The sequence below is a fragment of the Lygodium microphyllum genome, chromosome 7 (genome assembly GCF_053477565.2).
Source record: "Lygodium microphyllum isolate KBCC chromosome 7, Lygodium_microphyllum_v1.1.10, whole genome shotgun sequence".
NCBI classification, from domain to species: Eukaryota; Viridiplantae; Streptophyta; class Polypodiopsida; order Schizaeales; family Lygodiaceae; genus Lygodium; species Lygodium microphyllum.
In genome coordinates this window covers 127,794,493-127,938,671 of record NC_141141.1, presented here as the reverse complement: position 1 = coordinate 127,938,671, position 144,179 = coordinate 127,794,493, and the positions used below count along the sequence as shown (strand labels likewise).

At 39.7% G+C, this 144,179-nt stretch overlaps 2 protein-coding genes and 1 non-coding gene across 4 annotated transcripts; 1 reads left to right on the top strand and 2 right to left on the bottom strand.

Moving 5' to 3' along the window:
• Positions 1-68,644: 68,644 nt before the first annotated feature.
• On the top strand, positions 68,645-77,756 carry LOC148033938 (3beta,22alpha-dihydroxysteroid 3-dehydrogenase-like). Its single transcript, XM_087681924.1, has 9 exons — positions 68,645-69,042; positions 69,913-70,237; positions 74,571-74,720; positions 74,855-75,106; positions 75,213-75,299; positions 76,578-76,656; positions 76,831-76,937; positions 77,016-77,134; positions 77,242-77,756. The coding sequence occupies exons 1-9, from the start codon at positions 68,840-68,842 to the stop codon at positions 77,357-77,359; spliced, it is 1,440 nt and encodes a 479-aa protein (XP_087538050.1). The 5' UTR covers positions 68,645-68,839; the 3' UTR covers positions 77,360-77,756.
• Positions 77,757-104,051: 26,295 nt separating this feature from the next.
• Positions 104,052-104,123, bottom strand: TRNAQ-CUG (transfer RNA glutamine (anticodon CUG)). Its single transcript has one exon. It is a non-coding gene; the product is annotated as a tRNA-Gln (tRNA).
• Positions 104,124-107,605: 3,482 nt separating this feature from the next.
• On the bottom strand, positions 107,606-141,506 carry LOC148033936 (UV radiation resistance-associated protein). 2 transcript variants are annotated; one of them, XM_087681921.1, is made up of 6 exons: positions 141,001-141,501; positions 140,487-140,693; positions 109,929-110,103; positions 109,437-109,618; positions 108,575-108,814; positions 107,606-108,398 (listed from the first exon to the last, which is right to left on the bottom strand). In XM_087681921.1, the coding sequence occupies exons 1-6, from the start codon at positions 141,253-141,255 to the stop codon at positions 108,282-108,284; spliced, it is 1,176 nt and encodes a 391-aa protein (XP_087538047.1). In that variant the 5' UTR covers positions 141,256-141,501; the 3' UTR covers positions 107,606-108,281. The 2 variants fall into 2 exon arrangements, with proteins under 2 accessions (XP_087538047.1, XP_087538049.1); XM_087681923.1 differs by lacking the exon at positions 107,606-108,398 and having other exon boundaries at positions 108,575-108,693; positions 108,767-108,814; positions 141,001-141,506.
• Positions 141,507-144,179: the final 2,673 nt, after the last annotated feature.

Genomic DNA, 144,179 nt, shown 5'->3' with positions numbered 1-144,179 from the left:
TAGGCCTTGATACGGAATAAGATTGTTCGCATAGGAGGGATTTCAGTGTGTGTTGTCAAATGCATATGACTAGAAGAGAAGATGCGGAACATGCTGTACTCGTTGTAATGGTGTCCCTCTGGCCTCTAACCTACGAGCAGAGCGTGACTCACGCCGAGTTACATCGGTTGGTGGTCCTGCGTTTGGAGGGCTCATCCTCGGAAGGATAGGCTGGGAAGGGAAAAGTGTGTAGAGAGGGACTACGCCCTGCTTACATCATGAGGGATGTTGGTCAAGGCTTTCCATGGTGGCAATGTGGGGTGCATGCCCTTTGCCCGAAGGCGGATATAATCTAGTGAAAGGGGGACCGACCTAGCGTAGCCTGTTGGCCCCGATTCTTCTGTCTGCACTTAACTTTTTATTACTTGTGTGTGTTGATAATGTCTATACAGGGTGACACAAAAATCATTGTTTATATATATACATTTTTTCAAATCCTTGTCACTTCACTAGGATAGAAACCAATTGTAGAACTCAGGATTGTATTGAAGCGTGGCATACGCATCTAGTACACATGGCAGCTTACTTAATACTGATAAATATTTCGCCACATCGAGTAGCATGGAACCTTGTCTGAGTCTACTGGAGACATGTAACTCCTCCTCAGTGAGAACCTTATCAAGCAGAGGGTTTTCTTGGCTTGGTTCATCCAAGTCCTTGCCCCGAATGGCAGTCAGCACTCGAAGGGAAGTTGGTGCCACATAGGTTGGGTCTCTTTGGGATCGCCATTTGGCCAATTTCTCCTCAGAGACTCTGAGCCCCTACTTCGGCCATTGCAACATGGCTTTCACACCAATGCTGCTCAAATCAACTTCGGCCTGTTGATAGTCACTTTAGTTGCTTTATGTCTACGAGATTCGGTTGGTAGAGTGCCTCATGGAATGTGACAGTTAAGCGCAGTTCATCGGCTTCCTCGCCCGAGATGAGTAGCAAGCGTTCGTGCAGGAGCCTGCTATAGTGCTCATCAAGGTGTTCCTACTCTTCCCAAGATAAAGGGAAGGGCAAGTAATCTCCAAGCTGCTCTTTAGGGAATGCACGCATGTCTGCTAGGACATAGACATGTGCGAATACCTTGAGCTTGGCATCCAACTCAGCTAGGCATTCTGAGACACCTCTATGTTTGACGAGGGCTTGCTCGGTTGCCATCTTACGTAAGGCTGTAGGACTTTGCCTGGTCTTTAGCGTAGCTGGGGGCTCAGGCCTAGAGGAGCAAGATCGATCAATGCTAGGAGTGCTCATGTGCTTGGGATTTCCGTGGTTCTCTTGAGGCTTCATCATTGCATCATGGTTCTCTTTGGATGTGACTCGTGTGAATTTGTCGCCCCATTGTGGCAGCGTTATCTCCACTCTTGATTGGTCGATGAGAGTTCTATTGTCGGTGGATTGAGCGTTGGAAGCAACTGTTGATGGCAACATCTGCTTTAACTTTTTAGAGCACACGGATGTGTCTAAGGTTTCACCACTATCAAGAGAGACATCAATGGGTTCAGTGGTGGATGGACATGATGCTTTATTCCCCAGCTCTCCGACGCTCTTGGTTTTAATGCTCTTGGGATCCACGACCACCTGTAGCTGTTGTTCTCTGCGTTGTTTTCTCCTCTTTCTCTTGGTCAGTGAAGGCATATCTCTCAATGGTTCAGGATCTTGGACTAGGTCAATCGTTGTTGTGCCTGGTTGGGCCTTAGCATTTCCTTTCTCTAGTGTGTCCTCATGGAACATAGCCGTGACCCGCTGAATAGCCTTGCTGGGTTGAGTGGTTTGGTGCATCATTTCCTTGGCCACACCTTTGAGGGGTTTCTCCTCGAGCTTAGGCTTCAGGTGCTTGGGACGGATGGGAGTTGTCAAGGCTACTGGTTGCGGTACCTCCTCCTCAGATGAAGTGTTAGGGACACGTTCTGCAAGGAGTGTGGTCACAGCTGAGGACTATGACTACTGTGATCCCTGGTTGGGAGCAATGGCATTTAGTCCAGTGGGTTGGTGACTCTTGGTGGATCGCAGTGTGGAGTCCCTAGGGCGATCGAACGTGGTCATGTCTTTTGTTGTCCTCTGAACACTCACCTGTGTGGATCGATCTTGAGTTATGAGTTGATCCTTGGGCCGAGAGCTATGGCCAGTGTCATGTTTCCCCTCTTGGGTATTTGGAAGCTTTAATGGAGATAGAGGTTGGGAGTGAGCCCCTGCCATTGACAGCTGTCGTTGTGCCTCCGAGGTCCGTTTGGGAAGAGAGGACGTAGGGGACCTAGGACTCTTAGGCCCGGCTGAATGATTTGCTTGTGATTGTTGGAGGATTCCATTGTTAGCTTTGCTAAGCAATCAGCCCTATCATGAGTGACATTGTGCTTGTGGTGCTCCTTGTCCCCTTGGGAAGTCAAAGGCTCCTTGGCCACTAGTGGACCTCGTGCACATTCGACGGATCCCTTTGATATCTGCTTGCTAGGCACGCTAGGCTGAGGATCTAGTATTTGATGGGTCATGTTCGGTTCCTTGATTTCAATCATGAGGGGCGCAATCACTCCAATATTTTTGGTCCGAGACTCGGATTCTCATTTAGGGATCCTCCCATGTCTTGTTTTTTTAACCTAATTTGGGCACCTGACCGAGGTGGTTTAGCAGAAGGTTTCGATACCCAAATCCATCGGGTGCCTGCATAATACCCTTGAGCACGAAGAAACGCCTTGGATATCCATCGTGGCATCGTGCCAGCTCTTCATGGATGCCTTCGTCTATAAGGCTTGGGCTTCTTTCGTGATCTTCTACGATATTTGTAAGTCCAAGCCCTATCCTTGGGCTTATCTCCTAACCTCTTTGTTTCAAGTATGGCCTCACTTTACTGGTTCTTTCTATTCAACCTGCGCTTGTATCAACTCTTTCAACAGCTCCCTGCTCTCATTACTAGGCTTGCTTGGTATGTTAGAATGCTCCTTGCCCTTCCCTCGAGGTTTGGTGAGGTTACCCTTGCTAAAATTCGCGATTTTCCTCACACCTAGTAGTGCTAGGTGTATCCTCTATGCTATATAGTCGAGTGTGACAATCTTCGAAGCCACATAGTCTCACATGTGGTAGATGATGCCACTCAGCACTTAGATAAGGCAATTGTCAGTTGCTTCTTGCTACTCCATGAGTTAACACCTGCACTCAGTAGTAGTAGAATCTATGGTTTATCACATTGGACATGCAAATAAGGATCAAAGTCTACTTCAATACGCCCACCTCTCCCAAAGGGGGTTGGTTCATTGGATGCTACACATCCTTAATCTAGGCATGTTAGGTTTTCTACAAGTTATTGTCTAAGCTCTATCCCCTGGATAGGTCAAAGCCAATTGCCTTGTCTCTTGTTGACTTGGAGAGAAGGATGTGCTTGTGCGCCTCAACATGAGAGCATTTGGAGAGGCTTGTGCTATCAATCAAGAGGTGATTGAGTGTGTTGTGGATGAGAACTTGCTTGCAAGCGTGCTAGTGGGAGTTGTACCAAACTTTTCTTTTTCTTCACTGCTAGATAGAGGCTATCTAATGGAGAGGAGACCTTTCTTGAGCATCTTGCATGGTATTATGAGTTGCTATTATATATTGATTAGCCATCATATATATAGTTTGATTGCCAATTTTAGGGCCACTATCCAAAGGCTTACATGCATATTTATCAAATTCTATCTAATAACATTAAGTAGGTCTTGTAGATTCTGGCACCAACATAAGTCAAGTAGTTTACATATCAATCAGGATTGTGAATTTTCTTATTTGTTTGGTGGCCAGACAAACTAGTACATTTGTTAATTCTTTTAAGGTAGTGCACATGTATCATACCATGAACTCTCAGTGTGTCCAATTCTAGGCCTTTCTCTTATCAAACAATGGTCCCGTTTTTCCTCTTCAAAGAATTTTAGATAGCATCTTTGCATAGGTTGTTTTCATAGAACCCTTTTGTTTCAATTGTATAAACATCATCTCCAATTCTGCAAATAGGAGTTTTCTCTAGTAGTCTACCTATGGGGCTAAGAATCATGGCTTAGCAAAGAGAGAGGATGATGCATGCATCTTGCCCACCCAATGACACGCTACTCTCAAGCAACACCACAATTGTTACTAGTAAGAAATAGGAAGAAATAGGCTTCCCCTTTGTCAAGCAACAACCCTAGGTGCTTCATTGAGTAGTAAGGAAGGTATATGGGGCTTAATGAGCACCGTCCAAGCATCAAAGGGCTAAAAATGTAGTGTTCTGACTAGGATGAATTGCAGCAAGCCTTGAGGCTACCTACTCACAAGGAAAAGGGTGCATCTTCATCTACCCTATCATCTTTGTCTTTCTTTTGTCAAGTTCTCCAATGCATACTCCTCTATATCTCTTCTTTTAAACACTTTGAACATTTTTCCTACTCTAAGTATCCTCAAGTTAGTCCTATACACCTTTGTTAAAGTATATGTCGCATACAATATTGCAAGTCCTTCAAATTCAATCTCTTTGTGCTTGAAAAACTATCTACATGACCACCCTGCAAAAAACCGCCCATATCTTTTGATATATAACTAAGTTTTATTCTTTTGCAAAGTTGTAGCTTGCTTATGATCTACAACTCTCATGAAGAACTCAGAACTGAATTCAAAGTTTTTAGCCCCAAAATTTTATGTGCAACTTGCAACGGTCTTTTACTGCACATGTAACCTTGGTCGACCTTCTCATCCCTATAACTTTCGCATACTAACTCAAAGGACAACCAAAACTTGGTAGCCCTCTTCCTAAGTATATAAACCCATCCTGTAAGTTTTGGCCACCATAAATCCTAGAGCCCCAAGAGGAACACCAAGGAAAAGGGGTTTCTACTGCAAGAAAATCTATCTTGTAATATCAACAAGCTTTTATTTCATTCTTTTGATGACCAAAACAAGGAAAACAACAAATCTTCACGCAACATCATAGTAGATATCTTCCACGGATTTGATAGAATCAATCATAATTTTCAACATCTTCACAGAATCTATCAATAGAACAAGGAACATAAAAGAATACACAATTTTTGAATGGAAATCAATCACATAGTATTCATCTTCATTGTCTTCATAGTTCTTTTTCTCAATCTCTCATAGTAGATACATTATTTTGATAGAATTGGCTATCTTTGGCTCTCTCTCTCTCTCTCTCTCTCTCTCTCTCTCTCTCTCTCTCTCTCTCTCTCTCAATGTCAAGAATCACGTGGTGGAGGGGGTTGCTCAAGATGCTGCACCGAACACACACAGAATGCACAAGGAGAAGCGTACTCAAGAGACAAGAAGAGAGATGGAGGCCAAAACGTTTTCTTGCTGATTTCTTCTTCTTCTTACACACTCTTTACAATGTACACAAAGTATAGATAAGATACAACATAAAAGGAAAGTGGCCTACTAAGTCAAACAATGCATAACCGACTACACTAGTCGACTGGCGCTATAACTATCCCAGCTGTAAATAGGTGTAACAACCTGAATATAATAAGTAATGAGTCAATGGCCATGTGAGAGTCATAATGACCACCAATATGCTAAGTGTAGACATGTGGACCCATCTAACCAGGCGGTCCATCATCAATGTCCGCATGTGTTGAGCTTGTCATCTCAACACTCCCCCATAAGCTCAACTACATCTCTGCAACTCCAAGTAAGCTTCGAAACTTTTGAAGCTTCTCTGTACCCAATGCCTTCGTGAAGATGTCAGCTATCTGATCCTGTGTGCTGACATACACCAAGTCAATCTCACCTGCTAGTACCTTCTCTCTCACAAAGTGGTAGTGTACCTCAATATGTTTTGTCCTGGCATGGAACACAGGGTTCCTAGCCAACTGTATACTGCTCATGTTGTCACAATAAATGACAACTGCACCTTCCACCTGCACATCCAAATCAGCCAATAGCTTTTCCAGCCATACTACCTCACATGCTGCAACAGCAGCACCTCTATACTCAGCCTCTGTACTTGACAAAGCAACTGTAGATTGCTTTTTGCTGCTCCATGCAACTGCTGCACTACCAAGAGAGAACATGTATCCGCTGGTAGATCTTCTATCAGACATACTACCAGCCCAATCTGCATCTGTGTATCCAAACACCTGTACATCTGTACCTGCCTCATAGAAAAGTCTATAATCTAATGTGGACTTCACATATCTCAATATGCGTCTGACTGCATCCAAATGTGGCTTTCTAGGTACTTGCATAAACTAACTCACAAGACCAACAGCGTAGCTCAAGTCTGGCCTTGTAATGGTCATGTAGATCAAACTCCCCACTATCCTCCTGAACATAGTAGGGTCTTCTATCTCATCCCCAACATCAGCACTCAGCTTTACATTCTGCTCCAACGGGACTGAAAGTGGTTTGCATGCAGTCATACCATACTTGGACAACATATCCAAGCCATACTGTCTTTGGAACAGCCATATACCATCATCACATCTGATCACCTCAATGCCAAGGAAGTACCTTAGTTCACCTAAATCCTTCATCTCAAACTTCATCTTCAAACATCCCTTGACTTCAGCAATCCCACTATCACTATCACCTGTAATAATCAAGTCATCCACATAGATGACTATGACGACCAAACCTGCATCTCCCTTTCTCACATAAAGTGAGTGATCAGCATCAAAAATATAAAAGCCAATATTGACAAGATACTCTCTGATCTTGTCAGACCATGCTCTAGGTGCTTGCTTGAGCCCATAGAGTGCCTTCTTCAACCTACACACATATGTGGGATGCTCTAAATCTTCATAACCTGCTGGCTGATCCATATACACTTCTTCCTGGAAATCACCATGCAAGAAGGCATTCTTTACATCCATTTGCTGCAACCTCCAACCATTGGCTGCTGCTAAAGCAATCACACATCTGACAGTTGCCATCCTAGCAACTGGACTGAAGGTTTCATCATAATCTATGCCATATGTTTGGGCATAACCTTTTGCAACCAGCCTAGCTTTGTACCTACTAATAGAACCATCTGCATTGTGCTTAATCTTATAAACCCACTTACATCCAATAGCTTTCTTTCCCTTCGGCAATGATACTAGATCCCAAGTCTTATTGGCCTCTAATGCAGCCATCTCCTCATCCATTGCTGCATCCCAATGAGCATGACCAACAGCCTCCTGAAAACATGTGGGCTCAACATCCTCAACTAGTTTCACCATATAAGCATAATGGTGAGCTGCATAACCCTCAAAACCAAATCTTTTAATAGGGTATCTCACCCTGCTAGACCTGCGTACCACTGGATCACTCAATGGAGTCTTTGCATTAACACGTGCTCTCTGCACACTTGGAGTCCTCACTGAAGGAATGCCAAGCTCATCATCCAAGCTCTCTGACCCACTAGAGTCTCCATCAAGAACTACATCAATGCCTTCTGACACTTTATTCTTTCCTTTGTCTTTACCTGTAGTGCTACTAGATGCACTCGAAGATGTAGAGGTACTCCTTAGTCTCCCAGACCAAGGACTACCAGATGATGTCCTTGGTCCACTAAGAGTCTGTGATTCTTGCCTTTCAGCCTGCACATGAGTGTCATGATCATCATCAACATCCAATGCATCACCACTAGATGCATACCAACTGCTCATTTCATCAAAGATGACATCCCTGCTCACTCTGAACTTACAAGTGACAGGGTTGTAATAGTGATACCCTTTCTGCTCTAAAGAGTATCCAATAAAGACACACTTTTCAGCTTTTGGATCCAGTTTCTTCCGCAACTCATCTGGCACATGAACATACGCAATGCAGCCAAATACTTTCAAGTGTGAAACATCAGGCTTCTTACCTGTAAAACATTCTTCGGGGGTCATACCATGAACTGCAGCTGTGGGAGTTCTGTTCATAATATAAACAGCAGTATGAACAGCCTCACACCAAAAATACTTAGGCATATTCTTTTCAGCCATCAAGGCACGTGCAACTTCTGCAATATGCCTGTTTTTCCTTTCTGCAACCCCATTTTGCTGTAGGGTATACCTGCATGTGAACTGTCTCTTTATCCCATGAGACCTCAGAAAATCACTGAACTCATTTGAGAGGTACTCTCCCCCTCCATCTGACCTCAGGCACTTTACTTTCAAGCCTGTTTCTCTTTCAACTGCAGCCTTGAAAGTTCTAAAGTGCTCAAACACTTCACTCTTTTCCTTCATAAAATATACCCACAGCTTTCTAGAACAATCATCAATGAATGTGACGAAGTATGAACTACCTCCAAGAGATACATTTTGTGTAGGCCCCCAAATGTCTGTATGCACAACATCAAGGATATTTCTGCTTACATCTCTGTCATGTGAAAAGGGTTGTCTTGCCTGCTTACCAAACTGACATGCTTCACATACCTTCTGAAATTCTGCAACTTGAAATGTAGGCAAACCTGTAACCAACCCTTTGGACTGCATTAATTTCAGCCTTTGTACATTTGCATGTCCAATGCGTTTGTGCCAAATTTCAATGTCTGCAACAACGCCTTTTCCTTTGGCATACATAGCCGCATTCATAGTAGGAATTCCAGCATCTAGAGTGAACATACGTCCAACTCTACTTCCCTTTGCTACCAACCTGCACTTGTCATTGAATTCTTCTACAAAGCAGCCCTTTGCATTAAATCTGACTTGCAACCCTTGCTCTACCATTTGACCGACTGACACCAAGTTCTTTGTAATAGATGGCACATGTAATACATCTGAAAGACTCTTTGTCTTACCATCATGCAAGGACAAGGGAACTTTTCCAATGTGTGAAATTGGGTGGCATGAGTCATCACACGTCTGCACATAACCTGCATTCTGCAAATCCTGCATCTCTCCAAACCATTCTGCATGGCTGGTCATATGATTGGATGCACCTGAATCAACATACCAAACATCTTCATGTGTTCCCTTTCCTATAACAGCATTCAACATATGTTGCATAATGAACAAATGTTCATTTTTGTCTTCATTCTGTCGTGAAGACGATGCATAGTTTCCTTGCTGCAATTTACCACTGCGGATATCATCTCTCTTAGCATAACATTGGGCTGCAATATGACTTGTTTTGCCACAGTAGTGGCACACAATACCAGAGTTATTAGAACCTCTGTTCTGCCATCCACCTCTTCCTCTAAAGCTCCCCCTGCCTCTAAAGTTACCACGACCTCCTGAAACCTGCATATCGCCAAATTGCTGATTCAATCTGTTTTGCTGGTTGTCACTACCACGTCCTGTACCACGGCCTCTTGAAGAGAACCTGCCACGTCCCCTTCCTGAACTGGAGTAGAAAGCTTGGACCTGTTGACCACTTCTTTCAGATGTCTCACTTTGCATGTTGATTTCTTCAGTGATCATTAGAGAGACCAACTCATCGAAATCTGGAAATGGCTTTCTAACATATACAGAAGTTACAAAAGACTTCCAAGCCTTTTCATTGTTAAGTCCACCCAAGGTAGACGACACCAAATCATCATCATCGGGCATTGCATCAATCGCTGCCAATGCATCTGCAATGCTTCTTACCTTCAGTGCATACTCATTGATAGACATCTTCCCTTTCTTTAATGTATTCAACTCTTGCTTGAGTTGAATCTTTCGTGCCTTTGTATTTACAGAAAACATACTTTCAAGTATGGTCCAAGCTGCATATGAATTCTCTGCATTTCTAATGTGTCCCAGCATATTATTGTCAATTACTGCAGACAACCAATACATGACCTTCTTGTCTTTTGCATTCCATTCCTTTCGTGCCTTTGTCTCTTCTGCAGTTGGAGGATCACTCACCTCCGGCTCCTTTTCTTCACCTGAAACGAACTCGTAGAGGCCTTTTTCAATAAGGAAGTTCGTGACACGAAACTTCCATGATGGGTAGTTGTTCTTGTCGAGCTTCTCAATGATGGGGCTTCCACTATTCTCTGCCATTATCACAAAAATAATACCAAACAGCAAGCAAATCTTCTGCAACCCTGGACCTGTAGTGCACAGCAATACACCAAACAGCCTTTTTCACTGTCTGCTCAACAATACATGCAATCTGCAACCAGTTTGCAGATAAACCTTGTGTTTACTCACTGGTAAACACCTTTGAACTTACAAACCTGAAATCTGTAACCTGCGCACCCACGTTCGGAAGAATGGGAGAGATTCTAAGAAGTGGAAGAAGCGGTCCACATGTATCTAAGAAAGAATACTACTAAAGATAAGCTAGGAGATCCACCCTCAGTTGGTTAGTGTTCTGCACATGAGTAGAGGCTGTATTCTGCCGTTGGTTTAGGACAATAGAATCAATCATTGAATACCATAAAGTGTCAGGGCAAGTAGCCACTTTTGAAGAATAGCACTGGAACATGTCATCTATCCTCAACTCCAAATGATTAACACATAAGATAGCTTGCAAGACCACATCCCCTACATACTAAGCCAGATCTACATCATCTGGAATTAATAGATCACTTCGTAGATACATATAAGACAGCAACGTGGTATCTGTCGTCACAAAATCTTCAAAGACAATACGAACAACTTTTGTCAGCAAATCAAAAGACCAGGCTCCACTCCAACCATCCTCTAGAAGACGGAGATCCATCGTTGAAAGCTTAATGTAGAAGGCCAACTTCTGCAACTGATAGTGGACAAAAAAGGAATGATCGGGAGGAATATACTCCTGAAATTGCTCAAATGTAGACCATAATAAATCCATCCTGGACTGCAATCTTTCCACTTTATCTTGAAACAACGAACATAACATTGCATGTCTCTAGAGAACTTCCAAGTCCTGTTGAGATATAAAAGGAGTCATGGGGACACTGGAACTTGGAGGGATGGACCATGACTACACCTATTGGTCCTTCAATTGTTTAATCTAGAAAGCTTGGGATTTCTTTGTATTATGAGCAGTCTGCAAAGCTGACAGTTTCGTATCCAAAAGAGTCTTAAACTCTTGAGCCTCTTTGGACATTTTCTCTTTCTCTTCCAAAACTCTAGTTACCTCTGATTGAGCTTCTGCTAACTGAGTTTTCAGAGAAGATATTTCTTCTCTCTCGATCTCAATCATTTGTGTCTGCTGCTCCATCTACTTAAACAAATCGGAAAGAGTGTCTTTAGTAGAGACTAACTCTATGATTGCCTTGTGCATCTGGTCTTTGGATTGCATCAATTCTTCATAGAAAGAAGCATATAATTGTTGAACACAAGATGTCACTGGGAGTTCAATAGAACTCTGGATGTCATTACAAAGGAAAGGAATAGCATCCCCTATCACTAAGTTGTTCAGCGAAGGAACTGATATATCCAAAGAACCCTCTTGATGTGCCTTGAATAAGTTGTTGCATGTGAGATAGGCAGGGAGGTCACTTCCAAAGGTACGGGAACTAACACTGAAGGAATGACTGGTGGAATTTTCTCTGCTACGTGCTTCAAGTGCTTCTGCTGAATGACCAATGGAGGAGGGGAGTCAATATCCTCTATGTCAATGGGTTCTAAATTTTCTGAAGGAGGAGGCAGAGGGACTGGATCAGATGGAGAAGAAGGTAAAACACCCTTCTTATGGCTTGAATATGTCAAGAAAGCATATAAATATGAACCACAGGTTACATTGGTCACATTCCCTCTAGTCACTTTGACAAAATGCTGGTCCATCTTCGTAAGAAGGTAAGTACTCCAGTCAATGGCAACCCCTTTTAAAACCATCCTAGAGGCTATGAAGAGCTCCTTGGACAAATAGTGAGATGGTGTCTTGGCAGGGATGAACCTGTCCTGGAGAAATTGGCAAACTAGCTTCCAGAGAGGATCATTGATCATTGAGAAAGACACTCCTAAAGTGTTAATCACCTTCTTGACATCGACGAGGACCTCTTTAGTCTGCTTTAGTAACAACTTAAGGATCTCTTCATTAGAGAATAAATGTATGGCTGTGATGAAGGGTTATCCTTTGTAGGGAAGAGACATAGCCTTTCCAAACCCTCTAGGTGTCAGGACCATAGAAGTACCATGAACCAAGCCCGATTTCTTACTGTATGATGCGAGAAACTCATCACAAAGGGCTCAATCATCTGGAATGAGAGGGAGTGAAGCAGCCACAAAAGATACAAGGCTAGATTTTGCAATAGGCTCAAAAGTCAGTAAGGGAATAATAATCCATGTTGATCAATGGGACATACTGAAGAGGAGGAGGAGCCTGAGGCGCCATTCAGATGGAATATACACACACACCACACACACAGACAATCACAGTGAATGCCTGCAAAACAACAGAATATCTATAAAAAAGAAATCGATCAGAATAAACACACACAGACGTGACTAACCAACTGACCACCCAAACAATCCATATCCTAGAAAAAATTTAGCGTGACCCTACACATATGCGACGACCGAAAGCTTCATGCTATACAACAAACAGGCACCCGAGACCCCGTATCAAGCAGAAAAGAAAACTACAAACCGTACCCGTAATCGTATCACACAAGCAAACCATAATACCTCAATAACCAAAACTTCTAAAAGCAATAACAACTTGAAAGATTGCACATGCCCATCTCATGAAGCGTATTTATTGAAAAGAAAAAAAAGTGCAGTGAGGAAAATGATTTTAGTGAAGGGTTCATTTTAAGAAATTATTATCAATGGTTGAAGTTTTATTAGGTTGTAAACCTTAATAAGAAAACAGCAGTTCATTTTTAAATTGTTAGTTACAATTTATTAATGTGAAACGATGCTTTTAACGAATCTTGGACTTCCATACCTAGATTCAGGTCTCTAAATGGATATTCATTGATTAAAAATTTGATGTGTCTGAAGCGTTCTTCTTTTTCAGCGTGTGCATTTTTGTGATGGCTGGTTCATTTTTATTTAAAATTAAGGTGCCTCTAAAGCGCACGTAGCATGCCATAGTGGTGTTTAGGATTCATTTTAAGAATCAATCGTGAATTTTGGGGTAGCAAAAAATTAAAAAATAGGAAGGAAAAAAGAAAAATACTTGGAAGTGAGTATGTGTGTATGCAATGAAATGGAATGCACACGTCTCAATCCCAAGATGCATGTCAGTAGTCCAAAAAGGAAAAAAAACCACGAACTGAAAACGATATGATATGTCAAGGCAAGGTTAGTGGAAATATATTTGTTTAGTGTGTGCAAAAAATTTTTTATTGTGTTGTTAGGTTATTATCTATTTTTTTAATTTTTTTAAATGATTAAAATGTAATAAATAAGACACATGAATATATTGTAAATTTTGATGGTGAGATTTCAGTAGTCCACCATGAATAAAAACTGGACCATCAAATTTCAACAATGATTCTGGATTTATCTAGTATTTTTCAGCTTATTTTCGGAATTGAAAATGATTTTTCCATGAATTTAGGTATTGAATTTAACATTTTTGCCTTAAAATAGTATTTGGACCATTTGGCAAATCATTTTCAGCATGTGAAACATTCTAGAAATATTCAGATGAGTTGGTGGAATTTTTTGATTTTTTTTTTTTTGAATTGTTAATTAATTTTGTACAATTTTCAATGGATTTTGAAGGATTTTCAATATTTGTAATTTATCTGCAAATTATTATCTGCATTTTAACTAGAAAAATAAACCCAAAAAAATCCAATTTGGTAAAGTATTTTTCAGCTATTTTTTGTTTTTAATTGAAATTTTTATGAGCTTTTAGAAATTTTTAGCTTTTTAGGTGGCTTCTCGAGTTTTTAATCGGGTTTTTAAAATTAAAATAGGTACCTGGGTTGCGTGTGAAGAGGTGCATGGAGACGACTGAGCACGCACCACCGCACAGATAAGTCCAGATGCGCGTCCTCACGCGTGAACACCCAAGGGCAGCTCACAAACACGATCACAAGCACATCCTTATACACACACGAACACGCGAGCACATGGTACCACAGGACATGAAAGGGGGCCTGCGTGTGGGTGGGTTTTTTTTTTTTGTTTTGGTTGTCTGCGTGTTTGCTGCAGGTGGGGGTGGTGGGAAAGGGGGTTATGGTGGGAATAACTGGGTGGGGGTGGAAAACTGGGGTTCGCGGGGGGGGGGGGGGGGGGGGGGGGGGGTGGTTTGGAAGGGGAGAGAAGAGAAAATGAAGAAGAACGAGGAGGAGTGCACTAGCAAGAGGAGGGCGGGGCGGCAAGGCCCAAGGCAGGGGGCCCAAGGAGTAGGCGGAGGGCGAGGAGGAGGCATTGAAGGGGAGGGAGGAAAGGCCAGTGGGGTGGGCGAGGAGGCGTGGAAGGGGAGGGAGGGCCCGCAGAAGGAGAAGGGAGGGAGGAGCCCACGCAACGGTTGGTAAGTTGTTTTTTTTTTGTGGTGTAAAAGGTGCTCATTTTTGTTGTTGGGTATTTTATTTTATTTATTTATTTATTTTTGTGGTTTGTGTCTTTTTTTTGTGTTTGTTTGTTTTTTGTGTGTTTTTGGTGGGTGTTGGTTTTTATTTTGTTGTTTTTATTTTGATTTTTATTTTTTGTTTGGTTGGTTTGGTTTTGGTTATTTTGGGTTTTTTTTAAAGTTTAAATCATTATTATGATTGGTTTGTGTGTGATGTTTTTTTTAAATAAAGGTTTTTGTTGTTTTTTTTCTTTTTTTAATGGTTATTGGTTTGGTGGTTGTGGATTTGTTTGTTTTCGATTGTGTTTCTTTGTTTTTTTTTTTTGTCAAATGTATTTATTATGTGTGTTGTCAAAATCACCCAAACATGGCCCATTAAGCATGGCTTTTACATTTCAAATGACACTATTATGTACTCTAGCAAAAACCCCCAAATATCAAATCAAGCATGGCATTTTACATCGCAAGAGCTACTATCACCATACAAATCAAATTTCCTCATCCCATACACCATCACAAATACACTAAAATGATAAGTGTAGCCCTTTGTCAAATAGCTATGGCTTGAGATGATGAAGGCTCCAATACTATCATCTGTTGTGCTATGCCCAATATTAATTTTCATAATCAAGACCTCTTGTTCTCCACAATTACCATTTTCTCAATCATCAACTTGACATGTTGAACTATTGGAGTACATTTACATGTCGATAGATGCTTTAGTCTAATGCAACACCTAAAAACCTTTTGGTTCTAGATCATGTGGTTATGCCCAAGATTGCTCGTAATGCCATTGTGTCTCTCATTTTTAAAAAATCACCAATACTTAGTTTCCAACAATGTGAGATACAAAGGTTTCTATACCTCTATACATCGCTTTTTTCACTTGAGCTTCATTTATGGAGCAATCATGTTGTTGGCATGTAGGATAAGAAAGGAAAAGTTCCTTGAACATGAGCTAGAACTCATCCTATATAAAGATTGAAGGGTGGCTTGTACTTTGAGTAGAATTGGAATCCTCTCGTCATTTCCTTGGTGAGGGATTGGAACTTCTAGCTAAATGTTCCCTTGGAGCTTCATCTCCATTTTGCCTCTTCTTTTCTATAATTTCCATGTACCTTTTCTTGATATTTAGTGAAAGTTCTAGAAATATGCAACAAAGAAATTGTTGCTTTCGTACTTCTAGTGAAAGCAACCCACATTCTTGAAAATCCTTATATTTTTTGAGAATCTCATCGAAGGATCCCACATCTCTATCTCGGTTCACTCCGTGGATTCTTCGAGAGGCTTCCTCGATGGAGTCAAATTCACGTGCCACCTCGATAATGATTGTGGGCAAAGGAGGCAAGTCTGGTGCTACAACACTTGCAAGCTTGAAGCAATCAACTACCACTTGGGACCAATCTTCTGCTTCATGCCATCTTCGATCCCAACTAAAGGGCAACTTGTCCCAAGTGTGCCAATAAATGGATAGCTCATTCCTAACCCGGTGCATCATAAAGCTCGTGAGCTGCAAGAGGCGCGGCCTTGCGATAAAGGCCATGGCAAAGAAGCTAGACAAGTCGAGAAAATTGTAGAGTTCTAGAGCCATGACATTAAGGCACTCCATGTAGCCCTTATCTTTGAAGCTCTTTAGCTCTGCATATAGTTTCTCAAGATGGCTCTTATGGAACTTCCTGGGGGAGTGGACCATGATGTGGGAAACACGCAAAAATTAAAATCGGATGGACCATGCATCGAAAGGACAGGGAGAAAAAAGGAAAAAGGGCAAGGGGAAGATGAAGGTCAGGGCTAGCATGTCAGAGTGTTGTTCCGAAACAATAAAGGTGCGTTCACATGGAAAACCGTCCAATTTACGAGAAATGCTTCAAAAATTAATAACTCAAGAACCGGCGATCGGAACAAGGGTTGGTAAAAAGGAAAAGTGTGCCATTTGAAGGGACGAACAGGGCGATAAGGGTGGATGTGGATTCCGGTGAACATATGATACATTCACATGGAAAAACTTCACAACAAGGGATAAAGGAAAAAAGAGAATGAACGGCCCCAAGAGTGGGGTGAAAGTGGACGAGTGGGTGGGGAAGGGACCCCATCAGGGTAAAATCAGGTCATGGCATACATGCAGGATTAACATGAGACATATGCAGGGGGTATGCATCATAGACGCGCAGGGACTCGTCCCCACACTGAAAACCTTAACGGACAGGGTTAGATGCATCAACACAGCCTAGGACTCGTTAACCAACTGGACTCTGACATCCCCACACTTAACACATAACATACACTTACAATCATAAGGATAGGGTTAGAAAAACTTGGCATGTTTCTTATATGGTCTAAGGAACCGTCACTGCTACAGAAGGGTTAGAGTCGGCTGCAAGAGGTACCATGGCTCGCTCCAGTGTTCAGCCAGCATGACAGGGACCATGCAGCAGCACCCAGGGAGATAGCTGGTTGATAAAGCCTGTCGGGGTAGGTGTTGTGGACAAAGGATAGTCACTCAGCTCACGGGAACTCAAATGGGATGAGAGAATAGTCACTCGCCCCATGACGCACATCGCTCAATGAATAATCATGAAATCCCATAACTCACGCCTAGTGTAGAATTGAACAAGGGGAAACTGATTTGGAGGGAGTATGTCAATGTGCACAATTGATGGTGCATTCATGCGTTCAACCCATCTGGCATAGGTGCAAGGAGAAAGGCCAAGGAGCCTTGTAGTGCAGTGCATAGAATAGGGTGACATGTCATGTGCTGATGGCAGAGACCCATCCCGTGTGTGCATAGAGAAACAGAAACGTACCTGACTCCAATGGTCATAACGTCCCTAAATCTCACCTCTCAGAATTGATTAAGGAGAAACACCAGTCACACTCAACCCACCCTCTATCTCATACTCTGTTGAAAGATATAGAGGGCAACCCGTTCCTGAAACCCATTGATGTAATCCTCACTGTCACTTGTGCAGAGGTTGTATGCCTTGTGCGCATTTGATGATGCAACTATGCATCCCGCCCTCATGTGCCGGCATACAGTGCAAGAAGGAAGGCCAGGGAGGATTGTGGTGCAGTGCACAGGAACAAATCGTGCATTGTGCATTGAGAGAACCAACCCATGCGTGCAACACTCCATTCACACATCTCGCCTCTCATTTGGTTTGAAGGGAAAGACTGGTCACTCACCGCACCCTCTATCTCACACTCTGTTAAAAGATACAGAGGGCAACCCATACTCACGTCCCCATCTTGTTAGGATGAAATCTTGCGTCGTCACTCAGGGGGTTGGTGATGAAGATCACTTTGTTTGGTTTTGTCTTCAGGATGTTAAAGATGAGGCGTACCCAGGGAGACTGCCAGCAAGTCTCGTACTTCAATGATTTGTATAAAAGGTCCTCTGTTAAAGAGGGTAGACGGACTGATATTGCAGAGACAGCGCACCAAGGGAGGTGGCTTCAAATTGCTTGCGGAAAGGTTCTGGTGATAAATCATAGCTGTCCTAAATTGCGGGGTGTTACCACCTTTTCCACAGTCAGCTTCCCGCCCAAGGGTATTTTCACCTTTTCTTGGAATGAGGCCTGCTATGACAAGGAATTTCTTCATTTTCTCCCATAACAGTTTTTTTGTTTTGTTTTTTGTTTTTTCTTTCTTTTTTTCCTTTTTTTCTTTCATTAATAAAGAGAATGGTAGAAATACCATGTGTCAGGACCACAACCTCACCACCGTTGCTGAATCAGACAAGAAGAGAACAAGGTAGGGTTGAGAGGTATCTCTGAGGGGCTAGTAGAACGAGATCGCCTCATAAGGAAGATCATAAGGGCTATCAGTAACACAAGGAGCAGGACAGTGCGACGCCTAAAAGGGAAAGGGTGAGTCGACTGTAATTGTCAAGATCCCCAAGGAGGAAAGTACTTCTTCAAGCGATAGTCATTTATCATAAAGGGATCCTCAGAAGCATCGACAGCTTGCACTTGGACAGAGGCATTAGGATTGACAGCAAGTACCTTGTACGGGTCCATCCACCATTGTTGAAGCTTGCCAGGAAACTTGCCAAATCTCGAATCATAGGCCAGGACAAGATCACCTTCTTTGAACTCCTTGTGCTTGATGAAACTGTCATAATAGGCCTTGCATCGCGCTTGAGTGATTTCCATGCACTATAGATCCATTCTGTGGGTCTTGTCTAAGCATTCCAAGTGCAGGAGATGGCGTTGCAGTGAATCATCATCTCCCAAGTGTTCTTTAACTGCCACTCGCAAAGAGGGCAATTCCAGTTCAACCGGGAAAACAGCTTCTATACCATACACTAGCTGGAAAGGGGTTTGTCCTGTAGCAGCCTTATGGGAGGTTATGTACACCCAGAGGGCCTTTGTAAGTCGATCATCCCAATCGTGACGATGTGCGGCAATCGTTCTTATCAAGATCAAGCAGAGGATGCGGTTGGTGACTTCAACTTGGCCGTTGACTCTAGGGTAGTAAGGAGTGGACTTGCGATGGCAAATCTTATACAATTCCATCAACTCTTCCATGATCTTGTTAAGGAAATGAGTACCTCTATAACTTACAACTTGAGGGGACTGCCAAAACGAGTGATAATATTTTCGTACATGAACAGGGCTATGCTATTACCATCATCTCGCTTCAGAGCTTTAGCTTCACACCAATTTGTGACATAATCCGTACATACTAAGATATATCTATTCTGCTTCCGTCTGGTGGGTGGATCAATGGGTCCCACGAAATCAATCCTCCACTTCTCGAATGGCTTTAGGGGAAGAATAGGTTGTAGTGGCATGGCACTTACTTTGGTGGGTTTTCCCATTCGCTAACAAGCATCGCATCTCTTGCAGTAGTCATATGCATCCTCGTGGAGGGTCACCCACCAATATCCTATGAGAAAAGCCTTCCTGGCTGTTGCTTCTCCTGCGAAGTGTCCACCACATAGTTGGTCATGGCATGCTTTCAATACTATGCTGATTTCAACTCCTGCAACACATCTTCGCAACACTTCATCTTTACCTCTCTTGTACAACTCTTGTACAATGCACCGCCTAGTAAGGTGTAGGGAGCTGATTCTAACAGAAGCTTCTTTTTCTCACGGCTTGAGATGCCAGGAGGATACTATTGAGTTGCCAGGCGGTTGGCTATGTCTGCATACCAGGGAGTAACTGTTTCAACTAGAAACAAGGAAGCATTAGGAAGGTCTAGATCATCATGTTTCTCTTCTGCAATTTGAGGGATCCGTAACAGATGATCGGCTAGGACATGGGAATGGCCAAGCTTAGTGACCACTTCAAAATCAAACTCCTGGAATAGGAGCAACCATCTCATCATTTGTCCTTTAACATTTGCTTTATTCATCAGGAAGGACATGGCTTCATGATCCACGTAGAACTTGAAATGCATTGATAGTAGATAGTGTCAAAACTTCTCAAGTGCAGACACCATTGCCAAGCACTCAAGCTCTATCACTGTGTAGTTATGTTTCCTATCAGTGAACTTTTGGATTGCATAATATATTTTTTATCTAATTTAGAGGGGCTTTTTTAACATAGTACGGCACCTAGCCCTTCAAGTGATGCATCTGTGTGCACATGGAACTCCTTCGGCTAGTCAGAAGGCTGCAAAATAGGTACTTGGATAAGGCATTGTTTGAGGGTATTAAAGGCTTCTTTGCAATCATCAATCCAAAGGAAATCTGCATCTTTCCTTAGGAGCTTGTGCAGAGGGGCTGCCTTGGTTGCAAAATGTGCAATAAATCTTCTATAGTAGCCCACATGGCCAAGAAATCCTCTCAGTTGCTTGAGGTTTGTTGGTGCTATCAAGGTGGCAATCTTCACAGGGTCTATTGCAATCCCTTGCGCAAAGACAATATGGCCCAAAATAATTCCTAATGAGACACCAAAGACACATTTGTCGGGGTTGAGAGAGATTCCATACTCTCGGTATCTGTCAAAACATTGCTCTAGGTGTTCCCAATGCTCACGCATTAAGCTATAGACACAAAAGTCATCAAGATACACCTCAATGAAATCATGTAGATGATTTTGGAAGGTAGCCATCATTACTCGTTGGAAGGTGGCAGGAGCATTACACAGAGCCCAAATGGCATCACTCTATAGGCATAGGTTCCCCATTCTGTTGTGAAGGTTGTTTTGGATTGGTCCTCTTCTGCAATTTGGACTTGGTTATATCCGTTGAATCCATCCAGGAGGGAATAGAGCTCATGGTCTACCACTGTGTCTAATAGTTGGTCTATGAAAGGGATAGGGAAATGATCCTTCTTTGTCTTTGAGTTCAGCTTAAGAAAGTCCACGCATATTCAAAGTTCCCATTCTTCTTGGGTACTACCACAATGGACGAAACCCATTCACTGTTAGCAACGGGATAAATGAACACCGCTTCAAGAAGCGTCAATAATTCAGCCTTCACTAGAGCATAATAATTAGGATTCATATGCCTTTGTCTTTGCCTCACAGGTTTGGCATTAGGCTCTGGTCAATGTGATGTTGGCATACTATGGGATCAATCCCCTTCAGATCTTTATATGACCAAGCAAACACGTCTAAGTTCTCCTTTATTAGATCTCGCACGACCACTAGTTCTTCTTTTGGAAGGTTGAGACCCACTTTCAAGTGATGTTCAGCACCGTCAGTATCCAAGAACGTCACTTGTTTTTCACCTTCCACTTCGCCGATGAATATCCCATGGATTACTTCTGGGTAGAGGTCTCTGACTCCTTCAAGGGAGTAGTGTCATCATCTCATGTTCCACTAGAACTAGTGTCCTCCTTCTAAATAGTTGACTCATTTGTATGTTGAGATTGTTGAAAGGGTATCAAAGCTTTGTTTGCTTCTGTGTGATTGGTTATTTCTTTCAGACTTAGGGATTCATCTTTAGATGATGCATCTAGGAATGTCACATAGCAGGTATCTTCTATAAGTTGTGGCTCTAATGGCTCTAGCTTCTGTTGACAACGGGCATCATCATCATCTTTTCTCTAGAATGACTGGTCAGGGCGACAAGAGCCACTGGTAAACTTAATTTGTATACCTTTAATCCATTGCTTATGCAGATTCTGCATACTTTGTGGTCCATTGGTCAACCCAAATGGAACCATGGTCATTCCATCCAACACCCCGAGATATTCGGACTTTGAGGTCTCTGTAGGGACATCAACAAGATCATCTGTCTATCAAAGGATCTTCTTCAACTGCACTTTCATAACCTGCTTCGTTTTCTTCCTCATCATTTTCATCCTCTTCCTCTGAAGGCTCTGTCTTTGCTTCTGTAGAGGATCTGTAGGAGAAGAACAAATCTCCTGCCTCTGCTTCTGCTTCTGCTTCTGCTTCTATCTCTGGCTCTGTCTCTGTCTCTGCTTTTGACTCTACGACTGCCATGTAACAAGGAGAACAGTACATCCATGATTTTATCTCGCTATTAGAGGCGATTTCAGAAGTCAATTCTAGTTGAGGCAGGAGGTATTCTCCCATGGACAAAGACTTTACTTCCTTTAGTAGTTGGCATACAGTGCCCACTGTTAGGGACTATGCCTCTGTTTTCTTGGGAAGGATATGTTTAACAGCCTCTTCATCTCGTGATGTACCATCTGTTACTTCATTGGAGGAGTCTGTTATGACTTTGATGGATGTGGATCCATTGCCTTTTTTTGATCCATACAATTTCAGCACCACTTTATGGGGTCCTCCGCTTAGGGTTAGGTTTCCTTTGAACTAGTCGGTCCTGGATCTTGCTTCAAAAAGCCAAGGTCTACCCAATAGCAGAGAGTATGAGGTCCCATAAGAATTTGATTTGACCACCAAATATGTCAGCCAATAGTCTCTTCCTGCAAGGGTTGTTTTTACGTATGGGAGGATGTCCAACAACTTGATTCTACTCTAACCTGCCAATTTGATAAGCCACTATGTAGGTTGAATTCCTTACAAACCTAAGTCCGTCATTGTCACATCCGTCATTATGTTTACTGATGAGCCTCCATCATTCAATGCATCTAAAATAAAGCATCCTTCTATCCATACACTAGTCTCTGGGGTTCCAAGATCTAGGAAGGTATTAGCCACATCTACTTCCTTCATAGGTTCTGGGGCCCTATTGGACTTTGTTGTTGTTGGGGGAGCAATCCTTAGGCCGCATCTTCTTGTCAAGATGCTTTTGAATTTCTTTTAGCAGTTGGGAGACAGTATTAGCAACTGTTGGAAGGTTAGGTTTGGTTTAAAGGTGTCTAGGTCTTTGACCAAGTCATAATCTTTGATAGGATCCACGGGCTTCTCTAGCCTGCTGGGGAATGGGGCTACACCCATTTCCATCTTTCCTTTTTCTTCTAGTAATGGCAACATCGGCACTTCTTCTGTTTCTGGAGGTGCCTATGTATCGTCTATCTCCTAAACCTCTGGTCCTGCCTTTGGGAATGTCTCTATGACTCTCTATGGCACTACAATGATCTGTATAGCACTGTTCTGTCTTGTACTATTGTGTCCCTCTGTTTGGCAGGTTGAACTTCACAGTCTTGGCAAGGGATTTGTTCTCTTTCTAGACAACTGGTTCCTTCTTCTTGGTGTGCATGATAGTGGCAACTTCCAACTCTACCAAATTAGAGGCAGGCTCTTGTGCCTTCTGTTGGCTATTAGTGGCATTGGCCTTTACACGGGCTGGACTTGGACAGTCCTTTGCAGTGTGGCCTTCTCCTTTGCATCTGCTGCATAAGGCCTTATAATCCATAGATCTTCTAGGGTTTGGACAATTCGGGGAGATATGACCCTTTTCTCCACATCTGTAACATTCCACCTCAGGTCTCTGACCACCACTAGATTGTTGTCCTCTGTAACTTTGAGAGGGAAACCGCCTTGGACCGAAATTAGGACCAAACTCCCTAGCCTTTGGTCCAATGTCCTGTGTTGTCATTTTGGATTCTAGCAAGTTAAATCTTGCATTTTCATCTTTCTGTATTCATTCATGCATCTCTTTCAGAGAGCAAATATCCTCTGTATGGTTCTTCCTCAAATCGTATGAATAAAAGGATCCAAGAATGGTTGGTTTTCGGGTACATTTAGTGGCTAAATGTCCCACTTGATTATATTTTATGCACCATGTATTAGAACGCATCACATCTCTCCCAACTCCCGCAGGAGTGGATATATTGGCAGTATTCACCTTCAGCGTTTGTAGCTACTCTATAATCACATCCATAAGCTCTTTCTTGATACTTGCAACTGAGTTGGATAAGTAGTCCTTCAGATTTTCACCTCCTAGAGTACTTGTAGTAGGGTTTTGGGAAGCTTCTGTAATTACTGCATACACTAGTTGAGTTGATCTAGAGAGTCCTCTGTTTTGGCTCTAATTCAGAGCTCCTGTTGAGACTTGGGGTTGTTGATTCCAATTGGTAGGGCTCCACTGTTGTTGAGTCACCATTGGAGGAATTGTTTGAGGCCACTATTGTTATGGTTGAACCATCATTTGAGGCACTGTCATCTGTGGCCATCACTGTGGATTAGGTGCACTATATTGTGGTACTATTTGCATCTAGAAATAGGGGTAGGGAACTATCCCTGGGACTGCATTTGATGGGTATACCATTCCTGGCATGGGAGAGGGTAAAACTCCTCTTCTCGGAGTCATTGATAGCCTTGCTTCAACTTCGTCATACAATCTTGCACCTTCCACTGCAGCTTGCAGATTGACTAGTCTTCTCAATTCCACGAACTTGCAAACTTTTGATTGTAGGCCTCTGAGGAATACTCCTTTCTGGGTACCTTCGTCCAAATGATGGTTAGCCCATCTCTTTAGGATGGATTCCATTCGCGAGACATAAGCTTCTACTCTTTCTTCAGAGGACTAACTTAGGTTCATGAACTCCTCTTACATCCGCTCTTCAAAACCTTCATGCATGAATTTAGTGAGGAAGGCCAACTTCAAGTCATCCCATGTGCCAAAAGTTCATGCTGCTTGTCTCTCATACCACTAAAATGCCGCGTTCTTGAAAGTGGCGGGAAATATCGCTAACCAATGCTCAGGGGTTCTGGCATTGTTAGCCACACATGCTACCATAAATTCTGCTACATGAAGATCGGGGTCTTAATTGTACTCTCCCTTAAAAATTGGCAATGCGACTACATTTGCTAGCCTATCATCAATATTTCCAAGACAAATTTGACTAAGAAGGGGACTTTGAGTCGCCATGGGGACTTCTGTAAAGAGTGCTTTTAGGGCGTCAAAGGAGGCTTCTGCTTGGCAAGCTCTTTCTCAGCCTTGATTCTTACCGTCTCTTTTCTCATGTACCTCTAGACTCGTTCTAACGCTTGCCTCTTGATTGCGTCATTCATTAGGGGGGTTGGCTCCAACCAATTGGTCTATACTCAATAGAATAGAATCAGAGAGGGGTTCAGCTCTGGAGGATTCTCTGTGCAATATCTCTTCTACTTCCTTCTTTTCAACATCTCTAAATTTGGCTTTCAAACCACTACAGAGGGGGAGATATTCCATTCTGAAAGTATCAAAACTCATTCTTCTTAGGATCTTTGTTGTGCCATCATCATAATAATTCTAGTCTATGATGGTTTCAATAGTGTATGTTGTGAAAAACACTCTGTCTACCAACTTCTAGTGGGTTGCTAATTGGACAAACAGAAGGTTGTCAGAACACCAAGCATCCCACGTATCTTGCTGTTGAGCATCCATGAACAAATTCCAACTCTTTCCTTTCTTGTTTTCGTGAACCTCCACTGACCACGACTCCTGAAGCTTCTTCACAATCTCCCACTTGATGATGTCTGGAAACTTCTCAATGAATGCCAAATCTTCCATGAATGGTCATTCTCTCTGTTTCTGCTCTTCAGTATGTTCCCAAACAATTTGCCACCAAGATGCACGTCTATGTTGCTTCAACAGGAAGAGGAAATAGTCCACTGCATAGAGCTTGCATCATGATGGTAATATGTTTATGCCATTGTGGAATGAACTTCTTGTGGAAAGTGGCTTTGGCAATAAGAATCTCCAACTCTTCAGTGGAAGAAGAAACTTTGCAAGCATCCATTGAATCCTCCTCTTCTTGGCAATGCCATTTTCTTCATTTTCGGCCTCTTCTAATGCTTGTTAATGGCAAGTTTCCCTGGCCATTGTGCACCAAAATCATGGAGCCCCAAGAGAAACACCAAAGGAAAATGGTTTCTACTACAAGAAAATCTATCTTGTAATATCAACAAGCTTTTATTTCATTCTTTTGATAACCAAAACAAGGAAAACAGCAAATCTTCACGCAACATCATAGTAGATATCTCCCATGGATTTGATAGAATCAATCATAATCTTCATCTTCACAGAATCCATCAATAGAACAAGAAACATAAAACAATACACCATTTTTTAATGGAAATCAATCACATAGTATTCATCTTCAAGATACATTATTTATTTTGATAGAATTTGCTATTTTTGGCTCTCTCTCTCTCTCTCTCAATAGTACATCATCTCCTCTCTACAATACTCAAGAATTTCTCTTAATAATCCTTCTTAGGTCGTGGATGCACCTCCCAAGAGGTATGGGAGGTATGAAAGGGCACCAGAGCCACTACAGTGTCTCTTCATAGCTCACTACTGTCACTGTCACTTCAGTCTTCTCTTCAGTCTTTAGCAGCTGCTTCTTCCATTTGTTTTAGCTCTTTTGAAATTAGATCCATCCTTTCCAAAAGTTAGAAAATTTTCCCAAAGGTGCACATACATTCTATAGAACACTTACATAAGATCTATAGAACATAACAGAACAGGAACAGAGCAGAGACAAAAACTCTACAAAAGGTCTACAGAGGGTTAAAGAAAGTCATCAGAGAATAGTAAATCCTCATAACTCATACTAAATCCATTCCAAACTATAAAAAACTATTCAATAATCTTTCAAAAGATTTCAACCTTCATCAATCATCAATCCATGCTTCATACAGAAGAAAATCAAAACAAAACAAAAGCTATACAGAAGGTATGAGAACCAATTAGAACCTCAGCAGAACCTATCAGAACATCATAGAGCCTCATATTTCCACTAAGAATCATCAGGAGCTTCCAAAACATAATCAATATCATCCAAAACACTCTCAAACTGTAACATGTCCACCTGTTCCCTTACAGGACACGTCTTAGCAGCCCATCGGAAAGAGGGTCTAGAAGGCTCCGCCCAGCACTCTCATGGAATGTTACGGGGTTTGCGATCTAGGTCTTTCCGAGTCTGCCACATAGCGGAAGTATTCCGGCCGTTCCCACTTAGGACCGTGGTCAATTTCCTAAAACGATAGCTAGCGTTGAACCCCAGGCGAACTACTTTATGCAAAAACGTCAGGTTCAAAGCGGATTCATACTGCACTTGGTTCAAGGAGAATGGGAATGAGAGGAATGTAAAGCTCAACCTCTCTGCTCATAAGGCATAGTCCCATTCCGTTCCCCTAAAACAACATAAATCAGGATTCTAGAGCTTAAACTCTAGGTCAGCGTTCTTGCTTTTCATTTCCTTCGAGAAGAGCTCCTTGTCATCCATTTTGTTTGAGAAAAGTTCTCGGCCAACCAGGACCACCCATCCGTAGGATGGACCCATGGCCACATCCACCGTACTTTCCTCATGGTTGCTTTAGATGTCTAATTACCTACCACATTTAGTGGACATGCATCAAGCAGCTTCCTTAATTAGCCAGTTAGACATCGGTTCCTTCACGTAATCTTAGCACTTGACATAGAAAAACAATGTCAAACAAGTTCCTTTTCAACAGGTTATCTTATTTATCTTTGGAATACATCCATATAATCTAGCCCCTAGGCTAATCCATAATCCACCCGAAGGCAATCCATAATCCACCTGAAGGCTATCCAGCAATCCACAAGGATTACTAATCCAAGATTCCGCCCGTAGACTAGTATGCGGGCCTCAAGATCCAATCCCGAGTCGCGTTGGCATCTTGTGCAGGGCCCGAAATGCAAGGCCAGAGCCCCCCTGGCACCCAAGCGTCCTCTTGCTCCAAGTAGTGCTCAACGGAGAGACCTCTCGCGGTGGGTTCAGTCCACGTTCCTGACGCAACTAACAACCCCCTTGGTTAAGGTCAGGCAGACCATCGAGAGGAACTGATGCTGCCCCTCCCTTCAGGTCTTCAACTTGAAGCATTAATTATCTTTCCATCTTTAGTTCCTTGAGCAAACAATGCAAACAATGCTCCTAAACTGTTACAAGCACAATCAATCCAGTGGTCGTTTATTTGGCCAGCTGCTAAGAAGTGAATCCTTTTCTCCAAATGCCTCCAGCATTCGATCCGGGATCAATTGCGACTTGGCAAGATCCCTAAGGGTTTGCTTGTTCACCCTTTTGTCCTTGGGTTAGGGCCGTACCCTGTTAACCCAGCTTAACCAACACCTTAGGTTTCATAAATTAACAGTAACTCCTGGCAACCATGTTGCTCTGACTTGATTGATCCTTTGCTTACCAAGCAAATACATAACTACCCTTAACATGGCAAATCAGCCCAAGAAAGGTGATGTAACAAGATGTCTACTCATCCTCTTGCAAGTTAGACTTGCTCTAGAACCTGCCAACCTCATTCCAAGGAATGGCAAAACTATCTTGTCATTAAACCACAAGGCCATGCGACGTTGCAACTTGCTGCACAAGTGTCACATCTATCTCATGGGATCATTTTACCCATTGAACGGCATTTCTTAGTCAAGGAATTATGTTTAGACAAGAAGCAAGGTTTAGGGTGTCTTCTTACCCAACCCAATCCTAATTGTACTAGGCAAACAACGTTCAGTCCTAGGGTTTCCAACTCAATCTGAGTTTTAGCATTAGTTCGAACAATCCTTAGGGTAGAAACCCTAGATCGTTATTTGCATGAGCATCCAATTGACCCAAACATTCCGTGAATGTGGGCAGGACCTTAGGGTTTGAGGGTTTCAACTTGGCATTCCAAGTGTGATATTAGGCAGCACTTCCAACATGCCAAGCCCTAGCTAGTACTTAAGGTGTTTATCGTGTCGACTAGTTATGCCTATACGAAACCCTAACAGTTACAATATCACAAGTGATTTGGGTAAACAGTTCTACTTGTCTTGCGACAAGAACAACCCTTTCCTAGAGATGATAAACTTGATCTAAAGGAGAAAAATAGTTGCAAAATGTCACAATATATGTAAACATGCGATTCATTGCTTCTACGTACCACAAGATTCGCAATAACCCTATCTTTTCTTGCTAAAGTCAAAATGCATGATAATTTGAAGAATAACTTACATAGGATCTACTAGGATTTACATCGAGGAGTAATGCCTACAACCTTTTATCTAAGCATTTGAGTTTCATACTTGTGATAAGCCAAACGATCTTTTCTAAATGCAACTCGATGAAATGAAATTCAGGAATATGTAACATGCGACCTTTTCTAAATACAACATTGTTAATGAAGTTCATGTGACGTGCAACCTTTAGTCCGTCTGACAACATCTTTGCAAGCAACGTGCAATGTCCAATGTTTCATTTTCATGCCGTGCAATGGAAGTTAGCAGTTTCCTCATGCGAGTCATAACGAAGGAAGTCATTGACTAGATGCAAGATACTCTTTTCCTTCATGGCCAATGCACTTAACAATTTCCTCTTTAACCCTAGGCAATATGTGTTTTAGGCTTCCACTTTGAAAATGCACAACAAGGCAATTTGCGACTAAGTTCATAGGGTGAGTAAGTGCTTTTCATTCATAACTTTGGAGATGCATGATATGCACAAATCCTTATATATCATTCAAAGAGGTAATTTATCAAATGTACTTTTATCACTACCCATGAATTAACGATAAACGTAGAATGCAATTTCCCCATGGAATTAAGCTTACTTAAAACATTTCTTCATGTGGGAATAAATTCGTGGAACCTGGGTTTGTGGATCCACGGTGATAACCACACGTAAGTTCGGGGAAGAACCTCCCACCGTAGGTGCGCCTTGCGACTTCTTAGGAGCCATCGTTGATGACTTGAACTCCGCGGATTACCCTCGCTTCTACGTGTTCTCCGAATAGCCTCAAGATTTAAATGCCTTCTCCCTCGTACGCAGGAGATTCCTTCACCGAAATGCGGATCTTTAAAAACCCGGTGGCTTGTGGGATTGGGGCTTATGGGAAGGCTTGTGGGAATGGAGCTTTATGAGCCCGATTTTAAAAACTGTGAAGGCACGTAAGAACAGGGGTTAAGGAAGCCCCTTGTGGAAGCTTCTGAGCCTCAGAAACTTACGTGGATCAAATAATTAGGTGGAGGGAAGGATTGATGACCGGGGGGGAAGGGATTAGGATGATGGCAGGGAGGGCGATTATGGCGGCGGCAACAGGCACTACAAGTGACGGCATCCCTCAGCCCGGTGACATTCACAGCAGTGGCAACAACGTATCTCCCTCTCCCGTCGATCCTCTAGCATGGTAGCTACCTTCTTTCTTTTCTTCCTCCCCTTCCCCAATGCCTAAGGGGTGTTTATATAGGCTTAAGGGGGGGAGACACTCCACACACGTGGAGCTCCCATGCTACTCTCCTGTCCCCATGCACTCCACCTCTTCCCCTCCTTCTCCCACTCCCTCCCCTCCAGCCATGCATCGGCTAAGCGAAGGGATAATAATAAAAAAATTTGACTTAATTTCATCATTATCCCAATTTTCCCCTTCAAAAAGGGTGTTCTCCCGCGGTTTCCACGGTCTTCAACCCCGGCCTCGATTTCACAATGCGGAAGCCTCATTTTTTGCACGTGCGGGGTACGGATTAATCTATCGATAATTTTGATGTGGGAGATAACCTTGCACAGTGTGCGGGGAGTCAAGTTCAACAATATTTTTGAGCAAAAATATTACATTCTCTCCCCCTTGGAGGAATTGAGATGTCCTCATCTCGAGAAAAACTGGGGGTATTGTTGGTTGAGAGTACTTTCATCCATCCAAGTGGCATCCTCCTCGGGATAATCTTTCCACTGGACGAGGCATTCTCTCAAGGTTCTAGATCTCAATTGTCTCTCCCTAGCATCTAAGATCCTGTCAGGCCATAGCTCAAGGACTCCTTGGCTAGGCATTACAACTTGTTGGTCATCAAGTACATGGCTAGGATTAGGTACATACTTCTTCAGTAGGCTGATGTGGAATACATTATGAACCTTTAGGTTCTCAGGGAGTTGTAGTCTGTAAGCACTGGGTCCTAAGCACTTGAGGATCTTGTAGGGTCCACAATACCTTGGACTTAGCTTCTTGCAATCTCCTAGGGATAGGGAACTCTTCTTTGGGCGTACATGAATAAAGACCATGTCTCCTTCCTCGAAGGTTCTATCTTGATGTTTCAAATCTGCGTATGCCTTCTGTCTATCCTTGGCAGCTTGGATGTCCTATCGTATGGACTTCATTTGGTCGTCTATATCTTCTATCATCTTCCTTGAAGCTTCAACTCTTAGGGTTGGGTCTGAGAAGTTTAAAGGACTTCGACAGTCGTGCCCATACAATGCTTGAAAAGGGGTCATCTGAATGCTTTGTTGATAAGAAGCATTGTAGGCAAACTCAACCAGTGGCAAGTATTGAATCCACCTTTTTGGTTCACGATATCAATGTGCCCTTAGCATATCCTCGATGACTTGGTTGGCTCCCTCTGTTTGACCATCGGTTTGGAGATGGTAAGCTGTACTAAAATAGAATTGAGTCCCAATGGCTTCGAAGATAGCTCTCCAGAAGTGTGATGTGAAGAGAGAATCACGATCACTAATGATTCTTCTGGGTAACCCATGCAGTTTGAATATCTCCTTGATGAACAACCTTGCAATGTCAGAGGGATTTTATAGTTTGTCTTAACAGGAATAAGATGTGCAACCTTGATGAGCATATCCACCATAACCATAATGGAGTTGTGTCCTCCCTGAACTTGGGGTAGGCAAACAAAGTCCATACTGATGAATTCCCATTTCATTTGGGAAATGTCAAGTGGTTGCAACTTTCCTGGCATTTTGGACATGTTCGGCCTTAATACATTGACAAGACAAACACTTAGTGACATAATTGAGAACGTCGCCTTTAAGCCTCTCCCAATAGTAGCTCCTCCTGACTGCATTGAGGGTCTTGGCATAGCCAGGATGTCTTGAGAAAGGGGAATCATGAGCTTCCCAAAGTAACTTTTGCTTGAGTGTTTGGCTTGCCGGTATACATAATCTCGTTCTATAGTAGACAAGTCCACTATTGATAGAGAATTCTTGATACTTAGACTGTAGCTTCGGGTTTTGTTCCTTGATAAGGATCTCCCTTAGCATCTTTTAATAGGTTGGATCATGGCATGCCTCTTCTCTAGCTAGCTCAAGTATTGGGTTGTTTGGCATGGATACCTTTGTGGCTAGAGATCTAGCTATTGATGGATCTTGCAAGATTAGAGAATTAAGGAACGCCTTGCGACTGAGTGCATCGGCAACTACATTTTCCTTTCCAGACCGGTATTTGATTTCAAAATCATACTCCTCCAGCACTTCAATCCATCGACATTGCCTCATGTTGAGCTCGTTCTAGGTAAAGATCCACTTGAGAATTTTATGATCCGTCACTAGGGTAAACTTGTTACGCAGCAAGTAGTGTCTCCAAAGCTTGAGAGCATGGATGAGAGCTAACAACTCCAGATTGTGAGTAGCATAATTCTTCTCGTGGCTCTTCAGTTTCCTTGAAGAGTATGCTACAAGATGACCTTCTTGCATAAGCACACATCCTAGGGCAAGCATGCTAGCATCAGTTACTACTTCGAACTCCTTATATTGAGGTCCGAAAGTTTCAAAATAGGTGCTGATACCAAACTTTGCTTTAGTCTGTCAAAGCTAGATTGTTCAGTAGGTGACCATACAATCGTTGTTTGCTTCTTCAGTAGATCCGTCAGAGGCGCTGCAATTAAAGCATAATTTTTTATAAAGACCCTGTGCCATCCTGTCAATCCAAGAAAACTACGTATTTCTTTGTTGGTATTGGCCACTCTAGAACATCTCTGACCTTGCCGAATCCACCGAGATTCCTTCCGCTGATACAATGAATCCCAGATATTCAATCTGACGTTTGAAGAATGCACACTTCTTCATCTTGGCATAAAGCTTGTGTGCCCTCATTGTCTCAAGGACAATCTGAAGCTGGGGTTCATGATCTTCTTCCTGTTTAGAATAGACTAAGGTATCTTCAAAGAAGACGAGTACAAAGTCGTCAAGATATGGCCTAAAGATATCCTGCATTAACCTGTTGAAGGTGGCAGGTGCATTCGTCAGCCCGAATGACATGACTAGGAACTCAAAGTCCATATCTTGTGTTGAATGCCGTCTTTGTCTTCTTCCTTGATCCTTATCTGATAGTATCCAGACCTGAGATCAATCTTGGAGAAGATCTTCGCACCTTAAAGACAGTCAAGAAGTTCATCTATTCTAGGAATAGGGTACTTGTTCTTAATGGTTGATTGATTCAACCCTCTGTAATCAATACACAGTCGAAGCGTTCCATCCTTCTTCTTCTGGAATAGCACTGGAGCTCCCCATGGTGAACTGCTAGGACGGATGTAGCCCTGATCTAACAGTTGCTTAAGTTGTTTCTTTAGCTCAATTGCTTCCAGGATGGACATTCTATAAGGCCTCTTTGCAATTGATGCAGCTCCCGGCACTAGCTTGATCTCATGATCCACTTCCCTTTGAGGCAGAAGTTCTATCAGCTCTTCAGGAAATACGTCTGCATACTCCTTTAGCCATGAAGTTTCTTCACTATACTCCTGATTCTAATCTAGCTTGTTAAGCTTAATCAAGTAGACAGGTAGTCCCTTTCTAACTCCCTTTATAATCCGAGATGCTTTGGCCAATTGAATTTTCGGCTTTCCAACCTCTCCTTGAGTTGTGACCAATTCCCCTTCAGAGTTTCGAAAGGAAACTTGACCCTTTCCACAATGAATGTGGGCGTCATTAGGTTTAAGCCAATCCATTCCGAGCAAACACTCATGGATACCTAGGTTCATGACCCTGAATCTGACCGAAGTCGACTTTCCTCCCAGAAAGAATTCCACCTTAGCAGTTTGCCTGGTATAAGTGACCTCACGACCATTTGCTAATTCCACAAGTAAGGTAGGTGCTTCTATTGTGGCTATTCCTAATCTTCTTGCACAAGCTGGTGAGATAAAGGAATGCGTACTGCCACAATCAATCATGGTTTTGAAGCCTTTACCTTGATAGTCCGATGGTGTCTGAATCACCGAGAACTGGCGATTCAGGTCTTTCTTGTGAAGGGCGGCATGGATTGTTGCCCTCTCAAAGTCTGCTTCCATGGTCGGGTCTTCTTCTTCGCACATTTCCCTGTTGGCAACACAGGCGGTTCTTCCTCTGCCTCGGGTGGCAGCTCCTTGGCCACGGGTAGTTCCTTGGAATGGTCCTTGACTTTGTCCTCCGCCAAGTTTGGGACATTGCCTTTTGAAATGACTGGGATCATTGCAATGGAAGCAATAGAGATTGCGGCCATTACCTTGGGTAGGAACAAATTTATTGGCATTGTTGGTTCTCGCTTTCTTCCTTTGTCCCCAGTTTTGACCTTGAGCTCTCTTTGCTTGGGACCTATATACTCCTATGTTTTGATCATTAAAAGACCAAGTCTTGTTACTTCTTGGCCTGGTCTGCACCTCCTGAATTATGGGCTCAGCTCGAATGAGTGCGTCCTGAAGGTCTGTTGGGAGCATTGATTCGAGGCGGGTATTTACAGGTGGGTTTAATCTAGCGCAAAATTTCGACACTTATTGTGTCATATCCATTTGTGGCGCATACTTCAGAAGAGAGACGAACTTTGAGTAGTATGCTTCAAGAGTCAGACCCAGCTGTTTCAGCTCATAGAACTCATTCATCTTCTGCGTGCGATACGCAGGTGGTAAGTATCTTCCTTGCACAACTTTTTTCATCTTTTCCCAGGTAACGGATCCTTCCGAGATCCCTTGGTCTCTGCACCATTGCTTCCACCAAAGTCTGGCTTCACTGGTGAGCTTCAGTTTGGCGAGCATTGCCTGGTTGGCGAGTGTAGTTACCGGCTACTTCAAAGTAATCTTCCATGGACTCAATCCAAATCTCAGCATCAGCTTGGACAGTCCTTCCTTTCCCGTCAAAATCTGATGGCTTGATCTGCTTGAGAAGAAACTTCTTCTCTCTTGAATTACGGTCGTACTTGGTGTAGGGGTTGGACTAGGAATCTGTACTTGGGGTTGTGCCTGAGTAAAAGATTCTTGACATTAACAACTCGCTAAACGTTTCTTACATTACATATTTATGCCCAACTCAGCTTTCAGCCAAGAAACCTAATCACTTTCAATACTCATAGACAAGTCAATCATTGATCAAAAGAAGTCTTATTTTATTAATATGGGCATAGCCCTTTCGGAGTACAATATTTCTTGGGATGGTAGAGCAAATTGATACATTAATTCGGAGAGAATAAGGTTGTGTTACATTCAGCTATGGGAACTGGGTAATAGTATGGATTTGGGTCATGGATCTTCAGGAATCGATAAGTCATCGGAAGATTAGGGTATCCTTTCCTTTGGTACCCATTCTTCTCCTAGCGTCCCAACACCTTGATCCTGTCGGCAGCGATTATGCGGGTCACTTCCTCGTACACATACGTGTTCAACTTGACCTTCCGACCTTCGACATGTAAATTTGTGTTTATGTGAGCCTCAACAAAAATGAACAACTTCACGATCTTCAGGTCCTCCAACCACTTGATTCTCTTTAGGTTGGTTCGAAGGTACACAAACCGGTGGACAGCTATCTAATAGATTCCTGAATCACCCGTCCATCTCCGTTCCACGTACAGAGGCAATGTATTATAAATGTGGTCTAGGATGTTCATCATATTGATCCTTCGTCGATAATCTGAGGCATGCATCGCGGTCATAAACATGACCTGGAACACCATGAATCTGTTCCATGCTTCATGACTCTGCAAGACAGCATCGATAAGTAAGGAAATGTTCTTAACAACAACATTTGCTTTACTTCATCTTATTAAGTTATCTTATAAAGACAGATCCTTTGTTGGTTCACTCTGATACCAACTGTAACATGTCCACATGTTCCCTTATAGGACACATCTTAGCAGCCCATCAGAAAGAGGGTCTAGAAGGCTCCGCCCGGCACTCCCATGGAATGTTACGGGGTTTGCGATCTAGGTCTTTCCGAGTTTGCCATGTAGCGGAAGTATTCCAGCCATTCCCACTTAGGACCGACCTGAATCAAGGTTTCCCCTAATGGTCAATTTCCTAAAACGGTGAACTATTTTACGCAGAAACGTTAGGGTCAAAGCGGATTCATGCTGCACTTGGTTCAAGGAGAATGGGAAATGAGAGAGAATAATACATAGTCCCATTCCGTTCCCCTAAAACATCATAAATAGGGATTCTAGAGCCTAAACTCTAGGTCAGCGTGCTTGCTATTCATTTCCTTTGAGAAGAGCTCCTTGTCGTCCATTTTGTTTGAGAAAAGTTCCCAGCCAACAGGGACCACCCATTCGTAGGACGGACCCATGGCCACATCCATCGCACTTTCCTCATGGTTGCTTTAGTTGTCTAATTACCTACCACATTTAGTTGCACATGCATCAAGCAGCTTCCTTAATAAGCCAATTAGACACCGGTTCCTTCACGTAATCTTAGCACTTGACATAGAAAAACAATGTCAAACAAGTTCATTTTCAATAGGTTATCTTATTTATCTTTGGAATACATCCATATAATCTAGCCCGTAGTAGGCTAATCCATAATCTGCCCGAAGGCAATCCATAATCCACTCGAAGACTATCCAACAATCCACAGGGATTACTAATCCAAGATTCCACCCGTAGACTAGTAGCTGGCCTTGAGATCCAATCCCGAGTCACTTTGGCCTCTTGTGTAGGGCCCAGAAGGCAAGGGATTTATAGCCAAAGCCCCCCCTAGCACCCAAGCATCCTCCTACTCCAAGTAGCACTCAACAGAGAGACCTCTCGCGGTGGGTTCAGTCCACGTTCCCGGCGTGACTAACAACCCCCTTGGTTAGGGTCAGGCAGACAGTCAGGGGTAACTGATGCTGCCTCTCCCTTCAGGTCTTCAACCTAAAGCAATAATTATCTTTCCATCATTAGTTCCTTGAGCAAACAATGCAAACAGCGCTCCTAAACTGTTACAAGCACAATCAATCCAGTGGTCGTTTATTTGGCCAACTGCTAAGGAGTGAATCCTTTTCTCCAAATGCCTCCAGCATTCGATCCGGGATCAATTGCGACTTGGCAAGCAAGGGTTTGTTTGTTCACCCTTTTGTCCTTGGGTTAGGGTTGTACCTTGTTAACCCAGCTTAACCAATACCTTAGGTTTCATAAATTAACAGTAACTCCTGGCGACCATGTCGCTCTGACTTGATTGATCCTTTGCTTACCAAGCAAATACATAACTACCCTTAACTTGGCAAATCAGCCCAAGAAAGGTAATGTAACAGGATGTCTACTCATCCTCTTGCAAGTTAGACTTGCGCTAGAACCTGCCAACCTCATTCCAAGGAATGGCCAAACTATCTTGTGATTAAACCACAAGGCCATGCGACATTGCAACTTGTTGCACAAGTGTCGCATCTATCTCATGGGATTATTTCACCCATTGAACGGTGTTTGTTGGTCAAGGAATTATGTTTAGACAAGAAGCAAGGTTTAGGGTGTCTTCTTTCCCAACCAAATCCTAATTGTACTAGGCAAACAACATTCGGTCCTAGGGTTTCCAACTCAATCCGAGTTTTAGCATTAGCTCGAACAATCCTTAGGGTAGAAACCCTAGATCGTTATTTGCATGAGCATCCAATTGACCCAAATATTCCGTGAATGTGGGCAGGACCTTAGGGTTTGAGGGTTTCAACTTGGCATTCCAAGTGCGATATTAGGCAGCACTTCCAACATGCCAAGCCCTAGCTAGTACTTAAGGTGTTTATCTTGTCGACTAGTTATGCCTATACGAAACCCTAACAGTTACAATATCACAAGTGATTTGGGTAAACGGTTCTACTTGTCTTGCGACAAGAACAACCCTTTCCTAGAGATGATAAACTTGATCTAAAGGAGAAAAATAGTTGCAAAATGTCACAATACATGTAAACATAAGATTCATTGTTTCTACATACCACAATATCCGCAATAACCCTATATTTTCTTGCTAAAGTCAAAATGCATGATAATTTGAAGAATAACTTACATAGGACCTACTAGGATTTACATCGAGGAGTAATGCCTACAACCTTTTGTCTAAGCATTTGAGTTTCATACTTTGATAAGCCATACAATCTTTTCTAAATGCAACTCGATGAAATGAAATTTACGAATATGTAACATGCGACCTTTTCTAAATACAACATTGTTAATGAAGTTCATGTGATGTGTAACCTTTAGTCCATCTGACAACATCTTTGCAAGCAACGTGCAATGTCCAATGTTTCATTTTCATGCCGTGCAACGGAAGTTAGTAGTTTTCTCATGCGATTCATAACGAAGGAAGTTATTGACTAAATGCAAGATACTCTTTTCCTTCACGGCCAATGCACTTAACAATTTCCTCTTTAACCCTAGGCAATATGCGTTTTAGGCTTCCACTTTGAAAATGCATGGCAAGGCAATTTGCGACTAAGTTCATAGGGTGAGTAAGTGCTTTTCATTCATAACTTTGGAGATGCATGATACGCACAAATCCTTATATATCGTTCAAAGAGGTAATTTATCAAATGTACTTTTATCACTACCCATGAATTAACGATAAACGTAGAATGCATTTTCCCTATGGAATTAAGCGTACTTAAAACATTTCTTCATGTGGGAATAAATTCGTGGAACCTGGGTTTGTGGATCCGCGGTGATATCCACATGTAAGTTCGGGGAAGAACCTCCGTCCACCTTATGACTTCTTGGGAGCCATCGTTGATGACTTGAACTCCGTAGATTACCCTCGCTTCTACGCGTTCTCCGAACAGCCTCAAGATTTGTCTTCTCCCTCGTACGCAGGAGATTCCTTCACCGAAATGTGGATCTTTAAAAACCCGGGGGCTTGTGAGATGGGGGCTTATGGGAAGGCTTGTGGGAATGGAGTTTTATGAGCCCGGTTTGAAAACAGAGAAGGCACGTAAGAACAGGGGTTAAGGAAGCCCCTTGTGGAAGCTTCCAAGGAAGCTTCTGAGCCTCAGAAGCTTATGTGGATCAAATAATTAGGTGGAGAGAAGGATTGACGAGACGGGGCCCGGGGGGGAAGTGATTAGGATGATGGCAGGGAGGGCGATTATGGCGGCGGCAGCGTCCCTCAGCCCAGCGGCGTTCACGGCAGTGGCAGCAACATATCTCCCTCTCCTGTCGATCCTCCAGCACGGCAGCTACCTTCTTTCTTTTCTTTCACCCCTTCTCCAATCCCTAAGGGGTGTTTATATAGGCTTAAGTGGGGGGAGACACTCCACACACGTGGAGCTCCCATGCTACTTTCCTCTCCCCATGCACTCCACCTCTTCCCCTCCTTCTCCCACTCCCTCCCCTCCAACCATGCATCGGCTGGGGGAAGGGATAATAATAAAAATTTGACTTAATTTCATCATTATCCCAATTTTCCCCTTCAAAAAGGGTGTTCTCTCGCGGTTTCCACAGTCTTCAACCCCGGCCTCGATTTCACAATGCGGAAGCCTCATTTTTTGTGCATGCGGGGTACGGATTAACCTACCAATAATTTCGATGTGGGAGTATTTTTGAGCGGAAATATTACACAAACACTCCCAAAAACAACTAAATATCACTCAAAATCCATCAAAAATCAACCATTCAGGCCTCAAAAACAACAAAAATCAGTCAAAATTTCAGTATTTTTCCACTCTCAACAAATCCTTGCTAAAATAGAACAATTTTCAAGATCTTGAATTATGCTCCAACCTAACTACTACAATAACCTACAGCCATATCCCTCCTCCTAGATCAAATGGATGTTGGATAATCAACCAATAAGCAATGCATATATCCGAGATATTTTCTTCTAGTCTAAACAACTTGTGTATCATACTTAGCAACACATCAAATCTGCCATGATTGAAAACTTGCTTCATCATTCTACATATGTCTTCCTATTGAAGTCAATCACTTGAATATTCTATCATTCATTTTTCAAGCTGCAAAAACTCTTGAAATCCATAGATAAGTATGCATACATCTCCTTGTTTTAGCATCCATGTCTAAAACACAAGTCAAATATCGTCACCCCCTCTAGCTTTGCAATCCATAGCATATCTCTATGTGATTAATTTGGGAAAAACACGTATGAAAGTATATTTGTCTTGTATAAGCAACATCATCGCAATGTCTTCTTTGCACTCCTCTCTAACTTCTGCATCTTGCATGTGAACACCCTCAATCAAAACATCCAATTCGTCTACATCATCTTGAGTCTATACCAACTACATGCACTTTATCCATTTCATCTACATTCTCAAGAATTTTAGTATTTATACTCTTAGTCAAGGTACCATTAGTATACTCTTTCAGTTTCTCTTTTGCATTCACTGTCGATATAGCTTTCGACCTTTCTAAAATTGCATTAGTAGTAGTGAGCATATTCTCCTCAAAGCATTGTCTCTTTGCAAGAAGCAAGAACTCCCCATTCTCAATCTTCAATTCTACTAATGTCTCTATTGAAAATTATTTTTTGGATTTCTCAAATTTAGCTGCTTGGCAACCCTCTTCATTTGCTCATCGTTGCTAAGAGGTAACAACCCGGCAACTAGTTTCACTTTCTTGTCAACTCTTTTGTGCTAGCTTCATTCATTTTCTCTAGGAAACCCAACTTTTACTACAAATGGACAGTAGCCAACTCGATTAGCTGAAATAAATTAGTCATATTCTCTGTGGATTGTGTATAAATAGCCCCAAACTTTGTATGCTAAAATGAATCAGCATAAAGCTCTTTTGGCTGAAATAACTCAAACCCCCTATAACTGTATTGGCTGAAGTAATTCAGCCCTCTTCTTTGTTTGCTGAAATACATAAGGAAATAACTCTTTTTGTTGAGAAAACTCAGTACCCAACTCTCTCTATTGCATAGAATCAACAATCTCATTGTACATATCCAAGGAATGTACTTGCACAAAATTGGAAACACTTTGCACCTCTATTTTCAACATATCTTCAATCTTTGTAATAGTATCCACATAAGAGAGCCCATGATACATTCATCAATGCACTCATCATCCTGTAATAAACTTGCTCTTCTCAACTCTTTTTCCATTCTTCATGCATATTGCCTAGCAGCTCTAGACATCTCTGTAACTCTATGAAAACAAATAGAACTCTCAGCTAAAAGATCAATAAATCCTAAAGAAAAAACATCACTACCACAAGGTGAGAGATTTTCTCTCTTTGTACAACTATCATCTTGTAGGATAGTGGTACCTAATGAAAATTTGGCTCTTTTGTAGTAGGTAGAGGAGAATCCGACAATAATGTATCTTTGTTTCATGGGTGATTCACACAAAATTTCATAAATTGCTCATCTCTTTTCCCATCTTTACTTCTTTGGATCCGTGTATATGTAGATCCATAATCTATAACATTTGCTTCCATCTATGCTTCATGATAAAGGGTTGACCCAAAATGACATCATGAGAACATGAATCCTACATAAAGAAATGATAATCACCCTAAACATCCCCTATGGACACCCTCATACTCGAACATGTTGCATTTAGCTCTCTTGTAGTATTATTGGTGGCTCTTATCCATCAACCATGTTCTACATCTACAGGCCACTTTTTGCTCTCATACAAACTATGAACTATAACATTTGTCTCTGAGTCATGATCTAGCAAGGCAACACATGGTGTCTCCATCTCTCCAATCTTAACCATTGTCTCAGTGGTTGCTCATGCCCAATGACCTTTAAAACAATGGCTATGGGTAATCATTACACATGCATGATCCTCTACATAGTGCATTGGTTGTATACTCTTCATTATCTTTGGATATATTGCAACATTCTCAACAAAAATTTCATCATCACTCTCCTCAGTCGGTTCCTTAATCATGATACCCTGCATGATAGGCTCTTCTACAATCTGAGCACCTATTTATTTCTCTTTATGATGTCTATAATTTCTTCATGAAACTCTCTCTTTGCAATTTCCAAAATCTCTCCTAAGGTGAATTCAACCTTAGTATTCAATATTCTCTCCTTGAACACTCTTTTAAGATCTGTCTCGTAGACTCAACATTTGAAGTAAGCTTGTAACTTGGTTGTTTCTTTGGTCTAGCATTCTATTTCTTCTACTTCTTTTGTGCATCCTCTTTATTCTATTCCAACCTTGGTCTAGAAGGTGGTGCTACAGGCTCACCCCCTCTAGTCTTCTTGGAAGTTCTAAGACCACTATCATCCCTTTTCGGCTTTTCCTCAATAATCACTTATGTACCCAGGTTCTTTGCTAAATAGGCATAAACTGAGTATTTATCAATTATTGGAGATTCCCACCCAATCTCCATTCTGATGCTCTTCCTTGCATGAGATAAATCTACTTGCTATACTTGTCCTTACTTGTAGTCTGTAAAGCAACAGTCCATAACTTTGACTTACACTTAGGTTTCTTCTCAATCTAAACACCATAAGTTAAAGCATCTCCTATGGTTGCATAAGATGTCTAAGTAGTCATATCTTCAAAAAGCTTCTTCTTTCCACCCTTACCAAAATTTATGGCAATATATTTATCAGTCCTGGTTGCATAGATCTTTCCATCCAGCTAGAAAATCAAAAAATTTTGCATAACATTCCTGAATGATTCACAGTCTTTGTGCTCATGCTTAGGGCTATCACACCATATGCATCTAAGCACAAAATTATTCCTAGGCATAGCGTGTGAATAATTCACAGTCTTTGTGCTCGTGCTTAGGGCTATCACACCATATGCATCTAAGCACAAAATTATTCCTAGGCATAGCCTGTGAATGACCAGTTTTCCCATAATCTTCCTACTTAGCCAATTTAATATACAAATTCTCCATATTTTTTCACCAGCTTAATAATGGCATCCTCCTTCCTTGATACAGGAGTAGATACTAAAGGTTGGGCTTAGTTAGGATGTGAAAGAGTAGCTACCACAAGTAGAAACATGAGAAGTCACAGAAATAGCATACCCATGCTACAATCAGGTTTTACACATCCATCTCTTAATTAATGTGGACACAACATCCTTAGCATCCTACCAATTTTTTTAAAGACCTATTGGCTTAGTTATATCTTCAAGAATTTTCCCTAATTCCACCTACAATGGTGGATCTATAGCCTACAAAAACAATTCAACATTTTCGAATTGCAAAGCTGCTTGCATTGTAGTATCTGAATGGTTGAATTTTTACTCAAAGTTCTGTAACAATTCTGAGACAACCATCCCTTTATTAGGCTTGTAAACCCATTCTTTGAATGTCCTTCGGGTATCTAACCTTAGGTCTTCCAAGAAATGCTCTTCTTACAATGCTTTCTTGAATGCTTTTTGCTCAACGTCCTGCCCATAGATCTCATTTATGCATGTCTTTAATGTAAGATTCACAAGCTAGACTACAATTGTGGATCTACGAAGCCTGCAAAAACAATTTGACATTTTCAAATTGCAAAGTTGCCTGCACTATAGCATCCAAACGGTTGAATTTTTACTCAAAGTTTTGTAGCAATTCTAATCCAACTAGCCCTTAATTGTGCTTGTAAACCCATTCTTTGAATGTCCTTCAGGTATCTAACCTTAGGTCTTCTAGGAAATACTCTTCTTCCAATGCTTTCTTGAATGCTTTTCACTTAGGATCCTACCCATAGATCTCATTTATGCATGTCTTTAATGTAAAAGTCACAAGCTTGACTCATCATGCAAGTAGGAACCCCAAAAAATTTCATCTGTGCCTCATACAATTTCAAGTAACTAGAGACATTTCATCCATCAAATAATCTCTCACTTGCCATAGCTTCCATAGCTTTAGTTGTCCCATTTTCATATTGTACATTTGCTTGTAATTTTATCTATTGTAGTATTTGTTATTGATGCAGATGTTACTGTTAATACAATTTGTGTGATAATGATGTTGTTACTGTTTTTGCATATACATGTTCGAGGCTTATATAAGATTATTCACATCATCACAATAGACTTTGGCATTCTTGTAGATATTGAAGGTTCTCCCATCTTTGTCATCTTGACGTGACTTTTCACATTAGATTCACCAAAATGTCAGGGGATTTGTGTTAAGCTATAAATTTTCATACGAATAAAAGAAGTTAGAAACATAGGAGCAAGAAATAAAATGATGACAAAGTATTCTTTATATTTCTCATTGTACACTATAGAACTTTCAAATGGATTATACAATCCTTGTGCTTCAAGTGCCTCGTTACCAAGAATGATCTTGATCCCAAAGTACGATTCAAAATACTGAAATATAATGATATGACAAATGAGATACCTTGAATAAAATAAACCCGAAAACTTGATGAAGGTAAGCTCCAAGATCTCAATGAAACCTTTGTTGAAGAAACCCTCTACACAAACCCTCTCCACTTGTGCTTATCGTCGCAGGCAAGCCTTCTTGGTCCAAAGGCACCTCAGAGGACAAATATCCACTTTAAATCTTCAAATACGACTCATAAACTTCTTTCTCAATTTGCCCAAACTTTTTTATCCCTGTTTATAAATGAATGCTTTAGCTCAATCCTTGATCATGATGATTCATGAACTCAAAAAGTGTGTTTGCATTAATGCTTTCTACCCATGTGTTTGTGTCTAGCTTTAACTAAGCTTTTGGAGATAAAGATCTTTTGTCCAAAAATCCTTGTAATCAAGTATAATTCTTTTTTTACTCAGATTTGTCCATTCTATGTTTATGAGAGCCTTTAGCATTATAAAGCTAACTTAAAAGCTTATGAAAGCTCAATGTGCTTTGAAATAAAACTTTGCTTCATTGTCTAATCTTTGTTGTCCTCACAAGTGCCTTGACAAGATTGATTACATTTCGAATATGTTGTGAGGCCTAGAAATCATGGGAGGTACAACTTCTAGAAAGAAATGACATGCCTTTCGCTAAAGCATTAGCTTTCTTTTAGTTAATCATCAATCACTGTTAATCCTTAGTTTATCCTCTTTCTCATTTAAGCATGTTCACCTCTGAACTAGTTTATCTTTTAACTCTTGGGCTTGTTCACATTGCCATAGGCTCCATTACTTGGTTTTGTCCCTATTCACACTACCACTTGTCTCGACTTCTTGGAAAATCAATTGGTCTTTGGACTCATTGAGACAATTTTGCATTTTTTAAAGCAATCTTTTGCATCTCTTGAACCTGCAAATCAATTTGTCCAAGATTTATGACAAGCCATTCGTCACATGGCCCTCTTTGGTATTTCGGTATCCCGCATCTACTAGAGTTATCAAAATCTTGAAATTGTGAAAATAGATTGAGAAACCCAAAGCAAACCAATTGCAAAAAACACACAAATAATTGAACAACATAAGAGACCCTCAAAATCAAGCTATCTTTGGTTTTTCATGCATGGAGGTGCATCACCATGACATCATGTAGCTAAGTAATTTCTTGCATGTTTCCCTATTTTTCATGTGCTATTTTATTATTTATAGTTGTTGCACAAATAAGCATCAAAGAAGCCTCCTTTTATATGCATCTTTTCTTGCCCTAGCCATGTGTTGATATGTAGCTTTCTCGCCTGCACCTGTACATTGAAAACACAACCTTTATGTTGCACTAAATCCTCCTCTTCAAATCTATCTAGGCTTGATTAGCCTCGAACCTGCTCTAATACCATGTCACAATGTAGTGATGCAAAGGTGCATGCATGTACCGATTGTAGATGATGAACACAGAGAGAAGTGAGAGAAAAGAAGAGAGAAGAATGTTGAACATGAAACGCCAAATAAATAAGGGAAAATAAGTACAAGAGGTTGTGCATGTATGATAGCCAAATAATCTCACATATTTTGTACAAGATATGCTTTGGACATGTGGATCTTGGATCTTTTTGTGTGTCGCTTGATGTGACAGTGCTACTATAAAACGTTCATAATATTAACATCATCTCCAAATATCCATCTTGGATTATAGTGAAAATTCCATGGCTAAAGTATTATATATCATGTTGTAATGTGGATTGTACAGAAGGGGCCATGATCTTGGATGCATACAATGCATATGGTTTGGGTGCATATGATGTGAATGCTTGTGAAGATGATGATGGTGTCTTATTTCCTTTTGATCCAGGCTCCGGGGGGCAGGGGGGTGACCTTATGGAAGCCCTCTTATTAAATGCATTCAAAGGATACTTTAAAAACCCCTTTTTAAAAATTTTGCACCATTTTATATATCCTTTTTTTGAATTTTTAAGGCAATAGTTATATCCCTTTTGTAAATCTAAAAGTCAAAGAGTGAGCAAGTACAAAGAGAGAAAGAAGGAGAGACAAACAGAGAGAGGGGGGGAGCGAATGAGAATGAGAGATGAGAGGGAGGGAGGGAGGGAGGAAGCAAGGGAATGGAAAAAGAGAATGAGTGAGTGAGTGAGTAAGAGAGAGGGAGACTGAGAATGTGTGTGTGTGGGGAGAGAGAGAGAGAGAGAGAGAGAGAGAGAGAGAGAGAGAGAGAGAGAGAGAGAGAGAGAGAGAGAGAGAGAGAGAGAGAGAGAGGCATGGGGATAACGGCTATTTACAAGGATAGAAAGAGAGAGAGATAGAGAGAGTGGGGAAGGTGAGAAAGAGAGAGAGAGAGAGAGAGAGAGAGAGAGAAGGATAGCAAATTGTTTATATGTAGAGGGAGAGTGGAGAGATATATATATATATATATAGGGAGCACATGCTATGTACAGGTAGAGAGAGAGACACATACGCATGTATAGAGAAAGAGAGAGATAGACAAAGTGAAGGTGGTGGTGGCGGTGATGATAATGGTGGGGGTAGTGATGGTGGTGGAGGTGATACTGGCGTTGATAGTTCTAGTAGTGGTGGTGGTGGTAGAAGCGGAAGTGGAGGTGGATATATATAAGGGTGGAATAAGTGAACTATGTGGAATAATATTAGAGGGGTTGCTGAGAAAAGCTTGCTCAAAAGGCTCATTTCTTTCCCTTGTCCTCCTTGTTGATTTCCCAATTCATGAAACATTAGCTCTTTTAAAAGTTGCTTTGAAAATACTTGTCTCAACTCCAATGGACAAAAGAGAAGGAGGTCTAATCTACATAAACCAATCAAGTCAAGATGAGAGCTTTTGTCTTTAGTGAGTATCAAGGAGAGCATAGAGCATCCGAATGCCATTGTCAAAGCTCAAGTGATCTCCTTTCACACTCTAATGTTCGCCTTATTCAATTGCGACAACCTAGGATTCAATCAAGCATCTTTCTTTGTAATAGTGCTTATTATAAATTAGTGGATAAGAACAAGGCATGGCTTATAATTGGCTTCTCGAGCAATCAAATACATTCTTGTATTGGGTTGACTCTCTCAAGAGTGGAAGATATAATAGTTTGAGTTTCTAGTCACTTATATCGCTTCCTTTGAAGGATGGAGTTGATGAGCAAGCAACTAAGCATCGATTTGGAAGAAGTATGTACTCACAAAAAGCTTGTGGAAATCACTAAACTTATCTATAAAGTAAACATGGGGGTGGAACTTGATGAATTTGTCTCTCGCTATCTCCTTCCTAGTTGCACTTGGTTTCTTCCCTCCTTTTCTACCCTCTTCTCCCTTGTCTTGTCTTCATGAAGGTGGTTTCTCTATCACACAAGTTTGTATTTGTCCTTTATCTATCCACTTGCTGTCAAATGCAATCTCTTTGCACCTACTTCTTTCCTTCTTTATCCTTTAGTTGCTAGCAGAAGCCTCCCTCTCTATTCACTTTCTTAATTTGACTCAGTAATTGAACTCAAATTCAAATAAGTCACTTAGATAGAGAAATTGATTCCATCTAGGTCATGGGAATTGAACCAAAATGTCAAGCTATGCACATGACAAGTGAGAATTGGACAAAACTCCTATTATTTTAGGAGATTCAATACTTTTGGACTCAACTACCTTTCACACAGTCTACTCATATTCCATTATCAAAACCACCTACTCTCTCATCACTATCATAAGCAAGCAAGAAATTAAATAACCAAGAGTACGTAGTAGACTCACCTTATCCACCTTGTGTATTGTAGTCCAAATGTGTTCGAATGCTTGATGGTGGCCTCATAATCCAAGCATGGCTCCCTTGATTTGCTCCAACAAAGAGAGGGCAACATAGAGAAGGAAGAGAGATATCTAACCTTGAAAGGTGAGAAGGATCGAAGATTTCTTAGAAGAGCTATGGCGGGAGAGCAAGAGCAAGAAAGAGAGAGACACAAAATGGGAACTCTGACTATCACAATGTGTGACCACTACCTTTCTTCAAACTGTCACTAAAAGAATAAAGAATAAATTGACTGTGACGGGCGTCTGCCACCTCCAATGTGCAGTGGTGAGTACTATCAGTGTAGTAATATATGGGTAGCTAGGCGGAGGTGCCTTTACCCCCAACAACCTCCCACTTAAAGGTGAATCTGCCCCAGTGAGGAGTGAAAATAAAAAAGAAAAGATAGTACAATGTACACATGTACAACAGGATGAGGAAAAACATTATCTCATCTAATGCCCATCAATCTCATGAGGAAGGCAAAGCACTCAGTAGTGAGGCTTTTCGTGAGAAGCTCTACAGGATTTTCGTTAGTGGAGATCTTAACAAGGTCAACAGACATGTCCTCCACAACCCCACATATGAAGTGATACCTCACCTTAATGTGCTTTGTCTTCGCATGGAAGACCGGATTCTTAGCTAGCTGAATAGCACTCATAGAATCCAAATGCAACATAGGTATAGCATCAATCCCAAGGTCATGAACCAAACGGCCTAACTATATGGCCTCCTTGTAGGCCTCGGTGGTTGCAACATACTCGGCCTCAGTGGTAGATAGAGCCATACACTTCTAAACCCTGGACATCCAAGAGACATCACCTCCAGCATAGGTGAATACATGGCCAAAAGTGGACTTCCTACTATCTGCATATCCTGCATAATTGGAGTCTATGTACCCCACAACTCTTGTATCCTGACTGCCATAGCAAATACAAATATCTATTGTGCCCTTTAGGTATCTCATGATACCCTTCACGGCAACCCAATTCTTCTTGCTAGGTGTAGCCATATAGCATGCCACAACACCAACTGCAAAGGTAATATCTGGATGAGTGGCTATCATGGCATACATCAAACTACCCATGACTTATGCATAAGGGATCTTGGTCATCTCAGTCCTCTACTCTATCTCTCGTTAATCAACCTGTGAGACCTTCACATAAGAAGATAATGGACAGCCAATAGGCTTCACGTCCTACACATGAACCTGTCACGCTTAATGCGCATACCAAGAATGTGAGAGGCCTATCCCAAATCCTTCATCTCAAAGCTCTTCTTGAGCTAAGATTTAAGAGCATCTAGCTCATCATGAGCTTTTCTTGCTATCAACATATCATCCGCATAAAGTACCCAAAATAAGCAATGAGCCATCATGAGCTTTCTTCATGTAAAGACACAAATCCATAGCACTCCTACTATAGCCATGTGACTGCATAAAGGCATCAAACTTATGATACCACTCCCCAAGTGCTGTTGTGCAGGCTATCCAACTGGCTGCGCAAGCTATGCTGCAACACGTGGCTCCTCCTAGAATATAACTGAGTGCACAAGTGACAAGTGTCCAAGATCAAGCATCAATGAGACATCCCGTGCATGTAGGCCGTGTAGCCTCCATACATAGCATACATAGACATCAAGTACATCCAAACTGTAAATCTGGCAAGCCAAGAAAAGTAAGCTCAAGATTATCAAATTCCAAGCCAAAGCAAGGCTTGGTAGCATCCAACTCCAAACAATGTAACAAGCATGTAGTAGTGGCATAGGCCAAGCATGTCAAAACCCATTAGACATAAGCAAAGTACATGCCATAAGTACATCAAAGATGGAAATCCAAATTCTATGCAAAGCGAGCTCAAGCTCAACCAATGATCTGAGAGAAAATCCAAGCTCTATGTCGATCCTCGAGAGTCACTACATCAATGTATATATCCAAGACATGTCCCATTTCCAATAGGCATAAGCAAACATAAATAAATGAGCTTCAGCCCGCCTATGTACAGCAATGATTCACTATTGAAAAGTGTGATTTTTCAGCCCAAAGATCAGGCCAAAATCATGGCAAAGCATGTGCACAACATCCACCAAGCATAGGCATCAATGGCATAGCATACAAGCATGAAGTAGTGTATGTAGAGAGCTCCAATGTAGATGTAAATGTCAATTGCAGACATAGACAACATGTTTGTTGTACATACAGTCTAACTAGAGCTGAATATTAGTGCCCCAAAGCCTCTACAAGGCTCAAGACATGGCAATGATCAATCCAAGTAGTGCCACAATGATTAGGAAGCATGCCATGACCAACATTTGATGTAGGAGCTATTGTCCATCTTCTCCCTATAATAGGTGCAGGTCACGCTGATTTTCCTGGGGTTGCTACTCATGCTTTGTGTTGGTTCAAGGTGGTAGGAAGCTCAAGGGGGTGCCAAAGAAGGCACACAACAAGCCTAAGGTGCCCCACAAAGGCCTATGTCAAGATATAGAGCCAACAAGATACAATGGTGTTGCCCCCTTCTTCTTCTCAGACCTGTAGACCTGTAACCAGCATGAAACCCTGAAGAAGATAAATGAATACCTTTTTTGGAATTCCCTTAGAGTGCCCAAAGGAGCCAAGAAGGTGCTTGGGAAGCCAGGGAGTGACGAGAGCTCGAGAGAGTCGGCTATGGCTGTTGAGAAGGAGACCCAATGAGTGTAGGGAGTGTAGGGATTCAATAGGAAGCTAAAGACACCATGAACCAAGTCCAAATGATCAAGCAACCATGCTCTGATACCAGTTGAAAGGTGAGAAGGATTGAAGCTTGCTTGGAACAGCTATGGCGAGAGAGCAAGAAATAGAGAAACACAAAATGGGAACTCCGATAGTCACAATGTGTGATCGGGCCTTCCTTTATTCAAACTATCACTAAAAGAATAAAGAATAAAGTGACAGTGATGGGCACCCACCACCTGCAGTGTGCAGTGGCGGGCGGCTAGACGGATGAGCCTTTACCCCCAACAGACCTCACCTCAACTCCAATTCTCACGCTCTAAACTATAGAACAATAAGGAGGAGAAGAGAGGAATGTGAGAGTGAAAGGGATGCATGAGACGTGGGAGAGAAGAGCACACACAATGTAGGTGTTGTCAACAATGTTATGATAACCTTATTACACTTTCACATATATCTGAATAAAGAATATGGGCAGTCAATGTACACAGGCAGGCCCAAGGGCCTTTCACCCCAACAACCTCCCACTAAAAGGCCAACGGGCTAGGGAGTGAAAAAACAAAAGAAAAGAAAAGAGATAGGGTGAGGAATCATGACATCTCATCCAACGCCCAGTTGGAAAGTGAGCTGTGCAATAAGTGGTGAGAACCTCCTCACAAGAAGAGTCAAGCATCCCTGAGTCCATGTTGTCCAGGAGATAAGCGATCCCATAGCTCTAGATAATAGAGCAATCCATGATTGCTTCCCATGAAGCAAGCAACACAACTCATAAGTGCACGGCTATAAAGCATCAGAGTAGCGCGTGGCATCAGCGCAGCGCATAAAAGACAACGGAGAGCATATAGACTCTCCAAGTTCAATCATTGAAAGAGGGCCAACATCCCAGATACAAGTCAAATGGGGTCTCAAGACAGTATGCAGCCTCAGCAAAGCGGAAGACTAAAATACGGTTGTAGAACCAACCATAAAGCGTACTGAACGTGCAGCAAGAGGCCTGAGAGGTGTTTGCGTCTCATAAAAGACAACATGATGGCTGCGTAGAACCTGCTAGGCATCTAAATCCCAAAACCTGTAAGCCGTAAAGTCACCATCTCCATAACCGAGTATGCATCTGCGTGACATAGGCTCATGTGGCATACTGACAGATGCCTGGCAGCCAAACATCCTCAAGTGATCATAGGAGAGTCTCATGCCACTCCATGCCTCATGTGGAGTAATAACATCCAAAGAGAAACACGACATCCAATTAACCAAGTAGACTACCATCATAAGGGCCTCAGCCCAAAAGCCATAAGACAACCTAGTTGTGGTAAGCATAGAAGCAACCTTTGCCTGTAAAGTCAAGCACATGCCATGAGTAATCCCATAATATCATGGGCATAAGAAATCAATGCCATATTGCTGACAATAGATCTGTAAGCTGGGAGAGATAGCATGACTCTCATAATCCATCTGCAAGCATCTAAGCTTGCTACCAACAGAATCCATAAACCTGTCAAGCATAGTAACAGCATCCTCGATCCATACCAAAGGGTAAGCCCAAACATGGTGGGTAGCATGATCCATGAAGGTCACAAAAAATACGACACTCCACCAAGTGGCTGGGAAGGCATGGGTCTATATACTGCAACATGGACTAGATCTAGAGGAGCATGCCTCACACGATCGCCATAAGCCAAAGAGGCTCTTCATAGACCATGAGTACAATGAGGGCAAGTAGCATGGGGAAGAGCAGGCAATAAGCCCATATCACATAAAGCATCCATCTCAGTGTGTCGTACATGGCCTAAGTGACAATGCCATAACAATGCATGTGAAATTTGCGTAACTACAACCATAGAATCTCCCACATGAGAGACATGCACTACATAATCACTGCCATATCTAGCACCTCTGGCCAATACCAAGCAACCACGATGGATTTTCCATGAAGTATCCCTAAGAGAGACATAATATCTTGCACCATGCAACTGACTGGACAGAGATCAGGAGCGTAGGTATATGCAAGACATCACGGAGCATAAGAGAAGACCCATTTGGCAAAGTCAAGTGTATATCCCATGTACCAATAACATGACAATCCTACTCAAGGCCCAAAGAAATACATCCGTCAACCTCTCTATAAGAAGAGAACCAAGCTCTATGCGGAGTAGCATGACAAGATGCCATACTATCTAAAAGCCAATCAAAGGTATAGGCCGTATCACTGAGTAAGTAATCTGCAAGGTAACACGATGCCAGGAGTCTAGGCTCAGCTGCATCATCATGGGTAACTACATGCACCATACCACTATCAGCAATGGTCTCACCTACTATATCACTGACTCTACTCTCATGTCTAGTGTGGCGCAATCTTTTCTGCTCTCTAATCCACTTGAAGCATTTACGCTTCACATGCCCTGTCTTTCCACAATGAAAGCAAATAGAACCTATAAAACTTGTAGAAGAGGACAATTGCTCTATAATAGCATGAGTAGGGTTGTCCAATACATCCAAGGAGCTCAAAGAATCAGGGGAACTGTCATCATAGAGAACAGGCTCATCAAGAGAATTGTCTGCATGACTAGAAGAGCTGGAAGTCATCATAGCATACTGCAAAGGGGACTCATCCAAACCAAAAGGGGAGAACAAAAGGCATAAACCACAGATGCAAAAGCTCCCACAGGGACAAGCCTAGCAGACAAAAGCATGAAATATCCAATCATTGTAGCTCGCAGCCATAAAAGCATAAGCATGCCTCGGAGCCATAAATTCATAAGCATCCCTGAAACATAGGAGTATACATAACTTTGCAGTGTCTCATACCACGTACTGACATACATGTCCAGCCAAGAACGGCAAGTGGCAAATAAACCTGCAAGAATCAAGCTCCAATAAAAGCCCAAATATCTATGTAAAAGCATCCAGGTAAGAGGCTCTGCAAAAAACATAGCAGTAGACCAAGTGCATACATGGGTGGCCATAAAGGTCAACTGCTCCTTGACATATACGGGCAATAGCAGCCCAAATAGCATAAATGCCATGCAACAGAGAAGCAAGGCAGCCATAACTGTAAATCCCAAGCACTATCCAAGTCCACTGATCAGTAAATATCCCACATATCAAATGCAAACGAGCAATCATAGCTCAATAGGCAACTGCCAAAACAAGGAAGTAGTTCATTGCTCAATACCTGTAAGTGCATCCAAGTAATAGCCAAGATCCATAATTAGAGCATCAAATCCCATATAGCATCCAATGTCGTAACGAAAAAAGCCAAGTCGTAATGGAAAAAGCCGAGTCAATGTCCACCTGCTCAAGGGAATACTCAAATGAATGTCGAGACAAGCTCAAACAACTGCCATCCACAGCCAAAGCATAAAGCATTCACCAAGACATCATAACACGTACTAGGTAGCCTAGGCATAAACCATGTCATGATAGTGAAATGCCTGCTACAAGGAAGTGATAATGAACCATAAATTCGAGCTCTAATCTCAACTCAGAACAATTTTGGAGCATAGAAAAATCATGTGGCATCATCCAAATGCGTGAATACATCAAACCAAGTAGCCGGGAGCACCTCGTACGCAATAGGCATAACCTAGCAAATCATTAAATAGCTTCAGCCCTGAAGTTTCCAGCAGCATATAACCTCTGTAAACTGAGTAAATCAGTGCTCAATCCAAGCTCAAATCCATAGGCAAACCATAGGCATACATTCCCATATGTATAGGCACCAACCGGGCATAATTAGGCATAAAATGCCAAGATCTATAAGCATAAAATTGAAGTAATAGGTGGCTGCCCTATTTTGGAAAGATTGGGACTATTCAAAACATTCAATGGCTGAGCTAAATCAGCTCCAAATGTATCTCACATAAGAGGCATAACATCCACAAGTGATCCGGTATCAATAGACATCAGTAGAAGCATCACATAAGCCATAGGCATACAAATACATGTTGTCTCAGACCTGAAATCTGTTGAAAAATATATTTTCATTAGAATTTGTCAAATCCAACATTAGCATCATGTCCGAAGCGTGTCAAAACCCCAACTTAGACTCTAAGCTTGGCTGAATCGGGTTCCAAATGCCCGAGATATGACAAAAAGGGTGATTTTTGAGCCGTTTTTGCAAACAGGTGCAAATAAAACGTGAGCATGCTGCTATACTTGAGGGGCCAAATCAAGGTGGATAGGGGATAAGCAAGAGCCCAATGAATGCCTACAATAGGCATACACAAGCCTAGGACAAGTCCAAGCAAGAGGTGAATAGAACAAGCTTCAATGATGGAAGCTATGGCTGCCTCTTCATGAAACCCTACTATTCATGTCAAAGAATGGCTGAGAATTGAGTGAGAAGCAAGCTCTCATACCTCATCTAGATGTCGGGAAGAGCTCGCGAAAGAGTGGCTCTGATACCAGTTGAAAGGGATGCAGGAGACGCGGGAGAGAAGAGCACATACAATGTAGGTGATGTCAACAATGTTATGAAAGCCTTATTGCACTTTCATATATATATATGAAGAAAGAATATGGGCGGTCACTATACACGGGCAAGCCCAAGGGCCTTTTACCCCAATAGAGAGAAGAGAGAAGCTTCACCCTCTAAGTTCCTCACTCACTCCACTCTTACACTCTCTCTCAACATGATGCATAAAAAGATATGATGACAACAACAAGAAGAGAGCTCTCAAGTTTACATACGCAAGGATGATCACTTCTATCACTTTTTAGCCTTTATACATGGATCTAAGATTCAGGGTTCCCTCCATAAGTTGGGTATGTCTCTCACTTTTTGGCCTCTTGACTCATCCCTCTTAATGCATGCATTCACAATATGTTAATAGGGCCATTCTTCTTGTGAGTGAATAGAAGCTAAAATCCCACAAGCTCACTTGCTATGAGTCTTCCTAACTAATTCCGAGACTTTCTACAATCTACATAGAAGTGAGATTGGCCCCCAATAATATAACAATAATAGTGCAACCCAAAGTTATTAGTGCTCACCTAAATAACAATGCCTAAAACATTACAATACAAACAAACAATATAATCTTTTCTGAAATTAACTTTGGCATGTTTTCGTATTGCTTGACTTGCATCCTTGTCACAATTTGCACTTTCCCATTTGCAATAACTTACATTCCATGCTCCATCATGACTTTATTGGATATTCATGCTACCAAACATGAATGTGTTAGTTGTCATTATCATGGCTATCAACGCATATTTGTTTGTAAGCTAGGACTCGTGAAGAGGAAGAGCAACAAGACATCTAGGCCTCATGAAGGAAAGAGCAAGAGTCTTAATACTAATGAGCTTTGTGAAGGTATCAAGAGATGAAGCATAAGGCAAGCAAGTGCATGCTATTTGAGAGTATGGGGCATGTCCTTGCATGCTATCCAAGACACCTACTTGGGCAATGTATTCCACAAATGTAATTTATAGTTTAATTCACACGCTAGTGGATATTACTCATTCCTAGTAACTATAATGGCAGCCAAGCTATTTGGATTCACTAATGGCCAAAGTGGTAGAAAGATTCCATCACTTGTAGGAACAATGCAAAATGGAGGGATACAATATGTTCAACTATAGTAGTTGGTAGCCATAATTAGAGTGCGTTGACCGACCAAGGAAGATAATGAGAGAGAATGTAAATAGTCAATATGGCGATTTATTGAGAGGTTAGCCAATATGGCTATCAATAGCATGTTAGGAAGGAGGATATGTATAGTAGTATTCAGGGGAGATACACCTCGTGGAGTTCTTTTTATGTGTTGTGTGTGCATACATGTGTGTGTATAGTAGGAGGATATGTATAGTAGTATTTAGGTGATATACACCTCGTGGAGTTCTTTCTGTGTTGTGTGTGCATACATGTGTGTGAAAGTTTGTGGGCCTTTGTACATGCACATCTGTAGAAATTACTTTGTAAGTGTGCCTTTTATGTATGTGAATTTAAGTGTTAAAATAAGTTTTATCTCATGGTATTTGCTTACTATTTCATTAACATTGTACTTTCCAAAGGTTTTGTTGGGGAAGGGAGGATGTTTACTACGTTGGCAACTTGATGTATTCAAATCGTGGTTGGGAGGTGGAGGTATTTGCCTAAGATTGCTAAACAATTAATAATGCTTTGATTAAGGTATGAGGTGATCAAATAACCATTATACACCTTCACTAACCATGTTATGTACCTTATGTAAACTCATCCCCTTTATATTATTAAGATACCTAGCTTAGGCAAATCCTACCATGTGCTTCTTCCCATACATCTCTAAAGATACATACTTGTTGCCATTGTGTCTCTAATTCATTTGTTGATTGCTTCTATAGTGGATATGTACAATTGCAAGATCCTAGTGTCATAGAGCACGCTGACATGGTGATGGAATGTCAAAAATATTCTATCTCATGTGTCATGATAAAGATTCTATATGTAGTTTTTGCTACATCTCTAAGAAAAATGAAATATGCAAAAAGAGAAAGACATTATGACCTTCAAATTTGGGTGATACTTACCCTATTGGTACCATTCATGGTGTCATCTTCTCATTTGAGTTTTCTAGTATGGATGTCTTGCATTCTCCCTTGCTCTACTATATTCTTACATGTAACCACATACATAAATTGCTAGCATGTAATGAATATTTTGAAAGTATTACTACTCTATCTTTGGTGCACTCTCCATATAACTCTTTAAAATATGGGTATACTTTCATGTAAAAAGTATATAATAAATAAGAGTATCTTAAGGGATATAGTGGATTGTTTGGAAGATGATTGTAATGTGTATATCATGTCTAGGTCTTTCCTAATGGATATAATTTTTAAACAGCTTTTTACAATTTGCTTCATGGAGAGTGTGTGCTTCTAACATTCACATTATATGCACTCATCCATGCTTACAATGATCTCATATTCCCATGCACAAGAACTCATTCATATTCTAGCATCCACATTATATGCACTCATCCATGCTTATAGGGATCTCATATTCCCATGCACAAGTAGTCATTCATATTCTAGCTTATTTGCTCAATATAAATTGAGTGCTTATGCAAATCGATATTTATATGAATTCATATAATCCTATGCACACATTGACATTTCAGTCACATACATGAGTATTTGACAAGTATCAATTTATGGATTCTTCTTTGCTTTTCATGTATTTATTATTGTGTTTAGTTATTAATTTGTCTTAGCAACTCATTACGATTCCATGCTTGGATTTTTGGCTATTTCTTATATGTAGATATAGCATGAGATATACATCCAATGATTTTAAATTAAAGCCCCACTAATGCATTTGTCATTCACAAATTACATTCTTTGAGGATTCCTTTGTCTTAGCAACTCATTACGATTCCATGCTTGGATTTTTGGCTATTTCTTATATGTAGATATAGCATGAGATATACATCCAATGATTTTAAATTAAAGCCCCACTAATGCATTTGTCATTCACAAATTACATTCTTTGAGGATTCCCAAGTGTTGAAACCAATGTCAACTTTTCACTTTGTCATCCTTGGTTTGTGCATGTCAACTATGCCTCAATGCCATCATAAAGAGTGGTGCACAAGATCACAACTTTAGAATTAGGTGAACTTCCTTACAATTTTGATTTGGATTGGTTTCTTAGCATTGAAAGTTACTTGCCCCTAACTATTATCAATGCATGTTTTGTATGTCTTTTAGGCAAAAGAGATATTAAAAAGACCAATGCTTCCTCAATTGATGGTGCCATCCTTTTGTATGACTTGGGATAGCATCTTCAATGCATATGATCATTGATACACCCATGCCAAATGATTGAGCTCATGCACAAAAAGGAAAGCTTTTCTAGACTTTCATTCCAAGATTACAATTCTATTATGTTGGTTTTATTGGGCTTTACTTAGGTATCTACTTTTCTTGGGGTGTTTTAGTTTCGATATTTAGCTTAAAATGATTTTGATTATGTTTACCTCTGTACACTTTTTACACAAGGATACATCATGAATCCTTTGGAAGGTGTGATCTTTTATTATTTACACATTAACTTTTATGAGAATCAATTAGGCCTTTAAAAGTATAGCTTTGGGCCTCTTGAGATTTGTGGAGTTTTAACATCATTATGCATGAAGTGTACCATGTCCTTTTTTTCTTTTGTGAGCATAGGGAAGCTACCAAATAACTACTTCCCTTCATTCACAATAAAATGGTGAGAGAGAGAGAGAGAGAGAGAGAGAGTCTAGCCTCACAATATTTACAATTATGTAAAGTTGCATGAACCACATGTAATAGCCATGGAGAGCATGAGAGTTTGGTGACCTAGTGCCATTTATTTCACATCAAAGTTGAACTTGTGGTGGTTCCTTGTATTGTAATTGTGATATCTAGAGTCCCTCCATGTGTAAGTGGAGGGATTGTGGACTTTAGCTTACTTGTCCACATGCTAGTGTGCACTTGAGCTAGACCATCACTTTTTTTTTTAGAGGGGAGGGGCTACTCAATTTTACTAGAATTTACCTTAATATGGCAAGAGTTGAAGGCATTGCAATTATTCATGAAACAACTCCCATTAGCCACACAAGTAAATTGTTATCTTGGTCTTGCCAAAGAGTAGCACATATCCATCACCTGCCTCTAAATGAGGCAGTCATTTAGCTTAACCATAAAATGAGGCATGTGCATGCGTGCATGTGTGTGTGTGGGTGCGCGTGTGCATGGGTGTGCATGTGTGTGTGTGTGTGTGTGTGTGTGTGTGTGTGTGTGTGTGTGTGTGTGTGTGTGTGTGTGTGTGTGTGTGTGTGTGTGTGTGTGTGTGTGTGTGTGTGTGTGTGTGTGTGTGTGTGTGTGTGTGTGTGTGTGTGTGTGTGTGTGTGTGTGTGTGCGCGCGCGCACGTGCGTGCGTGCGTGCGTGCGTGCTTGTGTGTGGGCGTGCGTGCGTGCGCACGCGCGTGCGGGTGGGCGCGTGCGTGCATGCGCGCGCGTGCGCGCATGTGTGTGTGTGTTGGGGGATCTCCCATTGGCCTATTTGCCCCATCAGAGGATGAGTTTTGATGATGGTTTCTCTCAACCTATTTAGCCAAGGTGACACTTTCGCAATATACCTTTGTAGCAAAGGGTTTCACTTTGCTTTGGTGGGGTTTAAGTGTAGGAGGAAGAGTGGATTCTAGGTTTTGTAGTGGCCTGCAAGGGCAACTACATTTATGTCTTACCATGGACACCTTGGCACATGAGTGCCTTGTTTGGGTTTCATTTGTAGGTTTACTTGACTGGATGGATGGTGAAGTTCCAACATTGGCTAAAGCATTGGGTCATGTTTTATATGTTTCTTCTTCTACTCGTGATGTTTTTCATGCTAAGAAGCATGCTTGCATTCTACAAACATCGTAAGGGCATCCCTAAGTTTGGAGCTATTCGACCCCCATGGGATTGAGATCACTATCAAGGTCAAGTTTTATATCATAAAGAGTGGCATTGAGATTGATTCTACATGAGGTTTTATCATGAGGATTGAAGTATCTTGTGTATCTTTCTAACTCAAATGTTTATAGACCAATTGATATTCTAGCTCTTTTACAAATGGCAGTTCCAAGGTGGCAAGAATGTGCATCCAATTCTACTCATCCTCAAGAGGGAATATATATGGCCAATGGTCGACAAGTTGGAGAGTTATTAGAATCCCCACATAAGAGTGTTGTGATGTTGTGCAAGTCAACCAATGAGGTTTTCCAAGACTCCGTCTTGATGTGGACCACCTCCTTTCTATTTTCAAGAAAGACTAGATTGTTGCCCCAGTCTTGGATGATGAGACATATGTTGCACATGCATGGTTGATCGAACAACATGTCATAGTCTAGTCCTTTCCATGACAACAAAGTTAGCCTTGAATTGTATGCCAACAATCTTGACCAGCCAATCTATTAAAACTCCCATTAGTTTGACTTTAAAACCATTAGTAATGGTGTGATTAAAATGCACTAGTTCAATTAGTAGATTTCTCTAGGTCTGGAGTACATCTTGAATAACTATGCTCACGCTCACTCCCGAATGGTATCTTCAAGGGTCCATGAGAAGAATAGCATGTCGTTCAACTCCTTCCCAAAAATGTAGTAACCCCTAAAGCACTTAGGATCAGAGCTGCACTAAAGCTAGGTTATGGAATATGGCGAGATCTGATAGGGTTCGTTCTGTCAGTTCAACATGCTACCTTTCAATATATTTTTGAGTGGAATGGTAACTTTCGTGGATGCAACAACAACAATAATGGTAGATTTAATGGTCTTGTAGATATGTTGCGGTCTACTTGCATTGGGAACAAGAGCAAACTCTTATTCTATGAGTTGTTGTTCCTTGGGGGGTTTGGTTGTGATTTCGTCAGGTTATCATGGCTTCTCTTGTAGAGTTACCTAGGACAGGCTTGGAAGGTTCAAGATCTTGTCGGCCTACCCTATATTGAACTCTTCTTCAATCACCTTTACCCATTCCTTGACCTTTTCAAATATAGATAATCTATTGAATTGGGTCTGGATATACCTTATCCTTGGTAATGGTTTATTTAGTAGCAATTCACGAAAGAGTATCCTTAGAACACCATAAAAATGGAGAAGCCTAAGCAAACACAAGTGCATGCGATTAAGGACAAATCATCAAAGGGCCCATTTAGGAAGCAAGAGGTGGAGAAGGCAGAGCCTCCTCCAAATCCCAACAAACCAAAGAAGTCGGCACCACCAAAACAACAAGAAGGTGAGAATAAATTTGCTGACAAAGGTAAAGGGAGAACTCAATGTAGACAAGTTTCTAGTGGTGGCTAAGGGAAAGAGAATATAGTGCCTAACTCTAAGTCCATCATTTGGGATACAAAAGGGAAGAAGAAGTTGTCTTTCAAACAGATGGATCAACAAATATAGTTATGCTACCTTGGATGGTGATGAAGATTTTGAAGATGGTACTAATCTCTTCTATGAATTGAACCCTTAAATTCACTTTTATCACTTGGAATCAAGTGGATGGGCTACATGCATGTCCCTTCTCAGATAGAGGAAACTTGATGCCATAGCCTTACAAAGAGATCAAGTTGGACAATGGCGAGTGGCCAAGGGACATTTTCTGATGCTACTTATTCTTTGTTGATGCATGTAGGTGGGGCATAGGTGGCACTTTTGATACTTATCAAGGAAAGTGGAAGCCTAAGTTTAGGGATAAAAAATGAAGAAGGAATATATTCGATTTGTACCCATTAGTGTTGGTCAAGAGAATGTTGACCTTGTTTCCACTTATGCTTCTAACTCTTCAAGGCCTTGAAATGCAAAACTCTGGAAGGATTAGTTTCTATAGGTCGTCTGACCATTGTCTTTGGTGATTTTAACATGATAAGAAGTCATGTTGATGGGTCACATGCTTCATATACAATACTGGAGTAAGAAAGGAGTGCATGAGGCAATGTAGTATACCACTTAAAGATTGGTAGATCTATTGCATATCTCCTCACCCGTGGACCAATGCACCTTCACTTGACATAATCATTAGAAGAATGAAACTTGGAGAGCTACATGTTGGGATTGTGTTGATGCCAATTAAGATTTTTGGTGGCTATCCCCCCCCCCCCCCCCCCCCCCAAACCCATAATTAGACTGATTGCTAAAGTATGTGAGTCAGATCACATTCCCTAGAAGTGACTTATTGTATCATCTCAAGCCAAAAAAATAATGTTGGCCCACCACCCTTCAAATGGAATACCTTTTTCCTTCAAGAGATGGACTATTTAACTAAGTGGTATGGCAAGAGACTAGTAAGAGACATACATATTCCTATGAAAGAAATGTAGAATGCAATAAATTAGCTACCTCTTATTTCAAGAATTATGGAAGAAATAGGGTTCAAGCTAGGAGGCATCACATGGTTGATGCCCATCATTGTTGCACTTCTCTACCCACTACTATAACATTTCACCCTAATGATCCCTTTTTGGTTTGTCTCTTACAAGACATTGAAGATTACATGAAAGCTCAAGAAAGGCACTCAATTAAAAGTCTTAAAATACAATTAAGGAAATTTTTTGAAACTAATGGAGAGACCAACCATGCTAGCTTTATTTAGGCACTTTAGGTTAAAAAAGAAGAAAGAAACAATTGTTGCCATTTAGCATGCAAGTGGGACCCTACATCAGGATGGTTTTTCTATCTCATAAGCATTCACTACCCACCTCTCGACCATTGTTAGCTCCCAACCCTTGGATTTTGAGGGCTATGTTGAAGTAGTTGCCCAAAAGCTCACTCCATGTGCAGGGAAGGTGACAGCTAAGACAACAAGTCTTATTGCTAGACCTTTCACTATAGAGGAGTTGGAATTTGTTGTAAAGAAAATGAAAGTGGTAGACACGGAATTCTTCTAACACATATGGGATGTATGCAAGAAAGGTTTTTGTGATTATGCAAATCACTTTATAAGAGTAGGCTATCCCTCCACATCTATAAACCATGGGATGATCAATTTGCTTCCCAAGTTGGTGGACCAGTTTGCCAACACACAGTGGTGCCCCTTGACTATGCTTAACACAAGTTGCAAACTTATTGCTAAGGCTCTTGCTCTTCAAACCAAGTTCTCGTTGCCTAGGATTCTACATTGAAACCAATATGGCTTCCTCTACAATAGACATATACATGATGTTATACTCAACTTGGTCTTATTGGTTGACCTTGCTTTGGAGAAGGGGGGAAAGTTTGTCTTGATCAATATGGATATGGTCAAGGCATATGATAGAATTAGGTGGGATATTGTCATGGCTACAGTAAATTGGATAGGATTTGGCATACACTTTTGCAAAATGATTGGAGGCCTCTTTGGAGATGCCTTTGATATAGTTAGTGTCAACGAAATTCATTCACATGAATTCTATCTTAAAATATCAATGTGATAGAGGTGTCTCATTGTACCTCTATTGTTTGCAATAATTTTTTACCCCCTCTTGGTAAGATAGACCACATGATCCAATGAGGTATTCTTAAAGGTCTTCCCAATGGTTCTCAATTCTATACTCAACTATTTATTGATGATAACTCTAATGTTGTTAAGGAAAATAAACAAAATGTGGATGCTCTTTTTACCATAATCTCTTCTATCATGTACTAGGCTCAAAAATAAGTGTAGGGAAGATCGAGATGCTCACTCTCTCTTCCTTGGAAGTTCAAGGAGTGGATGAAAGAGTATGGCTTCAAGATCATAGGTCTTGGGCAAGTGTTTTCGTACTTGGGGTCCTCAATTTGGATGGCCCTCATAGAGAAAAAAGTTTTGAATGGATGAAGACCAAGGTGGAGGCTGAGACAGTTGCTCTTTGACACCACCTAGTTGGTTTGTGTGGAAGGATTATTAGTCTCAATGCTATTATCAATCTTGCACCTAGCTTTGTGGGTATGGCAACCTCTTTCTCTAAAGCATGATAGGGATCCTTAAAGAAGTTGGCAAGGGGTTTTGTGTGGAGTTGCACAAATTTAACCCATTGGGGTGCAATAGCCTAGAGCCTACTTTGTGACTTCAAAGTAAATGGAAGGCTAGGGGAGGAAGCGTTCTCTAATAAGGCATCCAAACTAGCTTTTGAACTTGTTTTCACACTAAAATTAGACCTTCCTTGGGTCCACATTATCACTCATTGGATGCAGTTGGCCATGCCTACAAAAGAAAGGTGGAGTGGTCTACAATGGGAGGATGTTTTGGTAGTAAACATGGATTTTAAAATCCACGAGTTAGTAGCAACCAACTTGCTATTGAAAACCTAGAAGACAAATATGAAGCCTTTGGAGAGGCTTGAAGAGAAGGTAAGAAGTGGAGATGCCTCCCTTAATCAACATATGTTGCTCTCATCATTTGCGTATAAATACAATAAGGTCCAAGCAAAAGACCATTTGAAGCATTGCTTATATTAATAAATAGGAAGGGCATTTGAAGGTAGTCAAAATCTAGATATTTGGTGAAAAGAGGCTTCCAAATTCATGGAGATCAATGAATTGTAGGAGATTCATCTTTAATCGGGATGAAAACACTCTACTTAATCAAATTCTAGCTAATAGGAAGGACGGTTGAGCTAGAACATCGATGTCAATGATGAGGAAACCTATAACAAGGATCTTGCTAGCTTGCAAGGGTAAATTGCTAATTGCCCTGCCAAAAAAAGAGGGACTTTGAGCTAGAGGAAGATGATAACTTATTGGCATTTCAAGCAACATGGAAATCTCTACTTCCTAGGGACCATCCGAAGTCCTAATGTTGCTATATCAAGAAAGTCTCGAGGAGCACCTCCTCTAACAAGCTTAGTACCCTACTATGGAAGGTGTGCTTAAAAAAACTCAACACCACCAAGGACCAAAGTGGCAAGTTTCTCGAGGTGTCACCATGGTGTCGAATGTGCCTCAAGGCTAAGGAGACAATCCCCCATGCTCTATGACATTATTTTGTAGCTCAAGCAGTGTGGAGAAAGACAAGGGCATGAGTCCACATGGCTAACTCAATGCTACAATTAAAATGAAAAGTGTCTTGTTGAGGGATAGAGGCAACATTGATGAATAAAATTTGAAGTTATCAAATGTCATTAGGGCTATTGTCATAAGGGCCATATGGCATAACGGAAATAAAGTAGCCATGGACAAGAGCGTTAGGGTCAATACTGAGTCTCTCTTTGCTTGTATGGTTAGAGATGTATTGGGTCTACTTAGGAAAATTAGGAAGAATGGGCATATCTTCAAGGTGGGGCACAAATTGTTGAAGAAGGCCAAAGTATGACTATGATTTGGGCACCACATCACAATTATGAATTGGAATGCCGGCATATGACTATGATGTGGGCACCATCACAACTATGTTTTGGGATGACCTGCAACATCAACAATGATACGTACATTGTAAATTAATTTATGCATTTAAAAAACAAACATTAAACTAGAGGTCTAGACCCCATTACCCTATCTCACATTGTATGTAATATTTCCACACAATAAAAGTTAGTTGATTAGTTTGAAAGTTAGTTAGTCAATTAATAAGTTAGTAAGATTATTAACTAAAGACTAACTAAGGTAACAACTAATTAAAATTAATAAATAATAATTTTTACTTAATTAAAATATATTTTAAAATAAATCGAGAGTCGTAATCCGACAATTTTCTCGGATTGACAAGGACCATAGCCACCCTTCACGGAAGTTATAATGTGAATGAGACTTATGAGCCATATTAATCGCTAGTATTAATGTGTATAGTTTGGATGGCCCAAAAATATTACATTTTTGGGTTTAAAAAAAGAAATTATATTTTAGATATTATCCTAAAAAGATAGAACTGAAAGCCATTTAAAAGAAAAGACAAGTGATGTTTTAGTTAGTTTTGGAGATTTTATAAAAAGAAAAAAATATTGAAAGAGATAAATTTCATCTCACATATTCAAAAGATCAAGCTGGCAAAGTGCATGTATCAAGGGAAGTTAATTGCACTAGTTGTGTATGTCTTATTCGTTGAATCGCTCTTTGACCCCAAGGGGGAGAGCAAATATGCGATGGAATTGTTACCGCATCTATTATTGTATTGTTTGGAAAAAATACAATTAGTTTGTTGGATTGATTGAACAACACCCTAAATGTTTTTTTTCAATCAATTGATTGTTGCATTGTGATTTGGATAAATATTCCAAGGCTTGTGTTGATGGCAAATGCATGGCAAGGGTCTATAATGACAAGTTGCTGCGGGAATAAAGGAATGTTTTCTTAGAAGATGATATTAGGGTTGACTGCCTTGATTATGCTTGATTCTTAATTGGTTAATTAATGAAGGATATTTGAATGGGTGGATCATCTCCAAGATCACACCTCGGATTACCCCGAGAGGGCACTGGTCGATTCACAGGCCGATGGTCGAGTGGTGAAAAGGCCAACCACAAAAATGGCATCTCACTTCTAGACTGCTCGTGGGTCAGGTGGAGCTCTGGACACCCCTTGCCTATCCAGAATGGAGTTGGAGATCCCCGTTAGCCCAACGTCTTGGACGTTAGAAGATCCTATTCTAGATAAAGGATGGAAATGTTGGTGCCATGTGATTTAGACCAGGTACTTTTGTTGGACAGAAGAGATACATAAATTCTCCTGTATGGGCAGGAGACAAAGATTAACTTGAAGATAAGTTAAGAAACTTATATATCAAAAGGACTGCTTGTTTTGTTTTTGTGTCTGTGCTGTAAATTGCGCGAACGAACCATGTTTCCTAAAAGGCTTAATTAATGAAGCTGATTGTAAATGTCGCACATAAATGTGGTAGGATCTAAATTTTAGAAAACTAAAGCTATCAAGGGAAGCGGGTGGGCGGAATCCCCTACGGGTCCGTCCTACGACTGGGTGGTCCAAGAGACCTGGGAGGCTTCTCACAAGGCGGAATCCCCTACGGGTCCGTCCTACGACTGGGTGGTCCAAGAGAAATGGGAGGCTTCTCACAAGGTTTTACTGACGATGACTTTAGGTATTGTTAAGTTAGAACCCGATTCATGCTGTTTAAGGGGATCAGAATGGGACTATGCCCTACGGGCAGAGAGGTTGAGCGCGCATCCTTCTCGTTTCCCATTCTCTTTGAACCAAGTGCGGTATGGATTTGCTTCGAATTGGGTATCTCTGCGTAAAATAGGATGTCCAAGACCTGATGCTAGGATGCTGTTAGGAGACTTCGTCTACTAGGAACCCAAATTTTAGGTCGATCCTAGTGGGTTGGGCCGTGGACGTTCCGTTGTGAGGTGGACTCGAGAAACCCTAGGCGACAAACCCTGAAACATTCTGTGGGAGTGTCGGGCAGCGACGCCTAGAATCATTTCTCGATGGACCACTAAAACATGCTTGGATAGCTGATAGGCAGGCACGTTACATTGTATTACCTACATTGTTCTCCAGTCATCCTATCTCACTTTTCTATATTTCATTGAAGGTCTAGTGATGACATGTTGGGCACATGAGCAGGTTTCAGTAGCTTCAGACTCCCTCTTGTTGTTGACCCTAGAAGGACACTCCTGTAGCTTTCAAATCAAAAGGTTGACAGAGATTTGAATCTATCCTTGATGGAACACATTGATGGATTTAGTTAGATAGCCGATAGGGAAGCTTCAACATCCACTAATGACTTGCCATGTCATCTTTTTGGCCCAATCACCTACCTAATAGAAATTTATTTTCACGTGCATCTATCTCACATTACTCATTTTCAAGTTCTGGCAAGCTTCGAGTCTACAATGTGCATGTAACCCAAGGTCGCCTCTGTTAGGTAGAGGAGTGCCATATCTAGTCAAATATTAGGCTGGTTACACACCAAATAAGGGACACCCACTTTGTAAGCTTTAACCAATCAAAATACTTATTTAAGGGTTGGGTGTCCGCAATCCTTTACACTCTGGAGAGGACGTGACGTGTTGTTTACTTGCTAAACAGGTAAACTCCCTGCCCACTTTTAGACAGGGAGTCTCCCCTGTCCACTTTGTAAAGTGGTGGATAGGGGTGCACTTTTTGCATTTGCAACCAATCAAAAAATTTATAAGTTTATTCTTTTTTAATTTTTTACAAACAGTGTCTATTTGATGTGTAAAGGTATGATGGCCATGTCTATGCCCAGTTTCAAAAGTGCATGTCCACACTCTTGGGGGGGGGGGGGGGGGGAGGGTGGGGTTGCCCCCGTCCATTACTTGGTGTGTAACCAACCTCAGCCCATGTGCCTCTTTTGTTCTTCCACTAGTCCTTGAGAGTGATGATATGAAGGAGAGGCCTTCAATTGGACACTCAACTTGGTTACAAGATTATGAATCACTCTAAAAATGATGATGTTTGTATGGATAGAGCCTGGGAATGGGGTCTTGCATAAGAAACGTGAGGGGCTTGCTCATTCCCACCAATGTATAGGCACCTGCATTGAATGGAGCCGTCCAAACTTTCCTTAAACGACAACAACAAGCAAGGCTACATTGAAGCATTCTCATCATACACACACACGCACTCTCTCTCTCTCTCTCTGTGGATAGCTGGACCTCATCAGTTGTATCACAGTTTGTCTCATAGGCCAGTTTTGGTCTTTAGAAGACGTTAATATAACTTTCTTTCTTTCTTTCTTTCTTTCTCTCTCTCTTTGTGTCCCCCTTAAACGGCCTAGAGAGTGACTATATTCTTAGGAGGTTCACTTGCTTTCAATTGAACACTCAACTTGGTTAGGAGATTATGAATCGCTCTGAAAATGACTACGTTTGTATGGACAGAGCATGAGAATGGGGTCTTACAAAAGAAGCCTGAGGGGGGTGTTCACTGCTGCCAACCTATAGGCGTCTGCATTGAATGGAGCTCTCCAAACTTTCCTTAAACGGCGACAACAAGCAAGGCTACAAATTTACAATGAATCTCTCTCTCTCTCTCTCTCATCAGACACACACACACTCTCTCTCTCTCTCCTCCCCTTAAACGGCGACAACAAAACCACACCCTCTGCATTCTCTCTCTCTCTCTCTCTCTCAGACTATTAGTGGCCCTCTTAGCCGTCGCTGCAGGAAAGAAGAGAAAGAATGTACAGTCTTTTGGGTGCTCTCGCGCTTGGTGCTATCGGCGTGCTGGTGGCATGGATTGTACTGGCTCATTCCCGCAACAGCAAGCGCGCAGGCCTTCCTCCTGGTTCCATGGGCCTGCCTCTCGTGGGTGAGACGCTGGAATTCCTGAGCTCGAAGCCCACCTTCATGTCGCACCCCTTCATCGAGAAACACTCCGCCAAGTACATGTGCTACTGCGCCGTCTTCTCACGAGAGAGAGAGAGAGAGAGAGAGAGAGAGAGAGAGAACACTGCAGATGCACAGATATGTCCCCAACCACACTCTACGAAGTAGACTGAATTGATTCAGAGAGTATATACATGCTTTACTACTTCAATCTACTAAGTTGAATAGATTGGTCTCTCTCTTGATTGATTCAGAGAGTATATATATGACTTAGTATTTCAATCTACCAAGTAGAATTGGCTTCTCTCTGGATTGATCTAAAGAGTATACGTAATGCCTCACTACCTCAATCTCTTTAGTAGAATGGATTGGTTCAGAAAGACCCCTTGCACCATATATCCAACCTCGAGTATCCAACTTGAAGGTTCACAAGTTTTTCTCCTGCATTGCTTCATTGAGCACGTTGAACAAATAAGCTTTTTCCTCCTGCATCAGTTGATCCATAATACCTTCTTCAGGCCATGCGTTATGTGTTCTACATTCATTGTATACAGAACAGCTTTCTGGCTCAAATATTTGATCAAGCAACTAATAGTACAAAGGACGCATGTGTTATGTAAATATAGTAAGGAGCAGAAAATAAGTGCTTCCTTCTTATGTCTTTTGTAAACATTTTAAAGAGCAAGGAATGAGTCCTTCCTTCTTGTGCTTTGGGTGGGTAAGGATTATGTTGTATTTGTAAATGCTTTAGCATCAAGCTTAAAGGTGGCAGCATGTGCCCACACGCATAATTGTTATGTTTATTGTAATCATAGATGTTGGGTGTGCATATATGTTGAAACACTTTGCTAAATTCGACAAATGTTTCAAATTGAAAAAGCACCTTTGCAGAAGCTGTGGTTGATGCAGCTCTTCTCTTGCGTTAGGTATGGAGACCTGTTTAAATCCCATTTATTTGGGCAGCCATTTATCATCTCAGTGAATATGGAGGTGAACAATTACATTTTACAAAATGAAGGAAAGCTATTTCAGAGCTGCCAGCCCATCAATGCTTACAGAGACATTCTAGGCAGGCAGACCATTGTTGAGATTCATGGAGAGCTCCATAGAAGACTCCATGCAGCTGCTGTCAAAGTCCTTAGCTTGGATGAAACAAAGGAATACCTTTTCAACTTCATTCAGACTCTTATGTTGAAGCAATTGCCCACCTGGCAAGATCAGATTGTCCATGTGCACCACGAAGCAACATATGTGAGTAAAAATTGGGTGCTTTCCTTTTTCTTTAATGTGCTTTATAAATGTGTCTGAGGTTCTTTATAAAGCTGTGACATGCATGATGAATATGGCACATTAATGATTTCAGTGGATGGAATTTTTTAACAAGTCTGAGATACTGGGTCATGCTACTGTCTTACTGTGGGTCATACACCACAGTTTTAAGACATTTTGTTTGCTTCAAAACTAGATAAGTTGTCCTTACATGGATTGGATGGGTCTTTTTGTAATCTTTAAGAATTAGGTGTTGCATTGCATGAATACAGCTTGTGTGAATCTTATATGGCACTAACTTAACTTACAAAAGATCAGATAAGTATGTATAAACCACATGGCCTATCCAATAGAATATACCTGAAAAGGATGCCAAGTTTACAAGGCACTTCTCAAATCTGGTGTCCTTAGACCAGAAACCAATTTCCAGTTAACCCACATAGATAAACAGGCAGAAGCTAGCTGGATGCTTGACACCAATGCCTTGACACATCCTCGATAACCAGATATACAATACCATGTAAGATGGCCAAATTTACAAAGTGGAAGATGACATGGCTTGCTGAAGTGGCCCACAGTGGTGAAGATTCACTTCTTGCCAATGGTATTTTTGCACGATTGTCAAATAGTAGGGCGGCCCGCAACACTATAAAATGCAGGTGCTGCCAATGATGGTGACAACGTCCAGATGATCTTAGAGAGAAGGGCGGTCAGTCTGGAGAGCAAATGCTGAAGAAGTCTGCACTGAAGGTGAAAACGCAGGTGGGCAGCAACCTCTGACAGTGTGGCAGGCTGGGTGAAAACCAGTTGATGATGGCAACAACTCTTGATGACAGTGGGTGGCAACAGACAGCTCCAATCGGCAGCACTCGAGCCACTCCTGCAAGAAACATCCACCAAGCATAGTTGAGATGGAGGGAGATGAGTGGATCTGACAGAGATGATTGTGAAGAAGGATCAGATGATGAATGAAAGTGTGTGTATGTTGATGAATGTATGTGCCCTGTTTAGAGGCACTGGATTGTCTAGGGTAGCACCCAGAATATGGGGTGCCCAGCCTTTTTGGGGCTGTAAGTGGAAACCAAACGGCAATTAAGGAAATGTGATGCACTTAATGACTTGGGTTTTTCAACACCCCTCTCAAGCCCAAAAGGGTTTCCTAAGAGTAGTATAAGACATGCTCCACCCATGTACAACATTTAAGTGTACAACAAGTATAAAGACAATGAGATCCCCAAGTAAAGAGACTTCCATGGCAGGATTCTTGATGACGAGGGAAACACTTGTAATCTTAGAAAGGAAAGAACAACTGAGAGGAAACCTATAAGGATAGTAGACAAGACGATGGTTGAACGTGCTTGAAACTTGACCTTCAGAGAGAAGTCACTAGCTTCATATCTATTGAGCAAAACATGTGTATGGCAAACACTGTGATATTGGGACCAGTATCAAGGTGAGTAGATTCAAGTTGTTGATACTGAACAAAGATGGGATATGACTGCATTGTCCTGGCCCTGTCCTGGTTGATTTGGCAGCACACTCATGGAGGAAGAATGCTCTATGGAGGGAGTGAAATGCAGTCCTCTGGGTACTGGGATGTTAGAGAAGACACATATGATGATGGACAGCAATAGAGGGAGCAAAACACAGTCCTCAGGATCTACTGATGATGATGAAGATGCTGACACCTCTCTGGAATGATGGCTGTTATCAAGGCAACTTCTGGGCAGCCAATTAGAGGAGAAATGGCAAGAAGTGTTGATGAAGATCTCTTTGAAAAAGGTGGCTGCTGGGCAGCTCTTCAGGAGAGTAAAAATGCAGTGTGCTGAAGAATTCAGCCTGCTGCAACAGGCCACAACTGCTGATGATGATGTGGCAGTTGGCTGAAGTTGTTTGGATGCTGGGTGGCCTGATAGGATAGCAAAATGCAGAGTGGGCATCTGCTGGTAGGTGCAGAAAATGCAGATGGGCAGTAGCTGGTGGTGAAAATGTGGATGGACAGCAATCCTCCAGGCTGAGCAGCAGGCTGGGTGGCAGCCAGCTGACCTGAGCGGCAGCTCCAACTGAGGTGGGTGGCTCCAAAAACCTCCAGGTGCCAGTAGCAGTCACTTCAGTGGGGCAGCATTCACCAGGCACTAGAGAGGAGTGATGAACGCAGAGTGGGCATCTGCTGGTAGGTGCAGAAAATGCAGATGGGCAGTAGCTGGTGGTGAAAATGTGGATGGACAGCAATCCTCCAGGCTGAGCAGCAGGCTGGGTGGCAGCCAGCTGACCTGAGCGGCAGCTCCAACTGAGGTGGGTGGCTCCAATAACCTCCAGGTGCCAGTACCAGTCACTTCAGTGGGGCAGCATTCACCAGGCACTAGAGAGGAGTGATGAACAGTAGTCAATGAAGGAGACTGACTGAGAAGGATAAATGAATGGGAGTAGAATAAGATAGAATAAGAATGCCCACATGCCCTATTTATAGGGCATTTTGGATATTTTTCATACTATGTGCAAGACATGCCAATTATACAAATAAAGCCTTTTTGGGACCAATGGAGACCAAAAATTGGGAATTAGTCCACTAAACTTAAATGGTAGTCTATCGATAGTCAATGTGCTTGCTCATGTGTTTGTGAATAGATTGCTTCATTTCCTACAAACTTGTTAAAGATGCCAGCTCCTGAAAGCATGGGCTACAGGTCATCACTTTTTAGGAGAAGAGAGCTTGTTCTCCATTTTTTATTTTATCGAGGGCTCTGTAGTCCATATTAGTGGATAGATTGTTCATTCTTGGGCATCCAAGGGAGAAAAGAACTAACTTGCTAAATGTCTTGGAAATTTCAAATAAGCATTCGCCCATCTTTTGAACATTTTATTGATTCCACTGTCGCAGAGTTTCTGAACAATCTTCTTTTTAGATTGTTTATGGCTGGCTGATAAGCACCCTTCTCACACCAGCATTACAAACCAACATCAGGCATTGTTGCAAGTCAGGTTGTCGAGGACATGGATGAGACAAAGCGGCAAGTTAATGAGGAGATTGCTAATACTCTGCAAAATCTCAATCAAATGAGAAGACAAGTTTTGTAGACTGCTTACTTTCAAGGTGGTCTGGGCATAAGCATGAGACAACATCCCTTGAACAAATGGGCAATGTACCTCTTCATGTTTTTCAACCAATCGAGTGGTAGAACATCATGCCTCCCCCTATAATCTCTTGGTAGTAGAGTGTCTTTAAGCTCTTGAGATGACCCCTCCTTTTCTAGTGCTTGTGGTATGGGTTGGTGCAGGCATGGGTTTGAGATCAGAGCTCCATCCATGATAGCTCTGAGGGAACCCAGCCTTTTCAGCTCTCAAATGCCTGAAAGCTGCAGATCAATATGAATTATTGCATTTTGAGTGGGTATGACTTAGAGTTGCTGATTTTGTAAGTATGTGCATTAATTGGTAGATGATGCATCCAATGGCCAATCATAGAACTATGAGTAGGTTCTTTCAAGTGAAACATATGGTGTATGGAGTTCTAGTTATGGTGAAGTTGGCGAAAGCTCAAAGGGTGCCCACATGGGCTAATTGTCAAAGTGCCATGGACCTGATCTTATTGTCTCCCAGACAAATCAGGTCCAAATATATGATCCATGATTCATTTCTGGAACAAGAGATTTTCTTGTACCACTACAAAGAGGGCACTTGCAGGAGGTTACTCAAGTAGTTTATCTTAGTTGGTCACTCGGCTTGATGAACCAAAGGATTTAGAACTACTTACTCTCTACAAGGAGGCTTTGATTCTTTTGTGCGGTTTGGTTTACAGCAGAACTTGGAAAGGATGCATCTGCCATACTCCCTCACCACAAGGAGGACATGCAGCTTTTGTGCTTCTTGACTTGCTGTCCCTTGTTGGCCTATAGAGTGGCACTGTATTGTACATACATTTCATTCATGGTCAATGCAAGCTCCTTTTTTCAGTCACAAGTGACTGTCATTTTTGGACATGAGGATTGTGGAGACGGTAGCTTCTCTCTGTCCCACATCCCATTCCATGCAATTATATGGTCACAAGTGGCTGCAATTCCTCTCCATCCCCGTCCCATTTTGCGTCACTTGTGACTATGCCTTTAGTGCTCATCTTGCTACCTAAGCAAGTGCATTCTTCCTCGCAGGAGGCTTTTAATGTATGAAACAAAGAACCTAACAAAATTTATGGAGTCGGGCAAGAATGCAGTGTATGCATAGCAAGTTTTTGTGATAATATAAAGCCCAAGTCTCTTATTTAAAATTGCAATTTCAGAGTGGTCACTGAGATATTGCTTGTGATTTATGCTCTTAGATGGTACGATGCTTGATTCTGCATTGTCTTATAAGCCAAGACCCAGAGGGTCCAGTGGTGCAGCAACTGAACAAATATTGTATTGATGTCAAGGGCATGTTGGCATTTCCATTCAATGTACCTGGCTCTGGTTTTAGTAAACACATGCAGGTATGTTTTCATAAATCTAAAATTTCTATTACTTTCATGGTGGAGCACATGTACATTTCATCATACATATGCTTGCATATTGTTTTTGTCTGTGCTTGTTGTGTGGAGAAATGTTCTTACTGATGGGCGTATAGGGTCGAAACCGGTTGGTCAAATTTCTAGAAGAAGTAATTGTGAAAGCCAGAGACTCTGGCCATTCAAGCTCAGAAGATCTATTGAATGTGTTACTAGAGGAAGAAGGTAGTGGTTTATTTGGAGCACAATCAGGTGTTATCTTGGACAATATTGTAGGGATACTTTTCCATGGAGAAGAAACCTTGGGATTAGCAATGACACTAGTCATGAAATTTCTTTCTGAATCACCTAAAGCTCTTGCTCAATTGAAGGTAATGGTTCCTGCCTATATTATCATTTTCGTTGTTATTTTACAAGTTGGTATATGGCAACCTTGTTTCCTCTTTTATTACATTGTCATTTTCGTTGTTGTTTCAGGAGGAGCAATTAGGTATCAGAAAAGGTAAGGGCAGGGTTGAGCAACTTAACTGGGCGGATTATGAATCAATGAGGTTTACAAGGAATGTAAGGGGCAATGTTTCTCTATTCCCATGATTTTACACTTTGCCATAGAATTTTGTGTGGGAAAGTTTTATTTTGAGGTTGCCTTGGTGAGGTTCGAAGAGCAGCTTTATCTTTACTTTGGCATTCCTTTGTTAAAGGATGGAAGCCTACAGTGTGCAGATGACTGGATTTAGGGGGTTAGTTGTTTAGGTGGAAGGCGAGGCTCAAAATTTGGTGTAGAGCGCAGATATATCAAGAACTGTGGCTTAAAACATACCAATTGCACTGCACACATGAACCTTACATTGAAGTTTGGAAAACATGTCTATCAGCACAAGAAAGTATTAGCAGCAACAGGAGTATTTCAATATTCATTCACTTGATGTGGCTGTGTTATAAATAGTCCTTCTTTCCTTCATGTGCTCCTTCCAATGTAAGTGAGCATATTTGTGTTCTGAAACAGTAAGGAAAGGCTTCTGCCTAAATTGGATAGAGTTTTTATGCTAATGTGGATCTGTCTGCTAAGTTGACACGTGAGCCATAGATAGTTGTACCCTTGCAATGCTTTCGAGGATCTGATAACTTGAAAAATACAAGATATGCACAACAAATGTAAGAGAATCTTGAGGAAGTTGCAGCATTACTTGGGTGATAGTGACTGAGGGATGCAAAAGAATACACATGCCTGTGATGTTGCCCACGTCCTATAGTTTTGCATATGATGGTGACATATAACAGGAAGGGTATTTTTATAGTGCACAAAAAGGTTGGTTAGTTGTTGCAAACATGGTCCTGCATAAATAATCAAGGAAAGTGATCCCGAATGACAAGCTGCAAGGTTACTATGTGCAGAATAGAACAGAGCAGGAAGGTAATTTGATTAATCTTTAACTCGTTGAGGCTAGAACGGTTACAAACTTGTCCATGTGGAGGTGCACAATCTGATAATGTTCTAGGTCATGCATTTTTCATATTAAAGCATGTCTACTCAAGTCAGAGACTACTTGAAGAAGCCATATATCTGGAGAAAGCCTTTGATAAATCTAGCATTAGGCTGGGAGTGAGTTATAGTTCTCATCCCTCGAGTTTGTTCCTGTGCATCATTGAGATGCTACACCATGGCATTGACCTCCTACCCCCAAGGCATCGACCTCCTACCCCCAAATCTCCCTCCTCTCTTCTCAAGAACCAAAAAGTCAAAAAGTCTTAAAAATAATCAGAATCTAGTTTATTTTACCAAGTTGAATACAGCTGAAGTATAATTTGTGCTGACTTATTTTGTCACTCGGTTGTGTGCAGGTAATAAATGAGAGTTTGAGACTCTCCAATGTTGTTCCTTGGGTTTTCAGGGTTGCCACAGAAGATGTTGAAGTGAAAGGTAGGGCTTTATGTGGCTTTTTTGAGCATTTGAAACAATTATAGACGAGGCCAGACCCTTAAAAGGGTAAAATATCTACAGAGTTGAACAAAGCTTCTGTTTTGGGCTTTGATCCTTGCCATTTTATTGCATGCACAATGTCCTCTGATACAATACTAACCTCCCTCAAAACAGGATTCACAATACCGAAAGGGTGGAAAATCTTGGTATACTTGATGGGTAGACACCTGGACTCAACTGTCTATACAGACTCCAAAACCTTTGATCCTTGGCGATGGCAAGTATGGGCTTTGCGGCAGTCTTACCTCTTGTATGATATGCCAATCCCTTGTAGCTATCTCATATTTTGAAAATTGCAGGATGTGAAGGATACTGGGAGTTTCACACCTTTTGGAGCTGGTCCCCGGTTCTGTCCAGGGGTGGATCTAGCAAGAGCAACTTTAGCTGTTTTTCTTCACTTTTTGGTGACAAAATACAGGTATCAAGTGTGGTTCATCAGGCACTTCAGCATATTGCACTACTGTACAGGAAACTAGTCTTTGCTGACATGGGATAGAGCTAAATGTCATGGTTGTGATTGTGCAGCTGGCAGATAATTGAAGATGATGAAATCATCAGATTCCCTGTGCTAACTCTCCAAGAAGGCCTTCCTATTGTTGTGAAAAATATGAACGATGAAGATGAGTGCTTGATATTGCACTAATGGTGCCTTGCCTTGGGAGTGTCTTGACACCAGTGAGCATAGAGCATGTTGGAAATCAATGGAATGGGTCTGCCAGCAAAGTTGTTGATCTGGGGCTAGTGTTTCAAGATGCATGTGCCATTGTACATCCTCAATTAATGTTGTAGCCATATCTGTTGGAATGTTGAGGCCTGGAGTTGTCTGTAACTGTGCAAATATAGGCCAAGTTGCGTAATATCATACATTGTTATGAAGATACATGTAGGGAGCATGGATGCAAATCTGGCAAAGGGCAGGGGTTTGAACACCTACCACAAGGAAAGGCCTGATTAAGAAGGCTCTTGTACTTTTTTGTAAGTTGAATTTCATACTGTGTTATGAAGCTACATGTAAGGAGCATGGATGCAAATATAGGCCAAATTGCTTTTTTTCATAGAGTGTTATGCAAATACATGTAGGGAGCACAGATGCAAATCTGATGATTTTTTAAAGGTTTATAGGGGCTAAAAATGTGATAGGGATCACCTTTCATTGTAGGATCGTGCAATTTAGATATTATGGAAAGTACTATTAAAATAAGATGATTTATATACATTTATTTATTTGTGGACTTTAATTGTCTATTTGTCGTATATTATGAGTCATTACATATAAGCACTATGTATGACACTAGTCGCATTGTGCTTAGCAGATAGAATGGTGAGTAGATTATTGGGTGGAATTAAATAAAGTAAAATTTTTTATTGAGTGCAAATCATTGCTAAGTGGACTTAAAGCTACTTAAGCTAAACTAATTAGCTTAACAAGTCTAGAAGTGGGTAACTTAATTAAGGGTAATTTTTCAAAGAAGCACCATCTTAATAGCATATGCTCTAATAGGCAACGCTAACAAAGGTAAGGAGCTTACCTTCAATGTTAGAGTTGCATGTTATGTAGAAATTTACATTGGGTATTGTTAAGGCAAATTGTGTAGGTAGTAGAAATTTTATGTTGCACTAATTGTCTCAAGACTCCTTCAGTATCAATTTTGTATTGCAGATTATTTGCAACTTTTCATGCACACAAGAAAATATTTTAGTCTAGCATCTCTTGCAAGATTTGCCCTTTTGGTGCACTATATTTATAAGGTGATCCTAGAAGCTCATATCACATGGTTTTCAAACAACTAGTCCCAATCTACAAGGAGTTTCGTTAGATTGGACAACTACCAATTTTAAGAAACAATGCTTATTTGCAAGTTATGAAACCAATAATCTTACTTATTTCCTTTTTGCAAGTTATTAGCATCCAAAGATCATATTTGAACAAAGTATTAGTGTTGTCTTTGTCCAAACAAAATGTGGATTGCACATAGATGTTCATGTGGATAGGGTTATATTGATGTAATCACCTTATGATTATGAACATGATTGATACTTTGGCAACTTACAAGAGCAAATAGTAAGAAAAAATCCCAAAGGTTTCTATGCATTACTCAGTAAATTGCAAGCTACACATAGTGTTGAAATAGCATCTCTAAGAACCAACCTTAATAGAATTAGTTCTCCACACTCTAGAATCCATATAGATCCAGAGCAATAATGATTTCTCCACCTAGTCATGGAATCGATACGGATCTAAGCTTGCTGAGTTTGGATTCTTACTTTCCTACCATAGTGACCACTAGATGCCTACTTGTAGGCTATCCCATGAAGGTTCTTTTGCTTTTAGTGTCAATTGATCTCCTTGTATGTCGCGTCACTAGTGTTGTGTCATGCCATCCATATGTAAACATATAAGCTCTCTTAAGAAATGTTTTCAATACTATGTGAGCAATGTTTGTAGGGATTCATAAACTCAATATGTATCATAACTCTTATACAAATCCAAGCTATCTTATCTTAAATTCCACCTTAATTTGGGTTGTATTGTTGGTCTAAGCACTTGCATGGGTTTTGTTGCACACTCAAATTCCTTGTATACAATCCACATCACTCGTGCTATGTCATAAGTCATACATATTCATCATAATTGTAGCAACCTTATAAATTTACATACGATTACCTTTCAACATTTTGAATTGAGTTACCAAAGAAGAAAAAAGGTTCATTTATGCTAGACAAACAGCAATTATTATACAATTGGACATTCATAAACTTTTTTGTTTTTTGAAATTGCCTTTGATAATAAAAGGATATAATTGATATTGGTTTAAACCATGGATTCTTTATGTTGAGTACAACATATTTAATAGATTATGTTCAATTTGAAGAAGTCATTTTGCTAGCAAAAAGTAGATCATAGCTTATCAGTGTTGCTTTTGGTTGAATTTTAGTGAGTACTTTTTTCTCACATGTCACATTGAAAATACACAACCAATGGGTTCTTTTGCCCTTTGAGGTACACATTATTGAAATAAGACATTCTAACCACTAACCATGATTAGACACATTAGGGAAAGTCTTGTTATCCTTGGTGATAGCTTGTACTTATGTGCTCATAGCCTTGCTAAGCTCTATATGCCTCAAGAGACTTACCTAAGCCATGTCTAGTTTGGCACACGCTCATGGGCCCTAAGTAGTTTTCATCAACCTCACCTCTGGAGGATACCAATGAGTAAATAAACCATGGCCTAACCAACGAGTAAATATACCCTTGCCTGACCTCTTCTCATGATGTCATTTAGAAGCCCTACTTTCTACTATGTGGAATACGAGATTTAACTATTAAATTTAAACACTATGATTAGGATAATTTTGCTAGAGCTTCCATGTGATAAGTAAGATAAAGAGAAACTTTGGATTTTCTTGGAAAATCTTCTATGGGAAAATTGAGATGAGGAAAAGCTTGGGAAATTTATAGTAGAGCTTTAAAGATACTTAATAATATTTCTATCTTATTTATATTTAGAGTAGCATTTTTATTGTTATTTTGCTTCTATGTTCTTAAGGTGTGTTTTTACAATCTTTTTGCAAAGCAGTATGATAGTAGTATTTCTATGCAACTCTTACACATTAAGTTAAATCTTATTCATACATACTTTCTTAAATATTAACAACATTTGTGTAAATTTCACTAAACAATGTTCTTCATCAATATTGCTATTAACATAGTAAATTTTGAAGATAAACATCTTGGATACATTACATAACCCCTACTAATATGCATAGAGACATAAAAAATATCCAATTTACTTGAGACTAAACCCACAATACAACAAAATGAATTATTCGGAATACAAATATGAAGTCTTTTAGCTAAACAACATATTTGCAACAATGGTATGTGCACCTAAATTTTTTTAAAACATGTACATAAAAGTTGTGAAGTAATGCTACTATTCCTATTTCAGAAGATTGAATTTTGTTTCTATTTTGTTTAGCATACCATACCATTACTCTTAAGTATTACATTTGGACCCATAAGTTCACCTTGGCAAACAATAAAAGAAAAAATGGACATACTTTACTTTTCATTCCCATTATTTGTTTGAAGTAGATGTATTGGAGAAGTCAACATATCACTGAGGGCAAAAGAGGTTAATCTCCTAGTCATGATGCATTGATCTCGTAGTCATATTGTAATTTTTCTCAAGTTTGTGTTTTTTTTCTCTTCTCACTTCGAATCTTGGTGATTCATGATGTCTATGCTTATGATGCAAGCTAATCCAAGTTTCTATGTGGCACATGCTCTCATACAACCCTCATCCTTGTCACATTACTAGATTAAACTCAAATATTGCAAAGTGGCTAAGTCATACACATTCTATAAAATCTCAAAGAATCATGCAACCAATCATTGCATAGAATCTTGTTAACCACTTGTAATCTATTTAATACCAGCAACCAATCCTTGCATGTGTATTGTGGGCCACTATGGGCAATCATTTACTACCTAGAACATTGCTTCAATTAAAGGGAACCCAAAGCTTTACATATTTTTAGATAAATATATTGCACTAAGATGATATTTGTCACTATATCAAGCCCCATCTAATATTGCGAAATTGCTTGAGATGTAGACCTCACAAAGATCATGTAATCAAAAAAGATCATGCAACAAAGTAGTATGTAAAACATTAATTGATTATACTATATTTAATACTAGAAATTACTCATTGATTGAGTATTGTGGACCCATTTTGGGCAATAATTCACAAGTTAGAATATTACCTCAACAAAATTTTAACATCATACATGTGCGTGCGTGCACACAAACACACACACATACACATGTGGCACTAATTGGTTGGAACATCACCTAACTATTTTGATGACACCTATTGATGTTATAACTCATCATTACCATCCACACAAATGCATCCACACTCATTACAAAACTACAAAGATGGTTAGAACATTTCAATGAAAAAGAGCTTCCACATGTGTGCTTCCACTCGTGCTCTATATTTCAATTGGTATCTGAGTAGGAATTCGAGGAGCTTCTTCATCCTTTGCTTCAACTCAGATTCAAAGCTTCAGCTCAAGGTTTCATGGTAGCCATTGCCTTCTTCCTCCCAAGGTATGCATTGAGTCTTCCCTTCTCTCGGCTTGTTTTAACTTGCTTCAAACTTGTTGAGGAGCTTCACAGGGCTTAGTTGAGTGCTTATTGATTAGAGAAGCAAGCATTCTATCCATTTTGAGTGGATATAGAGCATGGTGTAGAAGTCATAGACATCTATGGTAGCTTGACATCACTTTCGTATTTTGGCCATAACTTTTGCATATGATATCAAATTCAAGTAATCTATAGCTAGAAATAAAGCATGCAATGAGAGCTATAGATTTGCACTCATAGATTGATTTTATGTAGCTTCTAGTTCTTTGTTTTATATAGAACAGAATAGTTCTAGTTCTCGGACAATAAGCAATTGATTGGTTTATGCTCTATTGATTCTTATGGGGAATATTTGCAATGTCTGAATGATGCATTGATGTTTCAAAAAGGCTTTTGGACTGATTAGAGCTTAATTAACTTAGTCATTGAAGTTCTTATTGCTATAATAATAGTTTGGGCAACAAGCATACAATAGTGAGATTCATGCATTGAGTGTCTATTGTGCCTATATGTATTTCAGGTATGCCACATATCTATGGTGATGTCTAGCATTGATATATGAGCTTGGATATGGCTATGGCATGCTTTGGCACTTGGGTTTGAGCTAGATTTTATGTACTTGGGATTTGGTAAGTTGCTTTGAGATTTCCTTGCTTACTTACTTATAGGTATTGAAGCTTCATTGGGACACTTATGCTCTTAGATGTATTTGTGATGTGCTTAGCTTCTTGAATGCTTTGATGTATATGTCTTAAGCTTTACTTCCTCACTTTGCATTTCGAACTCGCTTCTAGTGGGAGATGCTTGTTCTTGGTAGAGCTTAGTTCTTTGAGACAATGGGACCCTTAGTTCATGAATATACTCTCATGTATGCTATTAAATGTAGTTACTCCTGCTTGTTCTTGGTAGAGCTTGGTTCTTTGAGATAGTGGACTCCTAGTTCATGAATATACTCTCATGTATGCTGTTAGATTTGGTTACTCATGCTTGTGGGCTGATTTAATTTCGTATGGTTTGGACATCGGCATTTACCTTTGTCAACAGTTTGCCAGTGATGTATATGCTTATGGGATGCATGATTTACTAACACTTTGAGTTCGTGACAATCTTTGGTACTGGTGGTCTACACTTAGTCATTGCTAGTTACATTCTTAATATCCTGGTTGCTACCCAGGTATTCCTGGTAGTGGGAGCATTCTTTCTTGGCTATTTGCCCCAGTTGGATTAACATATATTGTTATGTTTATTTCAGCATTGTTGTTGTAATTACAATTTTCAGCATTGTCTTGGAGAGAAATTGTTTTACTTTGGTAGTCTATTGCAAGTAGTTACAATGGATAGCTCTATACTTCGGTATTCCCTCTTGTTTTGCTCATGTTTTGGCTGAGTTTTGGGGCTAATTTACAATCATTTACAATAGTACGTTCTCTTGGATTTTGCATTGGTATATTGTCATTATGACCAATTTTTCAAATAATAGTGCTATTTTCAACATTGAAAAACTTGACAATACAAATTTCACCTATTGAAAGATACTAATATGGTAGGTATTGGTTCAAAAGAAGTAGGGTAGGCTCTTGAAAACCAAGAGTGTAAAGCTCGAAGAGGCATGGATCAGTATGTTTTGGATGAGTTAGATGAGCTATGTAAATCCACCCTTATACTATCATTGTCTAAACAAGTTTACCTCAATGTTGTTGTGCCTGAGGATAATACTTGGAAGTTATTGGGAAAAGATATGCAATCTTTGTGACAAGCAAATTCCTACATCACAAATCTATTGGTTGAAACAACTTATGGACCTTCACATAAAGGAAGGGGATTAGTGTGTCCTTGCATTTGAATTCATTTGATTTTCAACTAGTTGACTTCATAGGGAATTGAGCTTTAAGGATAACATGCCTCCCTTATTCTTACAGTGACACTTCTCGAGTCATGGAACACTTTCTATACAACCATGTGTACTAATATGCCTAAGGATGGCTTGAAACTCTAAGATGTTGAGGGTGCTTTACTCACATAGAAGATAATAGAAAGAATGTAGATGCACCTCGTTCTTCTCATGCATTAGGGAAAGAAATGCTTCAAAAAATGCAGTTTTGTTAATCACTGGATTAAGAAAAGGGCCAAAGATAGTTTGCTATGTGTGCAAGAATATGGTATTCTTGTCTCCTCTTTTTTGGAGATAGTAGAGTCCACTTCGTGATTCTCTCCCTTTTTAGCCAAAATCTCCAAAGTCTAACATGTTTTGGTAGTCCCAAAGTCCTTATTTACTTATAAAATATGACAAATGGCATAATAAAGATGTTGTGAAGTTAATGATGACTTTTTTGAAAGTAGAGAGCTTTTTGGTGCCCAATATATTTTCATTAGCCTTCTTAATATTCATTTTTAGTTCATTCACCTTTCTCGATGAGCTTCTTTCATTGCTTTTCATTCATCTTTCTCGATAAGATTCTTTCTCTACAAATTTAATTTAAGTATGGCATCCAGAAGGTGCCCTTCTTGTTTAGTAAACTCTTGCACTATCTATAGCCATGAAGCTAACGAAGATTGGGAGCCAATGATCTTTAATGTAAACGATTGGGTTGCCATCCTACCATCTTGCAAGGACTCTCACAAGGTGAAAATAAGAAAATGAGAGAATATGAAACATCATTGGAAGGGACGTATCATTTCTTTCAAAATTATGTATGAAGGATGGTTTATCAAAGTGCAACATGTTTACATGGCTAAGGATATGCACTTGCCTCCAAACGAGCGTGTTTTGCAGCAAACACATTGTAAGACTTGAGTTGATAATAATGAATTCTTGGTTGTAGATATATTTCTGTCAACAAGTACTGAATGGCAACCTATGAAAAGCTTAAGTGGAACCTTCCATGCAATTCATAAGGTATTTGCAGACATTATCTATGCTGATCAGATTGTGTGTTCTTTTACTGAGGGAAGGTTTTTTTAATATATTATGCATGTTTCGTGGCTTTGTGGAGGGGAGTTGGAATCAACTAGTGTGATTGCTCTATCCAAAATCAACTCAGTACATTTCTCCCTTATCCACTATATATATGAGTTAGGGTAATCTCAGCAATACGAGAAAAAATGTAACAAGTTGGTAAACTGAAAAAGGGTCCCTAAAGAAAACCAACAATATGAAAAAGACTTACATTCACCCCATCTATCTTGAGTATCGTTGAATCTATTGTCCTGGAGACATTTAAAATCACACTCTTTCCATAAGTATATGTATGACTTTGCAATGGTACTTCTTGTTAGAGAGAGTTATATGGTTTTTTAGGATCAACAACATCCTCATATGTGGTGTCCAAGAAGGTAGTCACGAGCCTACCAGCACTGCAAATGGAAACATGTAACTAAAATAGACAATCAAATAAAATAAACAATTAACCAAAAAGCAAGCAGTATTCCATTCAACCCACATCCTTACTTGGCCATGGATACCACTTAGAGAGTTCATGAGGATAATTTCTCTGGTGAGTGTATTTGATGTAAGGAAAAAAAATATGGTAGTTTGTGATGGAATCAAAAGCTTTGAAAGACATTGCTATGTTTGAGCCAGATCTCGACAACAATTCCATTGATAATAGTGGATCAACAATACATATAATTTTAGAGGTTTCTTGGCTAAGAGATGCAATCAATGCCCTAAAGCTAATAGAAAAAATAAAGGCATGTTATTTGCACTCAACAACACAATCATTCTATATACTAATAATTTTGAGAGTCAAAATGCATTACCTTATGCAACAATAAACTACAGAATCTGACAATTGAATATCCTTTTTTAACAACTAGCATAGACTTGTCCTCAAGCAATATGCTAAGATAGTCCTCTTCCTCACAGAAGTGCAAGAAACATCGATAACCATTTGTCCATACACCTCACCTATTCTCTTATAATTAACAGGGCCAAGCACATCGATTTTTCTCTTGCAAACATCATCTTCGGTTTCTATGACCTCTTGTGTTTTTTCTTCTGGGATAAACTCTTGTTGGGATGCAGTCCTTGTTGGGTATAGATATATCACATCCTCAATCTTTGGCCCTTTTGCTTTCCTAGGCAATTTTGGGAAAATGTTGAGGATCTCAATGGCTTTTTTAATAGTGGGCAAGGGCCTCAATACCTTGTCGAACATGTACCTTATTCTGTTGATCATACTAAAATTTTTGTTCATCAAGGTGATCTTATGAGCATGAGCAGCAACAATGTAAGCATAATTCATGAAGTCAATAAAAAAGTCTTCAACTGTCTCCTAAAGAATCGCTGCAAGCTAGTCGGTCAGTTTTAGTCAACACTCTTAATAATCTATCAAAAATATCATTGACAACTTTGATAAAAGTTGTCTTTGGAATGACATGTTGTAAAGCTCTTTAGGCCTTTTCTTAGTAAAACACTTCTACATATATCTCACTAAAACACTTCTACATATAGTAAAACCTAGATCTGTTCTTTCTCCTTGGCTTGAGAGGCTCACTTCCTTGAGTATAAGAGAGTCTAGATTGATTTGTTAGTTGATCATGTACTCTAGGGGAGATTGAAACCTTGGCAGTTGTTTGCTTTGTCTTGCCATCACTGCTACTTGAGAGAAAACGACAGGAAGAGTAATAAAAAACTATTCATTTGTATCGTTGATATGACATGGAGAGGATAAGTTGATATGATGCGAGAGTAATGAAGTCAAATCTCTGCAAGGTCCTATTCGCGCCGTATAATGGACTAGCTAATACAATGCGAGCGTGGCAAAGCATAATCTTCAATACAATCCTTTTTGCTCCGTATAATGGACAAGCTAATATGGCGCGAGAGTGGCATAGTGAAATCTCCATAGGGGTCCTCTCGCTCTGTATCATGGAGGACTAAATAGGAGCGTGCAGCACACCCCCTTATTCGTGGTGTTTTGTAATGTCTTATTTTTTGTGAGACCTTATACCTATCAAAAAAACTCCAAAAATTTTTCATAAAGATATTAGGCTTTGAAAAAAAAAAAATTAAAGATTTTTTTGGAGCTCTTTTTCTATTTTAAAACTATTTTTAAGCCAAAAAGGGCCTAAAAATGGCAAAAAAAGCACAAAAATCACCCAAAAAAAGCATATCATGATATGGCACGTATAGGGGAGGTTGGGTTAAAATAGAAAATGAGCTCAAAAAAATATTAAAAAGTAAAAAAATTTAGAGCCTAATATTTTTATGAAAATTTTTAGAATTTTTTTGATAGGTGTAAGGTCTTACTAAAAATAAAGATCATGCAATTATCACAAAGTCATATGTGACCATCATCCTAAAGCTTAAAAATTTTTGGGCTATTCTATTGCTTTTTTTCTATCTATCATTACATAACTTAGATCTAAAAGAGACCATCTTTTTGAATATATAATGCATCTTATTGTAGCTTGATTTATAAAGGCATCTTATTGTGGATTAAGGGGGAGCATCCTATCATGCTTTGTAATCCAATTCCACTTTTCATTGTGTGTGTGTGTGGGGGGGGGGGAGGGGAGGGTGGTTAAGAGTGTATGCATGTGATCTTTCTTCCTTATGCTAGAGAGGATAAGGGAAGCTGAGTGTGAATGGTCTTGAGGAGAAGGGGAAACCCTAACCCAAAAAAAGCACAAAGAAATCACCAAAAAAATGCCATCATGATATGACGCAAATAGGGAGGTTGGGTGTTGGATGACCCGATCCCCCTATCTGTGCCATATCATGATGGCCTATTTTTTTGTGCTTTTTTGGGGTTAGGGTTTCCCCTTCCCCTCAAGGCCACCAAAAAATAGGCCATCATGATATGGCGCGAATAGAGGGATTGGGTGATGACCCAACCCCCCTATTCGCGCCATGGCCCAACCCCTCTATTCATGTCATATCATGATGGCCTTTTTTGTGTGCTTTTTTTGGGGTTACGGTTTTCCCTTCCCCTCAAGACCATTCACACTCAGCTCCCTTTATCCCTTACAATATAAGGAGGATTCTCTTCTCATTTTTTCTTAAAGCTAGTTTTAAAATAGCAAATGAGCTCCAAAAATTCTTTAAAAAGGTTCAAAATTTTTAGAGTCTAAAAATTTTATGAAAAAAAATTATAATTTTTCGGATAGGTATAAGATCTTACTAAAAATAAAGATCATAACATTATCATAGAGTTACATGTGGCCATTATCCTAAAGCTTAAAATTTTTGGGCTATTCCTTCGCTTTTTTTTCTACCTATCATTACATAATTTGGATCCAAAAGAGACTATATTTTTTAATAGATATTGCATTAGCATATATTTGCTATAAAAAATCTATTTTATTTGGGAACTTTAAAAATATATAAGAGATATTGAATAGTTATATATTTTTGAGATAATATATATTTTTAATAATTTATTTGCTAATCATTCTATCAATTCACTAAAATATTTTTATTTTAGAGAGAGCATCTTTTTGAAGAGTTATGAAATATAGTTTATATTTACAAAATAATATATTCTATCCTTTTGAGCTATAGAAAAAGATTGAAGAGATATTGAATAATTATATCTATTATCATGGCTTTTATGTAAAAATTTGACTACTAATGCCTTATTTATTCAACTCCATTAATTTATCAACAGTTTATATAATTATATAAATGACCACTAATAATTTAGTTATCTAACTCCATTAACTTGTCAAAAGTTCATGTTATTTCATGTAGAGGACTTTGTATAACATCATATAATACTCTTTAAACTATTTTAAAAAATAAATAAGATCATGAATGCTATAGAGTAAATGAGATCTATAATCTCAAGGATCATTTTGATGTTCATTTCTGTGTGAAAGTGAGATATATTACATTTGAAGAAAGATATACAAGGATAAGGCATCAATAATGTAGTGATGCTTTCAATTATAAAATTAGTCTACAGTAGAATCAGAGTTCTGAGAGAAAGAAATAGAGTCAAGTCCTTTCTATTTCATCCTACAAATCAAGAAAAGAGATCTTAAGAAATTTGCGAGGATATGATAGCATGAGTATCATTCCATGACATCAAGCCACCATTTAGGTATTGAAATTTGATACGGCTAATAAGAATTGCAATCGAGGATATTGAAACCCAATAGTGCTATTAAGAATCAGAGTTGAGGGTATGATGAGAAAAAAAACTTCCAAGAGCTAATATCAAGTAAGAAGTTGTATCCTTCATATTCTCCGAAACATCCTGCACACATAAAATCCTCTTAGTCCTAAAGTTGATATGATACACAATGCCACTAATACTTTTATCTATTACTAGGTAAATATTTTTATCTCCCAAAAATCAAAGTACTTCCTTTCTTCTAATTATAATATATTATCCTTGTCTTATACATCAGTGCTTGTTAAAAAGTTGATATTACAATACTATATAATGAAGATATTCTATTTTCAAGTGCCAAGATCAAGGTAAAAATTTTCACTTTCTATTCTATTAGCTTGAGTTTCATCCTTAGTATATCCATCCCTACCAATTTGTATCAACACCATGAGACTCTTTTACCCATTTTCTTATGAATAAAATTAAAGAGATGGAAGCAGAAGCTTGGATTTGGTTAAAACATAATCTTACAAAATGGATGTCTAAGGGGAAAAAGTAAAGATGCAGCTTGGATGTCCCAACCTAGTTGGGTCTGCTAAAAACTGACGAGCTGATCTCGTTTCAAGTCCATGGAAGACCATATCTCTATAGCTCAATCGACAAGTAAGTGGTGTTGATCCTCTGTGTAGAGACTCTTTTGATTGTTGATTACCTTCTCAAGATTTTGTGAAAGGAGATGAAGGGAGACCAATGCAAACAGCTGGTAAGAACATGACGTGATTTTGGTGAAAATTTTTACGACAGAGTAAAATCTGCTTAAGAACTAAGAAACAAAGTGAAGATGAGAGAACGATGGTACAAATGAATGTAGATGAAAAAAGAAGCGTGATTTTGGTGGAAAACATGATAGTAGAATATTTAACCATCCAAAAAGAAAGAATAATGGTCAAAAATTGACCCTTGGCATGAGTTAACCTCCTTAGACATTTAATGGCCATCCTCTTAAATGAATAATATATTCTCTCATTAATCACTTTTGAATGGCTAAATTTGGAGCATTCATTCTTTTAAAACCTCAACTAATTATAGTAACTTAATCATTTTCTTACAAGTGCCATTTTTGAAACGTTTTTGGCCCTAATGGCATTGACTGTTAAGGACGGACATGGTGCTAATAGTAGTAATGATTGCCATGATAGAGACTCACAGAGGTCTCAGTTTCGTTATAAGTCTCGTGGTCATGAGTCCTCTTCAACATGTCATTATTGTGGAAAGCAAGGTTATATTCGATCGCAGTGTCATAAGATGTGCGATGATCCAACGCAAAGAGAAAGATAATGGCAAAGTGCAATAAAATTTTGATGATTATAGCATTGTCCCTAGTAAGTCTAGTGCAAAGATTGAAGAGCTAAATGTAGTGCAAATATGATGAATACGTCTTAGCAACTTCCTCTCTTGATGCTTCTCAATGAATTGATGCTTTATCTACATATTCTCAATGTTGATTGCTTGATTTGGGGGCTCTTTTTCATGTTACTCCGCATAGGGATTGGTTTCATTCATATCACAGAATGACATGTTCTGTGAGATTGGAAAATGACTTGCTATTTGATATTGTTGGTATTGGGGATGTACAACTACAATTTTACTTAGGTGGCTCTTATACTCTACATAATGTGTACGTCGTGTCTTGACCTTGACCAAAAGCCTTCTATCCTACTGGATAGTTGGATGATGCAAGATATTATGTATCTTTTGGCGATTCTGCATAGAAAAATACCCATGGGAATCTTAGTCTTTGCTTGGGGTGCCAAGGTTGGCAACATCTATCCTTTATTTGTCTCTAGGTCTCTTGACTATGTTTTGACTGTGGCTGACATACCATGTGTATCTTTATGGCATCATCATCTTGGTCACATGTCCTTAAAGGAAATGAAAATACTTACTCATTTGCAATATCTTGCCCCTCTTGATTACAAATGTTTTGATTCTTGTAACCATTGTCTTTTTGGTAGACAGGACCCGTAGTTCTCATAAGAAGTATGATATTACATGCATGGGTAAGCCTCTAGCTCTTGTGCATTTTGATGTATGTGGTCCCATGCCTTGTTTGTCATCATTGGGTGGGGCAAAGAACTTTCTTACATTTATCGATCATTATTTGCATAAGGTTTGGGCATATCCTATTAAGTAGAAATTGAATATCTTAGCTATTTTTCAACGTTGAATTGCTCTTGTTGAAAACTAGTTTGGGTATAGGTTGAAATGCATAAGGTGTGATAATGGGGATGCATATATTTCTAAAGCATTTGAGCAATTCTGTAATGAGAGGGGTATTAAGCGGCGTCAATTGACCGCCTAGTACATCCCACCCTAGAATGGTGTTGCAAAGTACATGAACAAGACCATTCAAGAAAGAGTTTGCAATATGCTTAGTCAGGTAGGCTTATCGTAGTATTTTTGGGTTGGAGCAGCTACTACTACTGTACATTTGATAAATAGATCCCGATGCACTGCTATTGGTTGTCAAATTTCAGAGGAGGTATGGTTCTAGAAAACCTCCCTCATATGTGCATCTTAGAGTCTTTGGATGTGAGGCTTTTTGTCATGTACCCAAGGACAAATGCAATAAACTGTATCTTAAGTCAATGAAATGCATCTTTCTTGGTTATGGGGATATAGGCGAGATGGGAAATTGCATATGGGATCCACAAGCGCTCAGAAGGTTATCGCAGACATGACGTTGTTTTTTACTAGGAAAATATACATAAGCAACTTGAATAGGTAGTTAAGATACGCAAGGAGAGTTTTCAAGAGGAGCCTCGTATTACTGTACAACTAACTAGACAACCTGTAGCTGATGTTCCAGTGGCCCATGATCATGATGTTAGATAGGATGTACAGACCCCACAGCCGATTTTGAGGCAATCTACTGAAGATAAATATCAGCCCAATTGATGTGCGCCCTCCATGGACTATGTTATAGTGATAAATTCTGGTGAGTCCCTTACTTATGAGGAGTCCATGTGCAAAGGTAATAATCGCTCTTAGGAGAGGGCCATGCAGTTTGAGATTTTCATTGTTGAAAATGGCCAAATTAGCAACTTACCTCTCATTCTCCTCTTCTTATTGTCCTATTGTGGCATATTAGAAGCAACATTTTGTGCTAGACTATTTTGTCACTAAATTGTTACCACTTGGTGACTTGCTTAACTTTTTCCACAAAGATAGCAATGCTTGCCCACACCCCCCTCCCTCGGGTTTTTGAGGAGTGCCAATAATCATGTCAATAGGACTAGAGTTCAACAATCTAGATCATAGCAATATGCAACACTAGTTGCTAGCCTAGCAACAAAAGTAGCCCCATCAATTCTTCCACTTCTTCTTCCCCCTCCCTTTAAAGTCTGCATTTTGAAATTGTATTTATGACATGTTTCTAAAAACCAAATTAGTGAGTTTATTTTGCAAGGAAGATAAGAATATATAATTTTCAAAGGAGGAGATGATGATGTCAACTTCCTAATTTTGAAGTAGAAAAAGTAAAGAAGGGGGAAAAAAAGAGAGGAAGAGAGAAAAGGAAGAAACTCTAGAACATCACATCCCCTTTCTTACACAAATATATTTGCATTTGATTACATATGCATCTACAAATAGCCGTTCACAAAAACATAAATAAAGAAACTATATAGCTTTGCATGAACCTTGCCATTCAAATAACAAGATGCATTTTCTAGTGAATGAGAATAGAGTTCTAAGAATTATGTATGCATTACATTTATTCAATATTTATTGCATGCATATGAATTCATTTGCTCTAGCACATGCTTTCTTTATCATGGCCTCTTGCTTATCTTGAACTTTGTGGCTTTCTTAACACAAAGCATGCATATAATATGGCTTACATTCATCACTTTCATTGTGTGCATTTATCTTAAAAAATACATACATGCATGTGTGTGTGTGTGTGTGTGTGTGTGTGTGTGTGTGTGTGTGTGTGTGTGTGTGTGTGTGTGTGTGTGTGTGTGTGTGTGTGTGTGTGTGTGTGTGTGTGTGTGTGTGTGTGTGTGTGTGTGTGTGTGTGTGTGTGTGTGTGTGTGTGTGTGTGTGTGTGTGTGTGTGTGTGTGTGTGTGTGTGTGTGTGATATATCAATTAGAGGGTTGGTGAATCTATGCCTGCAAGAGGACTAGTTGTGGCATCATTGAAAGAGCCAGCTTCACGTATCATGGTTATGGAAATGGCTTTGCTGACCCCTGTTGCATACACTCGCTTTTGTTGTTTGCACATCTTGATCGTGAAGGAGGTGGTCAAAATGCTAAATCTCAAGCTAGAAGTTTTTTCTTCTTTTTTGTTGAAAGATGCCTCAATGATGTACCCAAGGTGTGAACTCACACACCCATATACACATTCGCACGCATGTGCACACCCATATGCTCAAACCACTTGAGCTACAATCCCATTGGCATCAAGGTAGCAGCCAAACTATGGATTGCTATTTTCAACACTAAATCTCTGTTAGCAATTCAACTATGGATTGCTATTGTCAACATATTGTTATTGCAACAAATAGCTACTCCAATTATTCAATGCAAGTCATGATTGTGATGTTGGTGATTGACATCTACAGTAATATCATTTCAACTATTTGCATCTCACTATACATACATAGATACATGTGCTATAGTGTCTACTTAATTTCATAATATGAAGATAGTCGTTTGGATATCATAAGATAGTGTCTACTATACATTTCAACTATCTTAAGTTGGCTTCACATGGATCTGGATAGTTTAGCAGTACAAGTTCATGTTGATATGTGCCACACATAGAGAGCATTAAAAAGTGTATGCGTGAGGAAATTTATATATGACATTACCCTTGCACCCAAGTAAAAAAGTAGGCATGTTAAAGTGCTAAAGAGTGATTGAACCATTGCCCCCAATGCCCCCTAATTAAAAAGTGATTCCCTAAACCGATCTTGCTAATCAACGATTTCATGATGTATGATCATCTTTTTATAAATTATTTTTGTTTGGCCATATGCGAAACAACTGCACCCCTTTTAGCTCAAGTTAGACTTGTCTGTTCGGATGGATTTAAAGTTTTACTTTAAAAATGCATCCCTTTATTTTTTCTTCTAATTCAGTACTAAGGAAAAAAATTATCCAAATAGAATCAGTATGGCATAGGACAATCTAAAAAATGTTATCCAAATTGATCATTATGGCATAGGGCAATCCAAAAATATGTCAAGAGAGGGAGAAATGTGTGAGTCAATGGCATAACTTCATGGTCTATCTATTTGAAGCTCTAGATACACACACCTTTGGGTTAATACAAATATATATATTTTCCACATTTAAAGACACACACTTTTTCAATTATATGATGCGAGCTTAGCAATATAGTGTTTTGTATGAAGGTTAATGTATGTGTTAAGTCAATTTTTGAGTCCGCATACATAACAATCTAGCATATAAAGGGGTTGTCTTCATTATAATAAAATTCTTATGCTTGTGTTTACAAATTTGGAGAGAAGTGTGCCAGGTCTTCACTAATATAGCTCACATATCTCACACACACAACCCACATTTGTGAGAGATTTGTGATTACTTTCCCTAACCTTTTAATATTTTTTTCTTTATCTTCTATAGGGCATTACTTATACCCATATTGAAGAAGGGATATTTCCAACTAGTCTAAGCTAAAAAAAATTCCCTTAATTGCAAAGTAAGAGTGCCTATTAAAAGTTAAATTTCCCTTAATTGCAAAGTCAGAGTACCTATTTCTAAGAGCTTTGAAGTTGGTAGTTACACTTCTCCAATTGGAATCCTCACCTTGCCACGCAAAAAACCAAAAACCAAGCATAAAGTCTACAAATTTTCTCTCACAGATTAGAAATAAGCTAAGGTTTCCTACTAAGGACAAAGTCAGTGGAAACAATTGAGTGGGCATTGCCTGCTTTGCAAGGGGTTTGAAGAGTGTACTCCACTTGGTTTAGTTGTGTCATATGCTACATAGGTTTTGATTTAAGCTTCAGTCTAAGTGCGAATCCATGATTCCATTACTTGGAAAATGGTTTTATTGGGGCAAAAAGGCTACCATGTGACTCTAGTTTTCTTTGAAATCTAGCAAGTCATTAGAGAGGCTGCATTGGTTAAAATATGGGAAGGTAGCACAAGATAAAGTTAGTAATGCAATTGCAAGAATCCTTTTGTTAGCTACTATAAATCTCTTTTTCATTATTTAGAACCATTTGTTGCCCATTTTGGTTTTGATATAGTAGGTGGCATCTAGATATAGCCAATGCAAAGAAAAGAGAACTTTTTTAGCTCTTCAACTTATTCATTATTAATAGGCCTAATATGGCCAAATTTAAACTCCATGGTACCATCTACCCTTTTCATTATAAGTGCTCTCCAACATAGCATCTTCTTGTGCTGATGCTAGGAGGCATATTCCACGGTGGATTCCGTGAGGTTTTGCAGTGGATTCCGTAAAATTTTATTATTATTACCGAGGCTCATACACAAAGTGGATTCTTTGTGCAAAAAGTCGATGGGGACACCTATCCTTTTCAGGCGTTTTGTTAATTTTATGTGTATGTGGATGATTCCATAGCGGGTGATTCCGCAAAATACATATTTAAATTAATAAACGTTTATGAGTTTAGAGTGCACACTCGTAATAAATTAAGGTTAGGATTGATTTCTAACTAATTTATTTTTGTAGCTGAAGACTGCTAGGTATTCACTTTTGTCGATTTAATTGTATTATTTTTCTAACAATTGTGAATGCTTCAGTTGATGTGTAGAGCGAGCAGCGGTGGCATTGGAAAGCATTGGAGGATAGCGTGTATTCAAGTTATCGTCAATTTTTTATGGGAGCGTATCTTAGGCATGGCGCCTATATTTTGTCGCGCTTATTTATCAAAACGCTTGATATTTATTTTTTATTATTTTATGCGCATGGGCGCATGATTTAAATACTTGTATTGGACATTGTATTTGGGTACCACCTGACTTCTTGGGCGCCCAATAGCTTTAATTCTTTAGTGGCACAAAAGCAAACTCAAAAGCTAAAGCGTGCTATTTTGTAAATTGGGCTATTATTTGAGCTTGAAGATGAATAATATATTAAATATATGCTTTGTGGAGCGCTCACACAAGGCATGGGGGAAGATTGCACCCAATTGGTCTCTTGTTTATGTTGTGCAAGCTTTCTTCTTTGGTTTTTGTGTAAAAAGTAGAGTTCTTTTGTTCTTGGGGACCTTCTGACACTCACTACGCGTGCATATGGCATCCGATCTGTGTACCAGTGGTATCAGAGCGAAGCTGAGATTGAGAGCTTCCAATCACTTTACCATCTCACGCGAAGGCGGAGCTCCTGGAACGATCGAGCTTTACAGTCAGTCTCATCGCGAACGGTTGATACCAGCATGTTCCTGGTAGTCAAGAACCCCCTTCTGCACCTTCTGATCGCGAGAGACCAGCCTTTGTAGGCGGAGGACCACGCGGATACTTCCTTCAACAAGTCGTCGTGATACAGATAAGGAAATCCTCCATAACCTTTCAAGCTTAAAGTAAAAAGCTTATTAAGCTTCTTTCAAGCTTAAAGTAAAAAGCTTAATTTAAAAAAAGCTTCATACATCGAATTACTGTGCTCGCGACGGCAATATGTACTGCCCGTCATCGACGCTGGCGAGGACATACTCATATCCTTTATATCCACACTTAATCAAAAAAGCTTAAAGCTTTAAGTCTTCCAAGTTATCCAAGTTACCAAAGTCACTAAAGTCATCTCCAACAACTCTTATAGCGGACGTTCATACTGTGTGTAAGCTGAACTGGTTTTGGAGCTTCGAGAAGTCCCTGTTCACACTTGCAGACTTGTTGAACCAGTTTTAGCAAAAACAGAAGTTCATACACAGACTATACGCAGTTTATACGCAACACTATTCTCTTGGAAGATGGTTGTGACAATGAATACTGCAATCGTAAAGGAGAGATACTACAAAAGCCAAACAAAATATACAAGCCTTGTAAACCCGCCATTGAGCTACGCTCATCCCGCTAATAAGATTTCGAGAGTGTGAGGTCTTTTGGAATTTTGCAGGATGACTGAACAAAACATGGACGATTTTATGGCTGATGGTGATTTACCCGAACCAACGATGGAGCAAAAGTTGGATTTGATTATGATGCAGCTTGAAGAAGAACGAAGAGCTTGACAAGCTTTGCAAGTTCAATTGACCAATTTGCAACGATCTACCACCGACCAAGATGGATCGCAACCCGAAGATCTTATACGAGGTACCATCGATGCAACACTTGAAGCCCAATCCATTCGCAAAGAAACAAAGATAAGTAAAAGAAACTTTAAATTTCGTACTTTCAATGGATCACGCGATGGAAAGACTGTACTTGCTTTTATCAGTCAATTTGATGATTACTTTCATGAAGAAACATATGCTAAGAAAGACAATTAAATGTGTCACTAACCATTTAGTTGACCGAGCATCTTTATGGTGGACTGTGGTCTGCAAGAGCATTGATTGTCCCACTACATGGGAGACTTTCCAAAAGAAATTTTCGCAGAATTTCCTTCCTCCTCAATTCCATGAAAAAGCCATCAAAGCAATGGGATCTTCTACAACAAAGAGATCGCGAACCTATTTCCCAATACATTGAATGTTTCTAGAATGCTCTACTGCAACTATGAATGCTCGAAGATGTAACTGAAACAACTCATAAACGCAAGTTTATGTCTAGCCTACTTGGACATTTCTATGCGGAAGTCAATATGTTCAAGCCAACAACCCTTGAAGATGCAATTTCCTTGGCCCATAACACTGAAGACAAAATTTGGGGACGAGACAAGCGACCACAACAATTTCCAACTAATGGTAACTTTGGTTCCAAACAATTCAATTCAAATTTTCGAAGATTCAATCAAAGTCGTTTTCTTCCATCTTCATTCCGAAAATCTTGGACATGACCACCTGCCTTGCCATCAAACACCAATCCAAACCCTAAGCCATTCCCACAGTCAAATCCTAACATTCCTAAACTTCCTGCCATTACCAATAATGTATCCAAAGCAAAATCCATAGTTTGTTACAAATGTCATCAACCTGGACATCTAGCAGTCAATTGTCAATCCAAAAAGCCACCTGTCCATATTAATTATCTGGGAGCAATAGAAGAAGAAGAACGTGAGAAAATGTCGGACTTTACAGAAGATGATGACGACATTGATACTACTTCAGATACTTTGCCAGGTATGCCAACTCCTCATTCTTTGTTAACAATGAAATGTTTTGTGCATGATAAAGAAAAGACTATTTTACATGATGATGGGAGCACACATATCTTTATTTCTGCAAAATTAGTCAAAGAATTGAATTTACACACTGTTTCTACACATTATCGCATCAAGGCTGCATTCCTAGGTACGAGATATAATGAAACACAAGAGGTGCATTATTTAGAAATTAAAATTGGTGATTATATTGAACGAAGAAATTTCCTAGTTGTACCTTTGCAGTCTAGTGACATTATCTTAGGAATGTCTTGGCGTCATCAATACAATCCTGATATAGATTATTCTATGTATTCAATTAAAATTTATTTTCAAGGAAAACAAATCACATTGCATGGTATGCACTCTTTCAATAATTTTCCACTGCTTACTCATACTCAGGCTAAACGTGCATTATGTAAAAGTAGCAAATCTTATTTAATATGGGTGAATGAAATTCAAGCTAAAGAAAAACAGATGCATCCTAGGCATACACAATTTCTTGCCCAATTTCAAGATTGTTTTGCTGTTGATTTACCACCTGGATTACCACCTTCACGTCTTGAAGATCATAAGGTAGACTTACACAACCACCATGTAAAGCACCATATAGACATAACCAAATTGAACAGAAAGAAATTCAAAATCAAATAGAAGAATTGCTTAACAAAGGATTAATTCGACCTAGTAGTTCTCCATTTGGTGCACCTGTTTTTTTAGTGAAAAAGAAAAATAATACTTATCGCATGTGCATTGATTATCATGCCCTAAATAAAATTACTGTTAAGAATAGATATCCGATTCCTAGGGCAGATGATCTTATGGATAAGCTACAAGGATTTGCCATATTCAGTAAAATAGATCTTAAATTTGGATATCATCAAGTAAGATTGGACAAATCTGATATATTCAAAATTGCATTTAGAACACAATTTGGACACTATGAATTTCTAGTTATGCCTTTCGGTTTAACTAATGCACCAGCCACATTTAGTCGTATGATGAATCGCATATTTTTGAAACATCAGCATTGTATCATAGTTTTTTTTAATGATATATTAGTATTCAGTAAAAATGAGAATGAGCATTATGAACATTTGTCTTTAGTTTTTAAGTTGTTAAAAGACAATAAATTATATGCTAATCTAGAAAAGAGTGAATTCTTCCAAACAGAAATTGAATATCTAGGACATATTATTTTATCAGAAGGTATTAAAGTCGACCCTAAAAATATAGAAGCAATTTTAAATTGGCCCATACCCAAAAATGTGCATGAATTACGTTCTTTTCTAGGTCTTGCTAGATTTTACAGAAAGTTTGTGAGGAACTTCTCATTACTTACATTACCTTTGACAAAACTTTTAAAGAAGAGTATTGTGTATAACTAGTCTAACAATCAACAAAAATCCTTTGATTTATTGAAACATGCTTTAACTCATGCTCCTGTATTACAACTACCTGACTTCAATAGACCATTCTTCTTAGTAGTTACTGACGCTAGTGGATCTGGAATAGGAGCCGTCCTTATGCAAGATTCTCATCCCATAGCCTACTCTAGCTGTAAACTCAAACCATCGGAACTTAAATATTCTACCTATGACAAGGAATTGCTAGCTGTAGTACAAACCTTACGTCAATGGAAACATTATTTAATGGGATTTGAATTTATGATCAAAACTGACCAACAAAGCATTAGACATCTCCTTAGTCAACCACAAATATCTAACCGACACATTAAATGGGCCGCTTTTATTCAAAGTTTTCATCCCCTTATACAATATCAACCTAGAAAAGAGAATGTTGTAGTTGATGCTTTGAGTAGAAGACTGACAATTCAAAATATTTCTATGATATCATTTGATTCCCTTATTCCTATGAAAGATACTTATCATCAGGATCCTACTTTTCAAGCTGATTGGAATAAACTAGTTGCAAATAATTGGACTCATATTGATTCATTGTCTTACAATAATGGATTCATGTTTTATGAAAAAAGATTATGTGTGACTGTTCCATTTCGATCATTTCTTTTGCATGAAATTCATTGTCCTCCATATCAAGGTCATAGAGGAATTATATCTACTTTGCGTACATTGATTGAAGATTTTTATTGGCCATATATGGACACTGATGTATCTAACGTTGTATCTAAATGTTTAGTTTGTCAATGAGTTAAAAGACATCATGGTAAACAATATGGTTTACTAATGCCATTATCTATTCCACACTAGAGACTTAAATGCTTTTCCCACTCTGTTAGCTCCACATTGAGCTAATAGCAATTGAGGACAATTGCTATCCCACCCCGGGGGTATGATGCCAAGAGGCATATTCCACAGTGGATTCTGTGAGGTTTTGCGATGGATTCCGTAAAATTTTATTATTATTACCGGGGCTCATACACAAAGTGGATTCTTTGTGCGAAAAGTCGATGGGGACGCCTATCCTTTTTGGGCGTTTTGTTAATTTTATGTGTACGTGGGTGATTCCATAGCGAGTGATTCCATAAAATACATATTTAAATTAATAATCGTTTATGAGTTTAGAGTGCGCACTCGTAATAAATTAAGGTTAGGATTGATTTTTAACCAATTTATTTTTGTAGTTGAAGACTGCTAGGTATTCACTTTTGTCGGTTTAATTGTATTAATTTTCTAACAATTGTGAATGCTTCAGTTGATGTGTAGAGCGAGCAGCGATGGCATTGGAAAGCATTGGAGGATAGCGTGTATTCAAGTTATCGTCAATTTTTTATGGGCGTATATCTTAGGCATGGCGCCTATATTTTATCGCACTTATTTATCAAAACACTTGATATTTATTTATTATTTCTGTATGCACATGGACGCATGATTTAAATACTTGTATTGGACATTGTATTTGGGTACCGCTTGACTTCTTGGGCAACCAATAGCTTTAATTCTTTAGTGGCACAAAAGCAAACTCAAAAGCTAAAGCGTGCTATTTTGTAAATTGGGCTATTATTTGAGCTTGAAGATGAATAATATATTAAATATATGCTTTGTGGAGCGCTCATACAAGGCATGGGGGAAGATTGCACCCAATTGGTCTCTTGTTCATATAGTGCAAGCTTTCTTCATTGGTTTTTGTGTAAAAAGTAGAGTTCTTTTGTTCTTGGGGACCTTCTGACGCTCACTATGCGCACATACGGCATCCGATCTGTGCACCATGTGCTTTCTATTAAGCTTATTGCATTTGTGTGATAACATGTCCAAGACTTCTCTTGTTGTTTCAATTTGTGACTAGTTATCAAAGATCCACATATGGTTAATCTTGAGCATGTCATTGTTTTGACCATTACCCAAGGTTTATCTTGTATTTCATCAAGTTTTAGACCTTTTACCATGGTCTTACTTAAAAAATCAATCCATATAATAGGTTCCTCTTGCTATTTTTGAAGCACTTTGACATAGTTGTATGTACAACTATGTGCAAGCCCTAGTCAACCTATGGTATACCATTGAGCTTTGAGTTCTCATGTCATCATATGAACATCTTTGCTCTAATATACTGAATAAACTTTGCATGATAAAAACATTGTGTCATGATGATATTAATTAGAATGAGGACTTTGGTCTACCCATATCATTAGACTTGTCTTCTATTCACAATGTGAAAAAGGGAATGTGAAAAAGGGGTGCTCACTTGTGGAGAAAAGATAGTAGACAATTTTGATATTGCAAACTACAATAACACCATCATTCCTAACAAGAACATCAATCATAGCAACAGTAGAACATTAATTCATCATCCAACTCCATGGACAACACCAATAATTTGATCACATCAATTGATTGGTTCAAAGCTATAGCTACAAGATTGCTTTGTTTTGCTTCAACCAAGTTGTTCGCAAATATAAGTTCACAATCACATCAAGCAATCCAATTTTGAGTCTAAGAAATGCAACAAGGTATGTTGAGGAACACGCAGTGCCAACACACACACACACACACATGAATGTAGGTTTTTAGTGAGCCACCTCCTATCAACCCATTGAAAGTGAAGGTGCCTTCCATTATTCTATGTAACTTTCAAGGTCAAACTAAGATCTTATTGTTTGACACGTAATAGTTTTAGTGAAAGAATCAAGATTAAGATCAATGTAGAGACAATATCCTTATTTTTGTGACACATGATAGATTCAAAGAGAAAATCAACCCAATTATAAGTTCAATAGTCCATGAACATTAGACATGTCACACATTTAATCACCACTACTAGCTCTCTAATAAAGTGGATACTTCAGGACCTACATCCATACCCTTCACATGTGACAGTTGAAAGGTAGAGCCTGAGTGAAAGCACACAAGTGAAAGCAAGAGCAAAGTAAGAGCTATGGTGGATGGAGAGAGAGAGAGAGAGAGAGAGAGAGAGAAAGAGAGAGAGAGACTGTATGTGGGAACTCCCATAGTCACAATGGGTGACCAACCTTCTCGTATTCGATAGTCATTGAAAAAATAAAGAATAAAGTGTCAGTAATGGGTGCCCACCACTTACAGCATTATAAAGGTGTGTGGTCACAGTGTGTGCTTTACTACATGGCAACATAGGCATAGGTGTCTTTACCCCTAGCAACCTCCCAGAGGTGAATATGCCTTGATTAGTAACAAAGTGCAAATGTACATAAAGTACAACAAGATAAGGAATAGACGCCATCTCATCATATGTCCACAATCTTCTTCCTAAGGAAGGCAAAACATTCCATTGAGAGACTTTTGGTGAGATCTGCAAGATTCTTGGCAGTTGAGATCTTGATAAGCTCAATGGACTTGTCCTCTACTACCGCCTTGATGAAGAGATAGCGCACTGAATGTGCTTTGTCTTTGCATGGAAAACCAGATTCTTGGCCAACTGAATAGCATATAGAATCTAAATGTAGTGTAGAAGTAATGATAATACCAAGGTCTACCACCAGACAACTTGTTGGCCATAGGGTCTTCTTGCAAGTCTTAGTGGTTGCAATATCCTTTGTCTCAAATAGTAAATAATTCCATGCACTTTTGCACCCTGGATATCCAATAAACAAAACCTTTAGCAAAGGTGAAGACATACCCAAAGATGGACTTCTCAATAGAACAACAAGAGGAGTGGATGGTGAGTTGCTAAATTGGCCATAGGATGGTAGTGGTGTCATAGAATGACCTTTTTTCCCACTAAAATGTTGCAACTTGCATGCATGTGCTTGATATTGTTCGCAAAGGGGAGTACATATTCCAAACACATCGATCCAATAATGCCAAGCCAATGCATGGCTTATATTATTACTCTATAGACCTTGACAAAATTGAGCAGCAAACTCTATGGCTGATTCACAAAGGGAGGGATGCGGGACGAAGGGATTGAACTCACAGAACCCTAAAACTCAACCCCAAAGAGTAAGCTTACAAAGTTAAAAGCCCCAAAGAGTAAGCTTACAAAGTTAAAAGTGAAAACTCAACCCCAAAGAGTAAGCTTACAAAGTTAAAAGCCCCAAAGAGTAAGCTTACAAAGTTAAAAGTGTGAGTTCAATCCCTTCGTCCCGCAACCACCCCATTGATTGGCTACACACACGGTTTACGCTAAGTGATTTCATGTCAGGTTCGACTACAATCTGGATTTTCGCATTACTGTGTTGTATGTACCTTTCGTTTTTATTATTAGTTTGCCTTACACGCTCACGCTCCAAGGCAATATTGACGTACTGCGCAATTCTGTAACGGCCCGGCCCCTGCGCAGCCATATCAACATTTTTTGTTGGTGTTTAACAGAAAGGAAAACCATATTAGTTCCAGGCTTTCGAAAACGAACATTCATATTGTCCAGGTCCCGCCGAGATTCGAACTCGGGTTACTGGATTCAGAGTCCAGTGTCATCACCACTAGACCACGGAACCCTGAATAAACACTTTTATAGCGTTTAGTTGTAGTATTTCTACCGATGTAAATGTCTTTCTTAGACAAACTAATAAAGGAAATTTACCTTGCCTCTCTTCCTCACAAATCCAGTTCTCGATACCATTGTGGAACTTATTCAGAGAATGTCATCCTATGAAACAAGCTATTAACCACTTTTAACTTTGTAAGCTTACTCTTTTACGCATTTGTATGGACAACATATGTGACTTTATATTAGAATTGACTACTTTTTCAAAAATATTGTCAACACTTAATGCATACTACCATTTCTTTTATGTTTCTGTACATGCTTGATCATATTTACTGCTTGAAGATAGCTCTGTGGGATGAGATGAGAATTCCAAACAGCCATGTGTAACAAAAGAGCTTGAAAGAGAAGGAACAAAAACAAAACAAAGTTTTCAAGGACCATTTATGTTGTAAGGAGTTTGACTTAAACTCAAACTAAAGCTAAGGGCACTTATGATACGATCCACCCACCAAAAAAACCCAACTGCTACTACTACTAAAGGAATGAATGGAAGCTAAGCAAGCACATATATTCTAAGAAGTAATTGAAATTTGATCAACATGAGGAGAATGTCAACATAACCAACATGTGAGGATTTTTGAAATTCATTTTCCAACACTATTTTTGAATGAAGTGTGATATGAACATTAGAGTTATCGCTTGACTTTTGAATTGTGTAAATGTCTTGTTTTAATTCTCAAATATCAATTTTGGAAAACCACATTTGTTACACGTTGACCTTTAAAAAAAACAAAACAAAACTTAGGTTCATTATCAGAGCAAAGTGAATTCCAAGCATTTCTAGCGATCAAAAATTTAAAAGCGACTCCACACTCATTTAGCATGTGCTCTTTATGAATGACATTTTCCATTTACTAACATGCACAAGTTTGGTCCCTAGTCCCAATATTTTCATAGCAAGCACAAACTTGGCCCCTAATATGGATGTGACCACTAACAAATACAAACTAGCTTCCAAACCAAGGATCAAGAAATTAGGAGGATTAGATCGGCTACAATGAATGCAAGCTAGTGGATGGTGGGAGCACATGCACTTTGGTAGCATTTTCTCCCATCTCACACAAAGAGCTCCAAGCACAAAAGTCGGCAAAGTGTCCAACGCCCTAAAAGCTCATGGTTGAAGCTTTGTGTGTAGCAATGCAAATAGTGAAGCTTCTCACTATGGGATTGTTGTGTGCCTCCAAGAATATTGTCATTTCAAATTTTATTTTAGAATTTAAAAGATTTAAACGACACATCAATTGTTGTTACATTATATTGACAAGATACACTTTAATTACATAATATGAAGTAACACAATGTACAACATTAGATGAAAATATTTCATGCAACTTCTCAAAATCAAATTGTAGAGTGCAACATTAGATGTTTTCAGATAGCAACCTCCATGCCAATCATCTTGTAGCCAAACCTCTTTAATCAAGCACTAACTTCAAAACACATTAAGCTTCATTCTACATCTTGCAAACTCACTTGAATTTATCTATTATGCAGCTCTCCATGCCTCATATGCTACAAATTTGTACTTCATGATGCAACTGAACAAGATTCTTCATTTAGCCCTTCTATTTTCAACTTTATCTAGTACATCAAAATATCACCTTGCATAGAACCAAAAATCAGAAAAACCGTAAACACCTGACTTAAATCAATTGTACTTTCCTTTCTAAATTGTTCAAGGTTCAACTCATTTAACTCCACCCATTATTACTTTTTTTGTGGCTTCTGGTCAAACCAACCGCCCCCCAAAACCACCTATACTGCCTTACTACTATTGTGGTTTGACTTGGTACAAGCATGAAGTGCCACTTGAAAATCTGGTTGTAACTTTACTTCTGAGCATGATTTGAGTGGCAAGGGAGAACTTAGGTGTAATGCAAAATGTCCTCCCAAAAAACTAGTCAAAAAGTTGGACTCCACCAAAGTATGACCTACCCCGAACGAGTCCATAATTTCTAGTGATCTCTCTACTAAGATGAAAACAAGATACTGTCTAAAACACACAAAAGCACATCCAAGTTCCTCCTAATAGAAGTCTCATGACCTAGCAAATTACTTGTAAATGTATTGCATGTTATATGCCCAAGAGTGTATGTTAAGAGCTAGTGGCCAACGAAGTCAAAATAAAAGAACTTAAGAGAGTGGAATTAATTGAAAGCTCCAAGAGAAAATCAACAAGACAAAACGCACTGCATGTTATATCCGCAACAGTGTATGTTAAGAGCTAGTGGCCAACCATGACAAAAGAAAGAAACTCAAGAATGTGAAATGAATTGAAAGGCTCCAAGAGTAAATCAACACCCCTCAAGACTTGAGGCATAGCTCTATGTCATGATCTCAAGGTCTAAGGGTAAACCAACACGACTTGCAGATGTGGAATCAGGCGTGTGGCATAGCTCTATCTCATAATCTTGAGGTCCTCTCTCCATTAGCCATTTGCAAGGTACTAAGCAACAGAAAGGGAAATCTTCACTCCCTTCTTCTCTTAGTTCATCATCCTGTAAATTCTTGTGAAAAGGTCGGACTCTACATGTGTTCCAATAATCTATTCCTTATGCATGATCTGCTGCACTCTCCCTAACACTTATCTTTGATGGTTCTGCACGTATTGAACGATTCAGCATGACACTTTCATAGAGAGAGATCATGCCCAGTTATTGTATTAGGCTGCTTTTCATGGTAATATCATCATCTGAAAACGTGAAATCATATAAATTCAAGGGCAAGTCTCACAGTTTCCAGCATTCCCAACAGCAGTATAGATTTCAAGTGCACATCCATGATTGGAATGTGAAGGTAGTGTCAGTTAATCTTTAGGCTTATCCTCCCCATGCTGAGCTCTATCTTATGTATTCTTCAAGATCACTGCCGTAATAACGTGGTTTCCATACCTCTTCCTTCAAAAAGCTCCCACAAAACTACAGAAACAGCGAAGTCAGCACTCAGCTAGGTGTCATGCACACAAGTTAAGCTAACAAAGCTGGACAAAAGGCTTAACCATTTCCATGATTATGGATGAAGGACAAGCTTTATCCTCCATTAGACTACCTCAAAGTTACTACAAATACAATGTACGACCCTCTGGATCCACTCACACCATAACCACATTCTTCCCTTCAGCTTTAGAGCTAATCCTCCCCATGATCAGCTCATCTTGCGCATTCTTCAATATCACCATCTTTCAAATTGACTACCATACATCTTTCAACTTATTCAAACAGCTCCCACAAAACAAAAGAAACAACAAAGCCGGCACTTAGATAGGTGAGGTGCACAACTCAGAAACGTAATACTTGCCAAGCTAACAAAGCTGAACAAACGGGATTCAACCAATGCCATAATTATAGATGGAGCAAGCTCTATCGCTGATTACAGTACCTCAAATTGATTTCAAAAGTGTATGACATTCTGGCTCCACTCAGGCCATAACTCTGTTCTTGTTAGTCCTAGAGTAACCACAATTTCTCTGATCCTGAAGAAAGCACAGATCACAAAGGGTGAACTATATAGGCCATTGGATACCCTGTGCATGGACATACCACAAAAAAACCTCTGCATCCTCTACGTGTGAGGTTCCCAGATAGCAATCACCAAAGAAGTAACAACACCACTCATTGCCAAACAGTCTTCCAGGAATGGGAAGGAGCCTTGGGCAAACACCAAATAAGAGATCCATAACAAGCCAATACAAAGCAACAAAGGCTACAATTAAGACGTATGAAATCATTTTTGCAAGAGAGAAAAAGGAACTCATGAATAGACAGAGTTCCTAGGGTAGCATCAGAATCTTGCATAACAAGGGAATAAAAACTGAACCTAGCTTTTGAGGCCCAATCTTGGCATGTCATTCTCGCAATTTACAATCTCTGACAAGACCCAAGTAAGAGCTACAACATAAATAGAGGACCTCAGAATTTTGGATGTGTGGAAGAGGTTTGAATGCCCAGCAGGGAACCTCTTAAATGCTATATTACAACAAACTGCTATGTTAACATAGAAAGCAAAGAGCTTTGCAGAATGAGCATCCATGTTAACTGCCTCCAGGTGATCCATGGTTACTGCTCATGATACCATCAATGGCACTTATGTTCACAATTTGAACAGTTCAGGCAACTCTGCATGCTCCAGAACATACGAGCTGAATTATCTTGTTTAGATTGGGAAGTGTATGACGAGGTCCAACACTTTCTGCTCCCAAATAGTTCAGCACTTGTTCCAGATCCTGATAAGAAGGCACAGGTCACATTATAAGATGTCAAGTAACATTTCTCCACTCTGAGATACTAAAATGTTAAAAAAACAAGAACTAGTTCAGGACTCGTCACAAATCCTAACAAGAAGCCACAGAGCACATAAAAAGATGTGAAGTAACATTTCTTCACTTTCGAGCACACTTACTTTGTTCAACAAAAACACTGCATATGCTGATCTGGTGGGATCTTGGCCTTCAGAGAAGAGTGGGAATTCTGTAACAGCCCTACGACTGCTTCCAAGATATGATCCTACAGCATTCAATCCTGTTTCAGGTGGGTTAGACTCCACTGCTGGTGCATAGTCCTGTATATAAGAACGTGAAGCTCCAAAACGTACAGGATATCGTAGTGTCACATCCAAGCACATGGCCAGCAATGAAAGAGCCTGACAAGCAGCATTCATTAGCTGATCAATATAAAGCCCATTCCTTAAATTTAATATCATAAAGTGCAAACATATTAAAATGAATAAAAGGACTAATGGGCTCACATTGTGACAATAACCATTTTGTTTTCCATTGCCCCTAAAATATCTTGTGCTTTTGTTGCACATCTAAGTTCAAGCTACTCTAGGCCCAGCACATTTGAGGCATTTACACAATATGAAAACCAACCGCTTCGAGTTTAGAAGCTCTTCAAGTACAGAATAGAGTGCATACACTAAGTGAGCTTGAAGAGCATGAAGTTACCTTTCGCATACAGCACCTTGCACAACCATGCATTATAGGCTACAGGATCTCTAAATCATTTACTTATGTCACTAAACACAGGAAAAAAGAAGGCAAGTCATTGTGTAGTGCTTCTTGGTCTAGTAGAGCACTATAGGTGTGCAGAAAAGACTGCAAAATTTCACATGATGTATACAAGTAAATGCTTGCTAAAATAAGCTTTCAGGTTCCTCCTGTCTCGATTTCTCTTTCAGTCATTTATTATAAAAGGTTGTTGCAACCATGTTACTCACTGGGAAGCCCAGACGGCTTCTAACCATGACAAGCAACTGCACTCACATGTGCAACATAACCAAGCGCTGTTGCAGACGCCTCTTGTTCATTTGAATCGTTATAAAGACCAGGCTTCATGATGTTTAGTGGAGCTACAACCTGCAGTCCTCCAATAGTCATGGGCAGTGTATCCCCTTTATCCCCCCCCATGGCATCATGAACAGACTGGCATTCCTTGTCTACTTGATCTGAAATATGTCGAGGAAAAAAACTTGTCCTTAATAAGTGTTTGCATCACAATCAAGCAAACTACAAGCAAGTTTACTTCAGCATACATACAAAAGCATATTTTACATCTCTTTCAAGCATGCTGCATACAAGACTGCCAAAATTAGTGACCGCACACATGAACACACAATTGACTATAAACTCGTCCAAACACTATGAGCAAGACTATCTCTTGCAATCAAGCAGAATGCATACAAGACTATCAGTAGAATCAAGACAGAATCCCCACGTATATACAATCTTTGTAGCCACCCAATTTGAAGCAGTCACCTGAATGGGATAAGGCTGAAGTTGTTGAAGGCTTTTGCTGAGATATCGGGCATGGAACAATAGGATAAAGGGCTGCAATTTGTTTTACAAGCAACCGCCGTCTAGCACTTAACATGTCCCTAAGACGTGAAAGTCGACCATATCCTGCTTCCCCTGCCAATAATCTGCAAGAGTCCTGTAAAACAAATAGCACTTCACACATAGAGAAATGTAGAAATATTAAAACTTTTTCCACATTGCAATAATCAAAATGCAAACGATTATAAAACCATCCAGAAGCTACCGTTTTATAAGAATCCACAAGGATGCTAGCACTTGAACCTTTGTACTTGTGTACTTTCAACCAGTTGTTTGTTTATCTGTTGATTTATTTCAAGTACGCAAGTCGTTTATGTTTACTAACCTTTAGATTATTCCTAAAGACTAATTTCACAAAACTTTGTTATTTTAAAACTCTTTCTTTAGTGTGAATTCAAAAGATAAAACATAAAATATATAAGAAAAATCTAAGCCTTGCATGACATCAAGGATAGCGTCACGTTTATTTCACGAGGTCTAAGTAATTCAAGGCCATGTTGGAAAAGGTTGGGAGTATGGTAACTACACACCCCTCTCTTCTAAGACCTACCTTGCTCAACGAGGAGAAGCAAGCAAGCTGCAAACTACACACCCCTCTCTTCTAAGACTTTGTGCACTACCTTGCTCAACAAGGAGAAGCAAGCAAGCTGCAAAGATTACATGGTGTGAGAAGATTGGTGTCACATTCATTGCTAATGGGTGGAGTGACACAAGGAAGAGGTCGATCCATCTTGTAGTATCCTCACAAGGTGAAATGTATTTTATGTCCTTATATGATGCTTCAAGGATTAGAAAGTCCACAAATCAACTTGTGATTATTAGGCCATAGCTCTTGAGTCACTAAATTTACGGCATGCATTAGTCTCAAATTTGAATGCATTATATTCCAATTTAGAATCCTTAAAATAGCCCCAAAAAGTAATGACCAAATATAAAAAACTTTAATACTCCAAAAAGCAATTAGTAAAAATAAAAGGCTTTATTTTAAAATAAAGAAATATGCCAAAAATCCCCTATAAAAGAGCATGTTGTGGGCATCCCATTTTACCCTTGATCAATCAGCCATCAGCTCTCACCTCCTGCCACTTCCCACACCCCATCAAGAGTTGTCACCCTATTGCTTCAGCCTATTGCCATCATTAGGCTGCCGCCCTACTTTGGAGTACATTGCCCAAATGCCTAGAGGTGCATCACCAGTATTGGAGACTACCACTCTACCTAGAGGCTACATTTTGCTACCATCCAGCTGCCTCCACTGCTGCCCAGCCCAGTCATCATCAGCTGTCCCTGTAGGCTGCTACCATCATCACTATTGCTGTGTTTTGCAACTTCCAGCTCCCACTTCATTATCCACAAGGCAAGGCTTGCCTACTATCACTATCAATCCCTCATCACCTACTGTTTGTGGAGCTTCCACCTCAGCTAGCATACCTATGTTTTGCTTCCCAAAGTCACCTCTTGACATCTTCCTACCCAAAAGATTGCATTTTGCTCCTTCCGTTTGAAACATCCACCCGAGATCCAACCTACATATGAGATACAACACAAGCTATATCCGTGAATATAAGACTGGACATCAAATTCACCTCTGAGTCATAGAGCCAAACGGGCTCATACTAGAGCCTTGGAGCTAGCAACATGTCATGTCACGAGCACATCCCAAGGAATAGCATCCCATACCACCAATCCACACCATCCTACATGTACACACGCATCCGCTAGGGTAGTCCGGTACAATCTTTCCGTTTCATCCAGTCCGTGGACTTAGTACAATGCTGAACGTACACAAAAAAATCTTGAATAAAATCCATTGTTTTGTATGGTCATTAAAAAATACATAGAAAATTAAGGGTTAAGCTAGTAAATATTACTTGTTTTAACATGAGAGTCGCTACCCATGAGATAGAGTATCACAACATATTATACACCCACTATTAATACAATTTATAAACCACAAATATCTTTGCTTCAATTTTCAATAACGAGTCATGAACATGACGAGAAGTTGAGACAAAATATAAATGCAAGACTCTAATCATAAGTAATTTTCAAGATCCAATTTTATTTATAAGATTGAAGACATGTACAATGGATCAAAAAAAAAAGCTAGCTGCAATGATGGATCATGGTTTATGGATCACAGTATAGCAAGTCACAAGTGCCAAGTGGCAAGTAGATGCAAAAAGACAATTAAGGCTAAGCCTTAAGGTGAGATTATGTATAATGGGAAGGCTTCATAAAGAGGCTTAGGTATTGTTAGAGGAGTAAAGAATATAGAGATATAGGTAGAGGCAAGGGAAGAAAAAGAAGAGGAGGTAAAGCAAGAGGAAATAGAAATAGAGCTATAGAGGATGAGACACAAGTGAAAGAGGAGGATGTAGAGGTAGAGTCTAGAGAGAAGTGGATGGAGGAGAGAGAGAAGTAAAGGAGCTTGTAAGAGCGCGGTAAAAGAAGAGGAGGTGGTAAGTGGGTTATAGGTAGAGGCCAATGAGGAGAAAGAGAAAAAGAATACAGCAAAAAACAACTTTTCTTTGAACACCTAAGTCAATTAAAAAAAACGGACAAAAACTAGATGGATCGTACACATTCGACAAGATGGGACGGATCGTACTATATGGATGTGGAATGCAACCAAGATGGCTTACTCCTTGATGAACTTTCGAAAGAAGCCATATATTTCTTGTCTCATGGTCCTCAGAATAAGTCAATCTAGTGCTACCCAAGCATTCTCGAGAATATGGATGTCATCATCGAGACGATATGTCCAATATATAAAAGCGGTGTATGAAAGAATTTGCAAACAATCACTCTTGTCTTAAGAAACATAAGACAATACACAAGTGGTTTGCATGCTCCTCCAACAACTTGCTATAAATAAGTATGCCATCAAGAAAAATAACTATCCACTTTTTAAAATACAGATCAAATAAATCATTCATCAACTACTAGAAAGTTATTGGAGATAAACCAAAAGGTAAGACCACAAATCAATAGTGTCAATACTATATTTGAAAAATAGTTTTTGAGACTATAAGATCATCCATCCGAGGTAATAAATATTTATTCTTGTCATTCATTTGAGACCTTTATAATCTACATAGAAGCGCATCATGCCATCCTCTTTTTTTGCAAGAAGAACAAGTGCGTCCCATACAAACTTACTAGGTTCAACAAAGCCTTCAACTAGATAATCATGAAGCTACTTAGCGATCTTGTCTTCCTCTTTCCAGCTAAACCAACAAGGTTACTGAGAGAAGGGATGGCTATTGGGAAATGTTTCGATCTTATGGTCCAATGTACTGCGAGACAACAAAGATCCATCAAATAATTCGAATAGAAAAACGTCACCATATTCATGTAAAATCGGATCCAAATTTTTACTCACATTTAAATTAATATCAACATCAACATTATTATTAAAAGAAAGAAAAACACATTGTATTATAGATGATTGAACTTTTTCAACAAAATAGATATAGATAACAGAATCTGGATCATAAAAACATCTACTAAATTCTAGGGCTAATATCACTTGTGCATTAGATTTAGTCTTCTCCGAGGGTAAATAGTTCTCGATCACATGAAAACAATCATCAAGCTCAAAGAAAACACATGAGTTTTATATAAAAATATGAAAATCTATCAAAGAACCATGGCATGCCAAGAACAGCATTGACATGGTCTAAGCTCATCAATCTAAATTCCAAAGACTAGTACTATTGTTGAATTCACAACCATAGTAAAGCATATTCTCAAAATAAACCATGGCTGAAACTATCAATGGCGTTTACTAACATGCTGTTGTCCATGGAACCAATTGTGAATCATTGGAAACTAAGCATAAACTAATCACTTACTAATCTAAAAACTGATCACAAATTGCTACGAATGTAATCTCAAACTAATCACAAACTCATTGCAAAAACTGATCAGCAATCAATGCAAAAACCATTGCAAAACTCATCCTAAAGAGACTATAAACAGTGCTGAAACTGATCAAAAACTGAACTGAAACTGATCAAAATTTGATCTCAAAATTGAGGCAAAAACTCATGCACAACTCATCATAAATTGATCACAAAATGATGAAAAAGTAGTCTCAGATCCACAGTAACAACCATACTCATATGCATACATCTCACAGTGACTAGTACACTGAGTAGTGATCCCATGGTAAACATACTATCAACACGGTACCTTGGATGCATGTTGAATATCAGAGATCCACCAGATATGAGAGTTGTCCACAACTAGAGCAGTGCAAGTGCTACGTCCCCCTTGAGCATCAGGCAATACTCTAGACCCCACCTCTGCTGAACCTAAACTCAAGTCAGCTCTAACTGAATTGCATCTAGGTAAAGCTGCAACAACTGAGGATGGTCTGCAAAATCATCCTCTTCCATCCATTTTGCATCCATTTGTAAATAATTCTGAAACTTCACCAAATATCTTCTAGAAATTTTACCTCTAACTTTTTTTTCCTTATATGCCAAGATCTTCTCAAGTACCAAAATCTCATCCAACTTCTCAACCTCACGCCGAATTTCAACAGACATATCCTCTGGCACATCATCATGAAAAGGCCTCAACACACTAACATGAAAGACATTGTGTATCTACAAATGTGAAGGTAATTTCAACCAATATGCCACATCGTTGATCATCTCTAACACTTGGAAGGGCCCATAGTATCTCACACTCATCTTCGAATACAACATCTCTATTCCTTTCATCTTTTTCAGCCTTGCCTTTTCAAAACACAACAATACATAATCACCCTCTACAAACTGCAAAGCACATCTATGGCAATCAACTACCTTCTTTTTCTATTCCTGTGATCTCTAAGATGCACGTTTTATTTTTGCATAGACTGCATCCAATTTTTCCACATAACCTCATCTTATCCTTGATCTGCAATATAGGTGGTACCTTCTTGCCACCCTTAACCACCTCAAATAGAGCTTTGCCATTGAAACTATGCATTGTATTCTTCATAGTTGCATTCGTACTACGTACGTACTACATACGGACTAGTTCGTACCGTACTGTACGGTACGTATCCGTACCATTTCATACCAAAAAACATGCTATTTTTTGCCTCTGAAGACTAGACCGTACAATATCTTCCAACTCCTAAGCCTTATGTTTATTATCATAATTCCAAGTCTCTCACACATACACATACACTCTCTCTCTCCCAACTTCCAAGATGAGTATGCAATTCCAAGAGTCTCTCTCTCTCTCTCTCTCTCTCTCTCTCTCTCTCTCTCTCTCTCACACACATACACATACACACACACATAAAAGAATGAAGAGCCTGTTTATCCATCCACCCTAAACTTTACTTTGTTCTTTGATGTATAACATATACACTCCTATCTGTCTAATAGTAGCGCATTGCGCATGCTGTGCATGAGATTTTTCCTTGTTATCCTCTGTATTCATCCTATTAACTCAAGCGACATTGTTATTTTAGCTCTAAACATGTGTTCTATTATCTATAATTCAAAATAACCAAGTTTTTTTTTTTGGTACTAATATCGTACCGCACCTTATAAAATCATAAGGTACCAATTAGTACCGTATTTTATCGTACCGTACCGTATGGTACCTTTCATACTTGACAACCATGGTATTGTTATATACAAACTCAACTAATGGCAAATACTACTCCCATTGTGTCTTATGGTCTAAAACATAGCACCTCAAAAGATCCAACATTGTAGAATTGGCTTCCTAAAACTAACCATCTGTGTCAAGGATCGTGTGGTGGGGAGACTTGCTTGAGTTGCTGCGCCAAACACACACTGTATACACAAAGAGGAAGCTCACTCAAGAACACAAGAAGAGAGATAGAGGCCAAAACGTTTTCTTGCTAATTTTTTATTATTCTTCCACACACTATACAATATATACAAAGTATAGATAAGATACAACATAAAGGAAAGTGGTCTACTAAGTCAAACAGTGCATAACAGACTACACTAATCGACTGGCGCTATATCTTTGCCAGCTGTAAATAGGTGTAACAAACTAAATATAATAAGTGATAAGTCAGTGACCATGTGAGTATCATAATGATCACCAACGTACTGAGTGTAGACGTGCGGACTCATCTAGCCAGGCGGTCCATCATCAATGTCCGCACGTGTTGAGCTTGCCATCTCAACACTCCCCCTCAAGCTCAACTCTATCTCTGCAACTCCAAGTAAGCTTCAGAACTTTCAAAGCTTCTATGCATCCAATGCCTTTGCTAGTAGATCTTCTATCTAACATGCTACCAGCCCAATCTGCATCTGTGTATCCAAAGACTTGTACATCCTTACCTGCCTTATAAAAAAGTCCATAATATAAAGTGGACTTCATATATCTTAATATACGTCTGACAGCGTCCAAATGAGGCTTTCTAGGCATCTGCATAAATTTACTGACAAGGCCAACAGCATAGCTCAAGTCTGGCCTTGTGATAGTCATGTAAATCAAACTCCCTACTATCCTCTTGAACATAGTAGGGTCTTCTATCTCATCTCCAACGTTGGCACTCAACTTTATAATTTGCTCCAATGGTACTGAAAGAGGCTTACATGCTATCATACCATACTTCGATCACATATCCAAGCCATACTGCCTTTGTAATAGCCATATATACCAAGAAAGTATCTCAGCTCACTCAAATCTTTCATCTCAAACTTCTTCTTCCCAGTCCTAAACTTCAGCAATCCCATTGTCACTGTCACCTGTAATAATCAAGTCATCCACATAGATGACTATGATGTTCAAATCTACATCTCTCTTTCTCACATAAAGTGAGTAATCAACATCAGAAATACAAAATCCAATACTAACAAGATACTCTCCAATCTTGTCAGACCATGCTCTAGGTGCTTGCTTCAGCCCATAGAACGCCTTCTTTAACCTACACACATATGTAAGATGCTCTAAATCCTCATAACCTGCTAGCTGCTCCATATATACTTCTTCTTGCAATTCACCATGCAAGAAGGCATTCTTAACATCCATTTGCTGTAAAATCCAACCTTTGGCTACTGCCAAGGCAATCACACACCTAACAGTTGCCATCCTAGCAACTGGACTGAATGTCTATTCATAATCTATGCCATATGTTTGAGCATAGCCTTTTGCAATCAGCCTAGCCTTACACCTACTAACTGAGTCATCTGCATTATGCTTGACTTTGTAAACCCACTTACACCCAATAGCTTTCTTACCCTTAGGCAAGGGTACCAAATTCCAAGTCTTATTGGCTTCTAATGCAGCCATCTCCTCATCCATTGCTGCATCCCAATGAGCATGACCAACAACATCATCAAAACAAGTGGGCTTAACATCCTCAACTAATTTCATCATATAAGCATAATGGTGAGCTGTATAACCTTCAAAGCCAAATCTTTTAACAGGGTATCTGACCCTGCTAGACCTGCGTACCACTGAATCACTCAATGGAGCCTTTACATTGCTATGAGCTCTCTGTACACCTGGTGTCCTAACTGAAGAAATACCAAGCTCATCATCCAAACTCTTTGAACCACTAGAATCTCTATCAAATCCCAAATGACTAGTAGATGCATCATTACCATCCTGCATTTTTTTCTTTCCTTTGTTTTTCCCTGCAACACTTATAGATACACCTGAAGATGTGGGGCTACTCCTTCGTCTCCTAGACTAAGGACTCACTGTAGATGTAGTACCAGATGATGTTTCTGGTCCATTAAAAATCCGTAATTCTTGTTTTTTTTTTTTTTTTGCACATGGCTATCATGATCATTATCATCATCTAATACATCACCAGTAGATGCATACCAACTGCTCATCTCATCAAAAATAACATCCCTGCTCACTCTAAACTCACCTGTGATAGGGTTATAACAATGATATCATTTCTGCTCTAAAGAGTATCCAATAAAAATACATTTTTCAATCTTAGGATCAAGCTTGTTCCGTAGCTCATCTGACACATGAACATATGCAACATAGCCAAATATCTTCAAGTGTGATACGTCAAGCTTCTTGCCAGTAAAGCATTCTTCAAAAGTCATTCCATAAACTGCAGCCGTGGGAATTCTGTTCATAATATAGACAGCAATATGAACAGCTTCAAACCAAAAATATTTTGGCATATTCTTTTCAGCCATTAATGCCCGTGTAACTTCTACAATATGTCTGTTTTTTCTTTCTGCAACCCCATTTTGTTATGGGATATACCTGCAAGTAAATTACCTCTTTATCCCATGAGTCCTCAAGAAGCCACTAAACTCATTAGAGAGATATTCTCCCCCTCCATCTGATCTCAAGCACTTCACTTTCAAGTATATTTCTGTTTCAACAACTGCCTTGAAAGATTTAAAGTGCTCAAATACATTACTCTTTTTCTTTATAAAATATACCCATAGCTTCCTTGAACAGTCATCAATAAATGTGACAAAGTATTTGCTACCACCAAGAGATACATTTTGTGTAGGCCCCCAAACATCCATATGCACTACATCAAGTATTTTCTTACTCACTTCTCTATTATGCAAGAAGAGTTGTCTTGCTTGCTTACCAAATTGGCATGCTTCACAGACTTTAATGAAATTCTGCAGCTCTAAAAAAGGCAACTATGTAACCAATCCTCTGGATTGCATTAATTTCAGCCTTTGCACATTTGCATGTCCAATACGTTTATGCCATATTTCAATATCTGCAACCACTCATTTTCCTTTAGTATACATAGCAGCATCCACTGCAAGAATTCCAGCGTCTAAAGTGAATATGCGGCTAACTCTACTTCCTTTTACGACCAACCTACACTTACCATTAAAATCTTCTACAAAACAACCTTTTGCATTGAATCGAACTTGCAACCCTTGCTCTACCATTTGGCCGACAGACACTAGATTCTTTGTGATTGATAGCACATGTAATACATATGTTAGACTCTTTGTGTGGCTATCATACAAGGACAAGGAAACTTTTTCAATGTGTGAAATTAGGTGGCATGAATCATCACCCGTCTACACATAACCTGAATAGTATAAAATCTTGTATCTCTCCACATATACCAAAGTAACAAATGATTTCCATGCCTTCTCATTATTAAGGCCACTCAAAGTAGATGAAACAAAATCATCATCGTCATGCATTGCATCAATTGCTACTAAAGCATCTGCAATGCTTCTCACCTTCAAAACATATTCATTGACATACATTTTTCCTTTCTTCAAGGTATTCAACTCTTTCTTGAGTTGAATCTTCCGTGCCTTTGTATTTACTGAAAACATGTTTTCAAAAATTGTCCAAGCTGCATGTGAAGTTTCTGCATTACTGATATATCCCAACATCGTATTATCAATGGCTGCAAATAGCCAATACATCACCTTTTTGTCTTTTGCATTCCATTTTTTCCATACTTTTAATTCTTCTGTAGTCGGAGGGATACCCAGCTCTGGCTCCTTTTCTTTACCTGAAACAAACTCATAAAGGCCCTTTCCAATGAGGAAATTCGTCACACGGAACTTCCATGAAGGGTAGTTGTTCTTATTGAGCTTCTCAATAATAGAATTTCCACTGTTCTTTGCCATTATCACAAAAAATGATATAACACAACAAGTTAGTCTTCTACAGCCTTTCACAACTAGTACACAGCAATACACCAAGCAACCTTTTTCACCGATTGCTTAATAGTACATGTAATCTGCAACTTGTTTGTAAATAAACCTTATGTTTGCTTCCTAGCAAACACCTCAAAAATTACGGATTCGAAATCTATAATCTATGCACCCACTTTCGGTCAATACAACCGAAATCAAAGTGTATCTTGAAACTGCTATTTGCAACCTTGTGGCTCTAAAACGAGGCTTGAAACAGCCTCAGATGCCCAAAAATTTTGCGGAAAAGCCCTAAAGGACGCATCTGCAGAATATATATACAGTGCTTTGCTCGTACACCAAATCTCACAACAATCTTAGATTTTCACTTTACTCTGCTTCCGGTACCTCCACAGGCACTATCCAAGAGAGGGAGTGGAAGAATGGGAGAGTTTCTTACTCGTTGCTTGCTTGCTCGAACCTTGTTTTTTCTCCTTCACTTCAACCTTCAAAATTAGCCTCTCTCAATAACGCAGCTCTAATACCATATCAAGAATCGTGTGGTAGGGAGACTTGCTTGAGCTGTTACTTCAAAAACACACATTGTATACACAAGAGGAAGCTCACTCAAGAACACAAGAAGAGAGATGGAGGCCGAAACGTTTTCTTGCTGATTTTTCTTCTTCTTCCACACACTATACAATATACACAAAGTATAGATAAGATATAATATAAAGAAAAGTAGCCTACTAAGTCAAACAATGTATAACAGACTACACTAATTGACTAGCACTATATCTTTGCCAGCTGTAGGTAGGTATTGCCAGCTGTAGGTAGGTATAGCAAACTAAATATAATAAGTAATAAGTCAGTGGCCATGTGAGTATCATAATGACCACCAACGTGCTAAGTGTAGACGTGCGGACTCATCTAGCCAGGTGGTCCATCATCAATGTCCGCGCGTGTTGAGCTTGCCATCTTAATAATTTGTCTACGAATGGAAGGATTATGAGAATTTCAACATTGTACTCTTATTCGCAAACAATCATTTTCAAAATAAACCGGTCATCTAAGAGTCTTAATCACTAATAATCAACTTCCGAATACTATGATACTTAAAGATATACTGCAAAAACAATCGTGCCATATGATCAATCTTTATTTTCTTCCTCACTGGAATGAAATAAGCATATTTGCTAAACCTACAAATGATAGTTCATATCCCATCATTCCTTGTAGGTGTCCTAGGAAGCTCAAAAATAAAATCCATTGCAATGCTCTGTCAAGGCCTATCTAGAATAGACAAGGGCTGCAACAAGCCCCACATCTTTTACCTATCATCCTTAATCTTCTGACATACGATATATGTCTTAACAAACTGTTCTATACTATGCCTCAAAGCTAGCCAATAAAAAAAATGCTCCACTATCTTGATTGTGGTATCAATACCTCTGTGTTCTATATACGGAGAAGCATGGCTTTCAGTGATAATCTAGGCCTCAACTGCTTTGTGACATAGTCATCCATACATCATAAAAAATCCATGTCTAAGCACAAAGTGGTTGTTGAGAAACCACAACATTTCGTTCAGTTTCTCTTCTTCATTTCCATCTTTTAATTTAGTTTCCAACCCTAAAAAGGCTTTCTAGGGCCTTCCAAGTGTATCGGAGCAACATTTGAGAGACTTTAATGGGCGAGACTCGAGACTATTCATGCCTATATATTCAGTACTTGCCATTCATTCTTAACATGGTATAAGAGCTAGAGCCGCTCGATGAACTACGAAGATCCTCTACATTGGAGAAGGCAAAGACAGGTTGCAAGCTTGGCATCCAAATCTAATTATTACTCTACTTCCACTACGTCACTAGGAGATATCCTTATTCTCCCTCCCATCTTCCCTCTCTTTACAGATTGTTACTCCGATACCACGACATCTCCACCGATAGATTGCTTGTCCCCTGGGTACTCCTACTATGGCAAGAACAGTCACACCATCAAAGATTGTCAACATCAATCTTTGCTCCCTACCCCACCAGAGTATATGTGTCTTCCACCAAGCACTCCTTGTCCTCTCTCTCCTTTCTGGACCACGGAGATTGTTTTATCTCGGCTCTCAACTTACTATGCTCAAGGCAATAAGACGCATCCAACACGCACTAAGTCCTTGCCAGCACATAGAGGCTCTTCGACCTCACAAGGCGATACGTCCTTCTAGAGACAATCACCCTATGTAGAGGTTTCCCCCACCCATTTTCAGATCCAATGGCTACCGTAGCCGCAATCTCCTCCACGCTCCACTCCCTTGAGAGCCTGTAACTCTTCCCTACCCTTGGCTCATCTTGAGCCTCCTATCCCACGCTCTTCTTCTCAAGTACGAGAAGACACCTCTGGGTACTCTCCATCTTCCACTTCTTCTAAGCCCTAGATACCTTTTTCGGCATAATCGATGATACTTCCTTCGTCATCCGACACCTCAAAGTCTGTAATCCATGAGTTGGAAGTCCCTATCTCTCTCAGAGGGGGATCGTCTTTCTTCACCCTTGACAAGGGCATCTCCTTTTTTTCTTCTACTTCAAAGAGGGCTCCTACTCCTCCAATTTCAAAGGGGAATCCTACTAGTCTCAAAGTTCTTCATCCACGATCTTTTACTTCCGATGTTTGGCTATCTTTCGAGCAATTTTACCTCCATTGAAACCCAATATCTAGAGGATCTATCTTCGATCCGAATCCCCAAATTTTCAACGACGACTTTATGACTAGGCCTCTGTATTCCTTTCAGCATGGTGTAACACAGCTAGTGACTTCTCACGCGAGGTTGTGTTTTCGGTTTTACTGCTCATCTGGTCTCTTGACTATCTTTACAAGTCTCCTTTCAGGTGGTATTCTCAAATTACCAAGTGGATTTTCTTCTCTTTATCCCACTCCTCTTTTGTGCTCCTTTTTGGGCCTGAGAGGAGGTGTTGAGAAACCACATCATTTCGTACAATTTCCCCTCTTCGTTCTCATTTTTCGTTTTAGCTTGGAGTCCCAAAAATGCTTTCTAGGGCCTTCCGAGAGTGTCAGAGCACTATTCAAGAGACTTTAACAAACGAGACTCCAAACTATTTATGCCTATGTATTCGATACCTCCCATTCATTCTTGGCAATGGTCATGTCTCTGGCCATTGCAAAGCTAATCATAAACATTAGTAAAGTCCGAATTAGTAACATATTGCTCTTTCATGGCATCCAACTCAATGTAATAACCCATATTGATGGCTCAAATTTGTGGCTCACATGACAGTGCATCAACAATAACATTCATTTTACCATCAATATGTACAATTTAAAAATGAAACATAGGGAGAAAATGTGTCCATCTCATATATTGCTCTGACAACTTTGTCTGCATCAAAAAGTACCTCAAAGTCTAATGGTCTATCAACTCTGTAAAAATCAGCTCCCAACAAATAATATCTCCACGTAGACAATGCATGAATTATAGCTAAGAGCTCTCTCATAGACTTCCAAATTCTTCTCTGCACCATAGAGAATTCTGCTCTCATAAGCCACAACTCAGTCATCCCATATAAGAGCAGCCCTAATGTTGTTACCACATACATCACATTGAACGATGAACGACTTCTTTTGATCGGGCAAGACAAGCACAGGATTTAAATTCATCTTTTTCTTTAATTTTTCAAATGCTAAAATTTTTACTATTGTCTATCTAAATGGCAAATTCTTCTTCTGTAAAGCATGCAATGGAGATGCAATTTCAGCAAACCGACGTACATACATACTTCCTATAGTACGAACATAAACCCAAGAAGCTATATATCTCATGTACATTTCTCAAAGGTAGCCATGATCATATTGCCTCAACCTTTGCAACATCCATGCAAATATCATTAGCCAATACAATATGCCCCAAAAAGTGAATTTCATGCAAAAAGAATTCACTTTTATTGTCATTGATAACCAACCTATACTTATGCAGTTCATTGAACACAATGTCTAAGTGTCTTCTCTGCTCTACCTCATTCTTTGAGTAGACAATCATGTCATCAAAGAAAGTGTCCACAAATGTTCTATATGACCTGAAAATGCGATCCATCATATGATTGAAAGTAGCAAGAGCATTGTAGTCCAAAAAGCATGACAAGAAACACAGTTGAATATGGTTGCCCCCTGCAATCTATCCATAACATCATTGATTTGAGGAATCGAAAACCAATTCTTTATTGTGATATTGTTCAAGACATGATAATTAATGCACATACGCCATGAACCATCCTTTTTCTACACCACATAGTCAATATTTGAAGTTATAAATTGACAGTTTATATACTCAATATACTGCCCATAAACCTTAAAATAAGGCTAACGTTACCAAAGTTCAAAAAGTTTGTAGTCGGTCTATCCTCCACGTCAATAAACAAGTCTAGCAAGCATGTCATGAGAAGTAGAGAACATGGATTATAGTAAGCAGCCATATCACCTATACTTGGCAATTAGTAGTAAACCTTCTCCCTATTGAGCTAACATAAGCATTACATGCTGAATTAGCCACTTAAACAATCCCAAAAATGCTTAATTAATCCAATCCCTAAATCGGTGTCCAATTCAAGAGAGTTTTAAAACAATGTGTAGTATGAGGTCTCCAGACTTTCTATAAATGGGCAAGCTACCCTTCATTCAGCCTTAATCTCGTTTTTGCAAGTTTCGCATCCTAAAACTTCGTTGTCCACACCTCATTCACAAAGAACATCTCAGCCAAAGCTACCCCATTCTTTCTTCACCCAACCAGAGCATATGTTTCCAAACTTTACATCACAGTCTATGCCACTTCCTATCAGTTTACTGTTGTCGTTTTATTGCTGCGTTTTACTGTGGCATTTAATTGCTGCATTCTACTGCGGTGTTTTACTGTTGCATTCTATTGCTTTAAAGAGGGTGTTGGACTTCCTTTCTAGCTTGGTTTTTTAGCCTAAGAGGGGGTATTGAGCTAACACGAGCATTACATGCTGAATTAGCAACTTAAACAGCCCCAAAAATGCTTAATTAACCAAATCCCTAAATTGGTGTGTGGTTCGAGAGAGTTTTAAAGTGATGTGCGGTATAAGGTCCTGAAACTTTTTATAAATAGGTAGGCTACCCTCCATTCAGCTTTAATCTCGTTTTTGCAGGTTTGAAGTGCTAGAACTTCGTTGTCCACACTCTGTTCACGGAAGACATCTCAACCGAAGCTGCCACATTCTTTCTTCACCCATCAAACGCCTATTTCCAACCTCTATCTCACAACCTTTGCCACTTCCTGTCGTTTTCTACTACATTTTACTAATGTCATTTTACTACAATGTTTCATTACGGCGTTCTATTATTCTACTGTTGTGTTATACTACAGCATTTTGCTACTACGTTTTACTCCTTCCTCTATCACAAATATGTCATCTACTACTAAGTTTGTTGTTGCCAGACATCTTCAGAGGTTTCCTTATTGCACTTCGAGATCTATCGAGAGTACAACGCACTCTCCCGCTCGGCATCTTTGCCTCAGTCCTCAAGACATGAGAGTTTGGGGTATAGTTTTCATTCCTACATGGTTTTTTTGCTCCATGAGCATTGTATATTTGGTATTCAATCATTCATTTAGATTCCATTATATTCATTGTCTCTTAGTAGCCCTAACCCTAACTGTGTTCTTTTGAGTTTATGCTTTTTCGTACATTTTCATTTATGTTTCTATATCATAGTATTTCTTCACATGGTATCAAAGGGTTCTCTTTCATGAAACCTTGGCCTTTGATCTGAAAGCCCTTCGCAAGAAGCAGACACAAGAGGGCAAGATGACTTCAAACACATCTTCACCACATCGCCATGATGCTCTCAGCCTAACAATTCAAGACACATGATGGAGTGGGCTTCACAACTTGCTTCTCCATCCGGCATAGCCAAAGAGATTTCGGACTATCATGGAGTTCACATACCATAAGAGATTTAATGAGCCGAATACGACCTCATTCTCATGTATCAAGCTCAACAACAAATTGAAGGTAAATTTGAGTTTTCCCCTTTAGATTCTGTACACCGGTCTAATGATTTTGTAAGGACAAAAGTTTCACAAACGATTGATCACCCTTATGTGAAAACTGGTATGGAGTATGTGTCATTTTTTGCTCCACCTTCATTCACTCCCCCATCACGTACACATGCTACTACTTCTCAATCTTTTGACTTACTCCCTCTTTTCCGCAAGATATCAGAGATGCTCATGATAAAGGAAACCTTTATACTAAGTATTGGTTCATTAGCTCTGAAGAGAATAGGTTTTTTCAATTGCACCCAAGAAAAGATAAACAAAAACAAGAATCTATGGTGAGTGCTCCTATTAGGTTAGAAATTAGCAACACACATACACTCACATATAATCAAAGTGAGCAAGTGAACAACAAGAGAAATGAGACTACTGGAAGGTCACATCCACTATGTGAGGATGAATGAAAGTACAATCCCTAAGGTACTAAGTATCACACCTACTGATGGATATTCACACAAGGAAAAAACCCTTCTCTAGCTAGAAGGTAAAAAATGCCTACAAGATAAGGGAGTCTTTACATCAAAATATAGGAGGAACACAATAAGTGTAACAAACCTCCCTAGAGTGAATGATGCAAACATGTATAGGGAATAGACAGATCGCTCCTAACACGGTATCAAGCCAAGAGCCTTGTGAAAGGCTTTCAATTTCTCTCTAGAGAGAGCTTTTGTAAACACATCCGCCAAGTTGTCCTGTGTAGAGACATAAACCAAGTCAATCTCCCCTGCATGGAGCCTCTCTCTGACATAATGATAATGCACCTCAATGTGCTTAGTGTGAGCATGAAGAACTAGATTCCTCACAAATAATATGGCACTCTGACTATTAGTGTAGATAGGAATGGGTGATTGATATCCCACACTAAGATCGACCAAAAGGCATTTGAGCCATACACATTTCAATGTAGCTGTAAATGTTGCCATGTATTTAACTTCACAGCTAGATGTGGCTACTATAGACTACTTCTTGCTCAACCAAGAAATGCATGAATCACCAAGCATGAAACAATTGCCACTAGTGGACATCCTTGTGTCAAAACAACCAACCCAATCACTATTTGTAAATGCATGCAAGCAAAGAGTAGTGTCTGTAGGATAGAAAAGGCCCAATGTTTGTATGCCTTTGAGATAACAAAAGACACATTTAACTGCTTACCAATGTATGGCACTAAGGCTATGCATAAAGTGTGTCAACCAAGAGACCCCAAACTAAATATCCATTGGTGTATTACACAAATACAATAAACAGCCAACCACCTGCTGATAAAGAGAAGCATCAAATGGTTCTCCTACATCCTCAAGTGTAAACATATGGCCTATCTCAACGGGAGTAGAAATAGGCTTGTAGTCTTGCATTTGAAAATGCTCAAGGAGCTATCCAATGTACTTACACTTGTTGGAGCTTAACTGAGAGTAACAGAAGTTCGAGGAGTGAGCGTGAGAGTGTAACGGCTGGAGAGAGAGAGAGAGAGAGAGAGAGAGAGAGAGAGAGAGAGAGCAGAGTTAAAGTACGATTCGATATAAGTGTACCAACAATGTGTTGGTACACAAAGATTAAAATGTATTTATACTTAGGGCACATAAAGGTGTATTCACATGTATAGCTAAATAATGTGTGTGTACTTTACATGGAGGTCAAACGGACCTTTATCCCAACAACCTCCCACTTAAAGGTCTGAAGTGAACCTCTAACCAACTCCCACTAGTCGTATGCAATGCTCATGCTGAGCTTTGCTTAGACTTTTAGTGAGAACATCTGCAAGGTTGTCTTGTGTTTTGATCTTGGTCAATGTGATTAGACCATCTTCCAGAACCTATCTAATAAAGTGATATCACACATCTATATGCTTTGTGCGTGAATGATACATGGCATTCTTAGCCAGATACACAGCACTCTGGCTATCACATCCCAAAACTGCAGTACCCATAGACATGCCAAGATCCTTTACAAGTCTGCTCAACCATATAGCTTCCTTCGAAGCTTCAGTAGCTGATATGTATTCAGCTTCAATGGTACTGAGTATAACAATGTTCTGCAACCTGGAGCACTAAGAAACAGCCCCACCAACAACTGTGAAGACATACCCACTAGAGGATCTACGAGTGTCCAAGTCACCTGCCATGTCTACATCACAATAAACCTGCAAACTAAGTGCACCCTACCCATAGCAAATACACTTTCTTTGTGTACACTTTAGGTATCAAAGAATACACTTGACAGCCTCCCAATGTGTTTTGCCAAGATTTGACATAAACCTGCTAACAACTCCCACTACGTGAGCAATGTCTAGACGAGTAGAAACCATAGCATACATAAAATAGCCACAAGCTAATGCATAAGGGACTCCCTTCATAGCATTTGCTTCCACGTCATCTTTTGGGCTGTTGGCTTTACTAAGCTTAAGGTAAGGAGATAAGGGTACCCTAAAAGACTTAGCTTCAGCCATGTTAAATCTGTCCAATACCTTTTCAGTGTACTTTTCTTGAGACAAAAATAGTAATTTCTGCATTCTATCTTTGTGAATCCTCATGCCCAGAATATGCCCTGCATTCCCCAAAACTTCATGGAGAAAGCTGATTTCAGCTGATTTTTGAGAGCATCCAAGCTAGTCTTCCTTTTTCCAGAAGCAACATATCATCCACATACAAAACAAGTATGATGGGGCTACCATCTGTATCCTTTTTCATGTAGCAATGATTTGCATGGCTGTGTGTAAACTCATGAGATAGCATAAAAGTGTCAAACTTTTTGTACCACTGTCGTGGTGCTTGCTTCAGCCCATACAGGCTGCATTAAAGTTTACACACCATCTACACTTTTCCAGGAACTACAAAGCCCTCGGGCTGTTTCATGTAGATTTCCTCATCGATGTCACCATGCAAGAAAGCTATTTTTACATCCATTTGATACAACTCTAAGTCCAATACAGCAGTGAGAGCGAAAAGCACACGTAGAGTGGTCATCTTCACAACAGGTGAGAAGACCTCTTGGAAGTCAATCCCTTCCTTTTGTGCATACCCTTTGGCACTAGTCTTGCCTTGTACGTGGGTTTCCCATCAACTATCTTTACTTTCTACACCCATTTGTTTGGAAGTGGCTGCCTTCCCTTGGGCAATGACACAAAATCCCAAGTATCATTTGCATATAGAGATTTAATCTCTTCCTGCATAGCTAGCTCCCACTTACTGCTGAATTCACATGACTTGGCCTCTTTGTATATAATAGGCTCACCCTCATCCATAAGCATCACATAATGCGAGGGGTCAAACTTATGTGGTTGCCTTCTTACGCGTGTAGACCTGTATACCCAATGATCAACATTTTCAAGAATTGGATCTACATCTAGAGGTATATTATTTTCAACATTTATTGGCTATTGTAAACCATTTTCAGTATGCTGTTCATGCTGTACAGCACCTTCATTTTCATTACCAACACCTGCATTTTCATAATCAGCAAGTCTATCTTGTTGTCCATGACCTCCTTGTGCTCCTATTTGCTGTCCATCATCCTCTGGCTCAAAAATAACTGGCTGATCATCAGTTTCAACCTATGGCATAGCACCATGAGGCTTATTTTTTGAAGTAATAGGTGGTTGCAAACTCTGAAATTTGACCTTTTTCATATCTTCATTTGAAGCTAAAGTACCTTTTAGCAATTTTGCCTCATTAAACACAATATTGCGGCTGTGAATAATTTTTTTGAACTAAGGTAACCACACTCTGTAGCCAAATTCACCCTCATCACCATAGCCCATAAAGATGCCTTTGGTGGATTTTGGGTCTAGTTTGTTCCTGAGCTCATCTCTAACATGCACAAAAGCATCACAATCAAATATGTGTAAATGGTCATATGAGGCGGATTTGCCAAACCAAACCTCCTCAGGGATGCCATTATTTAAGGATCTGTTTGGAGAGCGGTTGCAAATGTGGACCGCGGTTTTGAGTACTTCCCTCCAAAATTCATGAGGGAGATTAGCAGTGGACAGTATGCACCACACTCTTTCACATAAAGTCCTATTATATCTTTCAGCCACCCCATTTGAAGAAGGTTTGTAAGGGGCTGTAAGCTCCCTCTTAATTCCATGCAAGTCACAAAAGGACTTGAATTAAGTTGATGTGAACTCACCCCCATTATCAGTTTTCAAGCATTTCAACCTTTTTCCTATCTAAGTGGTCACAAATGCATGAAAAGTTTTAAAAACAGCAAACACTTCACTTTTCCTTTTCAACAGGTATACCCAAATCTTTTTGGAACAGTCATCAATAAAGGAGACAAAATATGCAACACCACCCAACTATTTCTCGTGCATACCACATACATTAGAATGCACTAAGTCCAAGACATTGGAATTACAAGAGACACCAGAATAAAAGGAATTTCTTAATTGCTTTCGAAACTTATACTCATTACAAAAGTCAAGTTTAGAGCCTTTTCCATCAACCCTCTTCAAAGAGGTAAGGACATCAAGTCCTTTTTGACTCATATGGCCTAATCTCTTATGCCATAACTCCAAATGGCCGCAACTTTTAGCAACTGCAAGAAACTTGCCATTCAAGGCTTTACAGTGCAAACGATACAAAGTGCCCTTCTCGGTTCCTTTTACAATCAGCATGGAACCCTTTTTCACTTTCCACAAACCACCACCAAACAGTGTAGTGTAACCATACAAGTCAAACTGACCAACAAATAATAGCCTCTTTTTAATGCCAGGCATATATCTGACATCTTTCAACACAAGCTCTTGACCATTGTCTAAAGACTAGTGTAGAGTGTCAATCCCATCAATGCTGCAAGCATGGTTATTTCCAAGATACACATTTTCATAACTACCTGCATTGAACATAGCAAAACATTCTAAGCAACAAGTTACATGGAAAGAGGCACCAGAGTCTACAATCCAAGTCTGAGTGACACCATCATCAACTGACAAAAGTGCATCGATCACATCAGCCTTTATAATCTACATATCCTGCATTAATCATACAAGGGCATCATAATCAACTACACATAATACATCAGCCTTTGTGTCCAAAAGCTCCTCTACGACCACACTAGAGGCCACATTGGCCTTTTCCTTGCCTTTGGTTGCCTCAGATGCATTTGTCTTATCCTCCTCCTTTTTCTTATCTCCTGCATTCTTCTTTCTCTTTTATTCCTTCTTGTAATACCTGCAAACAATCACGTTTCTTGTGGCCCTTCCAACCACAGTGATAGCAAGTAATGTCACTCTTTTCCTTTCCTCTGCTCTTGCTCTTGTTTCTCTATCCTGCATTTGCATTTTCTTTTCAGCCCTACCTCTTACATTATAAGCTGAGTTGCTACCTTCTCCACTAGACATACGTCTAATTTCTTCATTCAAGATTGAGCCCCTCACCCCATCATATGAGAGATTGGGGTTATTGCTGAGAGAAACCACCAAGGTTTCCCAAGAATCGTGCAATGTCATGATCAAAAAGATCGCCCTCAACTTATCATCAAAGTCCAAATTTGCATCCTTGAACTGATGGTTGGTAAAACCTTCGACGAGCACACCTATAGTCTAGACTCTATTGTAAGAAAGCTTCTTTGGTTGATATACACTAGGCCAAATTTAGCTTACTTGGTTAGATTGCTTAGTCAACACTTCACTGCACTTAGAACGCCACATTGGATTACATGTTTGCGCATTTTGAGATATTTGTGATGTCTCTATTCTTATGGCCTAACTTACGGATCTGATTTATGTTTGCAAGGGTACACTAATGGGCAAGAGATCCTAACACCTAACATTCCCATGATAGCTACCTCTTTACCTTGGGCACGGCACCCATTTCTTGGGCCAACTGTAAGTAGGAGATGGTAGCACTTCCACATTCGAGGCTGAGTATTGGGCTCTTTTTAATGGTATCACAGAGGCCATTTACTTACAGAGCTTAATCCGATTATTACACCACGAACACAGCATGTGGTGATCCACTTCCACTTCACCAGAGAGCAAAGTTGAGCTAAGCATATATGCCTAGAGTTTGTGCCTTTCTCCAACAAGTTTATAAGCATATTGACCAAGATGGTCAATCAGCTAGTGTTGCAATATATTTTACCCAAGATCGACTTGAGTACACCCTTCTCGACTTCTTCAAATTAACGGGGAAAGGGTGTTTCCCTCTAGCTTTCCCTTCCAATTTGAGAGAGGTCAACTTTCTTCTCTTGATAGTGATAGTGACAATGCTTACAAATTTTGATTCAATCATCGTATTTATTGAACATTTTGAACATTGTATCTTCATCCACACTGTCAAGATGACATGATTGTAAAAGGATGCTTGGACGAGCGAACAATTCCCCTACGAGGGCATTGTCCAATTAGTAGTAGAGATAGCCTATTTATTTTGTGAAAGCCTTTTGGACTAGCTACTTGTCTCTCCTTCGTTACTTAATCGACCGCCACCTCCCTTTTTGAAACAATCAACATCAAACCCCAAAAAAAAAAGTTCATTGTGGTTTCATCCACCTTTGCAAGACTTGGTAGGCCTCTGGGCAACCAATATGTATCCTTTGTCCAATCCTTGGTCTCTCTAGAGTGACCACTTAGACTCCCTTGGTAAGATAACCATCACCTCTGTAGTCTTGGTAGACCACTTAGCAACCACCATGCACCCTTTGTCGAATGCACTAGCTGCTTTGGGGTGGGACGCCTTGGGATAAAATCTCATAAAAACCAAAAACACTCAAAACATTGGGTTGAGCTTCCTTTCTAGCTAAATTTTAGGGCCTAAGAGGGAGTCTTGAGCTAACATAAGCATTACATGCTGAATCGGCAACTTAAACAGCCCCAAAAATGCTTAATTAATCAAATCCCTAAATTGGTACACGGTTCGGGAGAGTTTTAAATGGCGCGCCGTACAAGGTTCCAAAACTTTCTATAAATAAACAGGTTGCCCTCAATTCATCTTTAATCTCGTTTTTGCAAGTTTAAGGTACTAGAACTTCGATGTCCACACCCCGTTTGCGGAGGACATCTTGGCCGAAGCTGCCTCATTCTTTCTTCACCCATCCCGCACCTATTTCCAGTCTTTACCTCACAACCTATGTCACTTACTGTCATTTTACCGATGTGTTTTACTACAGGGTTTTACTGCAACTGTGGTGTTCCATGTATCCCGTACTACCTTAATTGAGATAAAAGCGTACTTGACAGGTGTGAATCGTGACGGTTTAGTGGTTTTGTGCACGTCACCGAATCTCGCACCAAATAGCAAGTTGACGCTTTAATACCAATGAAACATTCACCTAGGATCCTACTTGCGTACGAGACATGACACAAGCTATATCCACAAAAATATACAGATTGGACATCAAACTCACCTCCCAATCATAAAGCAAATCCCCCCAACTTGGAAGCTAGCAGCACCCTAGGTCATGATCGCGTCCCAAGGACTAGCATGCCATACCACCAAACCATAGCATCCTGGCATACACGTGTCAGCCGACAAGCAAAGAGCCCAAGAGTGGTGACCACACAATGAATGTGCACACTAGGAGCCTTGAGTCCTACAAATAGGTCTCGACAGCCATAAACCCAAAGTGCCCTTAGTGCATTTGTACAATCACTTCATGACCACTATGACCAATACTACTAGCACCCATCTTGATATCCATGAAGTGACTTAGTGCATTTAGTGCATTTGTACTAATGAGCACTATGACCAATGCTACTGGCACCCATCTTGATATCCAAGAATGTAACACCATTGCTACCAAAGACATCATCATTGCCAATGGATTGTTGTTGCGACGTTTTGTGATCTATCACAAGTATGATACACTCTTAGGGCTGTTCTCAACATCTCCAACACCATTCTTCTTAGCTCACATCTGCCTTGGTCCTTACAACACAAAGGTTCAAGGCCCCTAATTGTATGATTCATGATCTCATACAGTCAACATTTTACTACAAATCATGTCCATCGTGTCATCATACATTGTATGTTTCTCCCATGTTTTCCCTAAGCACCCATCTTGATATCCAAGAATGTGACACCATTGCTACCGAAGACATCATCATCGCCAATGGATTGTTGTTGTTGCGTTTTGTGATCTATCACAAGTATAATACACTCTTAGGGTTGTTCTCAACATCTCCAAAACCATTCTTTTTAGCTCACCTCTGCCTTGGTCCTCAAGACGCAAAGATTCAAGGCCCCTTACTGTATCGTTCATAATCTCATACACTCATATTTTCTATAAATCATGTCCATCGTATCATCGTACATTTTATGTTTCTCACATGTTTTCCCTAACATTTCTATTATATGATATCATGATAGATAGCAAATACTCTCATAAAGAGTATCTTGCTACTATTAAGAAAGACTGACATTCAAGAGCACACAAGAACACCTGCCAAGATGTCTTCCACATCTTTGCTAAACAAATCTCCCTTCCCCCCTCAATTTATTCCATCATCTCCAAGGGATTGGTATCCTCAATCTTCATCCAAGACAGAATAGGTAGATTAACCTCAAACGGAAGTTGCTTGTTTGCTACCTTGGAATGCGTGTCGAGAAAAAGTCCTAAATTTCTTTCAAAATTTCAAAGAAACTGAAAAAATTTGTAACTTATAACTTGGATTTCTGCAATAATGTCATTTTGAGGTGCATGCCAACAGCGAGAACAACGGCTGAGATCTGCCTCAAGATGCATGGCGGAGCCTCTAGGACAAAAAGCCCTAAATTTCTTGCACAAATGCCGATGAAATTGCGCAATGTTGACGTTTTCCAATGAAGATTCGCATGTGGGACTACAAATTGGGCAAAAGCCCCAAAATTTTTTGTGGGAATGTCAAAGAAATTGTGAAATTTCTTCGAATTGGCTGTCAATTTGAACTCTGGGAGCGAAAATTGACAAAGCCCCAAATTTTGGGTTGAAGGATTTGAACTGGCTGTCAATTTGAACTCTGGGAGTAAAAATTGACAAAGCCCCAAATTTTGGATGGAAAGGATTTGAGATTCGAAAAGAGATGGCTAAAATGGATGGGAAATTGTAGAAATTTTGAAAAAACCCCAAATCTAAAAATTAGGGTTTTTGCACTTTTTAAGGTCTGTAGAAAATTGCAAGCAGGGCCAAGAATATAGCGGGCAGAGGTGAGAAAATAACAGGAGCATTTAATTACTATTACAATCAAATTGAACAAAACATTTTGGAAAAATTCAATAAATTTTGATAAGAATTGGCATTAAGTTGCTATAATTTGTACTTTTGAGGGCATGCGTTACGAGATAGGTGTGGTACAGCAGTGCATTGCTGTTATTTCTTGGTTGAGTGCTAGTTTGGTCAAATTGGACAAACTTTGGCATTTGTGTGACAATTTGGTACTTGTTGCATAATCCCGAGGGGATTTTTGGTACTCTTGAGGAGTACAATCTATACTTCAGCAAAGAAGTATTTAGCTGCAAATTTTTGTTCATTACTAACAGCATGGCACATCAAGAGACTAATGATCAAAGCAACATCCTTGATGTCCTCACTCAAGAGAACAAACTTGATGAATCAGTTGTGGAGTTTTATGGTCCGCGACCTTCTTGTAGCGAAGGACTTGCAGGACTATGTTACACGTGAATTGCAGCAACCAAGAGGTCTTGCACCTCAAACACCTCAATATAACGCTGGAGGACAAGCTACTAGTGTTGCTGCCCCTCCCCCCCTCCTACCAAGGATCAAAGGAGATGGGACTCCAAAGATGTACAAGCACTTTCTTTGATTGCCTTGTCAATGAAAAGATTGATCATTCCACACATCCGATCTTGTAAGACCTCAAAATCACCAGGGAATGTACTTGAGCGTATGTTTGCAGCATGTAACAAGGCCAAAATATCTTATCTCCGTAGAGAGTTGGCCCATGTAAACATGGATGAGAGTGATAGCATGACAAATCACCTTACTCACATACAGGATTTGCATGGGCAGCTACTCAATGTGAATGAAATCATTCAAGAGTTGAATTGGTAAACATCACATTGAACTCTCTTCCAAAGTAGTATCTTGGTTTCCATACCTCTTTGATGTTGTCTTTGAGGAGGGGAGCAGCAACCCCTTACATTTGTGGAGTTATAAGGCCTCTTGTTGCAAAAGGAACAAACTCGGAAAAATGTTACATTGCGTTCAAAAGATGTGGCTATGCTTTCCAAGTTCAAAGGCAAAGGAAAAGTCAAGAAAAATGCAAAAAATCAGCAAAAGGGTGATGCTGAACAACCAACAAATAAGGCTGTCCAAGACATAGAAAAGTCTAAAAAGAATGGGAAATGTCATTATTGCAAGGAGCTAACTCACTATATTGATGAATGCCGTAAGAGATCAGCCAAAGAGAAGAAAAAGAACTTCGGTTTGGCTGTCCAAGAGACATCAACCAGTACATCTACTGATGGTGATGCGCCGACCAACTTTGTGGAGGACAACTATGATTTCTAACTTGCAGTTATGATTCTTCAATGGCTAATGCAATTATGATGCGTCAACCAACTTTGTGGAGGACGACTATGCATTTTTGACTTGCAATTATGATTCTTCAATGGCTAATTCAGAATTTAATGCTGCTAAAACGCAGCAAACATGGTATTTGACAATGGAGCTTCAAAGAACATCACTTCTAGGCCTCTTTGCATTCAGCCCCTGCTGGGAAGCATGTTACATGTGCGAACACCAACAGATATGTATGATGTTTGTGGCATTGAGCAATCACTATTACTACTACAGATTGTTCTGACTTCATACTTCTAGATGTATTGTTTGTGCCTAGCATTACAAAGAACTTGTTATCTATCTATGCTTTTAACAAGCATGGCTTTCAGGTCATCTTTGAAGATGAAAAATGCATTGTCAGAGACAGGGTACACCCATTCTTTCTGATAGTCAAAGTCCTATTGCAATGGCACGAAATCCTGTGTTTCATGCTCACACAAAACATATTGAGGTGCATTATCATTATGTCTGAGAGAGATGCTATGCAGGAGAGATTAGCTTGATGTATGTTCCTACACAAGAAAATGTTGCAAGCATTTTCACCAAGACACTACCTCCTGAGAAGTTTGAGGCTTTTCACAAGTCCTTAAACCTGCTACCCTTTGGTGATTAATCATTCCTATACTTTACCACATTGGCATTGCAGGGGGGTGTCAGAATTTGCCAATTCTATGGGCAATCCCAAATGTTTTAGTCTTTAGTTCTTTTTCAATTTGTAGAGTAAACACAACTAAAGTTATAAGTTGTTTCACCACTCTTAGAGTTAGAGTTAGAGTCAGTTAACTCTAGTTGAGCTACAGTTAGGTCTACCTTGGACCTATCTTGTACCTTTCATTCTCATTCTTTCAGTTCAACAAGTACACTCTACTCTTTTACTTCAATACACTCTCATTGTCTCTCTTTTCTCTCCTCCATAGATGGCTGTCATTTTCCAACAAGAGTCACTATGCTACACACTTCAATGCCACATGATCTACCTAGCTGACCACAAGTCTAAACCATTCCGCATGCTTCTCAGACACCTCTTTCTTCTACTACAGCAAAGCATACCTTTGTCAAAAGTGCAACATGCAGAAGTGTACAACCAGACTACAAGAAAAAAGGAACACAAAAGGGAGAGAGAGAGAGAGAGAGAGAGAGGAACACTAAAGACTGCAATGAATATATGCTAAATACAAAATGCAATATGTACAAAGGGTTGTAAGAGGATGAACAGCCAAAGCACTCTCTCACTCTACACACAAAAACAAGTGTTTTGACTAAGGGCAAGCCTGTCCTAAATGTGGAAATGTGCGGGATCTAGGACATGGCAGTGAGCGATGGTGGATGGAAGAAGAAGAATGAACTCATGATGACAGAGACACTGGACTTGACTGTTACACAAGTGAATTAGGTTCCAAGATTGAAGCTTGGACTCATAAACACAATCTTGTGTATTAGATTGACAAGTACAAGACTGACACTAACTGATAAAGAAAAGCATCATCATGTATTCATTCATATGAAAAGAGGTAGTCAAGTACAATGCTTTATAGTTATTGGATGGATACAATTTTCCCTTTCTGTGCATATGGGATTCCTGCAACTTGCATGCCTTCATCCCAAACTGCCTCATACAAAGAGGCTACATTAGATGTGATTACTAATATCTCAACACCCCTCCTCAATCACAACCGAAAAAGACACTGAGTATACAGAGGCTGCCATGCGTAGAACCTTGCTAAGTATAGACATGGAAAAAACAAAAACAACCATACAAAGCTAGAGGCTGTTACAAGGCTTCACTAAGTGTGTAGAGGCTGTAGTGTGTAGGCTACATGAGGAGTTTACAAGCTTATGATAAAGACATTTGGGCTAGACATTACACGGCTAAAAAAGTCAGTAAAAAATAGGATCAAGGACTGGCAATTCCTGAGCTAGATGTGAGTTGGGCAAAGATTGAGAGGAACCAAGAGAGGTTGGAGAAGCAGTGCCATGCCCGATTGGCTCTGATACCATGTGGAAATGTGCGGGATCTAGGACATGGCAATGAGCTATGGTGGATGGAAGAAGAAGAATGAACTCATGATGACAGAGACACTGGAATTGACTGTTACACAAGTGAATTAGGTTCCAAAATTGAAGCTTAGACTCATAAACACAATCTTGTATATTAGATTGACAAGTACAAGATTGACACTAACTGATAAAGAAAAGCATCATCATGTATTCATTCATATGAAAAGCGGTAGTCAAGTACAATGCTTTATAGTTGTTGGATGGATACAGTTTTCCCTTTCTGTGCATATGGGATTCCTGCAGCCTGCATATCTTCATCCCAAACTGCCTCATACAAAGAGGCTACATTAGGTGTGATTACTAATATCTCAACACTAAATAGAGCAAAATGATACACATCTACATTAGGTCATCCAATAGAAACTAACTGACTGACTGTAGGAGAAATGCCACTAACAACACTAAAAATCCTGCCGTTTGCCACATGGCAAACACGCGGCACTCAGTCTACTCTTGGACGAGTAAAAACAGCATAGTTATTATCAAGCTCATACATGGTCTGCTAAACCACTAAATTTAAGGCATGGATTGATATGCATTGTATTCCTTATAACAGCCCCAAAAAGCTTTATATATGTTAAAAGGCTTATGTTTGCATAGTAAAACAAATGCCCAAAAACCCTCATAAAAGGGCATGTTGCACGCATCCATCAATAATTCTCTAGTCACTTTCTCAAATCACTCCTTGATCACTCCCCTTCTTCAAGAGCTTTCTTCACTCACTAATAGCACACACCCTAGAGGCTATAGTTATCAAAAGTGGATGCAGTAATGGAAGCATGAAAGAATGCTGAAATATACTGTTGGACACAAGACAAAAGAGAAAGAAAAGAGAAGACACGAGAACATTGCAAAAAGAGAACTCGGAGATGTGCTTGAGAAATGGAATCCATATGACAAACATGAGACAGTCATGTACATCAATGAGTCACTGCCTGTGTAAGCACTAGCACCGGCTCCCTCTCTCCACAAGGCATGCACTAAATCTGCCAGTGATTAATGACTGAATGTGGAGGAAGAGCCCAAATAAATAGGACAAAATAGTGCCAAGAAAGCGATCAGGTTGGCCCACATAAAATTGCCATAATGACCACTAAAAAATACCTATATAATACTAGAATTCCTAGCACATCCCAGACTCACTCATGAGCTGACTATACTCCCAACACCCTCTCTCAAATCATGGGTGATCTGATACAATTCAATGATACAATGATAATGACTCATCATAGTCCATACAACAAAGACCACCAAAATAGAACCATGGATACTCAAGCAATGGATAATCAAACCACCATCAAGGTGCCTTAGAGAAAACCTAAGGTCGATGCCGATCGTACCAACTCCTAAAAATAGAGAAGAATCATAGCATCTCTCTATGTTTGTCATCAATGCCTTGCATTTGCATGCATGATTATCCTATCAAAAAAGCCTATGAGCATATGTGAACATATTTTCCCCGCCTTTGCCTAAGACCGCCAAAGCATTCCCTCATGTGAGCTCAGACTAGAAGCCAATCCTGCCCTTTGTCAAGTAACAACCCATCATGAACCCGAAAGTCAATCCAACCTTCAAGATTTCAAAACATGCCAATGCGTCAGGAAAGGCCCTCTCTGGCAGCAAGTAGAATTTGTCTGCTTTCTAGACTCATCATTCACACCTTGCTCATCCAAAGTATTTTATTTTGCTCCCTTCACTGTTGCCCACGTCTGACGAGTGTATTCTTCAACATCCCAATCCCTAGAGGACTATGTTTTGCTCCCTCAAAACTCTTTCCACGAGTGTTGATGCCTTGATCAATCAAGAAAGTGTAGCCATCTTGAGCCACTTTGGCATCACCGACTCCTTGCTCTCCTCATCCCCAATCAGTGGTAGTCCTAGAGATACAGAGACCTAAGGTCATTGTATCATTATTTGATGTCATTCACCATTCTTCAATTTTTTGAGTCTCCAAGTTGATTCACTACTAGTATTTGTCAATTTCTATATTTTCTCATTGCAAACCCTACCGTGACCTAATGTCATTGTATCATCATTTGATGTGATTCATCACTCTTCCATTTTCTAAGTCTCTAGGTTGATTCACTACTAGTATTTGTCATATTCTATATCAGCTTCCATGTAAAATTATAAATATTACCTAACAAAGTTGAAAGATGAGATGCATCCCTCTCGTGAGGCTCTCAAAGTGAAATTTTGGCCAAAGGGCATCTGAAAGTGATGTAAACATTAGTGTACTTTCTTAAACCCAACCTGTAAGCGACCTTGTGCAGCTTCCAAAGCCTTTGCAGCTACCAACAAAGACCTTGCTGAAGGCATTAGCTTGTCTTTAGCAATTGCCACGTCCTCAGACTTCTCTTGTAGAGAAACTTTTGCATTCTCCAAGTTCAGATCCCTAATCTTGAGCTGCAAAGTCATGGTTTCCAATTCATCAATTCGATGCAATGACTCCCTGCGGACCTGCACACATGCAAACAGACAATATTATAAAAACATAATTAGACATGAAAGCATGGACGCAAACATCTTTCAGGGTTACTTTACAAATGTAGTTATGTTCGATACATCGATTGATAGCTCAATGTAATTACGCTCAATACATCAATTGATAGCCAAATGTAGGGAAGATTGGCATCGACTGTGACAAAGATTACACTAAACTGATCCGCTACAGCAGGGTAGTTTTTGTCATTCAACGCAGCGATTAATCGGGAAAATGTAGGGCAGATTGATAGAGATACCATCCAATTGATCCAATAAATCTTACCTTTACGGCCACCTCAAGCTTCTCTGCGAGGGCATCTTTCTTTGCGCGGAGCTCGGAGACAAAAGACACGACGCTGCAAAGGTTTGCCAATGAGGTCTGCAGGTCCTCCCACTCGACCACGCGGAGGCCTTGGTCGTCAATCTCCTTGAGCTTGGAATCTGCATCATCTGCTGCTGCTGGTGCTGCTCCTCCTCCGTTCCCGCCTGCATCCCCTCTGTGTGGCTGAAACCCTAGATCGCCCATAGGGGAGCCCATGGGGAGATACTCAGAGGAGCGGCAAGCGTCATAGCTCCCGCGGCTTGCCGAGATGAAGGCGAGCGATCCGGAGGCTGATCAGCAGAGATCGAGCAGCAGAGAAGCCTGGGCCGGTGGTTGGATTGTGAGACAGAGAGAGAGAGAGGCAAGCAACAGATCAGTATTTTCCTACAAGAGTATATTTTTGCAGCAGTGAGCTCTGTGTCTCTGGGTATTCTGTTTCTTGTAATTACTTATTTCTTAATCATGCATTTTAACCTTAGTGTCCTGCTCGATTAACAGAATATTTAATGTTTAGTTAGGACAACAAGGTAATCGTGCATTTTAACCTTTGTTTCCTGCTCGATTAACAGAATCTTTAATCAGGACAACAATTTTTTTGGGTTTCCATTTATTGAACTCCAAGTACTTGCGTCCTTGTGTTAACAATGTTTAGTTAGACAACTTAATTGCTCCCAATCTAACACGACAATGGAATTTATTTTCCTCAAATTTTTTAAAAAACATAATTGCTCCCAATCTTACACGACAAATTCTATAACATGATATTAAACTAGGTTGACACTTGCAACCACATGCTTGTTTTTGATTGGTTTAGAGGAATGTATTTCAGTTTTTGTTGCTCAAAAATCAAAGTTGGCGTGAAACGTTGTTTTTGGGGGAAATTGTGAGTTTTCTATAAAATAGTCATATCAAATGAACGTACAATATTCAGTTTATGGATATCAAAACATTTACAACTTTGCTGAAGGTTGTTGAATATTTGAGTAGATTTTAAGAAAAGGTCAATGTACTTAAATTTCATAATTTTGAAAGCCATAAATAATTCCAAAATTAGAAGAACTATACTCATTTATTCAATGTCGACAAGCATGGAATAGATCATATACAATATATTTGTATACTAAATTAAGTTTCTTCTATTCAATGAGTAAATTTTTTACATCTTGTTAGGTGTCCATATAAGTTGTTGTAGCCTGTAGTCGTTGCATTCATTTTAAGGAGCGTATCCTACTCCAAGTTTCTAGCTTTGTGGGTTTTCTTTTGTATTGCTAGAGTTTTTTTTCAAAGTTTGTCATGTACCTTGTGTACATCTTTTCGTTACATTGTAGACAAAGTGTCTAGTTTTGTTTCTTTGTGTTGTCGCTTTTGACTTGGCTTGTGGGTGTTGCTTAGAGTTGGTGCTAGATGATATGGTTGTGCTTGAGTTGGTGACAACATTTGTAATGGTTGAGGTTGATAGTCTACTGGTTGTAAACGTTTAGTTGCTTATTGATTTGCTTGTTTTGCACTTCTGGAGGAATCTAATTATTGTTAGAGACAAAAAAAAAATCGTTTAAATATATTGCAAGTCTAAAAGGAGGTATGTTTGAGTAGTTGCCTAGCACATATACGATAGCACCAAATGGATTGGTTTAAGTACCATAATTTGATTGCAAACCTCTCTATTGAGTAAACATGTGATCATTTTGATGGTCACAACAAGCTTTTTACGACCATAAGTGTAGTGATTCTTTTCCATATATTTTTTAGTATATTGTCAACTTCTCCTTTTGTCACTTTTGCCAACACCTCCAATGTAATATTTATCAATAATGTAGGATCTCAATTGTGTACATGGAGATACCATTTGTTTTGGTATCTAGTAAGACTTGGGTAACACCTATTTATAGTGGATTCATATGCATGTCTTCATACTGGAGTTCAAATCTATCAAGTATATCTTTTAGGAGTCCCACATATGAGATGTGTTTGTGTTAGTCAAGTTAAATTATAAGTAAATAAAATTATTGAAAATCATAGCAAGGTTTATACTATTTGTGATTTTATTATGTTATCTAGACAAATATTTGTTGGATATGTACTTGGATGTATCTATCAAATGTTGGAAATCATTGTAGTTTGTGAAATCCTCGATGTATATCAATGGTCTTTGCATAGCGATGTTTGCCATTGTCACATAGTTTACAGTTAGGTACCTCTGATGTTATGAGAATAGGACGGTGCTCAATTTGGTGGTTACATAAATTCACATTGTTGGATATTTACAAATACTAGGTAATACTGTTTATGTTGTATGTACCTCATGTTGAGTCACCTTTATCTTTGCAGGTGTTGTGTATTTGTAAAAATGAGAAATAAGATTTGTGTTAATATGGCTAAAAATTTTTAATACAAGTGATCATATCTCGAAAAGGAAGAACAAAAGTTTTTTGTTTTTTTGCCCTATTGGAAGAAGTCTAGGAAGTATTCATGTGATGCATCATGCGATAGTTGGTATATGCTCAATTGTGCTAAAATGTATTATTTGTCAATATGAGTCATAATTTTGGATATGGTATCGGTACAAAGGCAAATGCATATGGAAGCCAGACTATACATAGGTTTCTCCTTTCGATTACATGAGAGAGCATCACATAGACTAGCCCAAGCATGAATGCACTCCTTATGTGTAGAAGTACGTTTTGGGGCAATTGTAGACCCTTGTGATTTGTGACTAGCGATTATGTATGCAAGTGTTTGTGAGAATGGGGATTTGTGGTGCCAGTTGTTATCCAATGCCTTACATTAGTGCTTGCTATGTTGTGCTATGAGTTGTTGGTTGGTAGACTGGATCATGACTTGGATTTCCAAGATCATTTTGTCATTTGTTCTCTTGATATAGTCAATTTTACATGTTACACCATTTGCAACACCTATTGTGAGATTGATGTTTTATGTTATGATTGTGGTTGCTTCAATTGCTATCTCTTCTATCTCATAGCAATTATTCTCTTGCAACCACTTCTAAAATATTGGCTATTAGGTTGCGTTTGTTTGAACATCAATAGTATGGATCTCTTTGGATGTGTTGTATTTGTGTAGAAACTACTTGTTGTACTCCAGGACACCTTACTTGTGTGTGTATGTCATTGATTTTCTAT

Coding starts and splice junctions, on each gene's coding strand:
- LOC148033938 (XM_087681924.1), top strand. CDS start 68,840: ATGTACAGTCTTTTGGGTGCTCTCGCGCTTGGTGCTATCGGCGTGCTG. Junction 70,238..74,570: donor TGCACCACGAAGCAACATAT/GTGAGTAAAAAT, acceptor TTATGCTCTTAG/ATGGTACGATGCTTGATTCT. Junction 76,657..76,830: donor AGAAGATGTTGAAGTGAAAG/GTAGGGCTTTAT, acceptor CCCTCAAAACAG/GATTCACAATACCGAAAGGG.
- LOC148033936 (XM_087681921.1), bottom strand. CDS start 141,255: ATGGGCTCCCCTATGGGCGATCTAGGGTTTCAGCCACACAGAGGGGAT. Junction 140,694..141,000: donor AGCTTGAGGTGGCCGTAAAG/GTAAGATTTATT, acceptor GCATGTGTGCAG/GTCCGCAGGGAGTCATTGCA. Junction 109,619..109,928: donor TTCAGCCTTATCCCATTCAG/GTGACTGCTTCA, acceptor GACATATTTCAG/ATCAAGTAGACAAGGAATGC.